The sequence below is a fragment of the Eucalyptus grandis genome, chromosome 11 (genome assembly GCF_016545825.1).
Source record: "Eucalyptus grandis isolate ANBG69807.140 chromosome 11, ASM1654582v1, whole genome shotgun sequence".
In the NCBI taxonomy this organism is placed as follows: domain Eukaryota; kingdom Viridiplantae; phylum Streptophyta; class Magnoliopsida; order Myrtales; family Myrtaceae; genus Eucalyptus; species Eucalyptus grandis.
The window spans coordinates 36,904,632-37,048,810 of NC_052622.1; the positions used below are offsets into that span (position 1 = coordinate 36,904,632).

General features: G+C 38.5%; 8 protein-coding genes and 2 long non-coding RNA genes across 11 annotated transcripts in view; 4 read left to right on the forward strand and 6 right to left on the reverse strand.

Annotated features, from left to right (window-relative positions):
- Positions 1-349, reverse strand: part of LOC104428464 — a 640-nt gene extending 291 nt beyond the window's left edge. Inside the window, exon 1 of the mRNA XM_039305318.1 lies at positions 26-349. Coding sequence (XP_039161252.1) covers positions 26-349 — 324 coding nt within the window. The remainder of the gene's footprint in view (positions 1-25) is intronic.
- Positions 350-46,393: 46,044 nt separating this feature from the next.
- Positions 46,394-48,116, forward strand: LOC120289454. The gene is made up of 2 exons (XR_005547468.1): positions 46,394-47,469; positions 47,678-48,116. It is a non-coding gene; the product is annotated as an uncharacterized LOC120289454 (long non-coding RNA).
- Positions 48,117-59,159: 11,043 nt separating this feature from the next.
- LOC120289922 lies at positions 59,160-65,723 on the forward strand. Its single transcript, XM_039305319.1, has 3 exons — positions 59,160-59,298; positions 60,806-61,249; positions 65,329-65,723. Exons 1-3 carry the CDS (start codon positions 59,160-59,162, stop codon positions 65,721-65,723), a joined length of 978 nt encoding a protein of 325 aa, XP_039161253.1.
- A 5,885-nt stretch (positions 65,724-71,608) lies between these two features.
- Positions 71,609-72,739, reverse strand: LOC120289923. The gene is made up of 3 exons (XM_039305320.1): positions 72,404-72,739; positions 72,280-72,327; positions 71,609-72,211 (listed from the first exon to the last, which is right to left on the reverse strand). The coding sequence occupies exons 1-3, from the start codon at positions 72,737-72,739 to the stop codon at positions 71,609-71,611; spliced, it is 987 nt and encodes a 328-aa protein (XP_039161254.1).
- A 350-nt stretch (positions 72,740-73,089) lies between these two features.
- On the reverse strand, positions 73,090-79,377 carry LOC104440380. Its single transcript, XM_039304102.1, has 7 exons — positions 79,302-79,377; positions 77,772-77,852; positions 76,425-76,505; positions 74,202-74,672; positions 73,950-74,099; positions 73,797-73,856; positions 73,090-73,420 (listed from the first exon to the last, which is right to left on the reverse strand). Exons 1-7 carry the CDS (start codon positions 79,345-79,347, stop codon positions 73,290-73,292), a joined length of 1,020 nt encoding a protein of 339 aa, XP_039160036.1. The 5' UTR covers positions 79,348-79,377; the 3' UTR covers positions 73,090-73,289.
- Positions 79,378-87,342: 7,965 nt separating this feature from the next.
- On the forward strand, positions 87,343-93,905 carry LOC104440272 (tRNA-specific adenosine deaminase TAD3-like). Its single transcript, XM_039305321.1, has 9 exons — positions 87,343-87,424; positions 87,553-87,607; positions 87,739-87,812; positions 89,141-89,220; positions 90,357-90,439; positions 91,270-91,369; positions 92,148-92,585; positions 93,080-93,189; positions 93,492-93,905. Exons 1-9 carry the CDS (start codon positions 87,343-87,345, stop codon positions 93,688-93,690), a joined length of 1,221 nt encoding a protein of 406 aa, XP_039161255.1. The 3' UTR covers positions 93,691-93,905.
- A 491-nt stretch (positions 93,906-94,396) lies between these two features.
- Positions 94,397-97,428, reverse strand: LOC104438328 (hypothetical protein). Of its 2 annotated transcripts, none has more exons than XM_018871600.2 (2): positions 97,069-97,428; positions 94,397-95,114 (listed from the first exon to the last, which is right to left on the reverse strand). In XM_018871600.2, exons 1-2 carry the CDS (start codon positions 97,296-97,298, stop codon positions 94,685-94,687), a joined length of 660 nt encoding a protein of 219 aa, XP_018727145.2. In that variant the 5' UTR covers positions 97,299-97,428; the 3' UTR covers positions 94,397-94,684. The 2 variants fall into 2 exon arrangements, 1 of the variants encoding a protein (XP_018727145.2); XR_005547787.1 differs by lacking the exon at positions 97,069-97,428 and adding an exon at positions 95,252-95,436 and having other exon boundaries at positions 95,008-95,114.
- A 10,141-nt stretch (positions 97,429-107,569) lies between these two features.
- LOC104440274 lies at positions 107,570-111,297 on the reverse strand. Its single transcript, XM_018871498.2, has 5 exons — positions 110,674-111,297; positions 110,443-110,592; positions 110,294-110,353; positions 107,791-108,245; positions 107,570-107,714 (listed from the first exon to the last, which is right to left on the reverse strand). Exons 1-5 carry the CDS (start codon positions 110,870-110,872, stop codon positions 107,607-107,609), a joined length of 972 nt encoding a protein of 323 aa, XP_018727043.2. The 5' UTR covers positions 110,873-111,297; the 3' UTR covers positions 107,570-107,606.
- Positions 111,298-112,038: 741 nt separating this feature from the next.
- LOC120289986 lies at positions 112,039-116,029 on the reverse strand. Its single transcript, XM_039305409.1, has 4 exons — positions 115,950-116,029; positions 115,306-115,380; positions 114,632-114,706; positions 112,039-112,215 (listed from the first exon to the last, which is right to left on the reverse strand). The coding sequence occupies exons 1-4, from the start codon at positions 115,999-116,001 to the stop codon at positions 112,055-112,057; spliced, it is 363 nt and encodes a 120-aa protein (XP_039161343.1). The 5' UTR covers positions 116,002-116,029; the 3' UTR covers positions 112,039-112,054.
- An 11,075-nt stretch (positions 116,030-127,104) lies between these two features.
- Positions 127,105-129,089, forward strand: LOC120289987. The gene is made up of 3 exons (XR_005547788.1): positions 127,105-127,189; positions 128,024-128,128; positions 128,900-129,089. It is a non-coding gene; the product is annotated as an uncharacterized LOC120289987 (long non-coding RNA).
- Positions 129,090-144,179: the final 15,090 nt, after the last annotated feature.

The following is a 144,179-nucleotide window of genomic DNA, read 5'->3' on the forward strand; positions in this document are numbered from 1 at the left end:
CAAAATGACATTGGTAAATTGATACCTTGATGTGAGACTCCCACACACTTTGATCATCCACAACAACCTTATTGTTTATATTATCCCATCCAAATCCAGATTGTGACAAAAGTTTCTTGAAACTACTATAATGTTTCTTCAGTTTGTTGACCCTGTTCTTCAACTGAATTACACTAAAGTTGAGTCCCATCCGGCTATTGAATTCGGCATGTATGTTATTCCATCCTGTTTTGTTGAAGGTAGAAGTGGTGCGATTTCCCTTTGTTACCCTCGTTACCAACAAGCTTACAAGCTCATTGGTCAAAGGCTCAGTCCACTTTGCCATACAAACCTCTTTGTGGGAAGCCATTTAACCTTAACTACTTGAGCATCAAATGAGCCATATCAATTGGTGTACCAGTTCAAGCACGTAGACTTTGATATCGATATCACATCAAGCAAAAAGAGAATAATCCTCATATAAAATTTTACAAGCAACCATATATTATAAGCAAAAAAACCATTCCCACTCTCTTGACTTGACATCAAAATCACAGATGAAAATCTGATCTATTGTATGAGCAATTCTTTTAATAATATGGTAACTAGCTAATTACATAGATGTGACATATATTTTCTATGCATGAATCTCCACAAAGATGTCCACATGTATCTTTTTCAAGTGAATTTGCTACCAATTCTTTTAATAATAATGGTTGTGACCATTGCTACCACGTTTTTGCACCTCATAGTAGAAACAAAGGGCGAAAGGAATTAAAAGAAAAAAATCCAAAAGAAAGTTGTTATTTCTTGAACTGCACACAAATTGCTACCAATTTCAGGCCATGAACATTTCGCAGCGATCATGCACTGACTTTTACAAGTTGGTAAATTGTTTTACAAGTCCAAGCTGGCATTACCTCTTAAGGAAAATCCACCGTCCTTTCCTGGAAGTTAAATTATAGCAACTTCAGTGTTGCAATCAACAGCCTCTTACAAATACTCCTGACCTGAAGCAGGAGCATAGAAAAATCAGGATAGCTTTGTAGATCGAATGTTGAGAACATCTCAACAGTGTCCAATTCTCATCTAGCTCTACCACAAGCAAAAAATAAACTGCTCCTCATCCGATGAAAATAGCCGATAGGCTGCATCCGCATAAACTACGAGCACACGTCCAATTGCTCGATCCAAGTAATGCTAAGAAAATAGTTGCAGAGGAGGACACGAACAACATGCGCTATGAAATCAACACTCACCGCAGAACTGTCAGAGCCATCAAAACGATCAATTACAATGCACAAACAATAGGGATCGACAAATCGATTATGAACTGCAATGCAGCATCGCTCCCGCCTCAAACTCGACGCGACCAAAGCGCAATGCTGCAGAGAACTCAACAGAGAGAGAAAAAGGAAGAGGAATCGGCACGAACCAGAGAAGGGAGGAGAAGGGCGCGCGGCTGAGGTCGTGGGGCGAGGGCGGCTTTTGGTGAGACGGAGCAGGAGCGGCTTGGGGCGTCGGTGCTCGAATCTGTTGCAGAGGGCTTCGGCTTCGCAGGGGAACGAGCGGCGTGGGTGCAGAGAAGAGGCGGAGGGCGTCGGTGCTCTGTTGCAGAGGGCTTCGGCTTCGCAGGGGAACGAGCGGCGTGGGTGCAGAGAAGAGGCGGAGGGCGTCGGTGCTCGTTGCGTGAGGGCTTCGGCCGCGGGGGAACGAGCGGCGTGGGTGCAGAGAAGAGGCGGAGGGAGTCGGTGCTCATTGCGCAGAGGGCTTCGGCTTCTCGGGGAACGAGCGGCGTGGGTGCGAGAGAAGAGGTGGAGGGCGTCGGTGCTCGTTGCAAAGGGCTTCGGCCGCAGGGAACGAGCGGCGGGGTGCGAAGAGAAGAGGCGGAGGGCGTCGGTGCTCGATCATTGCGAGAGGGCTTTGGCTTCGGGGGGGAATGAGCGCCGGGGTGTAGAGAAGAGGCGGAGGGCGTCGGTGCGAGGCGGAGGAGAGGCGGAGGGCGTCGGTGTAGAGGCGGAGGAGAGCGGAGAGGCGGAGGGCGTCGGTGTAGAGGTGGAGGAGAGCGGAGAGGCGGAGGGCGTCGGTGCAGAGGCGGAGGAGAGGCGGAGGGCGTCGATGCAGAGGCGAAGGAGAGCGGAGAGGCGGAGGAGGAGGAGGAGGTAGAGAAGAGGCGGAGGAGGAGGCAAAGAGAAGAGGCGTACGAGGGAGAAGAGTGAAATTAGGTCAGAGAAATCAGAAATTGATTTCTGAAGAAATCAGAAATAGAAAATATCTATTTCGATTTCTCCTCAATTTCTATTTCTGGAATAGAAATCTATTCCAGAAATAGAAAATTTCATAAGGGTTATCAAACAAGTTTCTGTTCCAGAAATTGGCCTGGAACAGAAAAATCATTTCTGGAACAGAAATTATTTTTATCATGCACCCCCTATGGCACCCTAGTAATTTTGATGAACTCCGAGGGTGGTTTTCTGGTGAGAGAGAGAGTTAGATCATTTTCGGGCCACCAAATTCGGACAAGGCAGTCCTTTTCCATTCACGTCTAGAGTGTCCATAGTTAAATCTGTCAAGAAAGAGAATCGGATCAGATTGAGATTGAATCGAAAATGATTTGATCCAAATTTATCCGTTTAACCAATACAAATCTAATAATTATATCCAACTCAACTCATGTTATTAAAATGCTTTTGTATTTAACTCGATCGAGAAAAATTCAAAGACAAACTGAAGTGAAAACACAAAGTGAGTAAGTATTAAATCGAGTGACAGGGATAGAGAGTAAAAGAGAGTTATGGGTTGGATTTAAGTAAATTGTGTACATATTTAATATCCATATTATTTTGGACTTTATCATTTAAAATTTATTTATGATTTATTTACTAAATATAACTAATCAATACAATTATGAGTTAATGTGACTCATTTTGATCAATCTATTCGTGGTTAATAGTTTATGTGAATGTGATCCATTCAAATTTGAGATAATGCGTATGTGTGGCATTGGCATCATCTTAAGAAGATTTGTTTTAGTTTATACCTTAAGACGTGCCTTCCCTTTGATAAGAAAAAGTCTCCGCTTTGCATGCCTCGTTTTAGGCCTAAATCAATTCTAGGTCTAATTTCAGTTTTAACTTGAACATATATATATATATATATATATGTGTGTGTGTGTGTGTGTGTGTGTGTTTAGAAACAAATCAATTTTCATTTTAATCCCAAACCTATCTCCGTTAACTCTCGGTGCAAAAATCGTCATTGGTTTCTTCAAAATTATCACCATCAAGAGGCTACCGTTATTACATACAAATATGAGGATGTTGATGCATGCGCATGTTTTAATAATAAACTTCTAAGTAGCTCGATGTTGACAATTTTGAAGAAATTAGTCGTGATTTTTGAACGCATGGAAAGATTTGAGACTAAAAAGAAAGTGGATGATTTTTTAGATTTTTTAGAGAAAAAGAAATTATGGCAGAATTGAGATTAGATGTAATGTCGAGAGTTTTTTTAGGGCCTAAAATAAGAAATGCAAAATTAGGAACCTTTTTAATGTCTGAAAAAAATGCAATTAAAAATGAAATTATTGAGGGCTTTTATTGAACTGTGCATGTGTCACATCAAGACTTTTTGTGGAGAAAAGAACACTATAATGCCATAATTTGGCACAAAGGGACACTTAAATGCCATAACTTACAAAAGGTACACTTAAGTGCCACATTTGAAGAAAAGTGGGACACTTGAGTGCCACCTCCAGCGAAGTCAGCCCGAAATCATACATGGCATTTAAATATTAATACTTCTCGCCAAGGCGGCTCGCCGGATAGCTGAGTCAGCTCTAATTCACCCCAAACGACGTCGTTTCGGGTGTTGGCAAAAATAGAACCCTTAAATCGGCCAAAACAACTTCATTTTGTCATAATTTGAATTTTAATATAATATAAAATTAATTAAATTAAATTTAAAATAATAATAATAATAATATAATTTATATTTATTTTTTAAAAAATGGAAACAGAGGAGGAAAGCAACCGGCGCCGAGGGCGAGCACTCGTCGCCGCCGCCTCCTCGCCGTCACCGAAAGGTGGGGAGGGTCGGCCGGGGCCGCCGAGCCCGGTCGAGGGTCGGCGGCCCCGGCCGACCGTCGGCGAGGGCCTGCGTGCCCTCGCCCAGATCCGCCGACCCTTGGTCGGGCTCGGCGACCCGAACCCTTGCCGCCACCGCCTCCCTCCTCCTCCTTCCCCCCTTTTTTTTCTTCCTCCTCCTCGCCCGCCGACCGATTCCCCTCCTCCTCCTCCTCCTCCTCCCCCCGGCCGAATGGGGCCAAGGGCCGCCTCCCACAGGGGGTCGCCTTAGCGGCGGTGGCCCTTGGCCCGGCCGGGCGAGGGCCGCCAAACCTCGCCAGATTGGGGCGAGGCTCGCAAGCCCTCGCCGCCGGCCGGCCGGGGTCGTGGGGAGGCGGCGGCAGTGGCGAGGGCCGAGCCCTCACCCGCCTCCCCCATTTTTTTTAATTTTTTTAATTTTTTTTAATTTTAAAATTATTATTTTAAAATATTTTAACTAAATTTAATTTAATTATTTTTTACCACGTCAGCCCAAAATGACACCGTTTTGTATTATTTGGCCACATCAACGTGCAAAACGGCGTCGTTTTGCACTCGCTTCGTCGAAAAAATGCCACGTATGCAATTTAGCCGGATTGGCATTCAAGTGAGCCATTTTGCTCCGATGTTGACACTTAAGTGTACCTTTTATAAGTTATGATACTTAAGTGTCTCTTTCTACCAAGTTATGGCACTCTAGAGATCCGCATCTCATTTTTTGTGCAACACTATTTTTGCCCAAAATGGGGCGACTTGATGCCAAAGTTCGTCCCCATAAGTAGAGGTGAACGTAGTTCCCAGGTAAAACCGGGAACTAGAGAACTGGACCAGTGGGTCGGGTTCGGTTCCCAATTTCAAGGAGACAGGTTTCAATTCCCAATTTCATTTTTTTCGGAACTAGCGGTTCCCGATTTTTATAGGAATCGGAACCGGAACCGGAATTGGGTTTCTAATTTCTAAAAACCCTAATTTTTTCCAATTTGTTTCTTCTCTCTCTCTCTAACTCTATCCCCGACCTCGACCCTTGACTCCCGACTCTCTCCTTCGGCTCTCTCCGCTCGGCAACGCCCTTCATGACTACTCGACACCACTCGCCCCCCCGCTCGGTGATGCTGCTTGACCCCACTCAGCCCCTCGACACCGCTCACCCTCCGCCGGGCGATGCCCCCCTCCGCTTGGCGACGCCCTCGATGCCGCTTGCCCCCTCGCTTCCCTTGGCCTTCGTCACCCTTCTTCCTACATCTTCTCGAGCTCTCGGTACTCTCTCTCTCTCTCTCTCTCTCTCTTTCTCTCTCTCGTTCTTGGTGTGTGGGTCTTCTCCATCCAATACGCCAGTCGGGGTCTAGGGAGTCTGTTTCGGTTTTGGACAGAGAGCTGTGTCCCCGTGAGTTTGATCTGTCTGACACCTCTCTTCATGATCTTGTGTTCTTCTCGTGTTTTCTGGACCAACGTGTTTTGTCCTTCTTTTGTTGTTGCCAAGGATTATTGAATGTTGGTGTGACAAGTAGTTTGTTCATTTGGTGATTCGTGGGGAGGGTTGAAATGGGTCTGGTCTGTTTGCGGCTTGGTTGTTGAATTGGGGCTTTGGATATCATGATTTGTCCAAATAACTGGAAAAGCAAAATCAGTGCCATATGGAATCGTGTCTTGTGTCCTCCACTCTTAAAGCGACGTCCTTTGCTTGCCGATTCCGATGAAAATTCTGAAAGTTCTGGAATTTAGAGGATTCGATTCATGTAATTTTTGTGGACGTGCGGACCCCTCAAGTGCCTTAACTTTGCCCAAAGGGACACTTAAGTGCCATAACTTACGAAAGGTACACTTAAGTGCCAAAATCGGAGCTAAAGGGATCACTTGAGTGCCAATCTGGCCAAAATCCGGCCAAATTGCATACGTGGCATTTTCCGGCGATTTTCGGCGACTTCTTTTACTGATGTGGCAAATGTTTTTTTTTTTTAAAGGCGACGTGGACGACAAAAACGACGTCGTCCATCCACATTGAGTGCGTTGAACTAAACGACATCGTTTAGGTCATTGTGCAATGACCTAAACGTCGTTCCTCCCCGTTCGCATTGACAGTCGATTGAAGGCCTTTCTCTCCGTCGCCGTTCACGTCCAGAGCTGGTCATCGGTCGCCGTCTTCAGTCGCCGCTGTTTGTTGCCGTCGCCACTCACCGCTCACCATCGTTGGTCGTCGTCACCACTGACCATCGTCGCTCATCTAGGTTCGATCCCTTCTCCCCCTCCCCTGTGATGAAATTAGGGCTTGATTATTTAATTAGGGCTCGATTATTTAATTAGGGCTCGATCGATTATTTAATTAGGGTTGGCTGACCTAACGCCGTTCCTCGCCGTCCGCGTTCACAGTAGATCACAGGCCCTTCTCTCCGTCGCCGTTCACGCCTAGAGCTAGTCATCGGTCACCGTCGTCAGTCGCCATTGTTGGTCGCCGTCGCCGCTCACCGCTCACCATCATCGGTTGCCGTCGTCAGTCGCCATTGTCAGTCGTCCAGGTTTGGCTCATTCTCCCCCTCCCCTATGATGAAATTAGGGCTCGATTATTTAATTAGGGTTCGCTCGATTATTTAATTAGGGCTCAATTATTTTATTACAGCTCCGATGGAATTTGTGTTAATACACTTCAACTAAAACTTGCTGACATTACACAAAGAAACCAGATTTCTCATTATTTTGGTGAATTTGTCTTTCAAGCTAATGTCGAGTATGTGATTGTTAGACAGTGATCTATGCATCTCCTTAAGAGCATCTTAGTAAAGCAGGTGACTAATGCCATTTTGAGAAAAAAACTAAGTTCTTGAACCACCCTGCTTGTGAGAGTATATAGGGTTCGCCTTGAACCACCCTGTTTGTGACGCTGTATAAGGTATGTCTTTAAACCACCCTGCTGTGATTGCTGTATAGGGTATGTTTATCAATTGAAAACCCTGCTGTGATTGTTGTATAGGGTATGTTTATCAATCCAAAATCTTGAATAAGAACATAATCCTGCTGTGATTTGATTAAGTTGATGTTATAGTATGATATGCTTTGATTTGCTTAAGTTAATGTACATTGTCTCACATCGCACGTTTAGTGCAGTAGACATGCTTGGGCTGTGATTGCTGTGGGGACCTCTGTTTTGTTTAATATTTTAAGGAAAAGGAAGGCAAATAATTAAAGTGCCAACCTCTTTTTTGGCTTTTTTGGCTGTCATGTAGGGGCATATTTTCAGTGTGGGGACCTCTATTTACTAAAGTCCATGAGAGTGGAGGGACTCGCATGTGCAATTGTCTAGTGGTCCCAAAAACTAATGATTCTTTTTCTTGTTCTTAGTGCAGTAATGGCGCATGACAAGGATTATGTCGCTGTTATAGTTTGCTACAATGGGGAATTTGTGATTGGGGAGGATGAGTGGGAGTATGAGGGTGGAAATGAGGGCACCATCTTTGTGGATATAAAGAAAGCATCTTATATAGGATTTCTTAGGGATATAAACACTTATTTGCCTTGTAAAGTTCGGAATTTCTGCTGTATTGTATTCACGGGAAAGACTTGGCCGAAGGTTTGAGATGCTTAGAAGATGATAATGGTCTTAGGGATGTTCTATACCATTATCTTCATGGTGAAGAGGTAAAAATATTTGTTGAGTACAATAGTGAAAGTGAGGATGAAGATGATGATGGAGAGAGTGCCGAAGTAGGACAAGAAGGAGATGGTATTCAAGGTAATCGACGTTAGGGACGAAGGAGGGCGGGAAAGATATGATGAACATGAGAGAAGTGCAGATGCAGTTCACCAAAGTGATGATGACATAGGTGATGTCACAATCTCTCGGATTAGATTGGGAAGTAGCTGAATCAACGATGATGATGATGGAAGGTTGCCTGCTGAAAATTTTATAAGTGATGACGACGACGAGGAGCTTGTACAGTCAAGAATACAGCGAAGGGATTTTTTTTGACAGCTAAGTTTGCAGCTTTGCAAGTAGCCGAGGACGTTCCAAACGGACCCGAAGGCCATACGAGATGCTGGTGTCTTTGGCGAGAGGAGACCGACTATGAAGAAAGCGTCGAGAATGCTACTTCCCAGGGATGAGCTTGAAGAAGATGAAGGACCTATGCATAGAAGGAAAAGGAAAAGTAAGTTTCCTTCTTATGATCCATCTGTTGCCTCTCCCACTTTGTCGGTAGGCATGAAATTTCATGATGCTAAACAATTTAGGGAGCTATACTGAAGATCTCCATTGCTGCACAAAGGAACATTGACTTCATTAGAAACACTAAGACCTTTGTAAGAGCTAGGTGTTCGCAGCAAAATTGTCCATGGAAGATCTATGGCGCATTTGTTAGGAAAACTGGATCTTTCCAGATTAGAGCCTACGAAGAGGAACATACTTGTTCCATTAATTTTGAGAATAAAAGAGTAACAAGTGCATGGTTATCGAAGCACTTCTTTGAATTGATTAAGCTGATGCCTCAGATGAATAGTACTCGATTCGGGATCTTTGGTGAAGGAGCAGGTAGGCATCAATATATCTAGGAATCAATGTAAAAGATCGAAGCAAAAGGTGATGAAGATACTCATTGGTCAGTACAGCAGTGAATATGGACAGTTGTGGGACTATGCTTGGGAGTGTAGGCTGCAAAATCCTGGAAGTAGAGTGTATCTCGAGGTCGTGGAGAGACCACTTCCTGATGTTGGGACGAAGTTTGATAAACTCTATGTTTGTTTCGATGCATGCAAACGAGGTTTTTATCTGGTTGTAGACGGATTATAGGATTGGATGGGTGTTTTTGAAGGGCTTATGCAAGGGAGAATTACCGGCTGCAATTGGAAGAGATGCAAACAACCAAATGTTTCCCGGCTTGGCTGTTGTGAAGGTAGAGAACAAGGACAATTGGTCCTGGTTCCTAAAAATTTGATGACTGATTTGGAGATAACAAATGGGGCGGGGTGGGCGTTCATGAGCGACCAACAAAAGGTAATGTTTGCTTTTATAAACTTTTAAGGTAATGTTTGCTTTTTGATATCAACATGTCATTTGTTTACTTTTTTTATTATATTTTCAATTATTGCAGGGACTTGTTCCCGCAATAGCTGAGCTGTTGCCTTATGCTGAACATCGAATGTGTGCGCGACACATATACGCAAATTGGGCAAAGATCTATAAAGGGGACAAGTTGCAGTCGCAATTTTGGCAGCTAGCAAAGAGCACGAATATGGCTGACTTTAGGGTGGCCAAAGAAAAGATGCTTCAATTAACAAAGGATGGTTATGATGCACTGTTCCAAACAGACCCGAAGCATTGGTGTAGGGCGTTCTTCAGCGAGGAATTCAAGTGTGATAACATTGATAACAACATCTGCGAAGCATTCAATGGGAGGATAATACATGCTAGATGTAAACCAATTATCTCGATGCTTGAAGACATACGCGTTTTGGTCATGACTCGGCTGCACAGACAAAGAGATGACACTGCAAAGTGGACTAAGCAATATGGTCCTAGGATTGCTAAGAAATTGGATGACAACTTAGCTGCAAGTAGGTATTGTCATCCCATTTGGAATGGGGATGAAGGATATGAGATAATGAAGGGTTCCGATAAGTATGTTGTCCATTTAGGTACGATGAAGTGTTCATGTAGAGCATGGCAACTCAGTGGAATTCCTTGTGCACATGCCATATGTGCAATTCAATTGAAGGGCCACAACACAGAAGACTACCTTGATGATTGGTACAAGAAACAGAAATATCTTGCTTCGTATCAATTTATGTTGCAGCCAATTAGAAGTAGCAAGTTCCGGGAGCCAACGTAACGCGAAGCACCTCAACCTTGCCACTAAAGAAGAGAATGGGAAGACCAAAGAAAAAAAGGAAAATGACGGAGGGAGAGGACTCATGTCACCATAGGATGAATAGGACGGGTGTACCGGTAAAGTGCTCTTTCTGCCACATAGCAGGGCATAATATTAAGGGTTGTCAATTAAAGAAGCAGCAGGAACAATTGAGGCCAACCGAAGGGCCTAGTGAAGGGACAGTTGGAGAAGGAGAAACAGAAAGGCGAAGTGACTCGACTGTTCTTCAATCGACGACAATAAACCCAGTTAGTCATGACAATTGTGTTTATGTTGGTTTATGGTTTGTTATGAATATGTACATAGATATAAGTGACATATATGTAATGTTTTTGTCTTTGTCAGGTCACGGTGACACGTGAAGAATTGGCCAAAGCCCCTATTATACCTGAAAATGAATGGCATGTTCAAAGAACCGAAGGTGAAAGACAGCATTAGCCGCAGGATTGGCTAAAACAACTAGAGGGCCAGTTAAGTCGACTGTTCTTCAGCAGCAACAGAGAAAAAAATACCCGGTCAGTTAAATGATTTGAGTTTACTTTTCATTTACGTTCTAATATTTATGATGTCCTTTGCCTTTTTCTCAGGTTCGAAGAAAACAAGCTAGAGCTCAGCCGCTAATAGAGGGCCCAACTGAAGGGCCACCACAAGATCCATCACCAAGATCATCACAAAGGCCGCTAGAAGGGTCATCACAAGGGCCACCACCAAAGCCTACCAAAGGTGTAACTAGAAAAACAACCAGAAGAAAGCCAAAGCCAAATCAAGAGCCACCTGTAAGAAGGCCATCTACAAGACGCCTAGCTGAAGAATTGGCCGAAGAAGCCCCTTCTGTAGCTGAACAGCCACAAGAGCCGAAAAAATCACATGCGAGAAGAAGAGGCAACCAATCACAAGTACCTCAAAGTGATGCTCCCCTTCGAACAAGAGGGCTCTTGGGAAGAGGCTTAAACAATATGGTTATGGCCTTTATACAGATGACCGTTCTGGAACTGTTATTCTTAATGTAAGTTTTATAGGCTGCATTTAATTTAATTTATAGTGCAAACTTTTGTTGATAATTGAGTTTTCTTTTTGAAGCCTGGGAGAAGTTCAGAGATTCTTATCTCTCAAGGCCGAACTCAAGAATCAACGGCTGCACCAACAAAGAAGAAGACATTGCCTGCGCCAACAAGAAAGAAGAGTAAGAAGAACCCAGTTGCAGGTCCATCCGAATCAGTTCAGCCTACAACAGTTGCAGCTCCTTCTGAATCAGTTCAGCCTAGGACAATTGCAGCTCCATCAGACTCAACGCATCCCAAGACAGCTGAAGAAGAAGTCTCACGTCCAGTTAGAAAAAGTGCAAGGATTATGAATCAAGTGCGAAGTCCATCAAAACGAGCACGAACAGGAGGCATTGTGCATATTGATGATTGATGAAATGGGATGTGATATGGTTTGTGGGGCTGATGAGTCAGTTGTAAACATCTTAGGGATGTTTTTTTTTTTTTTTTTATAATACTTTGTCATTGAGTTAGTTGAGTTTGTGAGTACTCATTTGTCATTGACTTTGTGAGACAGATGTTCAAAATCAATGGAACAACCGTTGTTGCTTATCATTTTTGGCATGCCTGTTTCTTTTTTTCTTTTTCTTTTTTGTTTTTTCTTTTACTTATTGCTACTTCTGGTGGTGGATATATGACGGTGACTGGGGTGCTCGTGTGGCTGGTGGTGGTTGCTGGTGAAAAGCCTGGTGGTAGTGGGTTGGGTTGGAGGTTTTTGCTGCACCTGGTGCAAGATGTATGTGCAATATGCACAGCTTGCACCAGGTAGTGCTGATGCAAGCTGGTGTAAGAACAACTTATGCAGCAACATACCACCAGCATAGTGGTGGCTGGTGGTGACTCAAGTGGATGCTTGGGATGCCTGGTGGTGATGATGGCTGGAGATGGTGGCCAGTGGTGGGCGGTGGTGGTGGCTGGTAGTAGACGATGTGTACAAAAAAAAATGCCACTTAACTGATCACATTCTAAAAAACCTAGCACTTAAGTGTTCACTTTTAATAACAAGTGGCACTTAAGTGATCCTTTTAATAATAACTTGACACTTAAATGACTCTTTGTCTATCACGACTGGCACTTAAGTGATCACTAGATACAACTTATAGTACTCGAATAATCACTCGTGTTTATTCTATGTATATGGTGGTTTGCAGCAAAATAGAGAAGCTGCTGGTTTACACATTTGCTGCTGGTTTACATTCAATTCAAGTAAAATAGTCACCACAACACATCGACATAATATACATTCCATCATCATTGATTTATATTTGAGAATAAGCAAAAACTCTCGAAATCATTCATTCATTCATTCAAAACAAGTACATTTCCCCACACATTTACAACTATGGCGGTTGGAGAAACTTGTTCATCTTCCAGTCCATTACATTTCATCATAAAGTAGGATAGCCAAAGAAACAATAACACAATAAACGCTTGGTAACACTTCCGTTCAATTTTCATTTTTGCAACTTCGTTCTTCAAATGGTTAACAGAAGATGCTTGAGCTTGAGCTTGCATTGAGTCAACATCGTCCAAGTCGTCCACAAGCGTAGATGGAGGTTGATGACATCCATCAAGTAGGTCCAATATCACCTATGTGGCTCGGTGAGAGAATTTCGCATCGACCCATTTGAAGTATTTGCACTTCGAGCCTTCTCTGTATCGAGCACATCCATAGAATCTTCTCCCGGGATTCGTTCGAGTCCACGATGTTCTTCTTGGACTTGGAAACCCACAGAAACAGAAATGCTCGCCTTCTCCTTCGCTTCGACGAGAGAAATTTGAGCCGCTGCTGAAAGTCTTGCTCTCCATTTCCAATATTCGGTGGTAGAATTTGGGGCAAATCGAATTAGGATGCGCGATTAGGGCTCCAGCGCTTCAATAGCATTTTACCCGATTTAGGGTTTTAGATTTAGGGCAAATGGGGAAGACGACGGCGTTTTCGCTGATTTAAGGGGTCTATTTTGGGCGAACACCCAGAACGACGTCGTTTGGGGTTAATTTGAGCTGACTCAGCTCTCCGGCGAGACACATTGGCGAGAGATATTAATATTTTAATGCCACGTATGATTTCCGGCCAGCTTCACGGAGATGGCACTCAGTGTCCCACTTTTCTTAAAATGTGGCACTTAAGTGTACCTTTCGTAAGTTATGGCACTTAAGTGTCCCTTTGGGCAAAGTTATGGCACTTGAAGCGTTCTTTTGCCAATTTTTGTGGGCGGTGGGAGATGAAAAATTGGGGGAGGTGTTGAGATTTGGGATCAGCTGGGTTCTCCTAGTTCTTAACCTAATAGTGAGATCACTACAGGAAAATGGGTTGCAAAGATTATAGTTAACGAATGTTTCCAACCATTACATTTGTACCTAATTAGAACTTATAGAATTTCAGGGATTAACTGTATATCTACATAGGCTTTTACCCATAATTGCTGATAAGAACTCAGCCACGACTATGCACGTAATATTTTGTAGAGAACACATGCTAGCACTCATAGGCAATAACTTTTTAATATGCGAAAGGAAAATCTATATAATAATTACAAGAAAGATTCAGCAAAATAACAATAAAAAGAAAATGAGAGAAATTGCACGTCGTCTCCTCTATATGCTCGTTTATCCAAATAGCAGCTTTCATCATGAAGAAGGGCCATTAGAGGCTGGTCCCACAATTGGTGGCACAAGCAAGGGATTTCAATTTATGACGTACTCCCAGTTTTTTAAATGACCAGCAAAGAGAAAAGGGCTAACTGACATCCTTGATCGCTTGTCTAGATATTGTAATTGAGCCAATACTGACATCTTATTTGAAGTTGGAGTTCTTAGAATGAACTCTTGGTCTTTCACCCGAAATAACTGCATGAGGATATTATTGTTATGTATATGTGAAGTTAATTTATCAAGGGATTCCCGACAATAGGAGTTTGTTTTGCAAACTTTTGTTCCATTTCCTCTCTTTTATCTAGTTGAATTCTTTGCCAAGAATTCTTTTTCCTCTGTTGATACCACTGTCATTTTGTATTCCCTTTAATGAATGACAAGCTTATTTATTATTGTTGCGTTCATTTTTCTTTTTTAACCGAAAATGAAACAAAAAAATATAAAAAAAATAAAAAGGAACCTGTTGGACTCTGGAACTAACCCTGGAATCCGTGACAGAGTAGATTCTAGATTCTTGATTCCGACGGGTAGATTATAGGTTTCAAAAAATGAAGAACTTATACCTGAGGGTAGATTCCAAGTTCCAGGCGAAACCTATAAAGAATTTGGAACCGCTCACCCCTACCCATAACAATGTCGCGTTCTTGCCTCTTCACAAAAGTTCGTATGACATCATTGCTTATGTACTCAACAAAAAGTATGGTCCCGTCCCATCACGATTATGACACTTGCTAGGTGTCTCAACGTAAAAAATAAAAAAATAAAAAGGCGTAATATTTAGTTCTTAATTTTTTTTTAAAAAAAGGTCCCACTGAATTGTTAATATCGTTATCAAAACCAATTCACTTGATTCATAAGACGAAATAGATAAAACACCTTATGACAATGCAATTGACCCGCAAAGGCCCATCGATGGAATATAGGATGAGGCCATTGATCTTGAATTTTCAATGTGTAGAGTTTAAGTGAAGTGCATAACACATGGCGATGATTTACTGACTCAAAGTATGGGAAGATCCATCAATTGAAATAGATATTATATTGGGAATTAATTTTGTGAGACCAACTAGCTTTCATATCTTAGATATTATTTTCTAGTGAGTTTTTAATTTCTCGTAGTCATTGATCTTATTTGCATTATCATTCATAAATTAAGTTTATACAAAATTTTATGTATCTTCACAATTTCTCGTGATAATTAAAACAAAACTATACATAAAAAAATGAATTAACTTAATCAAATCAATTTGATCAGTTAATACAATTAATTTATACGTTACAATTGATACAAGATACAAGTTTATAACATTAGTAGTTTTATCATGCGGACGCATTGCATGGTTTTCCATTTAAATAAAGTATATCGATTAAACTTTACTGGATAGACTTAACGGCTGGAAAAAATAATTGATCTAATTTTTCAAACCCATATTATTATTTCTGTACTTTTGGCAAGAACATTCCACCCTGCATGTATCTTGGACAAATGTGTTTATTAGTGAATTTTCTTCTACAATGTTATATTTACACTTCGTCATAATAGTGACAATCATTTCTATTGCTAAGTTATTTTTTCTTCATAACATGATTTCTTTTTTGAAGATGACTATAGTGAATTGAACAGTTCGAGAATCATATCTTCGAAGGATGAGTTTTACATAGTCTCTTGATGATGAGTAATTAACTATTTGGAACCCAATTGTGTTTCCCTTTGCTCTTGATAAGATTCCTTCGCGGGACAATCAATTGCAAATTCAATTGGACAAACAGTCTGATACGAATTTTAAAAAATTTCTCATTGAGTGCTCGTAAGTAATGAAACTAAGAATCAGGGGCATTGGGTTTAGGTCGAGTTTCCAATCTACCCAGATCGAGTCAAATCGTAAAGAATGTATACTTTCTTCGACCCAAATCGTGACCTGATCCTAAATATGACCGAAATTGGAAACACGGTTCAGGTTGGGTCGATCTGGATCCAAATCGAATTGCAAGGGAACTTTCTTTGACAAATTTTATAAATAATAAGGTATTCTCCAGCATATATATTTCCAAGTAAATTCTTTGGAGTGGTATCCGTCATGTGCCACGTAAATCTATAAGATATGACAATATGTACACGTAAAAGTCTTGGGGAGAAGACAACACACTGATAGCTAATTTGCTTTTTCATTTTATTTCCAGGCATCATGTATAAGTGGCAAACAAGGGGGAAATTTAAAATAACAAGCATCTCGGTGGATAAAAAATATACATAAAGAGACATATAGTTTTTTTTTTTCTTTTTTGGTCAGATAAGAGACATATAGTTTAAAGAATACCAAACGGCAGCTTCTCAAAATTGTTTATGCAGGCAAGGGGGTGAGATTGAGTCGAATCAAGGTAGGGGGTAAATTATCCAAAGAATTCTAAACCTATTACACTTTGGTCATTTCAATCCTAAACATTCAATTTTGCTAATTAAGTCTCAAACATTTTCACATTTTACTAATTGAGTCCATCCATCCAATTTTAGTCGGAAGTCACTAATGTGAACGTCAACTATCCTAAGTAGAATAGCCAGCGCTGACATGGATAATTTTTAATAATATTTTTAATGAATTTTTTTATTATTTTTTTCTTCTTTTTATTCTTTTTTTTTTTTTTTTTTTTTTTTGCCTTCTAGGCCCAGCGAGGGCCAACCGACCCTCGTTGGTCATTGGGTGAGGACTAGCCGACCCTCCTTGGCCAATGGGTGAGGGTTGCGAGGCCGTACCATTGTCTACATCAACAATTTTCAATCAAAATTGACAAAATAGACTTAATTAGTAAAAGTGAAAAAAATTTAAGATCAAAAGATTTAAGACTTTTTTGGTAATGATCCCTAAAGAAGCTGCCCCCATAGATTGATGCCGCTTGCAGTTCAGCCGCCTTGCATGAGGACTCAAGCCCTCGTGTTATGCATAGAGACTTCAAGGCCAACAACATATAATTGGAACGTGATTTTACGCCCGAAGTGTCTTATTTCGGTTTGGCTCATACCGCTATGCATGAGCAAAATAGACGTAGCTTGACACGTGTCACGGGAACCTTCGGGTTAGGAAACTCCTCTCTTGTTCAAATGGTTCCTTTGTTTTCCAATCTCGTATCCTTCAATTAGTTCTAAATGTGTTGGTTGTAAATGTTGGTCTGAAGCAGCATAAGACTAGCAAATTCTGAATCGGTATCCTATTCCCCGAAACCGGGAAAAGTACCTAAAAAGTCCTAAATCTATTGCATTGGTATCAATTCAGTCCTAAACTTTTTAATTGGATCAATTCAGTCCTAAACCTTTTTATATCGATACCAATTCAGTCCATCCGGCCAATTTTGGCCTGCCGACGCTAACATGGATATCGGCTGGTGACCGGACGCTGACATGGCAATTTTTTAATATTTTTTTGAATTTTTTTCCTTTTCCTTTTTCTTTTTTCTTTTTCTTTTTTCTTTTTCCTTTTCTTTTCTTCCTTCTTCCTCCTTGGACTATTCCGGCGATGGCCGGGCGAGGGCCTCGAAGTCCTCGCTTGCCACCGGCGAGGGTCGCGGTCCTCGCCCGGCCTCTCCCAGGGTCGCCAGCGAGGCTGGCCTCGCCCAAATTCGAGCAACCGGCGAGGGCTTCGCGGCCCTCACTCGGCCTCACCCGGGGCCGCGGGCGAGGCGGCTTCGCCCGGATCCGGGAGGCCAAGGAGAGGCTGGCCTCGCCCGGATCTAGGCAAAGCCGCCTTGCCGGCGGCCCGGGAGAGGCCGGGCGAGGGCCACGACCCTCGCTAGCGGTAGGCAAGGGCTTTGAGGCCCTCGCCCAGTGGCTGACGAGCATCACCAGAGGCTCGCCAGCCACCGCCGGAATGGAGGAAGAAGGAAGAAAAGAAAAATGAAAAAATTCAAAAAAATATTTAAAAAATATTTAAAATTTGCCACATTAGCATCCGGTCACTGGCCGATGTCCACGTCAGCGCCGGCAGGCCAAAATTGGCCGGATGGACTGAATTGGTACCGATGTAAAAAAGGTTTAGGACCGAATTGGTCCAATTAAAAAGTGTATGACTGAATTGGTACCAATGCAATAGGTTTAGGACTTTTTTGGTACTTTTCCCCTCCGGAACCTCAATCTTAACATCACAGGATGAATTCAAAACAAGCTTTGCTCTTGCAGAAGTATCTGTTAGCTCATAGGCAATTTGTTCTCTGATGTTTGGCCATTGAGACGTGACCTTTGAGATTCTAAGTCGTTTGCTCTAAGATTATATCTAATTTTGTCATCTTGTCACAACATTGAAATGTCTCCACACATCGACTGCATCCAGGTACTTGACCCTTCTCGCTTCACTGTTTGGCCAGGTGCTCGGAGTCCTAAGAAACGTCAAGCCTCTCGATTACAGAGAGACCTGAAAGAGGCTAAAGTCCTGGTGAGGCTGGAGTGCAGGATTTTGATGGCTATGTTTCTGATGGAGTTCATGGTGTTGGTCAGTAGCTGGGTGATCAGTTAGGAAGGGGTGATGCGATGGAGAAGAAGAGGAGCATGAGGATCACGAAACTGCAGGAGGAATCGATGGCCAACGCGGCTAAGATGGCGGAGGTCAAAGCCATAGAGTTGGACGAGAGGATCCGGTGGAAGTGTGGGCAGTGGGTGAAGACTGATTTTGAAGGCTGAGCTTCCATTGAACTGAAATAGTCGTTGCTCGGCTTGCTACGTGAGAATTTCGATGTGTTGGGCCACTACTTGGGTGGCCATCTTTTGTAGTATAGGGAATTTCCGTGAATCATTGCTTTATTTGAATGGATGAACCCTCTTGAATATCGATGACCATGTTGCCAGTTCTTTGAAGAATTGGGTTCACCTTAATAGTAAATACAACGAGCGATGAAGAAATTGCTCACTGTTTGGGGGGAAATACCACATAACCCATAGAGATAAAAGTGTGCACCTAACAGCATACATTTAATCTTTGGTATAAGTAGCGCTCATGTCACACTTCCGTACTCTTAAAACATGAGTAAACACCATGATATTCACATTTCACACGCAATAACAAATGCAAACAAAGATCACATCACAAATGTCCTTGTTCAATCTCGGGTAGGGTTTGGATCGGGCCAAAAATGGATCGATCCATATTTTACCCATTTAACCCATTTTGACCCATATTCATGCAGTGTAAATCAAGTGATTCATACCCGACCGGACCCATACCCAACCCATACTCTACCCGACCCAACTCGTATTGCTAAAGCCTATTAATATTATAGGAAAACCCACATTTACTGTATACTAATCGGATTAAAACTTCAAATTAAATTAAAAATAGTAAATAAAAAAGTTTAAAAAAACCTATAAATCAAACTATTTATAAAGAATTAGACCATGCACATGCTTCTCTTATTTGAAGTGAACATACCATTGAGTAACTAAAAACTATAACATGAAAAATCTTTAATTAAACCAAAAAAAGCTCATTTTTATGATTTTTTTATATAAAAAAAAGTATTGCTAAAACACTTTTATGCAATACAAATTTAATGGAAACTTTTTTTAATTCTTTTTAAAATATTTTTAAAAAATCAATTTTGTAATTATTATTTTTAAAATATAAATTTTAATTATTTTTCTTTTTCTTTTTAATAATTATTTTTTCTTTTTCTTTTTCTTTTTCTCTTTTCTTTTTCTTCTTCTTCGGCTGCCGTCGACCACGACGATGGCAGCGATCGGCCACAGCAAGATTGAGCTCGCCGGCGTCGGGTGGGGCTCGATCTCGCCGATCGTTAGCGAGGCCGAGCCTCGTCGGATCTAGCGAGACTCGAGCTCGCCAGCATCGGGCGGGGCTCGATCCCACCGTCTGGCGAGGCCGAGGCCCGCTCGACGTGGCGACCTCGAGTCTCGCCAGATCCGGCAAGGCTCAAGCCTCGCTTGTCGTCGGCGACAATGAGCTCGAGCCTCACCGGCCTATTGCTGGCCGCCGGCTAAGGAATGAAGAAAAAGAAAGAAAAAACAAAAACAAAAAACAAAAGAAAAGAAAATTGAAATAAGAAAAATAATTATAATTTCGATTTTTTATTAAAAAACATTTTTATAAAGTTAAAGAGGAAAAGATTGTGTGGGGCTTGAGTTGAAAATTTAGAAATGGGTTCTAACTTCCAACCCTCTTGGTATTTTAAATGGGTCGAAAATTGATCATAAGTTCAGACCCATTTTTTACCCATTTAAATCAGACTCACTTTTTTGACCCATTTTTAGTTGGGTTTTTAAAAGCCTCCAACCCATAAACAATCCATATAATTAAAATATGAGTCCAAAAATGGATCAATGACCCATTTTGACACCTTGAACAAAAATTATGAGTTCTTTTTGACATAAATATTGTATCGTAAATTAATCTTGATGGACGTTCTAACTTTCATATCTTAAAAAGTGTGTTTTTTAGTGAGTTATTATTTCTTATAGCCATTAACCTTATTGGTATTATCATTCATAAATTAACTTTATACAAAATTTTATGTATCTTCACAATTACACGTAATAATTTAAACAAAAATATACATGAATAGAAAAAATTAAATTAAACAAATCATCTTTATCAGTTAATACAATAATTTATACGCTACAATTGATACGAGATACAAGTCTATAACATTGTTACTTTTAACATGCTGATGCATTACATGGTTTTTTCTTTAAATAAAGTATATCAATTAAACTTTATTGGATAGACTTAACTGTTGAAAAAAATAATCGATCTCATTTTTCAAACTCATATTATTTTTTTCTTGTATTTGTAGCAAGAACATTCCACCATGCATGTATCTTGGACAATGTGTTTGTCGGTGAAGTTTCTTCTATAATATTATCTTTGCACTTCGTCAAAATAGTGATGACCATTTCTATTGATAAGTTATTTTTTCTTCATAAAATGCTTTCTTGTTTGGATATGACTACAGTGAATTGACCGGTTTGAGGATCATATCTTCGAAGGATGAGTCTGGTAGTCTCTCGATGATGAGTAATTAACTATTCGGAACCCATTTGTTTTTCCCTTTGCCCTTCTTGAAATTCCTTTGTAGGATGATCAATTGCAAATCCAGTCGGACAAACTCTCTTATAATTATTTTAAAGAATTGGTCGTCAACAATTTTGTTCAGGTCAAGTTTCCATTACACCCAAACCGAATTGAACCGCAAGGAATGTGTATTGACCCAAGTCGTGACCTGACCTAAATATGATCGGAACCAGAAACATAGTTTAGGTTGGGTCGATTCGAATCCCAATCGAACTGTTAAGGGGTGTTTACTTTCTTCGATAAATTTTATAGATAATAAGGTATTCTTGGGCTTATATATTTCCAGGATGAATTCTTTGGAGTGGTATCCATCATGTCCACGTAAATTAATAAGATATGAAACTAGTGTTAACACCTAAATTTTGCTTATTTATTTAGAGTTTAATAGTTTAGAAAATTAGGAATTAATTTATAATCCCTAAGTAAAAAATTAATTTTCATTAAAGTGCACCACATATAAATATTAGGAACATTTGCATAATTAGTACCAAAACTTTAAAAAAAATAAAAATTAATTTTATTTTTTAAGAAAATTCAAAAACGGAATAGGGTAGGGCTAGGGCTGGGCCTGCCTGGCCCCCTCCCCATTTTTTTTTTCTCCCTCTTCCCTTCTCTCTCCCCCAGCTGGCCGGCCCACCTTTCCCTTTTGCCAGCCCGCCCCCCTTCTCTTCTTCTCCTTCTCTCCCCTCTTCTCTCGCGTTTTGGACGAAAGCTTGGCGAGCGAAAAAGGGCGCGTTTGGTAACATTTCGTTAAAAATTGTTTCAGGAAATGAAACGAAAAAACTATTACTACTCCTAACAATTTTTGAACGAAGAAACGATTTGGTAAATTTGTTTAGGAAATAAAAAAAATGAAAACACGTTTGGTAAATTTGTGTTCTTTTTTGTTTCTTTTAATTTTTTAATATTTTTTCTTTTTTTCTTTCTTTTTCTTTTTTTTTTTTTCTTCTTTTGGCCGGTAGCCTCGCCTTGGCTGGGTGAGCTCGGGCTCGCCCAGCCTTGCCCTGCGCCAGCGAGACTCGGCCTAGCCTTGGCTGGGTGAGCTTGGGCTCGCCAGGCCACCGCCAGGCCGGCGAGCCTCGCCAGGGGTCAGTGACGCTTGCGACGCGAGGACGGCGTACGAGAGGAAGGATGGGCTGAGGAGAACGTCACTCGCGACGCTGGGCTAGGACCATCGGTTGGGACAAGTGGCGTCGCTGGACGAGGTAGAGAGGACTGAGAGAGGGATAAAGCAGAGAAAGACAGAGAGCTTGAGAGGGAGGGGCTGAAAAACAGAGGAGAGACCGAGAGAGAGGCGTCGGTTCAGAGAGCAAAATCCGAGAGGGAGCTCGAGGTACGGAGGTATCAAGCAAAAGGAGTGTTGGCTTGATTCTGGGAGGCGTCCTTTTTGGCGAGAAACCAGGGAAAGAGGGAGCTCGAGAGAGAGTGTGTGTATCGTGAGTGAGAGTTCGAGCGAGGGAAAGGAGCTGGAGGGAGAGACCGCCGGCAACCACGCCAGAATCGTAGCTGACGACCCGCCGCCGTGCCTCATCTTCCGCGCCTGAAGCTCCGGTAAGCCCCGGCCTTGCGTTTGCCCTGTTTTTGTGCACGCCGGGCCCGAGCTTGCGGCCTTCCGGCTCACACGAACTTCGGCCCAAGCCGTCCGTGCGTCTCCTCCCTATGTTTTGTATGGTGGTTGTCACCAGCCCTAGCGCGAGTTGGTCGGTTTTTCCCCTTTTAGCCTGTGCGCCTCAAATGTTTGATGAAATGTTTCTGTGATGTCCTTGAAAGCCATGTCTGTTTTGCTGAAAATGTGCGCCCCCTCGCGATTGTACGCCCGTTCCGTGAATTTTTTCCTGTCTTGCCCTGCTTCTCGATTCTTCTTTGTTGTGGTCCATAGGCTGATGTGCTCGGGGTAGGCTGATGTGCTCATTTTGGGTCGTCTAGTGATGATGTCCTTCGAATGTGGGTGCGAGTCCCATTATGAAATGGTCAGCATCTTCTCCCTAATCCACGCATATAACCTGTTCGACGAAATGCCTATAAGAGCCCGGTGCAAAGTAGCGCTTTTTTGTCTAACCTGGAAGCACGTTGGTTGGGTGTAAGCCACTTTAGTTGTTTTCTTTAACGTCCTTTTCATGGTTGAGTTTTTCTCTTCTTTACATCTTCGCCATTCTCTTTGTCATACGTCTTACGTCCCCGGAGTCAATCGGTGATGGTATTCCGGCCATAAAAATAAAAAAATGGTTTGGTGTGGATCCTCAGTGAAGTTCGTATTGCGCCCTATATATCTTTATTGTCCCATCCGTATGTGGCGTATTCAGTATGATGTCTGCAAGTTATTATTTGTTTAAGTTTGTCTATTTTCCCGGTTAGTTCTTAGGTGCTTCAAGTTTATGTAACGTGAATGAAATTGAAAGCCAATCGATGGGGGTGAAAGAAAAAGAAATAGAAATAGGTAGTAAAAAGTAGAGAAATGACAAAATGGGGAGGAGTGAATTAGCATGGGTTTAATTGATTAATTAGTTTGGGGCTAGAACGTGTTTGGGCTCTGGTGGACGTGGGCTCAAAATTAGTTTGTTGAGTTTGGGCTCAGCTCCAGCTATAATAGCACAGGGAAGATTTTGTTGTTAAAGTGGGCTAGATTCAGATAAGGACTGGGCTGATTTTTTTGTGGGCCGGATATGGCCGGGGCGAGAATAGAAAATAGAAATGGGCTGGAGGCTCCGAGTGGGCTAAGAATTTTATGGGCGAACTTGGTTAATTCGAAATGGGCTCTAGGGCTGGTCACCTGGCCCGAATTTCTTTCTTCCTTTAATAGTTTTAGAATTCATGAAAAAACATTAGAAAAAGAAATCATAAAGTTTAAAAATTATAAAAAATATTTAAAATTCAGAAAATCTATAAAAATATTTATAAAATATTAAAATATTAAAATATTAGATAAATTGGAAAATCCCTAAATTTCCAAAAAAGAAAATCCAAAAAAAAAAAAAAATTTCAAAAAAATTAGAATTCCTCGAAATGGGTTAAAAAATATATTTTGGATAGTTTTCTCCTAGGGAAAATCTTGGATAAAAATTATGCTCAAAATTGAACAAACCTAGGGCTTTACAATAAGGTTTGAATTTTTTTTTTTAAGACAAATGCCTTTGATTGCGCACTTTCGATATGTTGATTGTTTTTTTTTCCCCTTAACCTGGTTAGAAATTGTTGCTAATTGTCATTTTAATAATTGTGCACCTGCATAATTACCTCATATGTTAGTGGATGAGCTTAAAATTAATCTCAAATGCATGACAAAAATTTTCTTTAATTGAATAAGATTAGATACTGAAATGACACTAGTTGATTAATTAGTATAATTAAGATACTAACCTTAGATTCTTTCGTTGCATAGGAAGTAAGGTATACTACAATGTCTCACTTGGTTTCTAACTGATTCCAATAGGCCAATGGTGACTTCTCATTTGAAAATCCTCATGGTATCATCTACAGCTAAAACTGAATACCCTAACGTTGTGCGCAAGGTATGAACTTGGGAGAGCCTGTACCTAAACGAAAGTAGTGGGCCCGCCTTTTAAGCAATATCTCTAAACCTACATCATTTTCCCTCCGGGACGAAAAAGGTAGGTCGCAACAACTATGTACTAAGCATCAGCCATTCGGCGAGGGCCATGAAACCATACCACATGAGACAACTGACGTCCATCTCAGTGATTTCCGATCAAAATTGATTGGATAGACTCAATCGGCAAAACGTGAAAATGTTTAGGATTAAATTAATATAATTAAAAGGTTTATGATTGAATTTATATAAATGTAATAAGTTTGTGATTTTTTTGGTAATAATCCTAAGGAAGCTAGCCCTAAATTAGTGCTATTCATGGTTTAGCCGATTTGCTTCAGGACTCAAGCCCATCATGTTATACATAGAGACTTCAAGGCAACCAACATATTATTGGATTGTGATTTTATGCCCAAAGTGTCGAATTCCGGTTTGACTCGCACCATTATGGACGAGGAAAATAGACGCATTTGTAAATGTGTTGTGGGAACCTTTGAGTCAGAAAACTCCTCTCTTATTCAAATGGTTCCTTTGGTTTCCTATCTTGTATCCTTTGATTAATTCTAAATGTGTTGGTCCTAAATGTTTGTCTAAAGCAGCATAAGATTAACAAATTCTGAGGTTGCTTAAAAAGAATGGGTATCCTATTCCCGAAACCTCAATCTTAGCATCACAAGGTTAATTTGAAATAAACTTTGTCGTTGCATACTTTTGCTGGAGTTATAGTCTTGAGAGGCACATGCAGAAGTATCCGTTAGGTCATAGGCAATTTGTTTTTTGATGTTTGGCCGTAACATCTCCACATGTTGATTGTATCCAGGTACATTGACCCTCCTCGCTTTACTGTCTGGGTAGGTGGTCGGTGTCCTAGTGTTATTCGCTAAAAGGAACGTCAAGCCTTTCGCTACTGCAATCACAGAGAGACCCGAAAGGGGCTAAAGTCCAAGCGAGGCTGGAGTATGGGATTTTGATGGCTATGTTTTTTATGCAGTTGGTGGTGTTGGTGCTAACAGATGCCACGCATGATTGCTGGGTGAGCAATTAGGAAGGGGTGATGTGGTGGGTAAGAAGCGGAGCATGAGGATCATGAATGTGCAAGAGGAACCAATAGCCAACGTTGCTACGATGGCGAAGGTCAAAGCCAAAATGTTGGACGAGAGGATGAGATGCCATTGTGGGCAGTAGGTGATTCTAGAGGTTGGTTGGATTGCTACATGAGAATCTTAATGTGTTGGGCCACTATTTTTTTTTTTTTGTGGGTCGATGGGCCACTACTCGGGTGGCCATCTTAAGTAGTTAAAGAATTTTTTAGGATCATTGCTTTATTTGAATGAATGGAGTGATGGCGATGTCGCCAATTCTTTGAAGAATTGGGTTCACCTTAATAGTTAATTCAACAGGGAGCAATGAAGTAATTGCACATTGTTTGGGGGAAAATACCAAATAAAATAACTCACAGAGGTAGATGTGCACTTGATTGCATACATTAAGCTTTCGCATAAGTGTAGCTAATTTCATACTACAACAGTCTCAAAACATGAGTAAACACCATGATATTCACATTTCACACACAAAAACAAGTGCAAACAAAGATCACGTCACAAATGTCCTTGTTCAATAATAATAGCACAAATCATTTCCAAATCTTCACAAGATGATAGAGGCGAGGTCAATAGGTGGATTCAACCATTTCAACATACAAGGGAAGCTGTAGGATTATGAACAATATGACATGGACGGTAGCCAACAAAGTAATGGGGGTGTAAATTCAATTCCATCATTTGCTTAGGACAATTGTAAGAGCAAAGCCAAAAGCCACAGGCATAAAGGCCAAAGAGAGAAAGAGAAACGTGAGGCCTAACATCATTTTTTTTGGGTAGAGATTGGAGGTAGTCTCTTGCTGTATAGTGTGAAGTTACAATAGCGAAGAACATCAAGGTGGTAGTGACAGAGGAGAAGAGAGCTAAAGCGGTCGCAACCGCGAATAACATGAATGAACCCTTCCTTAGAAAGATTGGGATCCCTGTACCGTTGTTGCCTACAGGTACTGTAAAAGCGGTAGCAAAAACTATTGTAGCGATGAGTGTTGCTACAACGCTACAAAATGTTGATGTATCCTTCCTCAATTCTCTTGCGTCTTTAAACAAATCTTTGTGTAGTTCTACAAAAACTTCCCAATATGTTTTCCCTCTCCTTTCTTTTTTTAGTGCACATTTTAGACATTTGGAAGAAGGGCCGCTCTTATCTTTCTTCGCCATCATCTATCAACACAAAAGAAAATTAAAGAGCACAAAAGAGTGGCAAAACAAATAAAAGTGAACCAACCTTAAATTTCAGACATTTAATTCAAGGAGAGAACCTATCTTCAAGTACCTATAGAAATGAGAGGACGTCTATTAATGTGAATGTAAGTAAATTAAAGAGTAGCAAGCAAATATGGTGAACCAACCTCAAGCCATTAAAGTTCCTTTTGCATAAGAAAAGCTGATCCATAATCATTTTCCGGTTACATATCCCTTTAGCCAAATAAAGCTATCGACAAAAATGGGTACCTCACTTTTGTGGCCCAAAAACACACGCAAGGAACTTCCATTCGATTCTAGGCAAAATCTTTCTAAAGAAGTATACAAAATGTAGATGTAAAATGGAAAATTTTTAATTTCTAGTTTTAGACAACAATTGAGTCTACACCAAGTAAAGCCCCTTTTTTTCTTTGGCTAAAGAAAGCTACTCTAATTTGCAAGTCTTTATCTAAATAAAGCTATTGGCAAAAATGGGCGCCTCACTTTTCTGCTCGGAAACACAAGCAAGAAGCTTTCATTCAATTCAAGGCATAATCTTTCTAAAGAAAAAGTTTTCATGCAAAGTATAGATGTAAAATGGAACATTTTCCAATTTTCAATTTTAGACACCAATGGAGTCTTTTCCATGTTAAGCCTCTTCTTTCTCGCACTCAGGAAAGCTTTTCAGGCGAATTAATTTGCAAAATTATAGTTGAATAAAGCTATCGCGAAAAACAAGCACCTCACTTTTGTTTGGCCTAAAATCATAATCAAGAACTTCAATTCGATTCAAAGTAGAATCTCTCTAAAGAAAAATCTTTCACGCAAAATGTAGATGTAAGATGGAAAACTTTCAATTTCCAATTTTAGACATCAATGGAGTCTTTACCAAGTTAAGAACTTCTTTCTCGTGCCTAGGAAAGCCTATTAAGGCAAGTTAATTCGCAAGCCTTTAGCCTAATAAAACTATCAATAAAAAGGGGCACCTCATTTTTGTTTTGCCCAAAAACACATGCAAAGAACTTCCATTCGATTCAAGAAAAAGTCTTTCTAAAGAAAAAGCTTTCATGCTATGTAAGATTTTCACATTTTCTTAAAATGTTATGGCACTCCAGGTGAATATTTTTTAGAAGTTAAGGCATTCAAGTGATTGAAAAAAAGAGAGTTATAACATTGAAGCAAACACCGTACGAAAGTTCTAACAATTATATCATTATTTTTCCCAAATTTTTAGATAAGAAGATATACTCCAACAAATATATTTCCAAGATAAATTCTTTGGAGTGGCATCAATCATGTGCCACATAAATCTAAAAGATATGACAAAATATGTACATGTGAGTCCTGGGTGGGGAGGGGCGAACCCAGACATAGCTAATTTGATTATTCATTTAATACCAAGCATAAAAAATATGCAGCAAAAAAGAGAGAAAATTTTGAAGGTAGATTTGTTTCACAAAAAATGAATGATTTCAAATGAAATTGGTCACTCGTATCGTCTTAAAAAAATGAATGAACGAAAAATAATTTCATTATTTACGAAATTCTTTAAACATTAATTGTTGTTAATAATGAAGATATTTTTCATTGACTAATTATTTCAAGTAATACAAGTGATTATTTTCAGTACAATGTTTTTCAAATCATTCATTTTCCACAAAATAAACGATGCCTAAATAACAAGATAAATTTAAAGAGACAAATACTTTGAAAAATCCTCAACCGCAGCTTCACAATTTGTTTAAATAGACAAGGGCTACAAGAGGATGAATTAAGTCACAGCCGATATGATATAAAGCTTGAGATTGACTTGACAAACATACTCGGTACTCGAAACACGACTCAAATTTGATAAGGATGATATCATGATTGAGTTCAATCTGAATAGAAAGTCGAAAAATTCGAACTCTACTTGACTCCAATATATAAGTATTAATATCATGTTTTCTTAAGATTCTAACGGTTTTGGCTTCTAAGAATTTGATCCTTGGGGATTCGTAAGTTCTAATCACCCCATACAAGAAAAGGAAAAGGAGGAGGAACTGGATTCCAAATGGGGGTTGAAGAAAAGGAGTACTAGAGAAAAATATGAAATATTTATCGGAATTGAGGCACATTTTGTTAGAATAAATGTAACCCCGCAGAATTAAGAAAAATTACTAAAAAAATTCTAAACCTATTGTACAGTGACCAATTCGGTTTCAAACCTTTTAATTTGACTAATTTTGCCCTAAAAATTTTGACAATTTACCAATATATTCTATCCGATCAATTTTGGCCAGAAAACATTAATGTGGATGTCAACCATCTATGTGGCATAGTTGGTGCGTGGATAATTTTTGCAATTTTTTCATGATTTTTCATAATTTTTTATCGTTACTATTTTTCCGTTCTTTCTTTTCTTCCAACCATGGGAAAAATAATATAAGATTCATAAAAAAAAATTAAAAATTGTACAAATTGTCTACATTAGCATATATCATGCAATGTAGAATGGCTAACGTTCACGTCTGCAATTTCCAACTAAAATAGGCCAAAAAGACTATATTAGCAAATCATCATATAGTTTAGAACTAAATAGGCTAAATTGAAAGATTTAGCATTTTTATGGCAATTATCCCTATGGAATTACAGGGATTAATTCATCAATTTAATTGCTAAAGTTGTGTTTTCTTTGTCATGTCTTGAGTTTGTTACTGATTGCTCAATTCACTTAGACATACTTCGCTTTAGAACATAAATCATGTTGTACAAAAAAAAAAAAGCAAAAAAAAAAAAAAACAGATAGAGAGATCTACACTTATTTTATTACGAATGATGAGGTATAAAATACATGTTGTTAAACGATTTGTTCAACTCCGTGTACAAATAAGATAAATCGAGATGTTGGTCTTCTTGGGTACTTATTGAGAATTATCAATTATGTTTAAATGTATGTTTATATGGTGACTGTTGACACCTAAATTTTGATTAATCATTTAGTAATTAATTGCATAAAAAATTAGGGATTAATCTTTAACCCCTAAAAAAAAATAGTAAAATTGCATTTCATGTAATTGCATTTGCATCGACACCAAAAGGCAACAAGAAGCAAGGGCTCGCGGTCGATTACATGCGCGAAAAGGATGGTCTTTCTCCGCTAGTCTGAACACACAAAAGAGTGAAGAGAAAAAATGAGGAAGGAAGTTCTTGCATGTCCATTGTCTCTCCCTCATTAAGGCATGCGCATGCATGCACAAATTCGGCGAAGCAAAATGAGCCCATGATATATTATATAATATACTCTATCAAGTGTGGGTTATCAGTCTTGGTGAAGCAACGAGAAATTTGCTGAAGAAAGAAGCAGTAACAAGCAAGAAAAGTCAAAAGTTGCGGCAATCCTATAGAAGGGAGGGACAAGTAGCCCAAGCATGAAGCAAAGAAAAAAGAATCCACGAGCGTCCACTTTTTCTCTCCCTCATTAATGCATGCACATGCATGCACAAAATGGGGAAGACGTGAGAAGAAACGCAAGAGAAAGGGGTCACAATTTTATAATATTTTATAGTGTGTTGTTGCAAGGAATTCTCTCCTTCCTGGAGAGCAAATCGGCTGGAGAAGAAAGTCAAAAGAAGGGGCACACATTATAATATATTATAGCAGCTAGTGGAGTCTTCAAGAAACAGGGAAGCAAGGTTCAACTTGCTAACTTGTACGTGGACGTGAAGAAAAGTTGCGGCTGTTCTCAATTCACACTGAAGTCGGCGGCAACGTGAGGCGGTAAAGTCTGAGCCTATAAATAAGGCTTGAGAGTGCAAACGAAAGGAGGCCAGAGGAGTTAAAAGAAAAAATCTATGAAAAAGGCCCGCAGGGAAGCTAGAAGAGTTGGGAAAAGAAGAGATTAAGAGTGATAGAGTCTCGTTAGAGAAAAGCAAGAGGGTGAAGTCAGGGGAAGGAGAACGAAAAATTCACTTGAGAGGTTTGTGAGAGAAAAAAGCTATTAAAAAAAGAGCCCGTAGAGAGACACACGAGTTGAGAGAAAGGAAGGAGAAAATATTCAGTGGTTAGCAATCACCGCGTCATCGTTCTACGTGGCACGCGCAAGCCTGAGTGGATCCACTAACGAGTCGACACATGTCGTTGGACTTTGACTAGCTGAAAAATAGAGAAATAAAAAGTTGGGGAATTTCTTTTTCTCTCTCCTCCTGACAGCCGGCTGAAAAGAGGGTCTGCAGAAGCAATAATTAATGCTTTTGCCGCTCAAAATCTCTCTCCCCATTTCAATTTTCAAGCAAGTCTTCTCCTTCGTTGGTTCGAGAGGAAAGAAACGAAGATATCTTCTCTCTCTTTCTCCGGCACGCCCGACCGCTCCATCTCCCCGTCCACCTCCCCCTGCCCCTTCCCCTTCCTCTTCCCCAAAGCCTCCATCGGTCACAAATGCTATTCAGTCTGCCCTCTGGCACGTCGCTTCCCCCAAGACCCCCACTGAGTCGCAACTGCTGGGTCCGAGCTCGTTTGCCTCCGCCGTCACCTTCAAAGCCTCATCGGCGGCTATGATTCATCAACGGACTCCTCTCTCTCCCCCCAACCCACGCTCGTGCGCGGTCTCTTGGGAACCCTGGTGGCGTCCACTGTGGCAGAAAGAGAGAAAATACTACCGAGCCTGCCGCTCCTCTATCCCCCTCCCCCCTCTCTTTGCGCAGCATCTCGCCATTTCCAGCAGTCGGAACATCAACAGTGTCTTCTTCTTCGATGCACATGTAAATCGACCTACACGTCCATGGCCTTCAGTTCCTCAATCTCTCGCGCCTATCGTATTCATTGTTCAATGGCATCTGCAGTTGACGCTGCGGGCGAGTGGTTGGAGCCATGGACCTGAGCTCGGGTTCAACTTCAGCGTCGTTGCTGTCGTTGCCTTTCCGACGCCAGCTCTAGAAACCATGACTGACTCGGTCGTGATTTTGGGTTGAAGCGTAAGCGGAAGAAGCTTGCGATTGCTGCGTCCCGAGCCCCCTGCCTTCACATGCTGCTCGCTTCATTTGTCGCCTTCCTCGCTTTTCCAGCGCCGACGACAGAAACTGTGTGAGGCTCGGTTTTGATTTCTGGCTTGGGCGCGTTGCCACCGAAGCGGAAGAAGTTTGCAACTGCTGGGTGCCAAGCCCTCTCGGCCTTCACACGCGGCTCGCTTCGTTCGTCGCAGTCATCGCCTTTCTAGCGTTGATTTTGCACATTTTCTAAATGCTTGGTTAACTAATTATTAGTTCTTGTCTTTGTAAGTAGTTGGCTTTGGAAAGAAGAGAGGCAACCACTCACATGAGAAATGAGCTTCGTGTGAGCCAAAAGAGAGGAGCTGTGTGGGAGTGCAAAGATGGGGTTTTTTTTTTTTTGTTTGATATTGTGCTTTTAATTTTGGGGTTTGATTGCATACTCTGGTTTTGGTGGTTTTGGTGACTTTAAACATACTGGATCATGTTGAGATTTTGCCTACCCACTCAGCTACAGATGATGGAGTTTTGTTCCCTTCTGATAATCAAGTTGTTGATTTTGGATGGCTGAGCTTTCTCCATATGCTTTTTTGCTGCGGTACTTTTACTTAAATTGCACGCGTTATGTGGTTTATGTGTTTTTATTGGTTGTTCTCATTCCATTCCACAAGAACTATGAATGTGAAGAAAGATGGGATGTCTGCGGGGATGGCGAATGATGATTCGCCTTGGTAATGACTGATGTCTGGCAAAACTCATGAGTTTCATTATGAATTGGAGAAGTTGAAGTCTATTCGGTCATATGGCCTTTCAAATTTGAATGTACCCAGATGATGATGATGATGGCAGCATGTGGAATCTAGGTATGCCGAGGGGTTGAATTTGTGGTCTTTAAAGTTGAGTTGGAATGAGGGTTGAGGTTGTTTTACAATGCACAATTTGGCAAAAACTAATCACAATTACATCTTTCCAGCTATTGGGACACCATATGAGTACCCCCTCTTTGGGAAATATTTGCAGTTGCTCGAACCTCGTAGTTGTTCGAACCTCATGGCCGCGAGGTGGGCGGCAAGAATAGTTACAATCTCAGATGGATGAACCAGCTTCTGGTGTCCAAGAGCCTTTTAAATTGAGAAGTAACTACGTCGGACTTGTCCCCCTCAAGGAATGAAACAAACTTCTGCTTAGGAGCATTTTCAGCAATTGTTTCCATAATCTTGTTGGATAAATTCTCGGCTGTTGTTTTCTCAGGCATTGTTCCTGGGATTCAGTGAAGCAAACCTTTTGATCTTTCAGGTCATGCAAGAGAATGCATAAGTCTTAATCCTTATGAGATATTCAAAAGCAAAATCAGGCAAATATGACGCACAACTTTGTCAACTCATTCCTGAAGTTGATTTTATATGCAGAGGCAACCCTGTTCACAGTCCAACAGCAAAAAAAATTCGACAATTGAAAGTCTTGATCAGCAGCTGCATCATATCAATTCTGAAGCACCGTGGTGCTGCATCATTTTTAAATTTCAGGAATTCCACAGAACTGAACCTTTAAACCTAAACATCGGATTCACTGATTGTATAATTTGAAAAAAAATAATAATCATGGCCATGAGCCGACACTAGAGCAGCTTAGATGGTCCTAGGACTCATATCTGTTAATTAAATTCCAATGTCATGCATGGCACATATCGGCATCAACGAGCTACATAAGCCGACCATCAATAACAAGAATCAACGTGTTCTTGCCAAAATGCTCGTGGAAGATGCCATTGTCGTGCCCTAGTTTTGGACAGCAGACTCCTACACAAGCCGTCAACATACACCACACTCAGTCTTGGCCGATCAATTCTATATGCCAAAAAAACACTGACACCACATAAACCACATAACGCGTGTAATTTAAGTAAAAGTACCGCAGCAAAAAAACATATGGAGAAAGCTCAGCCATCCAAAATCAACAACTTGATTATCAGAAGGGAACAAAACTCCATCATCTGTAGCTGAGTGGGTAGGCAAAATCTCAACATGATCCAGTATGTTTAAAGTCACCAAAACCACCAAAACCAGAGTATGCAATCAAACCCCAAAATTAAAAGCACAATATCAAACAAAAAAAACAAAAAACCCCATCTTTGCAGACCCCTACACAGCTCCTCTCTTTTGGCTCACACGAAGCTCATTTCTCATGTGAGTGGGGGCCTCTCTTCTTTCCAAAGCCAACTACTTACAAAGACAAGAACTAATAATTAGTTAACCAAGCATTTAGAAAATGTGCAAAATCAACGCCGAAAGGCGATGACTGCGACGAACGAACGAAGCGAGCCGCGTGTGTGAAGGCCGAGAGGGCTCGGCACCCAGCAGTTGCAAACTTCTTCCGCTTCGGTGGCAACGCGCCCAACCAGAAATCAAAACCGAGCCTCGCACAGTTTCTGTCGCCAGCGCTGGAAAAGCGAGGAAGGCGACAAATGAAGCGAGCAGCATGTGAAGGCAGGGGGGCTCGGGACGCAGCAATCGCAAGCTTCTTCCGCTTACGCTTCAACCCAAAATCACGACCGAGTCAATCATGGTTTCTAGAGCTGGCGCCGGAAAGGCAACGACAGCAACGACACTGAAGTTGAACCCGAGCTCAGGTCCATGGCTCCAATCACTCGCCCGCAGCGTCAACTGCAGATGCCACTGAACAATGAATACGATAGGCGCGAGAGATTGAGGAACTGAAGGCCATGGACGTGTAGGTCGATTTACATGTGCATCGAAGAAGAAGACAATGTTGATGTTCCGACTGCTGGAAATGGCGAGATGCTGCGCAAAGAGAGGGGGGAGGGGGATAGAGGAGCGGCAGGCTCGGTAGTATTTTCTCTCTTTTTGCCACAGTGGATGCCACCAGGGTTCCCAAGAGACCGCGCACAAGCGTGGGTTGGGGGGAGAGAGAGAGGAGTCCGCTGATGAACCATAGCCGCCGATGAGGCTTTGAAGGTGACGGCGGAGGCAAACGAGCTCAGACCCAGCAGTTGCGACTGAGTGGGGGTCTTGGGGGAAGCGACGTGCCAGAGGGCAGACTGAATAGCATTTGCGACCGACGGAGGCTTTGGGGAAGAGGAAGGGGAAGGGGCAGGGGGAGGCGAATGGGGAGATGGAGCGGTCGGGCGTGCCGAGAAAGAGAGAGAAGATATCTTCGTTTCTTTCCTCTCGAACCAACGAAGGAGAAGACTTGCTTGAAAATTGAAATGGGGAGAGAGATTTTGAGCGGCAAAAGCATTAATTATTGCTTCTGCAGACCCTCTTTTCAGCTGGCTGTCAGGAGGAGAGAGAAAAAGAAATTTCCCAACTTTTTATTTCTCTATTTTTCAGCTAGTCAAAGTCCAACGACACGTGTCGACTCGTTAGTGGATCCACTCAGGCTTGCGCGTGCCACGTAGGACGATGACGTGGTGATTGCTAACCACTGAATATTTTCTCGAAAGGAAGAGATTAAAAAAGGGAGAGACGCTCGTCAGAGAGAAACAAGAAAAAAATGAAGTCAGGGGGAGGAGATTAAAAAAAGAGATGAATAAAGAATCTGTCAGAGAAAAACAAAAAAGAATGTGAAGTTAGAGAGGGCAACAGAGAGAGAGAACGAACTTGAGAAAAAATAAAAAAAAAGATGGGTTGTCTTCTTCCCATGGGGTCTTCTTCCTAGGGGGCTTCGAGCATCCGTTTGACGCCCGTACGCAGCAACCCGCCGCCGACTCCATCCTTCCGGCGAGCTGAGGACGTGGACGCCGTAGCAACCCTCGCTGCCTTCCTGCTCCCGGCAAGTTCCGAACGCCGCTGCCGCTGTAGTCCCGTGCCTCCACTCGCTCGCCTTCTGTAGCTCGAAGCTTCGAGCGACGCCTTCAACTCCCCCACCACAGCTGCTTTCTCGCGGTCACCGGAGCTCCGAACGCCGTCGCCGTCTCCGCTCCTCTTCCCGCCCGTGACCGCGCCTCAGCCTGATCATCGTCACTGCTGCCTCCGAGCACCCGACGCCACGAGCGCTCGCCTCTACGCCTGCAGACCGCTCTCCGACGCCGCACCACCATCCCTGCCGTCGCCGCTCGTCACCCCTGCTCGCTCGTCACCGCGCCTGCACCTCCTGCCGTCGCCGCACTACCGTCTCGACGCTTGCACCCGCAGCCGCGCCTTTGCTCACCCGTCACAGTTCCTGCTGCCGCCGCTGCCCGTGTCCCGCACCGACAACGCCGCCCACCTGCACTACCTTGGCGCCAAGTTTCAGCCCCACGAGCCATCTTTAGAGCCCTGGCGATCCTGTTGCAGCTGTAACATGCCTCCGAGTCCGAGCTGTCATTCCCCGACGTAAGCCACATCCATACGGTCTGTTAAGCCATCCGCGGAAACCCCGGCAATAACGGCGAGCTGCCGTCCAAACTCGAGCGTGACCATTCTAAACTGAGAAGTTGCCGTACCAGCGAATCACCGTTCTTCTGAAGTCACCAACGTAGAGAAAGGGGGGCACATAAAGAGCAAATAAAAAAAGGGAATAAAAGACCATTTTCCTTTTCTTTGCAGGACATTCACGTTGGCTGGTGAAGTCCTGTAGCTAGGCTTTCAACGAGGATTTTCCTTCCTCGTAAATTTTGTGTTGCAGGTCATCCCTTGTCTTTTGGAGAAAGATGTGAGAAGCCTTTCCTAAGTATTGACACCCTCGCCGCATGACCAGCCGAGTTGCACTTAACCCGCATCTGTTGCCACGCTGCCCCTCCAGTCCGAGCTTGCCTTTTGTCGCGAGCTGCAGCGTGATTCTTCAACAGTTTCTTTTAAATGTTTTTTCACGCAGGTTGAGCTTCCCCAAACGAAGTCACACTTGACCATTGACTTCAGCTTGCGTCCTCTGCCAACGTCCGCGAGCTCCATCTCCGCAAGTTCGCCCACACCGTGAGCCGTGTAATCGCTACCGTTCGTGAGTCCTTTGCAGCCGGGAATAATCTAAACTAGGTAGTTTTCTTGAACCAAATTAGATAGATTTATTTTATTTTGTGTTGTTTTCTTTATTTGAAATATTTCTCGATGCATCATTGAAATTCCCGATGTGCCCATTCAATTCGCAACCGCACACGAATTTTTATTCCATCTATAAGGCTTTAGATGGAATAATTAATCACGCGGGAATAAAATTGATATCTTGATCGTTAAGGCTTAAGATTAATTTATCGATTTTATTAGCGAAATAATCAAGTTTGATTAAATATCGTTTCCAAATTTGAATGGTGAATAATATCTTTGATGATCGTGAATGATTTGGTGCTTATCTTTTAATTGCTTTATTTATCCCAAAAAATACAAAAAAAAAAAAAAAAAAATTGCATTTGCATTTCATGTAAATTAGAATTGATTTTCCTAGATAAAATTACATGATAAAATGGATAGTTTTTTTAAAATGCATGTTTAGATGATAGCTAGGTTAGATAATATCTTTTAAAATAAATTGCATGATGAGATAATTTTCTAAGTTGAGATAGGAGTTAGATTAGTCTAATCCTAACTTAAAATAGACAATGTCTCGCTTTAGTTAGATTTTTTACCAATTTTAATTACGAATTTTCATTAAAAAAAAATCATGCGCATGTCGTGTAGAATTAGGTTCATGAAATGCACGTCATTTAGTGATTATCGCTATGTTCATTTAATTAGAAATTGCTCATCATTAGAAATAGGTCATTTGGTTAATTTAGATTGCACATTTAATTATTGGACAATTTTCATTTCGAATTTCATGAAAAATACCAAAAAGAATTGTCTTAGGATTAATTTTATTCTCTAGGATAGATTGCATGCTTATTAAGAAAACACAAAAACATCGCATTTGCATCATATAGTTTAGGCCATATTATTATGTCAATATCATTTCATGTTAGAATAGTAGCATGCATCGCATAAAGCATGATTCTCGTCAAATAAGTGAAAAAAAAAATTGCGTGTTAATTAGAAATCATATTTAGACTGTCGATGTGAATTCTGATCTAACATTGCAGATGCTTTCGTTGCTATGAGGTAAGTCCTGCAATTTATTCATCGCTTTCTTGAGTGTTAAATTGGTGGATTGCGCACCCGCATGCTTACATCACATGTTAGGGAAATAGATTTAAAATCAATCCAAAACTGCCTGCAAAAAAACATTTTTGAAAATAAAAGAATGGTACCAAAAGGGCATTAGAGAAATCTAGTGTAACCAAGTCCCCGAACTCACAATCTCTGGTTCGTAGGAGTGAAGTAATTCTCTCGTTACTTTACTTGGGTTTCTAATCGATCCACCAAAAATAGATTAGTGGCGACTCCATGATAAAAATCATATGCATATTAAGAACTTCAAACCATAAGTCGCGAATTGGTATGAGCTTGGGAGAGCTCGAGCTAAGTCTAGGCTTAGTAATCCATTAGCCGAACCCTTAGGTGGTCCAACCCGCTTCGGGGAGGTCGCGACAGTGACCATCATTGTGTTTCAACTTGTGATGAAAGATGTGATTGAGGTTGGGTTCGATAGACTCCAAGATCAAACTCCATTGCATCTAGCTTGCGTTCATAGGCATGATTTTCATGGTCAATGGATAGGTTTAGTCTAAGCCCTTGCACACGAACGAAGTTCTGCTTTTCTCGAATGAGTGGGGCTATCAAGATTAAATAACAGCTTGAGTTTCCCAATTATTATAAGCCGACGGTCGGATCAACAACTTATTATAGACTGGTTCCGACCACCAAAAAAAAAACACTTATCATAGACTGGTCCAGGTTAGTGAGATGGGCCTTTCAGCTTAATTCCAACTTCTTTCTTGGGCTAGGGCAAATCAGATAGATTTTGTGAAGAGGGCAAACCATCTGGCCCATGATTTGAAATTCAGTTATGAATTGCAATGTACTTCCTAGAAAACTTGATCAAGTTTAAGTTATATGAGGAATATGGTATAGTGAGTCTCTCTTATGTTGTTGTGCCAATGTCCGATCAAAGAAGGCCAACAGATGACAACCTTAGGGATACATGATGAATTATTGCATCTTAACTTGATCCTAAGGGTTCGACCAAAAAAAAAAAAATCTAATCCCAAGGGATAGCTCCATTGATTCAAAACGAAATTTGAGATCAACCCATTTCTAGCACGTCCAAAATTTCAGTGAGCATGACTCAATTGGACCCAAGATTGTGTGCACAACCCACGCTGGCTTTGGGCCATAACTTATTAGAGCCACAATAATGCAATTTGATGCTTGGAGTGTGTGGTAGGGTTTTGGTGGGGGAGGAGAGAAAATTAAGCCTTTGTACTTCATGGGGTCATGCGTTTAAAGGACGTTCCTTTTCAGCCTTAACAAAGGTAAGCCAATAGCAACACAAAGCGTGCACGTGTATTATCTGTGTACGCATACATTGAAACCAAGATAGTGAAATAAGGCCTACTTTGCCTCGAGTTCACGTTGGATTTGGCAAGAACTCCATGAATCGACCCTTCTTGACGGTCCCCCCAAAAGTTCTTGCCTTTCACTAATTCGATCTTTTTCTCACTAAAGTTCTTCGATTAATCGAGACTTACCCTTTGCTATAACAATCGAAACATCATCATTTTCCCATATTTTTTTCTTTTTGTTCTTGGCGAAAGTGATATGGTAAAAGAGACAAAGCAAATAATTGTTTTTTTGTTTTTTTGCGGAGCATGTGTTGGATATTGCAGACAAACTAATGGAGCAATGGTCCACCACATATTACAGGGAATCAGGGTATTAGAGTACGGTGCTTTGACGTGGCTTGTCTACATCCACGAGTGATAAATTCATAATATAATGCTAAACTAGGGATAGGTGAACATGCGTAGTTTGGCCATTTTTTGTTCTATTGCCAAGATATCAAAAGTTATGAGCGCGAATGATAATCATGCTAATAAGAAATTAATTTTTGAAAGAGAAATATATATTTTAAGTTTAATTCTTGGATGAGTTTCTAAGCAAAAAAATACATTTGATAACGACACGAAATTTCTATTTCCAGAATAGAAATTCATTTTATAACAATACAAAATTTCTCCTTTCTAACGGCGGCTGGCGATCGACGACGATGGCAAGGAGTAGCAGCAACAGACGGCGAATGGCGGCCGGCGATGACAAATAAGTAACCGACTAATAGTGAGAACGAACGATAAGAAAATATTTTATTTCTCATTTTTATTCCAAAAATAGAAAAGTAAAAAAATTTTATGATTTTTGTTCCAAACCTATTTTTTGAGTAGAAATTTATTCCAAAAAAAAGGAAAATGAAATAATTTTATCAAATGGATTTCTGTTCCAAAAACAAGTTTAGAATAGAAATAGAATAATTATCATACGCGTCTTATATGTACAATACCCGAGATGATATTCAAAGGGATTTATTCGTCTAAAAATTAAATATGATATTTTCAACTTAGTTAATAAGAAAATATTAATTAGTAAAAAGTTTAAAAATTTGGCATTCCTCAAAAGTTAATATGTAGAGATTTTTTTTTCCCAATGGTACATGAAAAAATTTCCCGTAATTGACTATGACAATACCACCTATAAGAATTTCGGAGAGATTTTGAAATGTTTTAGGATCACAATACATGTCCGTTCATCCAAATTAACCGTTATAAATCATCTTGTTTTTTCTTTCAAATTAGTGTGCACGGTTTGAGTGGATTGATTTGCAACCATCAAGTTTAATATGTATAATCAATTAGAGCTTGCGCTGATAGGCTGGAACCTAAGAATATCCCCAACCAAAATTCAAAGTAACAATTGGGTAAACCAAACTTTTTTAGCGTGAAGCTTAACATTTTTAGGGTTAATTGAGTTAATTATTTTTTTAACTAGTAACCACGCACTCTAAGCTTTTGAGTGGCTTGGTTAAACAATGTAAATTACCTTCTCAAGCCATCATTATTGGAGAATGAAGATTTGTCTCGCCTTTTGGCACTAATTATAATTGTCCTTTTGAACTTCTCATCAAAGAACAGTAAAATTGCCATTTTTTCTTGGTTCACGTGCTCGTTAGCATCTCGCCTTTTATTTTTGCGGCCAAAAGTGAGGATCTCATGTGATCACCACCACATCATCACTTTGTATGTAGTCATAATAATATAAAGCATCTTTCTTTTTTAAACCCAACACAGCATGAGCTAAGACATTAAATTAATCTTAAGAACTAGGGCTTGTGGGATCCATTGAATCATCCTACCTTTTCACCATCTCACCCCACCTCCTTTTTTATATAAACCCATTTCTCTATTTGATCATATTATTATTATTATTATTATTATTATTATTATTATTATTATTCAAGATAATTATTTAAAAAGTCTTAATTTTGTTGTATAGTGGTTATTTTTTTTGGTAAAATTGTATAATGGTTAGTTCAATTATAAACCTTTTAATTATGCTAATTTAATTCTAAATCTTTACATAATTCGTCAATATAGTCATTTTGACCGATTTTGACTTAAAACCATCAATGTGGACGTTGGTTATCTTACGTGGAAATTTTTTAAATTTTTCCAAAATTTTTCTGATTTCCTTTTTTTTTTTCCTTTTTCTTTTCATTTTGCCTATGACTGATACTTGGCCATGGTCTACAACCTGCCATGAGCAAGGTACCCTAGTCTAGACGATGTATACATGGCAAGAGCCATGACACCTTTGCCTGATAAGGGTGTTGTAGCCCTTGCCAAATCAAGAATGGCCGACCTAGGCAAGTCCAAGCCTTGCTTTTGGTTGATCACCGAACATGACCAAGTACTAGCTATAAGCAAAAGGAAAAGAAAAGGAAAAAAGGAAAAATTCACAAGAAGTTTTAAAAATACAAACATTATGCACGTTAGTGCAGATCGGCCACATAGGATGGACCAACTAGACCGCCATGTTTGCAATTTTTGACCAAAAATTGACAAAAATGACTATATTAAGAAATTATTAAAAGGTTTGGGACTTAATTGACATAATTGAAAGATTTAGCAATTGATTAGTCGCGATACAATATGTTTAAAACTTTTTGGATAATTTTTCCTATATAATCTACTTTTGTGTAGATGTGTAACCTGTTATTTATTTATATATAAAGATAAAATTCATATACCCTAAGGGATACTTTTTGAGAAAATAAAGTCTAAAAGTGGAAGGCTAGCTCCTCGGGCTCTTGATGCTGAAATTTATATCGAAGGTCATATGAATTAACTAAATATATATATTTCAATTATAAGTTATTGATTCCTTGCATCATCAATTGAAATGGTGTGGATATTCGTTTGAAAGACGGTCCTTTTCAGCCTCAATAAAAGTTAAAAGAAAAGAAAAATTTTAAGCTTCGAAAGGTTTCAATTTGCGGAACTGTATATCCACCTCGATCATGCGTTGAAAAGTAGAAACTATAAGATAGCTAAACGAGAACTACTTGCATTAAGTCCGCACTGAATTTTGGGGCAGAACCTGTCATCAAAATTAGCACTCTTGGTGGTCCCAATCTTTACCTTTTACTATTAAATTCCTTGGTACAATTTTACTTAATCAACTATAAATTATCATTTCTTGAAAAGAGTTCTTTTAGTCACGGACTGATTGTTGCTATAACTACAAAAACATCAGATAGGAGCTTCAGGAACACATCCGGCCTGCTTGGGAAAATCATTACTTTCACGTTTAAGAGCATCTTTTATCTCGAGTCATATTCATTTGATAAATACAAGCTCTTAGTTGAATATTAGATGGTGGAATTGGAGCTAGCAGTTTAGTCAGTCCTAAGTTTGATCTCTAAACCAAGCAAAAATATTTATATAGTCTTAGACAATCCTCTGGATTATCATAGGGATGTCATGTAGAGGCACATTCGATTACATTCGATTGAACTTGTATGCATTTGCATGTCGATGGAGGAAATTTGGCCAAAACACTGCATTTTTTTTTTTTATAATATGGATATTTGGTTATCTGAAAGTTTACTTTATATATCTTAAAATGTCTCACGTCTCTTGCTTTACAGGTTTAAATTTTTAAATTGAACATCTTAATATGATGGCACAGTCAGGCCATGCCGCAATTCGCTTTTCGTGCGCTGCTCAAGAGGGGATCTCTTTATATAGTCGTCTACTTAAACTTTTAAGCTACAAATTTGACCATTTCCAGCAAGCTGAAAACTTCAGTCGAGCATAATTTCCCAACAAACTTCTACAAAAAAAAATTCACACACACATATATATAAACGTATGTAACTACGTGGATTTACGTAAGCATTATTCTAATATGTGTTGGAGCATGTAGAGAATACGAAAGACAAAAAGATTTGGAGCCTTTTGTTTTCCCAAGATTTCCACTGGACCACCACAATTGTACGTGGGGTTCCTGTGGGGTTCCTTCAGGTGCGACTTGTCCCCATCCCCGTGAAAACACCACAATAATGCCAAAAGAGACGTAGTTCACATGTATTTAATTATTACGTCATTCGACCCTTTCTTGGCTTAGCACCAAGAGTTGCATTTAGGGCCGGTGGCAAATTTATAAATAAAGAAGAATATTCTCCGACAACGGCCTAATCAGGTGCCGCGTAAAATAAGATGCAACAGAATATGTACATGTGAAAGTCCCGGGGAGAAGAGAATACGCTATCAGCTTATGTGATTTTTCAATTTAATACCAATCGTCCTATGTATATGCGGCAAAAAAAAGGGTAAATATTTTCCAATAACAGGCATCTTGGTATTAAAAATATATATATTTAAAAAGACATATACTTAAGCGAATCCCAAAAAGCCTTCACAATATAGTATGAAGCTCGAGCTCAACTTGATGCAAGTATTTTGTACTCAAAACATAACACGAATTTGATCAAGGCACCTATAGTTTGAGCTCATATTTTACTAGTAGTTTGAGTTTAGACTCATGAATAACTACTAAGTTTATGCAATCTTTTCCTTTTGTAATTGAGGGATATTCTATTGGACGTAAACCTAGTTTAAAGATGAACTAGGTTAAAATCTTATATCTCGAACTTGCTTTCACGTTTTTACTCTCTATTTCCTTGTAATTGTATGCTGAATCCTAACTCAGATGAAGTTGGGCATTGAAAATTTAAGTCATGATAAGTTGATGCAAAAGGATACTTTAATTAAAAGGGAATAAGGTTCCGCATGGTAATATTTCTATTTCTTTTTTTTCTTTTGTTCCCCGGAATTTTAAAAAAAAAAATCAATTTGATAACATCAGTTATCTGAAATAGAAAAATGACCAGGGAATATATTTGAATAGAAAGAAAAAGTAGAAAAAAATAACGTATTATTCACAGGAATAATTTCCAGAAATAAGTCATTTTCTTTCTTTTCTTTTTTTCTTTTATTGTTCTTTCTCACCACCCACTGCCCCCATTGTTCGCCGTTATGTGCTGTCGGCCGATAGTCGACAGGTGGAGGAAGAAGAAGAGAAGAAAAAAAGAAAAAAGAAAAAGAAAAAGATCTCAAGAAATTATTAAAAGTTAAAAGAAATTCTATGTTACAAAACAAAAAAACAAACTTGTACATTGTGCCAAATGTCTTCCTGTTCTTTTTCTATTCTAAAAATAGAAATTTTATATAGTTACCAAATGTATTCTTTTATTTAGAAATTGTTTCAAGGAATAAAATAGAAAATAATTATTTATGAAAAGAAATTATTTTCAAAAATAAAAATGTTACTAAACACATCCTAAACCTAACAATAAAACTCACATGAGAGGCACATGCGAATTATATTAGAAAAATCCCATATCAGAGAAATGTTTTAGTGTAAAACAGTTAATATTTGACCCATAATTCATTGATTTAAAATTTTTAGTAAATGTGAGTCTAACTATATGTATTGACATGTTCGAAATTGAGCTCTCTATTGATTATCTGTTCGGATGAAGATATGGGGCTTCTATTACGTGCTCCAAACACATCCCGGGCTTTATATATTTATTAATATTCTAGCACATAAAATGAAAAATTTCTATCGTGGGATTGTCATACTACCAAGCTAATAATTGGATGATTAGTGAGGCATATAAGCTGGCACTTGTTTGATTTAAACACGAAGTTTCCCAAGCCAACGAGCCAAGACAATAATAGGGGCAAAACCTATTCTGATCATGATGCCCACCTTGAAGCTTGATATGCACACTCGAAACAACAGTATGATTTCCAAATCAACCTTCATGATTGAACATCAAAAAAATTTCGTTTGCTTCTTGGAGCTTCCTTCCTTTTTCTTCCGACATAATCACAAGACACAAATACCCTAAAAAGAAACGAAAGATGTCCAATTTGACATTGACTAACTTTGTCTTATATTCAAGAACTCGGCTCAAGCGATTCGATTGAATGCACGAGAATCCAAACCTCTCTTGATTGTATATTTGGAATTGACCAATATCAATATACAACAAAAAAAAATCTGCAATCTATACAACATATAGCCTTTGATTGTCAATGCCAATTCAATATTCTTCTTCATTTCACGTACTGTCAGAACACATTCAAACTCTGTTTATTTCGCAGAAAATAAATAATCAATAATATTTTTTTATTGACAAAAGTTTATATCCAAACATTTTCATAGAAGACGAAAATATTTTTCGTTCATTCGTTTTCGTAAACAATATAAATGATTGATTTTAGAAAATTATTTTTTAAATCATTCATTTTTTCCTAAATGAACGGAACATTTATTCTAACCCAATCCACCGTTGTCCCTAAAACCCGAAATAGAATTAGATATGGTGATATAAGGACTTAGCTTATTGAGATCGTATATAAAATTGATATATGTACCAACCTATTGGATTAATATATATATATATATATATATATATATATATAAATATATAAATTTAATGACACATTATAATTTAAGGCGCTTTGACGTCGGTGTCTACTAGTAGGTTATGATGTCAACATAATCTATTGCTCATAAATATTATTCTCTTCTTATTAGCTCTTTTCTGGACATAATCACAATATTCTGGAATATTAAAAGCATATTCCTAAGTTCCAATATCTTATCAAAGTCTCGAGAAGCAATTTTAAGGGAAGAAAAAAGGTTATTTTTACTTGGCCGATGCTGATTTGATAGTGCGTATGCCAAATGATTGAATACGAAGGGTAAAGAAGGGTGTAGTCATCGTATCTTCTTTCATGCATTAGTTTGACTAAAACGAGGACGATTGCTCCACCAGATCTACCTTTTGTGTATAAAGATATAGCCGACAACGTGCTTCAACAAGACCTGCTACCTTCAAACGATGACGTCTTTGGAATCTCCATTTTCAACCTTCAATTCAAAGGAAAGTAAACAATTCCAACAGCGATATTGAAACTTTTGGAATGGGTATTGACTTGTAAGGCTGGTTCTCGAGTAAAACCAGAGACTAGATCAGTTAAGGATAGACTCCCTAGTCTTTTATCGAGCAACCTATCCGATCCTCGTATGAATCGACTTAGAACTAATTGGGTAAGACCAGTTCAGTTTATTTTTAAGTTGGTCCGATTTGATTGCTTAGTAAACTAGATCATATAACTGAATTCTAACATTGATTTTGCGAAAAAAAAAAAAAATTCGGGATACAAAACCCTAATTTAGATAGGTAATACGTCAAAATTCAAATAAGTGGCCCAAACTCGAAGCTGTCTTCACCGTGCAAACCGAACACTTAGGTCGCGCCTCCTTTGAACACAGGTGTCGGTTCCTTAACTAATGAAAATAAGGATAAATGCAGTTACATATATATTATATATATTTATATATGTTCAGTTCTACTGTGAATTCTAACTGTTGCTATATATATATAATATTTATATATGTTCAGTTCTACTGTGAATTCTAACTGTTGCTTCTTTTCTCTGCTTTTTAACCGTCGCTTTTCAATCCCCGGCCAAAAGTCTTCAACTGTTGCTTGAAGCAAGAGGTCGGGGACGACAGGTAAACATCGTATCCTCCCATGAAATCCCTCTCACCTTTTTCTCTCCCGACTCCGGATCATCCGCGGCGAGGAGCAGAATAGTGGGTGATGAGTCAGGCGGATGAATTCACCACTACCCTGTCTTCTTCCCCGAAAGCGAAAGGAGTCGCCATCACCATCGAGATCGAGCTTGAAAAAGAAGATGAAAAACCAGGAAAGAACAAGAACACAACAAACCAGTCAGGACTTGAGAAACTGCCCACCCTCCCCCCTCCATTAAATTATGCAGACCAACTTCCTGCGGGAGTCCAACTTCAACTTAAGTAAACATTGATTCTGGTCTCGTGTTATTCCCCATTAACACTCCACTCAAATCTAACCTCCCCCGAATAAAATAATCCCACCCCACCTCCCTCCTCTCTCTCTCTCTCTCTCTCTCTCTCTCTCTCTCTATCTCTCTCTCTCTGCGCGTGTGGCGAAGGGTGTCTCTTGTCTGTAACTGTTCAGTTCTTGGGGTTGCTTGGAGTACACAGGGCATTTCAATTCGTGGGTCGGTTTCAGTTTCGTGGAATTAATTTCGTGCTGGTGGAGAGGAAGGCGTTTATGGTGGTCAGAGCCTCTGCGGGTTCCAGAGCACGCTGCTTATTCGCAGAGAGATTGGTTAAATCTATCTTCTTGCCTTTTTGGTGTTTCCTCCACCAAAGGGAAGGGAAGAAAAAGGAGAATTTATTGCGTTGCTTTGCTCTCACTGTACGCGGGGGTCTCTGGCTTGCTGATCTGATTCCCTTCCTCCTCAATCTTGCTTCAAGTGTTATCCAGTCTGTTGATTTAGCAATCTTCTCTTTTTGTAGAGTTGATTTTTTTTTTCGATACTGTATTTGGGTTTTATTGGTTATCAAGATCCTCGTTGAGGGAGCTGGGGTTGTAAGGATTGGGATTTGGAGTTGAAAGAGATATGGGGGTGGTGATGCAAGTGATCAATGTCCAGCTGGTTCTGCTCTGTGTCATCAGCTTTGCTTCAGCTGTCCAGGGATCTGCAGGTACAAAAGTTTTCTTGCCTTTTTACATGTTCAACTGTGATTTTGAGCACTTGGTGCAGCTGCTGAACTTAACGTTTGATCTGATGATAACTGATGTCTTGGTTTATCAAGTTTCACTTAGCAATTGTAAGGTCTCGTAACTATAAAGAAAGTTGCATAGATCTGTCCCTTCGTTGGCTCACTGCTAATATTGTGCTGTTGCATTCAGTGATTCGTCTGCAATGACTAAGCCAGGGCATGAATTTAGGAGAGGTATCCGGCAGAGGCATGTCAGATCCGTCATTTGAGCTATTGTTCTTCTCTTGATTTCAATGTGCAATTTTTATGCGGAATTGTGTAAAAATCGCACTTGGCGGTCCTTAATTGCAAGTTCTAGTTCAATGTTTTCCCGAATTAAAATCGTAGGTTTCAGCATTGTCTCTTCACAGCTAAAGCTTTCCCATCTGGGAAATGCTTGCTACATGATGGTTTACCCCATGAACGGCCAGGCATGGTTTGCATAGACGTTTATGCTGTATATCTTCATTTATATAGGCTTTTCTGAATTTACTATTTTCTGTCATATAGTTGGCTTTTGCTAAATCTAGATTAGCAGAGATGCAAATATTACTTAGACCAATCGAAAGCAAAATGGATTTAAGCTTTCATATTGTTGCATGGGCAGTTTAATAGTCTGTCGAATGTTTTTTTTTTTTTTTTTTGTACTTACTTTTGAAATCCTTTTCACCAGCGCTAGAAAAGTAGTATTATTGTCGATAACTTGCATGAAGTAAGAGCAAGAGAAAGCAGAGAACTTCTAGATCTTCTTCCTTAACAGCTGCAAACTTTGTTGCATTCGCTTGACTCAGAAAGAGTCTTCGAAACTTTGTAGCTATTCAGAACTGCCCGGATCGCTACTTAGGATCCATCCGTTTCGTGGAAAATATCATATTTCCGGAAAACATTTTTCTAGAAGTCATTTTCCGATGTTCGGCCAAAACCTAAAATTTGAGTGGAAAATATTTTCCACCATTCGTTAGCTCATTTAATTGTTTGGAAAAAATTATCAAAAATTAAATTTTAATATTTTTAATTGACCAAAAAATTAATTTTATTTTTTTATATTTTTAAAAAATGAATTTTAATTATTTATATTTTTAAAAAATCGAAATTTTTATTCTTTTTCTTTATTCTTTATTCTTTCTTTTTTTCTTTTTCTCTTCCTTTCTCCTTCCTCCTCCTTCTTCCTCCTTCCTCCGCCGCCGCCTCCTTCCTCCTCCTTCTTCCTCCTCCTTCCGCCACCATTTCCTCCTTCCTGCCTGACGATGGCCGGCTGCCCGGCGACCGACCAAGACCCGATGGCCAGATCTGGCGAGCTCGAGGGTCGGCCGATCTTGCCCGAGCTCGCCGGATCTAGTGGCGGAGCTCAGGCTCCCGATCTAGGCGAGCACAAGCTCCACCGCCAGATCCGGCGAGCTCACGGCTCGCCAAAGCCCGGCGAAGCTCGCGACAAGCTTGGGCAAGGCCCGAGCCCCACCCAGCTCGCCAGATTTGGCGAGCCGCGAGCTTCGCCTCACCCGATCTGGCGAGGCCCGATCACGGCTTCGCCAAATTGAGCTAGGCGGAGCCTCGCCGGCTTGGGGCGAGGCCGGCGAGGTCACCGGCCACTGGCTTGCGGCTAGTCACCAGATGCTGCCGTGGCCAGACGCCACCGTGGTCGGTCGCCGGCCACAACCAAAGAAGAAGATGAAAAGGAAAGAAAGAAAAGAAAAGAAATTAAAAACTAGATTTAAAAAAAAAAAAAAAAAAAAAAGAAAGCATAAAAATAAAACGAAAATGTATTAATAAAAAGAAGTAAGAGGGAAGAAGTCGTGAAACTTTAAATGTTGTTTTTTTTAATGATGAAAAACATTTTCTTTAACTAGTTCATTTTCCATGAAACGAACACCGGAAAATCTGGAAAATTTTTTTCGTAAGTCATTTTTCGCGAAACGAATGGACCCTTATATTTGACACTACATGCACCACCAAGTACCGACATATACATCATTCAAACCGTTGATTACCGGCAATTGTCAAATTTTTCCTACGCCATTTTTCTGATCAATTTTACTGGAGCTAAGGAGTGAACCAACTCCAAATCAACTAATTACAAACAAATTCATTTTCCCCTCGTGCCTATGCTTAACTTATGAGAGGCTGTGAATAATCTATCTTCACATTCATCTCGTTTATTACTAGCCCTTAATTTTCTAGTTCGTTGCCTCTTGGGCCGTTCCAAACAAGGAAAGAAAGATGTGCGACCAGGGCTTACAATGTCGCACCCGAGCTTATTCTCTCGCAATTCCTACACAAAATGTGGCACCACGCGATGGAATGCTTAGAGATCTCGACTTCCTCAATGAATGGTCATTAATGGGGTCAGCGAACTGAAGCTCTGAAGAGCGCTTTCCATCCTTTCTTTCTAGTTCCCCTCGTTAATGGGTTCTGACCGCGGGTGACCCCGCAAGGGAAAATCCCCAAAAATAGGGGACGGGAGATGACCATTTCAAGCTCGAAGCGCCCGCTCGACGCCAAGATCTTATGACTCGTATTGCCATCCGAACAGGGCAAATCCCATACCCACTTTGTCTAGGCCCCCCTCTCGAAACGACGCCCGTTCAGGCCCGATTCCTAGAAAGATCGGACACACGAGAGAGAGAGAGAGAGAGAGAGAGAGAGAGAGAGAGAGAGAGAGAGAGAGAGCGCCACGCACCACGTCGTTTCTGTCGTGTCCACACGTGCTCGTGGAAATCTTGGTGTGGACGATTGACGAAGAGGGTGAGAGAGGAGAGGGCCAGGTCTGGAGAGCGTAGCGTGAGGACGGGATCGCATGTCTAAGGGGGGTTAGTCGAACCCTGCTTTCGGGGAACGAGAGAGATTGGTGTGGATCGTTAGAGCCCGCCGTATTTTCGCATTCACAATTCGCCTTCATGTCCCTTAGTTGACATGTTTCGAGGATCAGTTCCCTCATAACGTGTTTGTGCCTACGCTCGGTTATTGGGCAAGTGGTCCAACGGGCCACACTGCGTCTTGGTTGTTTCTAAGGACGAAAGGGAAACATGTTAGAAAAATCATAAACTTATTACATTGATGTCAATTTAATCATAAAACTTTTGATATAGTGTTAATTTAATCATTTCGGCTAATTTTGATCAAAAATTACTAATGTAAACAATTTTTTAAAATATTTTAATTTTTACTGGTTTTTGCTTTCTTCTTTCTTTTGCCAACTGCCGGCCATGGCTGATGAGCTGGCCTTGCTTGGCAAGGGCTCCCCTCCCCACATTAGGTGAGGCCAATCCTCACCTAAGCGAGGGTGGCCTTGTCGAGTGTTGCCTTCACTCGTACGAGACCCAACAAGGCCACCTGGCTTGGGCGAGGGCCAGCCTCACCTAATCGGGAAAGGGGAGCATTTGCCCAGGCTAGGGCGACCACATCAAGCATTACCTTTGCCTAGGTGAGGGCTACCCTCGCCATATTTGGCAAAATGGGCAAGCCTAAAGAAGTGATTTCCTTCTTGAGCCCGGCCTGCTCAAGCCAAATCATCTTCATATAGAAATATATATATTTTATCATTGTTGATGTGAATGCTTACACAACACGGCTGGTACTGTCATGGGTCATTTTTAATAATTTTTTAATAATTTTTTAATTTTTTAATTTTCCTTTCTTCTTTCTTTTGCTAGCCATTGGCCATCGGCCATCACCAAGCGGGCCGGCATGGCCTAGGCGAGGGTTGCCATCGCTTGCCAAAGGTAAGGCAAGATCGGGCAAGCCCAATCTGGGCTCCCCTTAACAAATCTGGCAAGGCCAGTCCTCGCTTGGGCCAAGGTGGCCTTGCTGAGCATTACCTTCACCTAAGTGACACCCGATGAGGTTGCCTAACCTAGGTGAGGGCCGACCTCAACATATTTGGCGAGGGGAGCCGGCAAGACCGCCCTGGCCTAGGCAAGGGCCGACCTCACCCAATCTAGCAAGGCTGTCCTAGCCTAGGCGAGGTCTGACCTCACTGGATTTGGTGAGGGGAGCCCTCATTGCGGCTCGCCTTGGCCAAGTCTCTCCTTTGGTGGGTAACAACAATCCTCGCCCAGGCAAGGCCAACTCACCTTGCCATTGCTTGTGACCGGTCACTAGCAAAAGGAATAAGAAAAGAAAAAAAGAACAGACAAATAATTAAAAAAAAATATTACAATGTTATTAAAAATTATTCATGTTAGTGACAACCATACTATGTAAGTTAATCGACCTCCACGTCAGCAAATCCAGTTAAAATTAACCAAAAGGACAAAATTGGTAGTAGGTCAAAAAGTTTAGGACTAAATTGACATAATCAAAAGGTTTATGATTAAATCAGTATCAATGCAATAAGTTTAGTAATTTTTGTAAAACTTTTACCAAGAGCCAAATGGGCAAGCCTAGAGAAGCAATTCCCTTCTTGAACCCGGCCCACTAAATCGTAATCATTTTCATATAGAAACGTAATTTTTTTTTTTAATCATTGTGGGGCTTGAACATGGATCTTCCCGCCCTGCCCATTACTCATCAGCTCAAATCTTGCGCTTTCGAACTTTCATTTCACATTTTCGTGTCCACAATGAATGAAAGGGAAAGAGCCACGTGACGGGTTCACTCCAACTTGGGAGACCCTTGTTTTATATTCGTCTGACGATGACCTAGAGGGCACAAGGGCCACTAGCTCTTTATGGAGCATTAAAAAATCGTTTGCCTTTCCGGTCAACGCATTCAACGGTCTTGATCCTTCGTCGGCGGGAACGGTCGAATTCTCCTCCGGTTTCTTTCCCTCAGGGTCTTTGTCCTTTCATACCATCCATCGTCATGCACATTTTTCAGATTGTCTAAATCTTCAACATCATTTTTATAATTTAATTTATTGCCACCAATTATTTTTATAATTAAGCACCGATGTCTATCTTCTTTCAAAATGCATAGTCAACGAACTGTTGTTTCGGGGAGCAAAAGGTGAAACCTGGTGTATTCGCAGAGAGAGCTGCAGCACATAGAGAAACAATGTGATTTGTTGGTATAAACATGAATGGAGAGGTTCACTGGAAGAGGGATTGACATGATCGTAGGTTAAGATAGAGAATATAAAATTGTGATGCGAATGGCCTTCTCTGATTGGATGATGAAAGTATATTTATATTGATGCCTCAAAACTAATTTAGAATGTAAGGGGGCTTCTATTGTCTCCGAGAGACGATACACCGTTCTAAAAGCGTCGTACCTCCAACACAAAATAAGTTAGCTCATAAATAGTTCAAATGAATCCTCAAGAGTTTGATCCTTGAGTATTTGGAGAAGTGTCCATAGATTTAATCACTTGATATGGCAAAGAAGGATGAATTGGATTTGAGGGTTGAAGGAAACGAATACCAGAGAGCAATCTAGAATAGTCATTCATTTGAAAATTACCCTAATATTTATCAAACCGAATTACATTTTGCTTGAATATTTGTTATCGCGTAGATTACACGGACGAAATTCATCAGTTAAATTACAAAGGTTTTTTTTTTTTTTCATGTCTTGAGTTTATCACTAGCTGTTTAATTTACTTAAATATAATTCATTTTGGAACATGAATCATGTTGCCTAAAAAAGAAAAAAAATATGTACTAACTTAATACAAAGGATGAGATATCGGATATATGTTGTTAATTGATCTGTTCGATTTCATATACGTATCGGGCAAATTTGATCTTATCCGGTTGCTAGCAACAGCTATCAATCATGTCAAAGTTAACATTTATATGGGGACTAATCAATGTGCTACAACTTATGATGAAAGATGCGATTTGGGTTGGGTTTTGGCGGACTCGAAGAGCAATCTCCATTGGATCCAGTAGAGTTAATCATACAATCGCTGATTTTTTGTCAAAGCACCAAGGACAGACAAAGTTCTACTTTTTCTCGTGAGCGTGGAGCTATCAAAGATTAGGTAATAGCTCGATTTTTTCCCCAGGGTGGGCTCTACTTATAATTGAATGGTCGAGGTCATCGAAATGGGCTGGGATATCGGCCTGTGATTTGAAGTTCAGCTACGGATCCGTAATGCACTCGATCTAATTTTAAAGTTATATGAAGAAAAAATGTATTGCGACTCTCTCTTTTGTGTTTCTGCCCATGTCGTACCAGGAAATTTCTCAGGTGAACGCATGCACTAGAAGCACAAAGAAGGCCAGCGCTGGTCGACCTTAGGTGTGACACCCCGATTTTTCTAATTCTATTTTCAGCTAATTGAGTCGGGCATTTCATCTGTGCATATAGTTCATCTCTCTGAGTTGGTCACTCATGAGAGGACTAGCCTATTGGACGAAGTAATTAAGGGATTTTAACGCGTCAAACTTGGGGACTGATCACCCTTAGGTCGGATGCAAGAAAATTTCCCTGAAAGCTACCCGGTAGGTTAGGCGTGCTGAAATCGCACCAGATTGAATTCAACCGTAAAAATTGGGATTGGATTTAGAAGTTGGAAGCGTGGTTATGTCACACATCTTATTAGGATCATGGGATAATTTTTCTGGATTTTAATTGGACTTAGTTAGAAGAGAATTGAAAGGAAAATTGAAGAAATTGGACGTACAAGGATTTGGACCCCGGCGGAAATGATATTGCACCCATTGAAGAATGTTGTGGGAGAGGAGATAGTGGAAGATGACATGGGATGATGTCATGGTGGGCCATTTAGTGGGATTAAAGAAAGAGAAAAAGAAAAGAAAAAGGCCCCTCCTCCTTCTCTCTCCTCCCTTTCTTCTTCCTCTCTCCCGTGCGACTCCTCCATCTCCATCATCTTCTTCTTCTTCTTCTTCGGAGGCCAGCAAACGAGGGAAGCGAAGCAGCAGCCAGCAGCGTTGCTCGTCGCCGTTGCGCGCCGCTGGACCGCTCGCCGCCGCCGCGTGTCTACCCCGCGTCGCTCGCCGGCCAGCTCGCCTCTCCGCTCCGCCTCAGCCCGCGTCTCCAGCAGATCTGAGAGCGCCAGCAGCAGCGAAGATCGACCAGCAAGTCGTCGGAGCTAGGACCGCCACCGCCACTCGCCGTCTCGTGCTCCGCCGCTGCCCGCGCTCGCCCGCGCTTGGCCGACGCCCAGCTGCGTCTCAGTCTCGGTTCGTGGGTTCCGGGAGCTGCCGGAGCTCGTCCCCGCCGCCGTGAGCCGCCGTGCGCCCCCGCCTCAGCTCGCCGGAAGTCCCTCGGCCCATCTCGGCCCTTGTGCGCCTCAACCGGCGCCGGATCCGCCTCCTCCAGCCCCAAATCAGTAGCTGCGAAAATGGGTATGGCAGCCCCTTCGTGGGCCGTTTTGGCCGCCTTCCCGAGCCCGGATGCTCGGCCCGCTTTGAGGAAAGTCGATCCTCGCGTCGCCCTCGTCGTTTTGGTTCGCTCGGCTCGTTAATCCGGTGAGTTTAACTCACTAAATCTTGATTAGACGGCTAATGATGCCCTAAGTGTGCTTAGTCTAAGTTAAGTAATCTTAGATGGTTGGTTTAGTTGATTTAATTGTGATTTAGATTAAGATGTTTATTTAATCTAAAGTATGTTTAATTAAAGGCTAAGAGAGTTTATTTAATGTTAAGCTTTGATGGGACATAATAGGGTTTTATTTTTGAATTATTTAATTGTTTCGGAATTCTGGAATTTATAATATTATATTATATATTCCGAAATTATTAAAATATTATTATTAAAAAAAAACTCGAAAATTTATTTTTGATCCTATTTGCTCAGAATTTCGTGCCGATCGCTACTGTGTGATTAGAATTTGAATTTGATGAGTAAATATTGCAAATTGAATGTTGATTGTGAAAAATAGAAATTTTATTCAGAAATTCCCACGTGTCGGGTTTGACACCGAAATCGAATTTGGAAGGGTTAATACTGAAATTGGAGTATGTGAGTGACATGTAAAGTATCCAAGGATCGGTATTGAATTGTCGTGTGCTAGTTGAAAGGCTCGGGTCGCAGTAGTGGCTAGGCCGACTGGATCCTTATTCTTCTAGAAATGCCGTCAAGAGAATGACGTGGCATGGTCGCAGTAGTGGCGAGACCGACTGGACCATTATTATTCTAGAAATGCTGTCGATAGAACGACGTGGCGTGGTCGCAGTAGTGGCGAGACCGACTGGACCATTATTATTCTAGAAATGCTGTCGATAGAACGACGTGGCGTGGTCGCAGTAGTGGCGAGACCGACTGGACCATTATTATTCTAGAAATGCTGTCGATAGAACGACGTGGCTTGGTCGCGAGAGTGGCGAGACCGACCGGACCATTATTATTCTAGAAATGCTGTCGATAGAACGACGTGGCTTGGTCGCAGTAGTGGCGAGACCGACGGACCATTATTATTCTAGAAATGCTGTCGATAGAACGACGTGGCATGGTCGCAGTAGTGGCGAGACCGATGGACCATTATTATTCTAGAAATGCTGTCGATAGAACGACGTGGCATGGTCGAAGAGTGGCGAGACCGACTGGACCTTTATTCTTCTAGAAATGTTGTAATATTAGTAGATAGCCGACCGTCGAATAAGTTGTACTCTTGTGTGGCAAAGTGGATAATGATGACATGGAATGCTTGCTGTGATTGTGAAATTAAGTGAAATTGATTGTGTTCCGATGGCTTACATTCTTATCATTACTGGTGCTTGAGTGATATGAATTGTACTAACTGCGGGGAAGGTACGAAGGCGAGGTAAGTCTTCGTGCTGTGTGGCTAGACCACTGGGGCGTATTTTCTTTCTAATAAGGGTTTAGGGGTTGAACTTGCTGAGACGTTGTCTCGGTGGTTATTGAATAACCATTTCAGGTCCCCAGTGGACGGAGCGGCGATAGCTTTGGTTGGCCGTGAGGAGATGCAGAGGTGAAGCCATAAGATTGGAGAACGTGTCCGACTTGTAGGTCGTAGGGCAATTCATTTTTAAGAGCCGGTCTTTTGTAGACTCTTGGCTGTAGGCCTTCGTCTGTAACTCTGTTGGTTTGTGTAAGTGATTGGTTGTGAAATTGTTTCCTGCTATTCTATCCCGTATTTTATTGTCAGGGGTTTTATAGTACGTTCCGCTTGCGCAATAATAAATGAATGGGGTCGGCGACACTGCCTGGGAATGTCGCATTTGAATGACCATGGTGGGATGTTGACGCGCTCGAGGTTCGGGGCGTGACATCCCCGTTTAAGTGGTATCAGAGCATGGTCTGTGTATGGAGTGATAAGGTGCGATGAGTCATGGGATAGTTAGTAGGAAAGGCTTTTAATATGCTGATGCATGTGAGTGATAGCTGATTGGTAGCTTGTTGTGGGGTCACTCAAATTTCAACCTGATGTTGGAATCGGAAAGCAGGTGTCTATAAAGAGCCTGTAGGATGAGTGACTAGGAGTGGAGAACTCCTTGGAAGAGGTCGATAGGACCTGTACCTCGGGGTAGGATGCTGACAAGAGTTGGTACCCGAGGTAGAGCGCAGGCTTAGTCCAGCGTGTGTGTGAGTACCGCCGTAGGCTGGTACTGAGAGTGTTATAGCACCAAATGATCCTAGGTTTAATAGGATTGTTAAGGCGCTAGTGTTCCTTGGAAGCTCGTTGGGTCAGTAAGTTCAGGATCGAGCCGCCGCTGTTGCCGTTGTTTCTATTGCTGTCAGTGTTTTGACCGCTGTTGTTGTTGCGCGCGTTGAGGCCTAATTTGGAGTTGTGATCGAGGATCAAGTCTTCATATCTGAGTCAAGGTTCAGTTTAGACAGAGATGAAAAATCGGTTGGGGAGAAAGGCCGATGTCAGAAGAAAGATGCCCTGTTTCACCCAACCGGAAGAGTAGAGTTGGAAGGTCAGTGCTCAACTCGATCGATGCGTGTCGTGTCTGTAAGAAAAGACATGGATCTGTTCCGTGCTGTAAGAGGGAAATGACTTGTTACAGGTGTCGCCAGTAAAGCCATTTGATCAAAGATGACTCGTATAGATGGATGGAACTATAGCTGTTTCTGCATTGTCGTTGATAAGACAGAACAGGGGAAACATGCTTCGGGACATTTAGTGGGGTACTTGGAATAGGTACTTGGAATAGACCCCAGTGCAAGGAATGGTGCATGATGTTCCTTGATGGGAAGTAGATGACTCACCGATGGTGTGCTGAGTTTGTGGAAAAGAGGCTTGAATCAGCCCAGTGTCAGAGTAAAAAGGGGAGCGTGCTTTGAATGTGGCCAGCACGGCCATCGAGTTAGGAACTGTCTGTGTAAGTTCAGGAGAGTATAAGCACTGCTACTGCAGATAGAACGCCACTAGGATGGCGAAAAGAATAATAATGGATTGACTATGCGTTAATCAAGGGAAGAATTGCTAAGTCTGCTGTCAGAAAGAGACATAGAGTTCGCGATTGAATCAGCAACTGGAACAGAGCCAGTCCCTAAGGCTCTTTACCGGATGGTGTTATCCGAGTTAAAAGAACTGAAGGTGCAGATGCAGGAAGTGTTGAATAGGGGATTCATACTTTCCAGTGCATAACCTTGGGGAGCACCAGTTCTGTACATGAAGGAGAAATGTGGTTCGTTGTGGTTGTGTATCGATATTCCTCAAGATCGACTGGAGGTCAGGGTATCATCAATTGAGGATCAGGAAGAAGGACACACCGAAGTTAGCATCTCGTACTCGATATGGCAGTTATGAGTTATTTGTAATACCGTATGGTTTGATGGACACCATAGCTATTTGTTTGGGTCTAATGAGCAGATTGTTTAAGGGTACTTGAAATCAGTTATGATCGTGTTCATTGAAATTATCCTGGTGTGTTCAAGGAGTGCCGAGGAGCACGAGAGACATTAGAAGATGATACTTCAGACCTTGGGGACTCTTCAATTTCATGCTAAGTTTAGCAAGTGTGAGTTTTGGATGACTCGTGTTGTGCTCCTAGGTCACGTGATTTCAGGCGAAGAAATCTCCGTAGACCCCGTCCAAGATTGAAGCAGTTAGTAGTTGGCCGAGATTGACTACAGTGAAAGAGATTAGCAGTTTCTGGGGATTAGCAGGATATTACAGAAGTTTTATGGAAAGGTTTTCAGCGTCAGCGTTGCAGTTGATTCGATTACTGAGGAAGTAAGAAAAGTTTGTGTGGACATATGAGTGCGAGCGTAGTTTTCAAGAGCTTAAGCAGAAGCTAACTACCGCACCCGTGCTGACCATTCCATCTGGTCCTGAGGGTTATGAGATCTGCAACGATGCATCGTTTAAAGGATTTGGTTGCTTGTTGGTGCACCAGGATAAGGTTGTTGCATATGCGTCCTGTCGTGGAGACCTTAGGAGTTGAGTATGAGACAGCATCGCTGGATGGAACTCATTAAGGATTATGACCATGATATTTTGTATCACTCTAGAAAGGTGAGCAAAGTCGCAGATGCACTGGGTCGAGAGTCCTTAGTTGCACAGTTGGTACTCAAGGATTGGATCTTATTTAAGAAAGTTTGAGATTCGGTTATCAAATCTAAGGTAGGCCACCTTTCGAACCTTATAACTACCCTCATAATTGAGCTAAGAGTACAGATCAGAATCAAATCGCATCAGTGGACAGATTCAGAAATTCAGAAAATTCTATAAAAGAATGCAGATGAGAGAGAGATTGATTTTCAGATTTCTGAAGATAAGATGCTAAGGTTCTAAGGACGATTGTGTGTAATTGTCGATGCAGAGATTAAAGAAGAGATCTTATGGGAAGTTCATCATAGCAATTTCAGAGTCGTCTAGACAGTGCGAAGATGAGTCAGAATCTACATCATTGGGATTGGTAGATCGGCATGAAGATAGATATCGCCAATCAAGTTGTGAGTGTTGGAGATATCAGTAAGTGAGAATTTGGCGATGTAAGCCAAGAAAGCTTTTTCAAGTACTGGAGAGAGTTCTGTGTGGGAATGGAAGTATAGCATGATGGAATGTTATGACAGGCTTATTAAGGAGTCGGGAAGAGTATTGATTCCTTGTGGGGTTGTGGTCGATAGATGATCAGAGTCAACTCGCCTTAGTGCAGCACGAAAAGATCTCGATTAGAATAGGTATACCGGAGTGTGTGTATATCATATAATTTATCTGCATGGAGTGCCGGGGATGAATTGTATTTCAAATCTAGATCAGATGTTCCAAGTTGGCAGAGCTTTCAGATAGTTCTTTCTTAAGTAGTGCATAGCAGAGGGTGCTGAATTTTGATTGATGAGATGAAGTCAGGGAAAGAAAGATCACAGGCCAAGGTCGGTACAGTAGTCAGTGATTGCAGTTGCCGTGATCAGTGTCAGAGTTATATCAGACCTTGATCATAGGTTCCCAGTTTCAGCAGATCAGTCAGATAGTTTCTTTTAATCAGTTCAGAGCAGAGTGTACAGGATTTCAGTCGGTTGAGATGAGATTAGAGATCAGAAAATCGCAGGTCCAGTGTTGGGTAAGAAATCAGTGATTCAATTGCAATTATCAGAGGCAGCTTAGAGACTGCTTAGAATCGCCAGTTTAGCTTCGCAGATTTTGTGTTGAGGGCCTTTGGAATTTTAAGTGGGCACATTGTGCATCTGAAGTGGTTTTAGCAAGATAGTAGTGATCTAGCAGCACTGGTACAGAAGGAGAAACCTGAGAAAGAGAAGATTATATGAGACGATTGTACTCCCACCTTTTTGTTTAAGAATTGGTAAAGGTTTAAATTTCGAGGACGAAATTTTTATAAGAGGGGAAGAGTTGTGACATCCCGATTTTTCTAATTCTATTTTCAGCTAATTGAGTCGGGCATTTCATCTGTGCATATAGTTCATCTCTCTGAGTTGGTCACTCATGAGAGGACTAGCCTATTGGACGAAGTAATTAAGGGATTTTAACGCGTCAAACTTGGGGACTGATCACCCTTAGGTCGGATGCAAGAAAATTTCCGAAAGCTACCCGTAGGTTAGGCGTGCTGAAATCGCACCAGATTGAATTCAACCGTAAAATTGGGATTGGATTTAGAAGTTGGAAGCGTGGTTATGTCACACATCTTATTAGGATCATGGGATAATTTTTCTGGATTTTAATTGGACTTAGTTAGAAGAGAATTGAAAGGAAAATTGAAGAAATTGGACGTACAAGGATTTGGACCCGGCGGAAATGATATTGCACCCATTGAAGAATGTTGTGGGAGAGGAGATAGTGGAAGATGACATGGGATGATGTCATGGTGGGCCATTTAGTGGGATTAAAGAAAGAGAAAAAGAAAAGAAAAAAGGGCCCCTCCTCCTTCTCTCTCCTCCCTTTCTTCTTCCTCTCTCCCGTGCGACTCCTCCATCTCCATCATCTTCTTCTTCTTCTTCTTCGGAGGCCAGCAAACGAGGGAAGCGAAGCAGCAGCCAGCAGCGTTGCTCGTCGCCGTTGCGCGCCGCTGGACCGCTCGCCGCCGCCGCGTGTCTACCCCGCGTCGCTCGCCGGCCAGCTCGCCTCTCCGCTCCGCCTCGGCCCGCGTCTCAGCAGATCTGAGAGCGCCAGCAGCAGCGAAGATCGACCAGCAAGTCGTCGGAGCTAGGACCGCCACCGCCACTCGCCGTCTCGCGCTCCGCCGCTGCCCGCGCTCGCCCGCGCTTGGCCGACGCCCAGCTGCGTCTCAGTCTCGGTTCGTGGGTTCCGGGAGCTGCCGGAGCTCGTCCCCGCCGCCGTGCGCCCCCGCCTCAGCTCGCCGGAAGTCCCTCGGCCCATCTCGGCCCTTGTGCGCCTCAACCGGCGCCGGATCCGCCTCCTCCAGCCCCAAATCAGTAGCTGCGAAAATGGGTATGGCAGCCCCTTCGTGGGCCGTTTTGGCCGCCTTCCCGAGCCCGGATGCTCGGCCCGCTTTGAGGAAAGTCGATCCTCGCGTCGCCCTCGTCGTTTTGGTTCGCTCGGCTCGTTAATCCGGTGAGTTTAACTCACTAAATCTTGATTAGACGGCTAATGATGCCCTAAGTGTGCTTAGTCTAAGTTAAGTAATCTTAGATGGTTGGTTTAGTTGATTTAATTGTGATTTAGATTAAGATGTTTATTTAATCTAAAGTATGTTTAATTAAAGGCTAAGAGAGTTTATTTAATGTTAAGCTTTGATGGGACATAATAGGGTTTTATTTTTGAATTATTTAATTGTTTCGGAATTCTGGAATTTATAATATTATATTATATATTCGAAATTATTAAAATATTATTATTAAAAAAAAACTCGAAAATTTATTTTTGATCCTATTTGCTCAGAATTTCGTGCCGATCGCTACTTGTGTGTTTAGAATTTGAATTTGATGAGTAAATATTGCAAATTGAATGTTGATTGTGAAAAATAGAAATTTTATTCAGAAATTCCCACGTGTCGGGTTTGACACCGAAATCGAATTTGGAAGGGTTAATACTGAAATTGGAGTATGTGAGTGACATGTAAAGTATCCAAGGATCGGTATTGAATTGTCGTGTGCTAGTTGAAAGGCTCGGGTCGCAGTAGTGGCTAGGCCGACTGGATCCTTATTCTTCTAGAAATGCCGTCAAGAGAATGACGTGGCATGGTCGCAGTAGTGGCGAGACCGACTGGACCATTATTATTCTAGAAATGCTGTCGATAGAACGACGTGGCGTGGTCGCAGTAGTGGCGAGACCGACTGGACCATTATTATTCTAGAAATGCTGTCGATAGAACGACGTGGCTTGGTCGCAGTAGTGGCGAGACCGACTGGACCATTATTATTCTAGAAATGCTGTCGATAGAACGACGTGGCTTGGTCGCAGTAGTGGCGAGACCGACTGGACCATTATTATTCTAGAAATGCTGTCGATAGAACGACGTGGCATGGTCGCAGTAGTGGCGAGACCGACTGGACCATTATTATTCTAGAAATGCTGTCGATAGAACGACGTGGCATGGTCGCAGTAGTGGCGAGACCGACTGGACCTTTATTCTTCTAGAAATGTTGTAATATTAGTAGATAGCCGACCGTCGAATAAGTTGTACTCTTGTGTGGCAGTGGATAATGATGACATGGAATGCTTGCTGTGATTGTGAAATTAAGTGAAATTGATTGTGTTCCGATGGCTTACATTCTTATCATTACTGGTGCTTGAGTGATATGAATTGTACTAACCTGCAGGAAGGTACGAAGGCGAGGTAAGTCTTCTGTGCTGTGTGGCTAGACCACTCTGGGGCGTATTTTCTTTCTAATAAGGGTTTAGGGGGTTGAACTTGCTGAGACGTTGTCTCGGTGGTTATTGAATAACCATTTCAGGTCCCTGGTGGACGGAGCGGCAGATAGCTTTGGTTGGCCGTGAGGAGATGCAGAGGTGAAGCCATAAGATTGGAGAACGTGTCCGACTTGTAGGTCGTAGGGCAATTCATTTTTAAGAGCCGGTCTTTTGTAGACTCTTGGCTGTAGGCCTTCGTCTGTAACTCTATTGGTTTGTGTAAGTGATTGGTTGTGAAATTGTTTCCTGCTATTCTATCCCGTATTTTATTGTCAGGGGTTTTATAGTACGTTCCGCTTGCGCAATAATAAATGAATGGGGTCGGCAACACTGCCTGGGAATGTCGCATTTGAATGACCATGGTGGGATGTTGACGCGCTCGAGGTTCGGGGCGTGACATTAGGGATTCATGATGATGGTCAGGACCTGTTCTGATGTCAAAAAAAAATTCCGTGGGACTACTATGGAGTGTTCTAAAAATTCGAATTGTAATATAACGAAAGTGATTTTGATTTTTATATAAAGTCGACTTGTTTTTGGCACGTGCTGTAACACCAGCAAACCATGTATCAATGTCCATGACTCAATTGGACATAAAATTATATGCACAAACACACACACACATTAGATTTCCTTCTTCCTTTTTTTTTTTTTTTTTTTTTTTTTTGTGAACTGGGATTAATTAAATCTATTAGAGTGATTTCAAGATGTCAAATTAAAAACAAAGAACACGTGAAAGTCCTGGCAAAGAGAGAATGAACAACACCGCTCTAGCTATAATTTATGTTTAATATAAGCTTGTGCAAGAACTCTTTTACTATATTATTTAACATCACATTGGATCTCAAAGCAAATGGAGCCAGATATGCAAGTGATTATTTATTTCAGGGGATTCGAACCAAGGAAATCCAAGGCCCAATATGATATTGTCAATTTTACTAGTTAATAAACAAATAAAATTTAGATATCTAGCATTTTTCAAAAGAAAGAGGATTTTTCTTTCCAACGTTACATGAAAAGAATCCCATAATCTACAATATCACCTGAAAGAGTCACGAAGACATTTTGGAATGCCCCTGGATCACAATATATTTCCACCCATTGAAATCAACTATTTTTAATCATCTTATCTTCTTTTGACCATAGTTTGTGTTAGAATACACATGTGAGTTGTGTTAGAAATGTCATACATTAAATAATTGGTATGTATAGTAGTTAATATATTTCAATTGACTTATAACTTATTCACTTAGACTTTTAAGCGAATGGCAATCTCCTCAGATGAGGTATCAGACTTCTGTTGGTGAGCCCCCAACCTGTTCTAATGTTTGGTGAGTATCTCAAGGAAGAATTATGGTAACCAGCCCAGTTTCCGAATAGGTGGGCCCTCCTTATTAAGAGTTATCTCAATTGGCTCATAATTCATAAGCTTAATTTTTTGAGTAATTTAGCTCTCTCTTGGCAATCTTTCAAGTGAATGTATTAGGTTTCTACTATGCGTTCCTAATAGTTTAAGTGGACGAAGCAATTTTTTCCAAACCATAATTTTTGGTATGTGCATGGAGATTTTTTATGTGAATTTCACCGTGTAATTCCGAGACTCCTTTCATAAATTAGCGGATTGATTTGCAACCATCCAGTTTAATATGCATGATCAATTGAAGCTTGCACTGATATGGTGAGCACGTGAGCATCTCTCCTCATCACCACCACATCATCACTTTACATATTGACGTCATAATATAATAATGATGTAAACAAGTTTCTTTCCTTTAATGCCACGGACCATATAGCCCCATAATGAGCTAAGACGCTAGATGAATCTCCTTTTAGATATAACCCGTCTTTTTTTAAGAAAAAAATTGGGCCAAATTATATGATCCACCTTCAAGTAGATGAGTAATCTGCTGCTTATATAAATGAAGATAAATTTTATATACAAATTGTCCCATAAAATGCACAAACATTGGCTTGAGTCTCAATTCTGCACTATATTTACTTTTGTCTAATAAAAATACATCAACTTTAGTTTGTCTTTTGATTCTACGCCAACTTTTTTTCCCTCAAAGAAAGTACAAATTTCAGTTGGTACCCAAATCGACCCCATTAAACGTGATTGCTAAATTCAGAATCAAATGGGTTGTGTCAAATTATCTTGCAGCATAATCACATAGGCTAAGCGGTGGTGTGGCTGCTATTAATCTAGCATTGTCCTATCTGCCTTTGTTGCTGTCGTTTCATGCTCAGTTGATGGTTGAATTTGGGTAATGAAACACAGACCCGGTTTTTCAATTTCGTGCCTTTATCAAAAAAATTGAGTCCTAGTAGATGTCCCAGACTTTAGTATCATAATTTTTTTTTTTTTATTGTTTGGCCGGAAAGAGCCACCGATCTTTTCCACGAGTTGAGAATACTCGGCGAAGGTGGGTTTGGGCGTGTACATGTTGGCGTTCTTGAAGATGGGACCAAAGTAGCTGTGAAAGTTCTGAAGAATTAGGATTAACAGGGCGGCCGGGAATTTTTAGCTGAAGTCGATATGCCATCGCAGGAATCTTGTCAAGCTGATCGGTATATGTCCAGAGGAACGTGTCCACTGCCTTGTTTGCAAACTCTTTTCCGAATGGCTTTGTGGAATCTGATTTGCATGGTGAGTGTAGATGAATACGCAACTTCTCTAGGGTTACATACTATTGTCTCGCTCTTCATTCTGCTCACGAGGTGTAAAGCCAATGTCCATTTTCCCATGCTTTCAGGAGTTGGCAAGGAAGCTGCCCGACCAGAATGGAGCGCTAGGATCAAGGTAGCACTTCGTGTTGCTTGTGGTTTAGCCTATTTGCATGGGGATTCGAGCACCTGTGTGATGCATGGGGACTTCAAGGCCAGCAACACGTTATTGGAACATGATTTTACGCCCAAAGTGTCATATTTCGGTTTGGCTCGCACCAATATACATAAGAAAAACAGGCGCATCTCTATGGGAACCTTCGGGTTAGGAAACTCCTCTCTTGTTGAAATAGTTCCTTTGATTTCTGATCTCGTATTCTTTGATTAATTCTAAATGTGTCGGTCGTAAATGCTGGTTTAAAGCAGCATAAGATCACTAATTATGAGGTTTCTTGGGAAGATTCTGTATCCTATTCTCTGGAACGTCAATCTTAAAGTTGTAGAAAATTATTCACTTGAATAATTAATTAATCAAGAAGAATCGGATCCATATATGATTGTAAAACACCGAGATCAAAAAATACAACGGAATTAAAGCGTACATGTTTGAGCCATTGCTTCACTTGAAGAAAATAGTTTAATCTAATAACCAGTGATCTATCGGAATGCTAGATCTTCCTCTCTATGACCTATTTCGATATAGCAGCTTTCAATGGGATTAAAATAACTGATAGGTATAACCTACCCTTTTATAGGCTAGAGAGAGGACCTAGCAAACCCTAATCAACAACGTGTCAACTGGGCTCTTCCCATTACGGGCTTCAGTCAAACACAATTGCCTACACTTTGTTGCTCAACTAGGCCCGTTAACAATAGATGCCAATACCCAATTCAATCAGATCATTTTAGGATTTAACAAATATTTGAATATCCATTAACCCGATTATTTAAAATAGAAAATCAATTAGTTAATGTAAGCCCATATTATAGGAAATTTCCAACATTCTCCCACTAGGGCTACATTAATTAACTTATTTTATTTTGAAAAGGATTTTGTATTTGAAAACGACACTATCGGGTTAATAACTGAAAATTTTGTTTTAGGTGGCCACAACTTTTAAAAAATAATATTCCAATAATGGTATCTCAATACCAATCCAATCCTATATAACCTCAGTATAGAACTATGAAGATCAATGTGTTAAGAAAATACCACAACACAAGACCTTCCATAATCACATATAATAAGTATTATATTTTCATGGATCATGGGCCTAGTAGTGTAGTAAGAAATAGCGCCAACATGTGATCAAAATATATATTATTTCTTATCGGTCCTTAATGCAATTTCTCAACAACATGAAACTGCATTAACGCAATTTCTAAACAACATGAAATTGCCATGGTGCGATTTCTAAACAACATGAAATTGCACAATTATGTCACAATCCAACATGCGATCTCATAATCAGTGACATCCAGTCATCTTTAAACTAAAATTTGTTTAAAGATACTATTTTATACTTTCATTTCTCAGTCAATAGGAGAAAGGATAACAATAGAATCAACAATAATAATCATTGAAAATAAATACTTTAATAAACATCATAAAAGCATTATCTGTTTGCATATAAATACAATATCCAAAAATACAAATTATATAACTCCCACTAACAAAAGAAATCAAAAGAATCAAAGACATTCATATTCTTTACATGTTCTTTAAACAAAATGGACCGTAAGCCTTTTTGTTAGAGGATTAACCAACATGGACTCATTTCTAATATTCACAATCACAATATCTCCCTTTTTGACCAAGTCCTTAACAATCTAATATTTTATCCAATTAACATTTTAACCGTGGCATTGTTGTTATTTATAGCAAAAGTAACTGTTTGTCACACATAATGCAATAAGATCAATTTTGGACAATAATTATTTCAACAAAAATAATTAGTATATTATAAACTCCCCTTTGGGCAAAGTGTATAATGCACCATTATTTTTCAATGCATGAAGTTTATAAAGCAACAACAAGGAGAATTACATATAATTGTTAATGATCCATCCCCTTTGGGCAAACAAATCATTTAAATTATACATCTCCATGATATCAATATATAGAGACGACAAAGGAGAATTACATATAATCTTCAAGGATCAATCCCCTTTGGGCAGATAAATCCTTTAAATTATATATCTCCATTATCTCAACATAGAGGGGAATTACACATAACTCTAAAAAATTTATCCCCTTTAGGCGGATAAACCTTTTGAGTCACACATCCCCATCATTCATCTCTAATATATCAATATAGAGGGGATTTACATATAACTTTCAAAAAATTTATCCCCTTTGGGCAGATAAATCTTTTTGAGTCATATATCCCCATCTTTTAATTTTGAAATTTATCTTCCTGCAATTTTCAAATTAATGTACACAATAACCCTCTTTGGGCAGGTAATTGTATATACTAATTTGTATCAATAAAGAACTTGAACAATTTACAAACTTTAACAATTTGTAAATAATGTTCCATTTAATTAATGCCCAAAAAAAAACATCAAATAATATGAAGCATTTTACGACATGTGCTTCCCAAGATCGTATTGCATTTATCAAACAACTTTTGCCACAGTTTTTTTTTTCTCTCTAACATGACCTAATCATAGATCTGCCAAGGAGTTGCATTGCAGAAAATCCAAGCGACCAACTCCACAAATCCACAAAAAAAAAAAAGGAAACTGATTAAAAGAAGCAATTTCTCATCGCAACAACGCGAGAGCTTTGATTCGACCACGGACCCCGATCCAATTCCACAGATTAAAAGGGGTTTGTGGGCCCTTACACCATTCCCGATGACAAGAGGACAGATCATATACCATCGACTGCAACTTACAGCTTGGTAGAATGTGTGCACCTGGAGGACGCAAGTCTGGTGGCCGCAAATTACCAAAGGGGAATCGATTGGAAGCGAGTTAGAGAAAGCGCCACCTGCTGTTCGAACAAGGGCTTGCACTGCAGGAGCTAAGAGACGTGGCCGTCAATGCCGTTGTGCGAGTGGGAGGAGGAGAGCGAACCCGAGCTCATCTCTCCCTCGCTTGCTCCCTAATCCTCGCGCCTCCTCGGGATCTATCTTCCCCAGAATTACTCCTATCTCAACACGAACTTCACGAGTCTGCGATTCATACTACGGACCCTCCTCCATGTACGCATCGAAACAAGACGGACAACCGCCTCACAACGGGGAGAATCACGCAACAACCATGAAAAAAAAAACTACATGCAATGCATATGGACTAATCTACAAACATGAATCACATTGAAAAACCCAGAGATCAAGTTAGCAAAATCGGCCAAAACCTTGATCGCTCGTCCAAAAAGGGAACAAACAATTAGCAAAATCGTATGGTTTTGACCCGGAACATGAAAAAACACCAATTAACTTGATTTTTGATGAAATCTCTCCATGAGTCTATCATATAACATCAATTTGATTTACTAGAATGAATTAAACGAAGAAAAACTGAGTAAATCTTCCACATGTAAGCTTCAAAATTTCTGATCTAAGCCTCTCATGGCCAAAATTTGGTTTTCTTAAATTTAAACCCTAAAAAACTTACCTTTAATGCAACAAAAGATGCTAAAACATATATATATATAACAATACTCATGCAACAATTTACAACGAACATCAATCAATTGCAAGTAATTTGAAGATTCCAGAACTTTTTCTCTATCAAATAAATCCCAGCAAAAATCTGCATAGATGAAGCACATGCGACTCGAGAGGATTCCTTAATGTTGCTTAATCAATGCGAGTCACATATATTTGGTCAGTGCACACAGGTCACATGATTTGGGTAAAACGCTATACAAGTAATTAATGCAACCAAATCTTTTTACTGGAAATATTTCCCAGAACAGAGTTATGTCGGCAGTGCAGAATGATCAACTAGCTACTAAACAATACAACTGTCAATCATCTTTCTCTATCAAATAAATTCCACCGAGTTGCCAAATTTCCCTACTCCATTATAACTCAAAAATTCAACAGAAGGGTCGAGCCATCACATGACAAAAATAAAAGAACCCACGATGTCAGCAATGTGACAGAATCAGAACACCACAAGGAACCATCAAACAAGGTCAAGCGTAAAGGAACGCAAGAACAAGAAAATCCCCCATGCACGGAGCAATTTCTACAATATTTACTTTGGCTACCCAACATGCAGCGAATCTTTCGGATACGATGACAATATTTCGCAATCAAAGTAACCCAAAAAACTGATTCTGACGGACAAGCCCCTAAACAACAAACGTGAACACGAGCAAATAACAAAACAAAAAGCACCAATACAACTCGGGAGCAAACAAGCACTATACGAGAATTTTCCCATAAAAAAAAAAAAAAAAAAAAAAAACAAGCACAGTAATCTCCAAACCAACCGTTGCTACCATTGAATTGAAGAGAAAAACAAAGGTAACACTAGAATGTAACTTAAAATTCTAGGACCTTTTCTATGTATAAACCCTAGAATTTCAAATTTAAAATTCTCACTCAATTCTCAACGAAACCATACAAATTATATATGGTTGGAAAGATCTCGACATGTAGAACAAAAGCCCTATGATTTTAGGATTAATCCAGTAAAAAACCACACGAATAAATAATGCCCATATTCGGCTCAAAGAGGAAGATTTAGAATTTGTTTATATAAAAAAAAAATTGGTTCTACAATCATATATCACCGGCTTTGATACCACATGTAGAAAATTATTCACTTGAATAATTAATTAATCAAGAAGAATCGGATCCATATATGATTGTAAAACACCGAGATCAATAAATACAGTGGAATTAAAGCGTATCTATTTGAGCCATTGCTTCACTTGAAGAAAATAGATCAATCTGATAACCAGTGATCAATCGGAATGTCAGATCTTCCTCTCTATGACATATTTCGATATAGCAGCTTTCAATGGGATTAAAGCAACTGATAGGTATAACCTACTCATTTTATAGACTAGAGAGGGGATTTAGCAAACCCTAATCAACAACGTGTCAACTGGACCCTTCCCATTATGGGCTTCAATCAAACACAATTGCCTACACTTTGCTCCTCAACTAGGCCCATTAACAATAGATGACAATACCCAATTCAATCAGATCACTTTAGGGTTTAACAAATATTGAAATATCCATTAACCCAATTATTTAAAATAGAAAATCAATTAATTAATGTAAACCCATATTATAGGAAATTTCCAACAAAAGTCACAAGGTGAATCTAAAACAAACTATGTTCTTGCTAACTTTCACTTGACTTATGGTCTCCAGAGACGTGTAGAAGTATCTATTTGCCTTATAGGCAATTTATTATTTTTTAATGTTTGGCCGTTGAGACGTGACTTTTGAGATTCTAAGTCGTTTGCCGTGAGGCATCTAACTTGGTCATCTTGTCACAATATTGAAAAGTCTCCGCATGTCCGTTTCATTCAAGTATCTCGATCCTCCTCACATCACTGTCCCGCCAGGTGCCTGGCATCCTGGCGCTATTCACCAAAGAAACATCAACCTCGCTGCTGTGATCACAAAGAGACCTGAAAGAGGCTAAAGTTTGATGGCTATGTTTTTTTATGGAATTGGTGTTGGTGCTGAAGTGCACCGTGCGCAGTTGCCGGGTGAGCAGTTAGGAAGGGATGATGCGATGCAGAAGAAGCGGAGCATGAGGATCATGAAAGTGCAGGAGTAATCGATGGCAATGCGGCAAGATGGCGGATGTCAAAGCCATACAGTTGGATGAGAGGATGAGATGCAAGTGTCGGCAGTGGGTGAAGACTGATTTCGAAGTTTGTGCTTCCATTAAACTGAAATAGTTCTTTGCTCGGTGTTGCTGCATATGAAGTTCCTTGTATTAGGCCATTACTTGGGTGGCTATCTTGTGTAGTATAGAGAATTTGTGTGGATCATTGCTTTATTTGAATGGATGAACCCTATTGACTGTTGATGGCCATCTTGCCAATTCTTTGAAGAATTGGGTTCACCTTGATACAACAATTAGCAATGAATTAATCGCTCACTGCTTGGGAGAAAATACCAATTGACCCATAGAGTTAAGGTGTGCACTTGACAATATAGATTAAACTTTGGTACAAGTATGGCTAATGCCGTACCTCAATAGTCTTAAAACATGAGTAAACACCATGATTAACAAGTGCAAAAAAATATCACATCACCATATGTCCTTGTTCAATAGTGATAGCACAAGTCATTTCCAAATCTTCACAGGACGGAAGAGGCGAGGCCAATAGGTGGATTCAACCATTTCAACATACAAGGGAAGCTTTAGTATTGCAGACAATATGACAGGGATGACCACCAACAAAGTAATGGGGATGTAAATCCACTTCCATTGTTCACTTAGGACAATCACAAGAGCAGAGCCAAAAGCCACGAGTATGAAGACGAAAGAGAGGAAGAGAAAAGTGAGGCCCAGTATCATTTTGCTTGGTAGTGAATGAAGAAAATCTTCTGCGGCATAGCGTGAGGTTAGGATAGCTAAGAACATCGAGGTGGCGGTGACAGAGGAGAAGAGAGATAAAGCATTTGCAACGGTAAATACCAAGAATGAGTCCCTTTTTAGAAAGACTGGGTTACCCCTATCGTTGCTTCCAGGTATTGTAAAAGCTACTGTAAAGATGAGGGTTGATATGACGCTACAAGATGATGACGTCTCCTTCATCCATTGCCCCGCCTCTTTGACCAAATCTTTTCGCTGTTCTACAAAAACTCCCCAGTATGTCTTCCCGTTCCTTTCTTTTGTTTCTTTCAATTCCAGACTTTTAGAAGGACTGCTCTTATCTTCTTTTACCTTCATCGATCAACGCAAATGTAAATTAAAGAGCGAAAAGGGTAGCAAAACAAATAAGGTGAACTGACCTCAAATTTTAGACTTTTTATCAAAGGAGGACTCTTATCTTCCAGCACCTTCAGAAAATAAAGGACACCTATCAATGTGATTGTAAGTAAATTAAAGAGTGGCAAGCAAATATGGTGAACCAACCTCAAACCATTGAAGTTCCCTTTGCATAAGAAAAGCTGCTCCAGAAACATCTGTTGGTACATATCCTGGGGACCATTCTACTAGTGCCGCCATCAGGTCGCAATTCCTCTGAATATCGTACCTCAAATTTGGGATTGTGTTGTATCCATTCATTAGTCTAAATAACTCAACATGCCTTCCCTTCACAATTTCTTTCATCAGTTCTTTTGTGAATTGTTTATTCCACATCAACTCCGGAGAATGCTCAAGACATAACTTGACTATTTCAAAGATTCCGCTAGATGCAGCATCAAGGACAATGGTCGAAGTCAATTTGAGTATTTCAGGTGCTTTCATACGAGCCTTCCTCTCATTTAAAGTTAGTTTTGCTAACTCAAGCAAGCATTCGTGGCTTACTTTCAATTCTCCAATCCTTTTGATAAAACGTGCTGCACAAACATCAGATAAGCAATTTTGCCAGCAATAAAGAATCAAAGGATATGGAGGCTTTCACATTTGTGCCGTGTTCTTACGTATATAGTAGTTGAGAAGAGAATGATGAATTCAAGATATTAATCGAGGAAGCAAACTTCATATGGCTTGAAAATTAAAATGCATGTATCAGAAAATAGATGGATCCATTGATGAACATAGAAAATATCATGAGATTAAAAAAAAGAAAGAGAGAGTTTTGAAAAATGGGTAGATTCAACGACAGATCAATAGATATGTTTTCAAACTGATTAGTTTTACATATTCTCTTGATGGGATACATGTCAATTGGACTTTGAATTGAATGGAATCTAATCATATCGTAGTATACAAATCAAGAGCCAATTCATATTGATAACTATGATCTCAACTGGATATGTCAATAATATCAATTTACAATTTAAGATAGATATCTCTACCCATGGATGAAATAAGGTCCTTTTTCTATGGATACCATGGCATGTTTTTTGTCTAAAGATACCATGGCAGTTAGTGTACCTGGTTTTGTGGCAACATTCCAGAGTAATGTCTTGAACCGGTGAGTCGCTGGTGTCACCACCATTAAGAGGAAGAAAAATCATGTTAGCAAATTATAAATTGATGATGAACAAAAAGATACATATCAGCGCATGTAATTAAATTTATTAATGCTCGAATATGTGAGAAAAACAAATTGGATCAATCAACCTCAATAATCTGAGATCCAAATCTATTCTCGATAATTCTACTTGACAATTTGACTTGCCTAAGTAACTCAAACTAACTTTATAAATGTTAAATTAGATATTAAGTTGTACCACACATCATGATTTAGATATTAATTGTATACCCTATCTCCTAACTTTTTTTTGTGAAGAAGATCTGTGAATGATATGCTTTTTGTCATGTTAGTCCATCCATCAATCAGATTTAACAGAGATACCTCGAGCCATCTTCATGTCTTTGGTGTTGTCAAATGGTGTATCAACCAAGCAAGGGACACCTAAAAGGGAACAGATAGAGTGAACCCTGTGTGGATGAGTTGTTTGAATTGTACAAATCTAACAAAAGCAAAAGAAGCGCAAGAAGTACCTACATTGGTAAATACATTTTTCCCAAAAATTGAGTTTAGCTCCACTACGGTAGTAGGACTTCACATGCACAAAGACTTCCAACAGGCCATTGTTTTGGGTATCAACCGACGTCGCTAAGTCACGGTATTGGTGAGCTAAATACAAGAGTATGTCTAATGGGACACGAACAAAAAAGTAAATTAAAGTGAACAGTGAATTAAATTAAAGTGAACAGTGAATTAATTGAGATAAGAAAAGTGAGTGTGAAATCCTACCCAAATGGCCGGCCTTAATAAGGTTCATCATGATATCATTACAAGGGGGGTATGTTATACGCTTGGCCAGGTACCAGATAACCTCCTTTTGCTTAGGAATACTTCTCGTAGCAGACAACAGGGCATCGTGTACCGTAGATTCACCACGGACTTTTTCAAGTTGTTCTATTGATTCCTTTGCCCTCCTTATTCTTCCTTTCTGGGCGGCAACGCAGAAGGCTTGATCTAAGCCGCGAGCTTTAAGTTCCCGAGGGATGCGCTTTAGCAGTTTCTCCACCAATTCATCTTGTCCAGTCACAGCCGCAATATTGAGCACAGTAAAGTCACCATCACCATCTTCTATGGTCATAAGTTGGGCCGTCATTGCTTCGGGATCTTTAGTGAGGATTCTCTCTATAGCTTTCCAATCACCTTTTAATGTGGCTTCAAACAATTGTCGATAATTTTCATCAACCACCGGTGTCGGCTCGACTGCAAATATTGCACATTAAAAGTCCTCAGTCTTTAAAACTTCCTGCTTTTACGATGATGCAAAACAAGGGGCAGTCCTTTACTCAACATTGCTGTTCCTGTGAGTGTCTTTCTTTACTGTTTGGAAGTCAAAGTTTTTTTTTTTGGTTGGGCTTTGTCAATTACAATTCAAGATATTCTTATGATTTTAAAAACTATGAAAATATTATCATTTGAATTTTTATGTCAGCATTTGGACCCCGTGAAGTTTAAAATGTTTTGTATTACACAAAGTCAAAATCCAAGAAACACAATATTTATGAAAAAGGAAAAATTAAAGGAAAAAGTGAAAAACCCCTAGGTGTTTTGTAACTGTCTTGGGATGCTTTATCAGTCACTGTGTCTTTTGAACTCCAGTCTAGGTGAATCTCTTTGTAACCAAAAAGAGAAATGAACACAAATAACCCTAAAAAAAATAATTAATTACACCTTGTATACTATAGATCATCTATTCCAGACTGATCAAGCTCATTCATTGCATGAAATTTTCTGTATTAAACTTAGATAGCGAACTTTTAAACAAGAAAAATTACACGTTAAACTGAAGGAAGGTCCTGATTTTTTTTTTTTCGAGATAAGTATTATTTCATCAATTAGTTTTCTTGGACCTTCGAACTGTCATATCTTGGACAATGTATTTTTAGTGAGTTCTTATTTTTCATTGCCATTGATCGTATCCGCTATATCATTAATAACTAATGAGCTCGATCTTTTACTCTTTCGAGGTAATTTTTTTTTTTTTGGGATTTCTTTGTATTAATTCAAGATATTATTCAAATTTTAAAAATTATGAGAAGATTAAATTTGAATTCATATTTCAGCATTTGTATGCTGTAAAATTTAAAAAGTTTCGGAGTAAAATAAACCAAAATGCATCCTCCAACACAAGATTAATGAAAAATAACAATTAGAAGTTCAAAGCGAAACAACTTTAGTTGGCTTGCGACTGCCTTGGAAAAGCTTTGTTAGTTGCCATGCCTTCTGGATTTACATTTAAGAGAATGTCTTTAATAACAACAGGAGAGGATAAGGATATGACAAGTGTTAAAAAATTTATACGAGCATTATAACTTCTTTTTTTCCATCACTCAAGTGTCATATCAGTGAAAATTTGTTTATTGGAGTGCCAAGATTCATTAATTTATTGATTTTGGCAAAGTGAGACTTGTTCAACATGTATCAACTTATTATGAACGACTTAGATAAATCCTATTTAATCAACAGAGAAAGGAATGGCTCCCTTGGCAACGGCATACCCTGCACTGCTTCATCAAGAGAATTTTGTATTTCTGAAGGATTGGTTTCTTTGTTGGAGTCCACGTCCACACAAACATCTTCCATAATAGAAGGAAGAAAACCAGAGTTGACGCAAATCGTCTTTCTGAAACTTATATGTTCCTTCAATTTAGCGGGGCGAAAAAGCTGAATGGTCACCCTAGAATCTAGAATTTTTAAATGGGGACATTTTGCGTATTTACTGTTTGCTTCAAACGAATAGTCATGCCATGGGCTCGAGAAAATGAATCAACTAGCAGTATTCCGTGGCCACACATTGCTTTTGCATTTTTAGTTCGTGGGAATTAAAATTTTTGGCCTTTGTAATTAGTTCCAATTGAATATGCCGCCAAACTAGATAAAGGAAACAAAGAAATTATAAGACCACATCGCTCATACCATAAATTTTTCTGGGTTGGGACATGAACATGTCTGTACCTGGTGGTGGTTCTGCAAGATCCGAATTTCCTTGTGTTTCACTTTCTTCCGGCGCCATTGGGTTTCTCTCCTCATTGCAATCTTTCAACAACAAAGTAAATGGAGGATGCAAAAATGGGTAAGATATTCAATTATCAAAGAGTTTTAGTCTTCCTAGGCCGAGTTCATTCCTTCCTTTTATACAAGTACCTCCCCTAATATAAACCTACACCTAGAGCAAGTAAAGCATATAATTCTTTATTCACTTTATAGCGAGTGGAATACTTTTCTTTTCTTTTCTTTTTTATCGAAGCAGTTGGATTACTCGAGTGTAAAAAGGATTTTTGTTTTTTTCTAATGTAAAAAAGATTATCACTAGAAATAAAGACTAGACCTTTACAAGTTGGCAAGTAAGCTCAGGCTCTAGGGCCACACATAATTAGGTTCAATACCTAGTGATCGAACTATTACTTGAAGGTAACTCCGTCTCTCTTTTTTATGATACAATTCATTCTATTCCTTGAGACCAAAGGAGTCTTTTCCAAGTTAAGCAACTTCTTTCTCGAGCTCGGGAAAGTTATTCAGGCAAGTTATTTTACAAGCTTTTAGCTTAATAAATCTATCGGCAAGAACGGGCATCTCACTTTGTGTGGTCCAAAAATAGGTATAAGGACATTAGAAGTATCAAAAATTTCATCACTCATAATAGTGACAACCATTTTTATTGAAGAGTTATTTTTGGCTTAGAACAACAACATGATTTCCTTTTTGGAGATGACTATAGTGAATTGATTAGCTCGAGAATCATGTCTTTAAAGGACAAGTCATGTAGTCTCTTAATGATAAGTAATTAAATATTCAAAACCCGTTTGTTTTGCCGTACGCTCTTGACGAAATTGCTTTGTTGGACAACCAACTGCCAATCCGATTCGCATTTCAAGTAGAAATGGAAAATAATTAGTCCTCGCAAGGTGATTGCTCGGACAAAACTTTCCGATAAGAGGAAGCTTTCTGGTAGTTAATTTTAATGAACTGGTCATTGAGTTCTTATGAGTGAAACTAGGATTGACAAAAAGCAGTCGCAAACTAGGAGGAAACTTGTGCAGCCAAGTCATACCAAATTTAGGATATTTGACTTTGAGTAATACGTTTTGCTTTTGCTTACTGGTTTCTTGAATCAATCAACTGTATTTGATGGCCACACATTGCTTTTGCATTTTTACTTCATTGTTGGAAATTTATTTATCTTTGGTCCCTGTATTTAGTTCCAATTACATATGACGCCAAACTAGATAAAGGAAACGAAGAAATTATAAGACCACATCTCTTACACCATAAATTTTTCTGGGTTGGAACATAAATATGTACCTGGTGGTGGTTCAGCAGGATTCGAATCTCCTTGCATTTCACTTGGTTGCAGCGCCATTGGGTTGCTCTCCTCGTTGCAGTCTTTCAACAACAAAGTTATGGAGGATGCGAAAATGGGTAAGATATCCAATTATCAAAGAATTTTGGTCCTCTAAGCAGAGTTCATTCCTTCTTTTTATAGAAGTACCTCGCCTAATGTAAAGGTATGCAAGTAAAGCATAACTTGTTTTATTTTGATTTTACGTTATAGTGGTTGGATTACTTGGGTGAAAATGATTATCACTAGGAATATAAACAAGACCTATACAAGTTGACAAGCAGGCTCAAATCATTAGGTTCATTTCCCAGTGATCAAATTGTTGCTTTAAGGTGACTTTGTCCCTCTTTCTTAGGAGAAAGTTCATTCTGTCCCTTGACACCGATGGAGTCTTTACCAAATTAAGCCATTTCTTTCTCGGCTTAGGCAAGCTATTTAGGCAAGTTAATTTGCAAGGCTTTAGCCGAATAACGCCATTCACAAAAACGAGCGCCTCAATTTTGTTGAGCCCAAAAGCACAAGTAAGAAACTTCAATTCCATAAATTTGCTTAATGTAGAAAAGAACTAGGTTTCTTCGAAATTTCTCTTTTTGACAAAATTAATTTCTAAGGAAGTAAAATCTAAAAATAAAGAGAAAACATATTGCATTTAATATATAAGGGATATCCACAATAAAGAAAAACAAAACATGTGATGTTCTTAGTTATGGCAACTAGATCCTACACAGAAATAGAAAAGTTCACAAAAGAAGGAAAGTAAATAAATTGAGGGCTACCACTTAAAATTGCAATTGAATAATTAAGGGCAACTTTGTCTTTTTAAAGAAAATGGGGTGCATTTAGTCGGATAAGGTATGGAAATAGCGGCACCCGAAATTTTTCATCTAATATATAATGGAAATTTTCCAATATTTTCATTTCTAAATTTGTCAATAAAAGTACATTTGGTAAAAGTTTTGATTGTTGTGTTTGAAAATGAATACAGTTAAACTTGGAAAATTTAATCACACTTTGTATGCTTTAGATCTTGCATAGATGACTGGTATCAGGCTCATTCATTGCAGTGGAATTTTCTGCACAAAACTTATATGGTAAATTTCTAAACAAGAAAAATTAACAGAGATCATGAGTTTTTATAAATATGTATTGAATCGTGAATTAGTTTGGTGAGACCATCTAAGTTTCATACATCAAACAATGCGTTTTTACTGAGTTTTAATTCGTAGTTGCCATTGATCTAATCCATGATATCATTCATACATTGTAAGTGTGTTTTGTTCCTCTTTGGAAGTAAAAGAGTGTTTCTTTTGGGGGTTTCTCAATTATAGATATTGTTCAAATTTTAAAAAAAAAAATGAAAAGATTATCTGTAAGTTTATATGTTAGCATTTGGATGCTGTGAAATTCAAAGTGATTTGGACTAACAAAAGTCAAAATGCATTAAACAAAAGGTTTATGAAAAACTAAAATTAAAAGCTCAAAAAGAGACAAACCTCTAGGTTTTTTGCAACCAACTTGGGAAGCTTTATAAGTTGCCATGCCTTCTGTAGTCCCTTTTTCGTGAAACTCTTTGTTACCTAAAATTCAATGAATATAAATAACCTAATTAATTTTACTCTATATGCTTTAGATCATGTATACATTATTGGTATCAAGCTCGTTCATCACATGGAATTGTTTGCATGAAACTTAGATGGTAAAATTTTAAGCAAAAAAAAAAAAAAAATCAACGTTAAACTTAGATCGTGAGTTTTCTCTTCTTCTTTTTTTTTTTTTTTTTTCAGATAGGTATCAAATTAGGAATTAGTTTTGTGGGACCTTCTAGGTTCCATATATTGGATGAAATTCAAAGTGACTTGTACTAACAAAAGTCAAAATCCATGAAACACATGACTTATGAAAAACGAAAATTAAAAGTTCAAAGTGATAAATCTTTGGTTGTTTTGCAGCCATCTTGAGAAGCTTTATCAATCGCCATGCCTTATGAGCTCTCTTCTACGTGAACTTCTTTGTTACCATAAAGAGAAACGAATATAATCAACCTTAGAAAATTTAATTCCACTTCGTATGCTTTATATCATGCATACTAGCTCAATCATTGCATGATTTTTTTTTCATTGAACTTAGATGGTAAACTTTAAAACAAAAAAAAAAATTAACGTTAAACTTAACAAAGATCACGACTTTCTTTTCGAGATAGAAATTGTATCATCAATTAGTGGGAGGGACGTTCTAGCTTTCATATAGTGGACAATGCGATTTTGTAAGTTTTTGTCTCATTGCGATTGATCTTTTCCATGATATTGTTAAGTAAATTATGAGCACATTCTTTTACATTTTGGAAGTAAAAAAAAAAAAAAAAATTGGCCTTTCTCAATTATAATTCAAGATATTATCCATATTTTAAAAATTGTAAAAAGGTTATATTTCAATTTATATGTCAGCACATATATGCTCTGAGACTAGAAGTATTTGGAATTGAAAAAGTTAATCAAGATTTATGAAAAACAAAAATTAAAAGTTCAAAGTGACAAACCTCTGGTTGATTTGCAATTGTCTTGGCAAGCTTGATCAGTTGCCATGTCCTTTGAACTCAAGTCTATGCAAACTTCTGTGTTACCAAAAGAGAAATTTACATAAATAACTTTAGAAAAATTAATTACATTTTGTACGCTTCGGTCTCAGTAGGTTGGGAAATCTCACTTTTAGCCCCAATACTTTGGTTATAAGTCCAGTCCTCATACTGTTCTGTGGTGACAATTTAAATCACTTGGTTAAAATTACCGGGACAAAGAATTTTGCGTCCCCCAATAATATGGATGTAATATCTTTTTCAAAAAGAAAATTTTTTCCGATGATTTAGTTGGACTTTCCAAATTATTTAGGAGTCATTTTCCATTGGTCACTCCAGAAAATTCTAAGCAATGTCTTTTTAGGGTACGTACTTGAGTCCATCGCATGATTTTAGGTACCCTGGACTCGGGTTAAGAGCACAACTTTAATTGGATGAGTTCCAGCTTAGTCGAATCGATATTTTTGCCTCTTGAGTCAGCTCATGTATTTAAGGTACATCCGGTTTACGGAAATGTTTTAGTGAAAATTGCTCCTCATTTCAACTTCCATTTTCTTGAAAAGACGATTGGAGGGTGAAAAGTAAGAGCTTTCAATAGGAATGAAAGTTATAGAAACATGTCGGGTGTAGTTGTTTAAAGCAAATCTTGTAAATATACTGTCAATTTTGGTCGTTTTGAGTTTTAAAGTTCAGATGTTGAAAACACGGCAACCAAAGTTTCTACCAAACGTATTTTCATTGAAAACTTGTGGAAAGAAAAACAGGAAATTGGAAAATTTTCACAGACCAAACACGCCATCAAGTTCGGCACAAATTATTCTCCTTTCACACTCTTTCCTTTTTTACGAGGGTTTCCTTTATAAAGTGTCAGGATACTTGTTAAGTAATAAATAAATAAAAATGTTGCCATTTTATATATCGTAGAAATTAAACCCCAAAAAGCGACACTTCTCCAATTTTTCCGTCACCTTTTGGGATGAAATCAGAACAAAGAAAGGAAAGAACAGAACATACCTGGCGATGGTTTCGGAATCGAACTGTCTTGGATATCCATGGAGGTTTCCTTGCCGTGCCGCGAGCAGGTAAAACTCTCTAGCGGAGAAGTAATTTCAAGGGGTTGAAGTCGAAGTTGTTTTCTGCTCCCATGGGTCTTCTCTTCTTATAATCGACCTGGGGATGGAGCCAAAGTTCCAGCTGTGACGATGTACCCTTCTCTTTTCCCGAATGACGTCCACATCTCCAAAATCTTATGACGTCTGAAATTTTATAGAAATTCCTATTTATTTATTTTTTCTTTTCTTCCACCATTCCCTTCCATATATTTTTGTTCTGTGCCGACGGTGCAAAAATAATGACAAATATTACGATTTTTATGTTTAGCATGTAGATTTAAGGTTTGTGTTCCTATTCTGAGACTGCTGTATAAAAAAAGACTTTTACGTCAACAATGTACATAATATAGATCATATTTCAATGGACTTTTATCCTGTACAATTGTAATGTGAATTTTTCTTGACACAAATAGATTTTACATAATCAGAACAATCAACTTTTATTTTTAACATGTAACTTATACGGCAAATAAATTTGTATTTCCTTTCTCAGATTGTATATATATACACACATTTTTACAATGACGATATATGTGATAAAAATATCCATAATTTTTGTATTTGTAGTCATTATCCATACTTTATGAACAACATGAGGAAAATCATTCTCTTAACTACTTTTTTTTCTTAACTTTTATTTATATTGCCAACTCAAAAAATCATTTTAACATAATTTGAGCCTGAATTGCGCTAATGTGTTATTCTCACAAAAGAAATACATTGACATTTTTAATTTTACCTCATAAGGTGAGAATATTTTCATCCTCAATTAATAAAATCATCATATACTTTTAGTTAATGTAAGTATTCTCAAAATCTTAATTTCAGAATTTTTTTTCTAAGAATAAAATAATTGGAATGGCTAAATAACTCTATTCACATTAGACCTAATTAACTAAATATGGAATTTATGATTATTTTGAAAAAAATATGCAGAAAATGGGGAGGACAAAAATTTTGGTTGGAAAGTTAATCAATGAAATTAGCTCATATTTACGTTTGTTTCCTTGTACCGTGGGAGGGGACACGGACCCTTCTCGAATTGTACACATGTCACGGGAGAGGAAAGAGAGAAAAGACATTTAGAAAATTATTAGAGAGTGCGTACAAGAATCAACTCTTTTAGGTCATGTTTGATAATCATCCAAACATGGCCAAATTCTGATTTTTTGTTCTTAAAATCAATTTGGGCCAAGAATCATGTTTGGTAAAATTTTCATTCCCGGGAATAGATTGAGAGTGGAATCAAGAATAAAAAAAAAAAAAAAAGTTGATTCTTGTTTCGGAAATAAATTTGAGAATCAAAAACCAAATTTTCTTCTTCTTCCCTTTGGCCATCTCACGACCGCCGTCCACCACCGCTCGTCGCCGCCGGTTGTCGTTCGCCGGTCCGGCAAGGCTCGCCTGGCCACCAGGGTTGGGCAAGCCTCGCGACGCCCATCCCTGCCGGTGGCCAAGCGAGCCTTGCCCAACCCTGGTGAGGTCGGCCTAGCCACCGGCGAGACTCGGTCGACGAGGGCTGACGACACTCCGGTAAGGTCGCCGACCGATGATCGACCACAGGAAGAAGAAGAAGAATATGAGAAAAAGGAAAAAAAAAATGAAAAAATTTTAAAAATTATTTAAAAATTAAAAGAAATTGATTTGTAACAATCAATGAACATGGTATCAAACACAATTCTATTACAGAATTATAAATTTTGGACAGTAATCAAACGTGTTCTTTTACTCCTCAGTTTCCGATAATAGAATAAAAAATAAAATTTTTTATCATAATATATTTCCCGGAACAGAATCGTTACCAAACGCGTCCTTATCCAACTCTTTATATGATTTCTGATTGAAGTTTGTTTTATACAACGCATGCTGGGGGCATTATAGACTTTGTCATGACCTAATAATGTAGAGCACTTTAGGATGCTTTACAGACTGGTTCGATGTGATAACTTAAGGCATTATAGACTTTGCAGGATGCTTTGCAGATTGGTTTGATGTAATGCCTGGCGGCATTATAGACTTTGATGTGATGCCAAACAGAATATAAACAGTATCAAACAGTGCTTTTGCTACAGTACTTTGAGCATATTTGCTCCCCCTTTCCGTGGCTTGTCAGACATTTTCTTAGGTTGCTTTTGACTCCTATGCTCTTCTTCACTTTCTTCTTCACATGAAGATACTTCATATTTCTTCACACATCATGTTTGCTGCCGTGGCTCGACCTCGGCCCTTGGCCGAAAAAGATTCAATTTATGGATACTTGACTATAAAAGTTTGGTATGTATTTCAAGAGATATCATCATTTCATCCTTCAAGGTTCCTTTGGTCATGTGAATTTATTCGATCACGATCATGAACTCTTCCAAACTCATACTTCGTGTGATAGCGAGAATTGTTGCGATTCGCATTTATACGTGTGATAAATCTTGAAAATGAGGTCAGATGTGAATAACAAAGCCATTACTATTAACTATAAAATCACTATACACATATATACAATGCATTTAAATGATAGGTTGCATCACTAAAATTTTATGTGAAATGAAAATATGAAAAATTGTACCGAAAATCGTTATAATCAATGCTATGAGGATATTTAAAAATGAAATTGATAAGGGGACTAAAATTATAGCAAGAACAAAATATAGGTATCAAACTCGAAAATTCCCAAAAGTATGAGGATTGTAAGTGTAATTGTGTTTAGAAGCTTGTAGGCATGAGTACCACATGTCGATATGTGGTGTTGATCGAGCATATTTTGTCCACTTTTGAATAAAAAAAACTATTGCCATGAGGAGACTGACTCGCGGAATAAATTAATGAAATATTTTTACATAACCAAAACCAAATGTCGGGTAATAATAAGGATGATTTTTGCGACTTCCGCTATGTGATTTACAGCAACGCGTCACAAATAGAAATCCAATGTCATTTATCCAAAAGAAGTTCTTTAGAATCGTTAAATGGACAAGTGATTCAATCTCGTTGAATTTATTGGAGGAGAATTGACAACTTCCACTATTACATAGACCCAATCTCCTACATTAAATTTAAGAGACGAGGGCCAATAGCTATCACCATTAGATCAAGTGGATCTATACGGTTGGATTGATTAGATTAGGATGACATTCTCTACCGTTAGATCATAATAAATCAACAGCTGCGATTAGAACGATTTTTCTTTTATAAATGAGCAAAACCCTGTTTTAGTCTCGTACGACTTCCTCCGTACATCCCCTCCTCTCTCTCTCCAGTTTCCACCCTTGCCGCTGCCCTGCTCTCCCGGCGACCGTTCGCGTCCCCTCTCGCCGCTAGTGCTCGCCTATGTTCACTGTTCAGTACATCTTCACCCAGCCAAGGGCCGTTCGCTCCCATCTCGCGGTTCCCTCGCTTGTTGACTGACCAGCCGGTTGTGCTGAAAGGGCAAAGCTCCCTTTCTTTTTTTTTTCTATTTACTGTAGTGCCCGGTGTACGTCTCCTCGGCAAGCAGCGCCCCATGTCCACTGCCACCAGATTCTCCTCTCTTGTCAGCTGAACGCGTCCCTCACCTTGCGCGGTGACCGCTCCGTGTCGCCGTTTCCCGCTGCCCGCTGCTGGTCGGTGAGTCGGTAAGTAGTACTGCGGGCGGTCTCATCCTTATGCTCCGTCTCTTTGACGGATCTCTCTCGGCCGCTCATTGATTATCCTTTGCCGAAGCTGGTTACGCCGGCCTGGTCACGGATCCTTGTTACTGATCCTTCTACTAAAGCCGGAATCTAGGCAAGGATTTTGCAGATTAAGAAGGATTTAGCTGAAACCGGCAGTGCATACCAATCTCCTACATTAAATTTAAGAGACGAGGGCCAATAGTTATCACCATTAGATCAAGTGGATCTATACGGTTGGATTGATTAGACTAGGATCGACATTCTCTACCGTTAGATCATGATAAATCAACAGCTGCGATTAGAACAATTTTTCTTTTATAAATAAGCAAAACCCTGTTTTAGTCTCGACTGTCTTCGTACATCCCCTTCTCTCTCTCTCCAGTTTCCACCCTTGCTGCTATCCTGCTCTCGCTGCGACCGTTCGTGTCCCCTCTTACGGCCAAAAAGGACTTGGCCTTTTTGGAGTTAGCTTGCCAGTTGTGGATGTAATAATTGGCTTGACGTAAATCGAGCCCTCCAATTGGGTTTAATTTGTTGCTCGGGCTTACCTGTTAAAAAACCAATGCGCCGAATTTTTCGAAAAGGGCAAACGTAGTTCGAGCCTCTCGAGCGAGGCTAACCTTGAAAATGAAATGCTCTTTCCTAAATCTACCCGAATGTGCCTTTATGCCAAATTGGACCATTCAAGCATAAAGAAGCTTGCAAACTACTAGTTGAAACAAATGAACATTACCATTCAAAAGTTTGTCAATGAAAAATGCATTGCATGAATAAATATATTCAAATCCCTTGATAGCCTATCTAAATACAAATTCCTCAATTCCTATAATCATTGCAGGTCGCAACAATGTACATTCCAATCATTATTACAACACTAATCATCGAAAACCCAAACTTAAATTTTTTTTGTAATACATTTTGTCAAATCCAACTTTGAATTTCAAATTTAGAATCATCAACTCTATTATGGCCATTCACTCTATTCCCCAGTTTCTACGTGTGAAAACCCATGAGATGAGTTTGTTGATATATTCCACATGGTTCAATGAACTCAGGTCCACAGGGAAGAATTCCCCCTTCCCCCATTTTCACCCAAAGCCGAGATGGTCTTTCGGAAACCATCATATTTTCTTAGTTCTGCCCCAATTAGAGACGATCGAATTTTAACATGCTTTTCGCCCTTTTTCTTGCCCCCACCGAACCGTCCCCACGTCGGTCGATCGCCACCGTCGGTTTCGCCAAGGCTCGAGACAAAGAGATCATCGGACGGCGGGGGGGGGGGGGAGGGAGGGAGGGGGGTTGGTGAGCGAGGAATGCGGTGAGGTGGGAGGCGTACGGAGGAGGAATCCGATGCGGACAAGACGAGTCCGGAATCAGAGGGGACGGCCCAATTATTTCTCCCCGCACTGCCCCGACATTAATGATTCTCCTTTCTCTCTCTTCTCTCTCTCTCTCTCTCTTCTGCAGTCTGTCTTTCTCTCCACTGTTCTTCTTCATATCGATCTCGTCCTCTCTCTCCTTTGACCGGACATGAGGGCAGAACCCTCGGCTCTCTCTCTCTCTCTCTTCCCCGCCTTTAACCATTCAAAGCTGATCCGTATAGGAAGAAAAGAAACAAAAAAATCAACTTATCATGCATATTAAATCTGCATCGTAAAAAAATAAATAAATAAATAAATAAATCTGCATCGTAGCAATTCATTGTCGCTGCACGATCATTTTTGTTTGAAAAGTCGTATCCACCAGACAAATTTGCAGGAACCCCATTTTATCGGATGATAAATAAGGATTCGCCTCCGTTTGCTTATATATTCGAAATTTTTGATCTTTTGAGTAATTTATTTACCTTTTCCAGGGTCTTTTATCTATTCAGCATGTGATTAAATCCTGATGGCGAATGTTAAGAATATGATAAATGCTGTACTATCCAATAACTATAAAAGAAAATTACAAGAAATATCTTTCAAAGAAAATCAATTAAGAAAAGAAAAAAAAAAGAGCCACTGTAACAGCGAATGGGCGGGCTTGAAAGTGAATGGGCCGGTTCAGGCCCACAATCAGGCACGAGTTCTCTCTCTTTCTCTCTCCGTCGAAGGTCGCCGCTTCTTCCACTTTCAGCCGCCGGCGAGCTTCGCTACCGCCGACGGCATCGCGGTTTCCCGCCGCTTTTCGTGCTTCCGGCGACCGGAGATAGTTGCGAAGAGCGATGAACAGCAAGAACGACGATGCGTGGCAAATCGTCCACGTCCCCGGCAGGCCGCCGATTCCGCCTGATCAGCAACTCACAGGTATATCCTTCATGGACGACCGACCGAATCCTGAGCGAAAGATCCGAACTTGACGTGTTGCTGATGTGTTCTGCGCTTCGGAATTGGCGTTTCGTTGCGTTTTTTTTTTTTCCTTTTCCTGCATGCAGTGAACGTGGTCGCAGCTCAGATTGAGCAGCCGAAGCTCACGAACACTATCATGAGGTCAGTCTCAGTGTCTTACTTTGGATTTATGTGTTAAAGCTCGTTCTGCGCTTCTCAGAAATTGCCGTTTCGTATATGGTTTGATTTGCCGCTCAAATGTTTTGGGAATCCATTGTTTGGTTGTTGGTTAGGCGTTTGAGTCAAATTGCGCCATTGGAGGACCTCCACCACGTGAAGCGGGTGAAGAAGAAGTGTCTCGAAGGAGGTGCATTCTTTGTTCATAAGCATATTGGTGTTATGTTTGTCACTGGTGTGATTGGTCACTTAGTGATATTGATATTTGAACATCATTGTTTCTTGCATTTTTTAAATTTGACGATCAATTTTTGCTGTGCATGTCGGATATGGAATTAGAAGATTGTGAAATCATAAGGTGAAGCTTTACTCATTAAGTGAACATAAGAGTAGTTGCTTAACTAGGTCTTTCTATCGCCTTTTGTTTATGGGTTACCCTTTAAAAGCATTAAAAAAACCATTGCAATGTTGTTGTCATCATGCAAGGGTCATTCAACGGGAACAATTTCATGCAAAGAATTAAATGTTTGTTGTTTATCCTCACGTGTGTAATTCTTGATTAGACATCAGTCCTGTGTATTTATTGCTCTTTTAGTAACAGAAAAGAGGGAATAGAATCCTCTGACCTCATGCATGGCAATTGTCATCGGATCAAAGAAATTATATCTGAACTTTTAATCCCCAAAGTTATGAGAAAGCTTTGTCTGCATTGGAAGCACCGTAAGTCATTAACTTGAGTATAACAAATCAATCAGCATTAGATATTTAAAGTCATATTCACATCATCGGTGTAATTGCTCAGCAAGACACTTAGTCCTAAGCCACACTCAAGTGATGAAGCTGTGGTTTCTGTGGATGGTTTGCTTATGTCGTGGGGTGAATGAGGGGTGCTCCTTGCCTCCTCCATTCTGCATGCATATCCTGAATTTTCTTCTTCTACTGCTGGAAATTCTTTTGAGGGACTATTATGAATACAAAATGCCTGATTCAGGAAGAATGTTTTTTGATGAAACTCAAATGCTACCATTGGTTTCTGGTCTTTAGCTTGTTTTCTAGTATGTCTTAGCTATGCAAGTCATTGAAAAACCTGATGAAGAATTATGAAAACAACCTGTATTGCTTGTTAATTGAAGTGCTCAGTTGTTGGTTTTTCCTTATCAATCGTGAAAATTGATTGAATAGGATTACAATACCTCTTATGTGCACATCCTGTGTAGAAAAGGAACATTAGCAGGAAGTAAATAGGATTGAAAGATCAGAAAATTGAGAAAACAAGAAACCAAACAAAAACAGTGGCCTACTCAATATACAATAATTTGCATTTGAGGATGAACTGGTAATTGTCTCGGAGAATCTTCTAATTATTTACTATGCAAGGTCGATTTGATGGAAACCTGGGATAGGTGTTTGTATTTTTCATCAACAAATCATCTTTTAACTACCCAGCTTTTCAGCACTTCTTTAACTGATTTTTTATGTATTTCTTGAACTGTCTAGTTGTTGTAATGGTTTTGACAGTAAAAATTCAGCTATCAGTGATCTTATGTCTGGCTCCCGAAAATGGTGATTTTGATGGAATTCCATGTGACGTGAAGGATGTAATGAGTTCTTATCAGTTGAGTCCTTTTGTGGCAAAAGTGGGTTGTTTTCTTGTCAGCATTTCATGTTGATTTTCCCATGTTTTACATTATCTTCAATAACTTGTAGAGAGAATCATATGCAGCTTTGACAAGTTATGGTATCTGTGAGTAACGATGTTTACTCACAGAGTATCTTACCCTACCTTGGACCGCTAGCAAATTTGACATCTGTTGATGCCTTTTCTCTTCTCCCATTTTCCAAGTTCTAGAAGATTTTATTTCACAAATTCTCCCTCCTTTTTATTTATTTATTTATGGGACATCTCATTTAAGTAACTAATGCATATCGGCTGATATATCTATATCAAAATGTCGCTTAGCTGAAAGGAGTTCTTTTGTGATGATCTCCTTTCTGCTGCTTTAGGAGGTAAAGTTGTGTTTATGACCCGAGCGGACCACTCTGGGCTTCGCTAGGGAATTTCTTTTGGTCTTTGTAGTTTTTTTCAATGCTTTATAGGCTATTTATGCCAAAGAGGGCTTCTTGGTATTGGTTGTTGTACACTAATATTGTTTGCTCTATTATGTCCGCACAGCCAGTGAACTGCACTTCAAGTGAATAAGGAGTTGAAACATCTTCATTGGTTGATAATAATGAAGCAACAGCAAACATCCGTATTGTCAATGGCATTAGATTCTCTAACATAGCACTTCAGTTGCTGGGTAGGATGTCACTGTATATATAAATCAATTTGGCTTTCAAACCCTAAATTTGAACAAAGTTTCCATCTCTTGAATTTGTTTTCATTTTTCTTTTTCATCATGTAACCTGTCTTTTTAAGTTCATTATGGCATGAAAAGAAGCTGTATCCTATTGTTAGGTGTAAGTGTGTATCCTTCTCAAATCTTTCAAAGTGCACAGATGATTTGATATTAGGAAAGTCTATTAGTTGTTAATAAAATTCTAATGCTTTATTTTCTGTATATCATGCTTATCTTAATCAGTGTATATTTGTAATCCAAATATAAGCATAAGAAGTTATGCTACATAAGAACTCCCTGTAACATGTAACCTGAAAATGGCGTTGTTTCACTTCATTATGTGGTGGCAAAGTGGGATTTTGTTCTTTGTGCTTATTCATGGTAATTTGTGATAGGTCTGCAAATATGCTGCGTCGTCAAAGGAAGAGTGGGTAGAACAGTGCAAGCTATGGCCCACCTCATACCATCCACCAACCTAGTACGTCTCTTTTAAATATTCCCAACAGTAATGGTAATGCATGTTCATGTCTTAGGATCAACATATTGTCATCATGTTTTAGGACATTTTTGCTGGTTTAGGGTATTTGCATCAGCTGTGCAGATGTCTCTAATTCTGATTTTGTCTCAATCAATGAAGCAGGTTAAGGTGGTTTTTCCAGGATAACTTTCTTAAGGAAATTGATATTCTCTTGGGCAGCATTGGGTGTTCATTTTATACTTTTTACCTCCAGAATTTATTTCCAAGCAGATAAGTTGGAAGTTGGAGTCTGAAAACCAAAGACTTACAAAGAGTTGCATTTTGAGTGGCCATCTCAAATTTGATAAGCTTTGTTTTTAGAAATTTAGGATGTGATTGATTTTACTTTGTTCTGCTGAGTTATTTTAGTTTTGGTTGCATCTGACTGAGAGGAGTTTTGGGTTATATATAAACCTGAGAAGTTACTTTCAAGGAATAACTAATCAAGTCATCTCCATCATGCATAAAGGTTGCTACTGAATCTTGGCTATAGAGACCAAGAGTTGTCTAGTTGGTTGGAAAACACTCTTTTTAAGTCACTAGGCCAGGTTTAAGTCTTATCATTCTCCTCTCCCACCTTTTGCAATCAAACGCAAGCTCCACCTCTGTGTGACTCAATTCAATGGAGTTTGTGCAAATATTTGACCATTATTTTAGCATTTCCTAATTTTACTTCTTGTCAATGATCACAAGGAATTATCTGTTACTCTATTCATGTGTATAATGTGCACTGATACATACCCTATGTCATTACTATTTGTTCTCTTAACTTCTGATTTTCCGCATAGCAGCAATATCAGTGGCATAACTGGGTTTAGTGATGAAGACTCACAATCGGTTGTAAGTTTTATGAAGTATGCTCTGGAATTGGTGAAATCTCATGGTAATGTGGTAAGTGTTCAGGTATGCCCTTGACTTGCAATTAATGAATGTAACTTTGATTGATTTCATCAAGTTCACAGCTACTTATATCTCTGACTAGTCAAGATCTCAAAGTTCTTGAATATGAGTATTAACCTGGCCTCCCCATCTTACCAACTAAAGAAAGAAAAGAAATTCTCTTATACATGGCAATCATTTCTTTCCGAGCGTTATACTGCTTTGACATTTTGTGAGACAATTTGGCATGCTCAAAGGCCTTCCCTTTGTGCTACTTTTTATTTTCCTTTGAATCAGTATTGTGTGAAGTAAAGCACATCCAAGTACATGTTCGACGAGTATCATTTCTAACTGCTCCAGTGTTTGCACTTTCAACAATTTTCCCATCAAGCCATAGAGGACTTACCATAGCTCGCATTAGCTTATAAAAGAATCATTTTGGGTTTGGTAACAGGAAGTGAGATTTACTCGTTGCAATTAACTTGACAGGAATGTGAAGTTTTTACGTGAAAGTCACGTTTATTGACTTTGGAACCAAAAAACTAGAAGAAAACTGTTTTATAATAGTGGAGAACAATTTGATCATTTTGAAGGCTGGGTCCTTTAGACATTTATCCCTTGAAATGTTCATGCATAGAAGTAGTAAAATAGAGGTTTTGGGAAGGAAATGTAGTACTTCATGTTGCTCCCTAGTCATGCGTCCAATTTTGTTTTATGCTGGTGTGGGAACCTCGTATGTTGTGGAAATTGCACAAAGTTTGCTTTTGTTACACCCTTCTCTTGTCCACAGGTGGTCAATGCTGCAGCAATTGTAGATCCTCTATCTAATCAAGTGATTGCAGGGGCATGTGATGAAGTCTGCTCTTGGCAAACTCCAAAAACAGAAGTTGGTGCTGAATATAGTAGTTCCACCAAATCTTCTGCTGAAATGACTCGATGGACAAAGCATGAATCATGTCTTCAACGCTGTTCCTCAGGTGGGGCAGAGCAAGTTGAGACATCCATTTCTTGTCTACATCCACGATGGTGGGTAGATGAACAGACTGGCAGGAGCTCTTCATTTTGGCACCTGTTGCGACACGCTGCGATGGTGGCCATTGAATCATCTGCTGCCAGGGACAGACGCTTATTCCCTGATGTGAGATACAAAGATGAAGCTACCAAAGAGAAGTTTATTCTATCTCCTGCAAAGTCTCAAGCAAAAAGACGGAAAACTGATGGCAACGACGTATGCTTTTCCTCTACATGTGAAGGAAATCCTGGCAAGCGTTTCTAGCATGACAATGGCATCTAAGTATCATCTGCTTATTTGTCATAAAGTGCATCATCTTTTCTCAACATTTGTGAATATCATCATACTATTTCATTTGTTATTGCTCAACTCAAACTCCGATTAGCTCTTGGATGGTTGGGTGCATGTTATGATCATCCCTCAGTCAATTTCATTGTCTTGATAGACTTGCTAACAGTCAACTCTGTATATGCAATAATTATTAAGTGAACACCTTTTCATGACAATGCTTACTCAACCAATAATACATGCATTGTCCACCAATTAACTAGTTGGCACTGAACATGAAATGCTTGAGGATCATTTGGTACTGAACTTATGGAACCAACTATTGCATTCGATTCTATAGATCGATTCTCTGCTTCTCCTTTGCATTTAATCTGACGATATTTTATCTTGGCACTGACACCTATATAATTGTGGGAATCCAGGTCGACAATGATGAAAAAGATGATACTGCTCATGGAAATGGTGATCTCTCGAGTAGACCGTATTTATGCACTGGCAATGACATCTACCTTGTTTGGGAACCATGCACAATGTAAGTTAAAACAAATCATCTGCAACTATCTGGTTTGGTGCATGTGCAGCCTATTTGGCTTATTACCCTTTGCCCAAAATATCTGAGATTCTGCCTTGGACAGTACTGGTTCTTTGCAAATGCACTTTGCATTCCTGTCCTCTTTGTAGATTAGATATTTTTCACATTTGAGATCTGGAGAAAATAAAATGGAGAGTTGCAATTCATTTGGCATAACAAGCGTTAAGAGTTGTAGATTTTTTGAAATAGAGTGATGAAATTCCTGATATTAAACTTTTCTGCTACATCTTGTCTTGTTTAAGGTGTGCAATGGCACTTGTGCATCAGAGAATCAGGCATGTGTTTTACGCTTTTCCAAATCTGAGTGCGGAAGCGTTGGGCAGCGTTCACCGGCTACAGGGGGAAAAAAGCTTGAATCATCAATATGTGGTGTTCAGGGTTGTGGTGCCACAGGATATCCTCAACAAAGCCAAAACATCGATATCTGGGAGCCGAGAATGAGAATGTGGAGTTGAGGGTGCCTCACATTTTGCGGGAAGAAGATAGTAGGAAGATTGTATTGCATCATTTATCTTCTTGGTCATCAGATTTTGGACTTCTTTTTCCCCTTTCTAATCTTGTTCGAGTTATTTTGTATTGCATTTAGATGCCCATATTTAAGTAGTAGATATTCCATAGTTATTATAAAGTTGGCCCTCGTGCTTTATTCTTATGAATGAGAGAATAAAATATGCAGAGCAAGGAACGAGAGAGATGGTATAGTAATTGGGAAAGAAGCATCTGAAAGACTCACTAAATGGCTTCGAAGACTAGGAGCGGTGACTTGCGAGTATAGCATGTTGCTCAGCTCCATTATCATGTATGTTATGGCCTCTTGACCCTTTATTGAGATGTCTTGTTGAGTTGAATTGCCCACTAGCTTGAAATCGGCTTTAGGATTGGGCAACTTCTTTGAAAGACCCAGTCTGTAACTTATTCGAAGAGTTCGTGATCCCTGTCCTTCCATTGCCTTGCAATGATGCATCTCTGCTCTTCTAAGATCTTTTGAACAATTTGTGAACTCAAATTTTTTATAGCAAGGTAAATTTTGCAGATTATAGCTCCGGTAGGTCAGTCCTCTTATTTAGTTTTGCAACTAGTGAGTTTGGCACCAAAACTTTCCCCAAAGGAGCGCTAATGTGCATGAGTTATCACAATACAACAATTGATGGATTTTACTTGTATTTTGAAGCTGCGACGATGGACTCAACAACCCTAGGCTGCAAAAGCCTTTACAGCTAAGCCAAGAAGGGGATATAAGACAGACGCTACTTAATTGAAACAAAGATTGAATTTGCTTGTACTTTTTCCAGACGGTGAAACATCTCCTTATTGTTCAAATCTTTACACTCATTTTGCAACCTGCACAGAGAGAGACTTGGCAAATTCTATACATGAAAGGGGTCCTTTGAATTGCTCGGCAAAATTTGCTTCGACGTCAAATCCTAGATTCAGCTCATATCGAGATGTCGAACATGTTCTTCACCAAGGTGTCCATCATCTGATTCGCAACTTCCATGGCGCATTGTATGTCCAAACACCAATTCTCGAACTTATCATACAATGTGGACGGGGACGGGTCCTTGTTAGTTTTGGGGAGTTTGAGTGGGCAAGAGGACAGGGGAAGAACCGGCAAGTTGTTACAGTTGCAGATCTCGATCATGCGACCGTCCAGGTCGTGGAAGAACAGCTGATCGACCTTGATGCCGCCCTCTTCGACTACTGTGGTCACGTACTCAATGTTCATCTCTTCCAGCTTCTTCATCACGAGCTTCATGTCGGAGCACTGGAGGGAGATGTGGTTGTCCTTGGGATTTATCGCCCCTTTCTTTGCAGGAACATCCTCCACTTCAAGCAAATGGATGCCAGTTCCATAGTTGAACAGCCTGAAAACGAGAAGGGCTGATTCTGTTATCAAATCCGGTCCGCGCCATCGACTCGTGTATCAAACATCTTTCTTGAATTCCATAATTTTCGCAAAAGAGGAAAAAATCAACAAGATTCAAAAAGACTACTATTATACATGTAGGTTCCAGAAGAACTAAACATCCACCTAAACAGAACTGCTCAAAGAAGCTATCAGGTGATGGTGGATTGGAGAATTGTTCTTATTTAACTAATCAAGGTAAGAGTGTCAAGTCAAAAGAGTAGATGGGAAGAGACGCAATCTGGTTATCCCAAATTATGGATAATCAACCTATCGCTTTAAAATGAGGATTTTCTTATTGGATTTCTTCTTCTCCTCTTTTTCCTACACACTTGTTAAGCATTTAATTATCTCAAAAAAATTACTTTAGAAAATTTTAAATATCTGTAATGACTGTCTCGCCAGCACACTTGGGGCCCATTGCTAAATTAGAAAAGAGGAAATGAACCCCAAAAAAAAAAAAAAAAAAAAAAATGATAAACGCACCCCAAAAGGGGAACCCACATCACCTCATGTTTACTCCTTTGCTTCTTTTCCACACTAAACGAAGTCACTTCAGAAAGGCTGCTAACAATATAAAAGGGCAAAACAAGCTGTTCTAAGCACGAATCAAGCAAAGTTAAGGCTAAAATGCTTTAATATCTCAAAAGACTTATGTAGGTCCAAAGGGTTTGATGATGGAGACCATGTTGGTATTTAAAGGTTAATATCCTCAAAAATCCTAAACTGATGCACATATAACAAATTTACCATAAACTATTCTTTTAACCACCAAAAACCTTAAACTGGTATATATTTGACAAATTTACCCCAAACTGATATATTTGTGACAAATTTACCCTCTGTTACCACCGCTTGCGGTGGCCTGATTGGATAAGGCTCCCATGATCCTTTGCGAGGAGGAGAGGAGTTTAAATCCCGCTGGTCGCACGAGATTTTAAGTGTGACGTCGGGGTGGTGGATCCTCCGCTAGCGTCACCTCGGGTTTACCTCACCGACTGCCGGCTGTACGGGGTTCCCGGGTCATCAAAAAAAAATTATCATCTGTTAATTATCATTAAATTTTACTGTCAAATTATTAAGTTAAATGACATGTGATAGTTGAATGATATACCGATTTGGGATTTTATGCTTCGTTTGTCACAATTTACAATTTTTGTGATTTTTTTTTTGTGGTATTAATCTAATCTAACGGAAGGTATATTCACAAATTTACTAGCTTGGGTTTTTTTGCAGTCGAATAAATTAGTTTGGGATAAATTTGTCATAAATGTATCAGGTTAGGGTTTTTTTATGGTCAATCAGGGTAAATTTTTCACAAATGTACTAATTTAGAGTTTTTCATGGTAAAAAAAAATAGTTTTTGATAAATTTGTCACATGTATACAGTTTAGGGTTTTTCAGGATATTAACCCTTTATTTAAAAGCCCTCAAAACCATAACCCAAAAAAAAAAAAAAAAAACACAATTTGGTTTCAAAGATGACATGCTAAAAGGTTTTCGTCGTTAATAAAGATTGGAATCTAGAGAAAACATGTTTCTCACTATAAGCTGGGCCTCATTTCAAAAGCTTCTTGTTGATTTTAGTGAAATGGCATGAAAAGATTCATGTAGGATGGGTAGTTCGCAATGCGAGAATCGCTCTTTCGACCCCCACCAAACATCTCCAAATAAGTTAGGGATGAGCTGAGAGATCTACATGCTCTAACCACACTTACATTTTTCGTCGGACCGGACTGACCGGACCACGTACAAAGAAATGCCCACATCTAAGACCGGGGCCAGTACCACAATGCGTACACCCCGGTCCGACCGACGTCATACAAGTTTCAAAGCATTGATTCCCAGCGATTCCAACAAGGGAAGCGAAGGGGGCAAAGCGAAAAACCAAAAACGGGCATGCTAGGATTTACCAGGCGCCTTCGAAGTTGAAGGAGGAAGGGCGCCTGATGAGGAAGAAGCCCAGGACACGCTCGTAGAACCTCACGGACTCGGCCACCGACTTGCACACGAACGACACGTGGTTCAGCGAGAGCAGGGGCAGCTTCGGCTGCTGATGCATCGACGAGGAGGAGGAGGAGGAGGACTCCCTCAGCCATCTCTGCATATCCTCCTCCTCTGCGCTCACTATCTCTTTCCCCATCTGTGTGTGTGTGAATGATGCTGAGTGTCTGCGAGCTTGATAAGTGAGCAGAATTATATGAAATGAGTGAAGGAGGAGGGGAGGGTTTATATGGAGGCGGAGCCAGCACCAAAGTCAGATATCACGCTTGTCTTTTGTTACACTAAAAATCTCTGTCATCGCCCTCAAAAGAAAAAGAAAGAAGAGAGAGAAATTGCAAAAATATATATGATAATGTGAGAGCCCTTTCTCTCAGCACTTCTAAAGCATATATATGTCATTTTCTAATAAGTGATGAATTGAGAAGGCTTTGTTTTTTTTTTTTTCAAATAATAAATGGAGAATAAGTCCTAGAGAATCGGTGAGATTAATTTGTTTTATAAGAAGTGATCGTGAAGGAAGTTTTTGAGAAAAATTACTCAATTTGTAATAAACATATTATATAAAAATTAATTCAATCCTAAATTTTTGTGCGAAATTTTAATCTAGTCCTATCACTAACATGCAGTCCAATTGTTGGTGTTAATCCTATGTAGCAAATCACCATGTTCACGATTTTTGGCAAAAATTGCCATCAAGAATTGGTTAGAATTTCACATAAAATTTTATAACCGAATTGATAAAATTAAAAATTTCAAGATCAAACTAACATTCATATAAAATATGGGAATATTTCCCCCATTTTAACGTTAAACTTATACCAACGTGACAAAAATTGAAGATTTTTTGTCGTGCTATGCAAATTTGAGATTTTTTGTTACATATAAATTTGGGTATTTTTAGGATTGCTTTACGGTACATTTTGAAAAATAAGGGAAGCATAAAAGCCATTTGAATTGGAGCTAAAGCAGGCGAAAGTGAAGACAACGTATGAGCAGGCGAGAGGAGTGTAGGGACGGACCGACAACTGTTAGAATTAGATCGCGTCGGGGTACCACTGATGAGGCTCTCTCCTTTTCAATTTTTCTTTTATTTTTCCAAAAATAAATAATTGATTTTTGTATATATATATATATATATATATAGCGATCCTATCCTATCCACACCGAACTCCTGAACTCCGTGGTCCTTTTCAAAGGCACGTGCGGCTTGTTGCCTTCGGTTACTTCAGCCGGTATTATTTAATTTAATTTGATATATTATTTTTCTGGGCCCTCACATTGTAATTTAGTTTAATATATTAGTTCGTCAATTAAAAGTTTCCATTTCAAAGTGCACCGAAATTGACAACGGCTGTGGGTAGATGCTGAAACGGGTAGGAAAATGTTTCCATTAGTTGGCATTAGTTTAGTTTTAGTTTTTGGATTACCACGAGGAATTTTAAATTGGTGCGCAATAAAAATTTATTCAAAATTAATTTTTTTATTATAAAAAATTCTAAATCGATATATTCGTGATAAATTTAATTTTCGTTTGTTTATGTTTTGTCGAAAAGTTATCGACAAAAAGCCTTTTGAAATATAAATCGATATGAAAATCGATAAAGAATGCGATGAGAAAATTAAAGGTATGAAGACTTGAGGCAATCGCGGCCGACCACGTAAAAAATGTATTGAAATGTAAAGATAACACGAAGATAAAATTAAATAATTTATATTCATTGCTTAATTAACGGTGCCTTTACTCTAACTAGAATCCTAGGCTGCGTTTGGTCGTCGGGATAATAATCAGGATATGATAGGATAAAGTAGGATATTAAATCCTCTGGATAATAAAGACGGACATATCTAATCCTATCAAGTGTTTGGCGCACTTCAAGATAAGATTAAAAATAAACATGATATTCAATTAAATTATATAATTAAAAAATAGAAAATTCAATTAATTAAAGGCCATGGAAAAGCTCTAGATCTAGGAATTGTGGCCATCTCTCTAGTGGCCACCATTGAAAACGGCGAGCACTAACATTGTCGTGCAACGGCAATGCAAATCGGTAAATCTTAAACTACGAGAGAGAGGGGGGTGGGGAAATTTTAGGCGACCACCGAAGTAGTCTTTGCATTGCCTCAAATCGATCGAGATCCCAAATTGTCAATGATACCAAAGATTTACAACTGCTTCATCACCATCTTCCGCTCTTCCTTTGAGACATCCAACGTACTTGGTCATCAGATTCAACAAGTCCATGATCCAAAGGAAGGGGAACCCAATTGCTGGCGTATGAGAAGTGAAGATGGGAGAAGAAGTGGAAGAAGAAGGCTGACAAATGAATCAAAGAGGTGGAGGCATCCATTTGACGTATATGCTTATGATATCTTCTCTTTTTGTTAAGTTCTTTATTTCCTTAAAAAAAAAATTTTTATCCAATCTGGGCTTATCCCACTCCCCCCCCCCCCCGGATTTTTTATCCGGCGTTTTATCCGGATGTATCCGGGTTTGTCCGATCCAGTGGACATTCCCAAACATTGAATAGGATAACAAATTATCCTATCCAGACTCAAATCCGGATTACCAAACGCAGCCCTAATACTTATAGTTATTTCCGGCAGTTATAAAAGAAAGCAATATGGCTCCTAAAATTCAGCAGCATGTATTTATATACGGTTACTAGACAAGCCCACTACTCGATAATCAATAGCACTTCTCCACTTTTCACGTCTCACGATGGCCAATACTTTTGTAACATGGGGCTCGACTTCCTAATGTTTAAAACGGCCCATTTTTCCCGGCTTTTATGGTCGTAAGCTTCCGAGATCTTCGGCTCCACTACATCATGATCGTGTCGGTTCCATTTCTCGATAGCCATACAGCCTGCCCAAGCGAACTGTGTCTGAAACTATTGGTCCTTTTACTTGGACAATTACCTGGTTTTACCTGGTTCCTAGCTCGTAGTAGGGGTGAGCATGGTCCAGGTTGGTTCGGGCCACCCCTAACCCTAGGACCAACCCGTACAATGTCGGTCCTCAATTTTTAGGACCGAGGACCGACCCTATTGAGCTTGGGACCAAGGACCGGACCGACCCAATGGGTTTGGTCCGGTTCCAGGGTTAACCCAGGACCGATCGATAATTTTTTTCGTCTTAATTTTTATACTCCCTAAAAAAGCAAACCCACAAATTCAAATTACACATCCATCGACAATGCGGCATTATGCAACTAAATTATAAATACCAATACATATTTAGCAAATTTAAGATGACACAATAATAGAAATTTCATACTTGCTAACCGCTCATTGAGATATGGGACAAGATGGAAAGTTCTTGTAATAATATATCTTTAATATTCATAACACTATATGCAAAAGTGTTTTCCTGCATTTGATCATGTAGAGTCCACTCAACCAAAAAATGAGTTTCACATCACTTGACTAACAAATCACTGTAGCAACTGCAGTATTACTCTACTTTTAAAAAACTTCTACCATTTGAGACAAATTGAAAAGTAAAGTGCATGTGAAATTCATTAGTAAAATACAATTAAACCATAAAAAGTTCAAAATACTTAATATAAACCATGAATATATAACTTCACATCTTGTTAATTCACTTGAACTTCTAAACACCTGAAAACAAAACAAACGACACATAATTAATACTCAACAAAAGTTTTAAATTGAAATTACTATTAGTGCTATTAATAGAACATGTCAATATAATATAATATAACAGACATTTTACTTAGGTTTGAATATATAAAAGAATTATAAATAATATAATATAATATAATATATTATATTATATAGGGTTGGTCCAGGGTTGGACCAACCCAAAACTCTTAGGACCAAGGACCAACCCGCACAGTGTTGGTCCTGGAATTTCAGGACCAAGGACTGACCCAGTCCCCTTAGGAACCGGACTAGGACCGGCAGGGTTGGGTCGGTCCAGGGTCGGTCCAGGGTCGACCCTAGACCAATGCTCACCCCTAGCTCGTAGTGATTTGTTTCGGTCGTGGCATTCTTGTTGATAAAACCAAGCTTTATTCATCGACACTCGTATTTAAGGAATTAATAATTTCCTTTCGTTTTTACCGTTTGCAAAACTTTTTTAGTCGTTGATTGTCTGTATTTGCCGACTCAAAGCTCCCTACAAAATTTTACTTTTATCACGTCTTGCTCGCCCTCGCCAAGTCTCAGCCATCAGTCGGGAATTCAGGCACTTTTTTTTGTCAACAGCTTCCCTTTAATATCCCTGTCAAAATGCAAGCGTGGAAACACGTGGCAAACGACTCGATGATCGGCTTGCAATGTGGATCTAATGTGTGAACTTAGAATGATTGGGTCTCTTGAACAACGTCATCCTTGGGAGCTAGATCTAAAGAAAATGAACTTAGATCGGCAAACCTACTAATTTTACCTAAAAACTTCCTCACATTTTAAAAATATGCTGAATTCCCTAATTTTATCCTAAAAATTCAGTAAATTTGTCACATTAGCGTACCAACTCAAGATTTTTCGTAATACGAAAATTAGGTCGTATTAAATATGACATTGCTATATCGATTTAGAATTTTTGACAATAACCATCCTTAATTTTTTCCCCATAACTTTTTTTGCTGGCCTCTAAATTGGAATTGTCTAGTGGACACAATGATGCAGAGAATTAAATACAGGAGGGATATGGTAGGGCTAGAGCACACATGATCTCTCCACAGTCACATGTGGATTATTGTATACTTAAAGTTGTAGAGCTAGATTTCTAGTTACAAGTATTTACCATGGGGGACCGACTATTTATTAGACTCGGTCCAATCCGTACATATATAGGAATATATTCACACTAATTAATAATAATCATAATGTGACATGATATCTTGAATCGAATTCCACTTATCAAACTCGATCCAATCCGCCTCTTCAATCTATCTTATACAAAAGACCATTCTACATTATTGTAGGAGTCACTTCATGTAACCTAATTCGAATTCAAAGTGGCTATCTCAATTAGGGGTAATAAATCATTCAAGCAATGCCTCATTTTAGTTTAGTAATAGATTCTGAACATAATTTAGAGTGCGTTTAGTAATGTTCTTGTTTCTTTATTCCCAAAAATAAAAATATAACAAAAATCCGTTTGTGTAGGTTTTTGTTTATGAGAATAGATTTGGAGCAAAAAAAAAAATGTCCTTTTGTTCCCAAGAACAACTCAAAAAATAAGCATTTTCTCTTTTCTTTTCTTTTTCCTCTTTCTCCTCTTCTACCCCTAACTGATCACCGACCTTGGTGATGGCTGGCGATAGGCTAGACAAGGCTCAACGACCTCACCGGAGCCTCGTTGCCCACCAGAGAGGTCCCCCTGAGCCTCACCTAGCCACCGCGAGGTTGGGTGATGCCGACCTCGCGATGGCTAGGTGAAGGTCGGGGGCACCTTGCTGGCAACCAATTAGAGGAAGAAGAAGAAGAATGAAAAAAAGTGAAAAGACAAAAAGAGAAAAATGTTTAAATCATTAATAAATTGAAAGAAATTCTAAGTCACAAAATTTTTGGGGTTGTACTAAATGTATTTCTGTTCTAAAAATAAAAAATTTTGTGCAGTTACCAAACATTTTCAAATGTTTAGAAACTTATTTAGGGAACATAATTAGAAAACATTGTTTCTAAATAAAAATTATTCTAGGAACAAAAATGTTATCATAAACACCCTTATTGTTCATTGAAGGTTGTTTATTCTCTCGTTAGTTCTTAGATGCTTCGGGTTTATATTACATGAGTGAAACCGAAAGCCAAGCGGTGGGGGTGAAAGAAAAAGAAATAGAAAAAGGTAATAAAAAGAAGAGAAAAGACAAAATGGGGAGGAGTGAATTAGCATGGGTTAAATTGATTAATCAGGTTTGGGCTAGAATGTGTTTGGGCTCTGGTGAACATGGGCTCAAAATTAGCTTGATGAGTTTGGGCTCTGCTTCTGTTATAATAGCACTGGAAGATTTGGTGTAAAAGTGGGCTAGGTTCTTATAAGAACTGGGCTGAAATTTTTGCGGGCTGGAGGTAGCTGGGCTGAGAATAGAAAATAGAAATGGGCTGGAGTCTCTGAGTGGGCTAAGAATTTTATGGGCTGACTTGGTTAATTAAGAATGGGCTCCAGGGCTGGTCCGGATTTAAACCCAACCCGGACTGATAGGGTCTGGGTCAACTTAGTCAGGCCGGGCACCTGGCCCGAATTTTTTTTTGTTAACAATAATATTAAAATTCATGAAATATTAAAAAAAGAAAGTAAAAAAATTATAAAAAGATCTAAAATTTTCAAAAAATGTATAAAAATATTTACAAAAATCATTTAGAAAATATAGGAAAATCCATAAAATTCCAAAAACAAAAATCAAAATATTAGAATTCCTTGAAAAGGGTTAAAAAATAGTTTTTGGGTAGTTTTCTCCTAAAAACGTGGGAAAATCTTGAATAAAAACTATGCTTAAAATTGAACAAACCTAAGGCTTTACAATAAGGTTTGAATGTTCCGTTTTTAGACAAATGCCTTTGGTTGAGCACTTTCAATATATTGATCGTTTTTTCCCCTTAGCCTAGTGAGAAATGGTTGTTGATTTTATTTTAATAATTGCGCACCTGCATGATCAGTTTATATGTTAATTGATAAGCTTAATTTCGATCTCGAATGTGTGACAAAAATTTTCTTAAATTGAACAAGATTAAGTATCGAAAGAGTACCAGTTGATTCATTACTTTAAGGGAAAATGTCACAAACGGTCCCTAAACTTTCATCTAATGTTCAATTTTATCCCTGAGCTTTTGATTTATTCAATTTGGCCCTTGAACTTTCATTTAATGTTCAATTTCATCATTGAACTTTTGATTTGCTCAATTTGATCTCTAAACTATTAACAAATGTTCCATCTAGTCCCTGACTATTTGAAAATTAACCAATTTCATCCCTGAGTGTTTTCCAAATATACATAAAAAAAAAAAAAGGTTTATGTAAATCTACATATGGACTTCACAAAAAAGGGAAAAATCGATTGATGGGCTTTTATACATTATTCAAGTAATTTGCATATACAAAAAAAGAAATCAAAATGCAAGATTCCCTTTTGTTTATTATTACTTTGTCCCTTTTTCCATTTGTTTTTAATATGGAGAAAGGAAAGAAATATTGACCTTTATTACTTTGCATAAATTTGGTATTTTTTCGACAAAAAAAAAAAAAACCCATTTGGTATTTTTTTATTTAGAAAAAAACAGTTTGGTATTATAAAAAAAAAAATTGGTCAATTTTCAAATAGTTAGGGATTAGATAGAACATTAGATGAAAGTTCAGGGATCAAATTGAGCAAATCGAAAACTAAGGGATGAAATTAAACATTAGATGAAAGTTCAGGAATTAAATTGAGCAAATTAAAAGCTCAAAAATGAAATTGGACATTAGATGAAAGTTTAGGGACCATTTATGACATTTTCTCTGACTTTAATCAAAATACCGACCCTAGATTCTCTAGATGCATAGGAAGTGAGATATATTCTAATGGCTTACTTGATTTTTCGTTGACCCCAATAGGCCAATGACGACTCTTCATTTGGAAGTCCTCATCGTGTCATTTAAAGTTAAAGTTGAATACCCCATCATAGCGCGATGTTTGGGCTTGAGAGAGCCCATGTCTACATGAGAGCTTTGGGCCCACCTTTTAAGTAATATCCCTAAATCTATGTCCTTTCTCCGAAAAGGGTAGGTCGCAACAACGATGTACTAAGCATCATACACGAGGGGCAAATAAGTGGGAAATTTAAAAAAAAACAAGCATGTTGATGGATTAAAAAATATATATAAAGAGATATATAGTTTAAATAGTCCTAAACGGTAGCTTCATTAGGCAAGGGGTGAGATCAAGTTGAGTGGAGATATGAGGGAAAATTATTCAAAAAATTTTAAACTTATTAACATTTCAATTTTACTAATTGAGTCTTAAATCTTTTCACATTTTGCTAATTGAATGCATTCGACCCACTTTAGTCAGAAATCGTTGACGTACACGTTAACCATCCTACATAGCATAACTAACGCTGACATGAACAATTTTAATAGTACTTTAAAAAAAATGATTTATTTTCCCTTTTTTTTTTTGCATTCTTTCTTTTTCCTTTTTTTCTTTTAAGCCCAACGAGGGCCGAGCGACTCTCCCCAACCACTAGGCAAGGGCTTGCCGATCCTCAGTGCCCCTTGGGCGAGGGCTATACGATCATGCCATGTAAGATGGCTGGCGTTCATATCAGTGATTTCCAATCAAAATTAGTTGAATGGACTCAATTGACAAAACGTAAAAATGTTTAGGATTAAATTGATAAAATTGAAAGGTTTAGAATTGAATTGGCATAAGTGTAATAAGTTTATGACTTTTTTGATAATTATCCTAAGAAAGCTTGCCCTAGATTGGTGCTACTCGTGGTTTAGTCGATTTGCTTTAGGACTCGAGCCCATTGTGTTATACATAGAGACTTCAAGGCCAACAACATATTATTGGAACGTGATTTACGCCCAAAGTGTCGAATTTCAGTTTGGCTCGCACTGCTATGGATGAAGAAAATAGACGCATTTGTAAACGTGTCATGGGAACCTTATGGTTAGGAAACTCCTCTCTTGCTCAAACGGTCCCTTTGGTTTCTCATTTCGTATTCTTTGGTTAATTCTGAATGCATCGGTCATAAATGTTGGTACAAAGCAGCATAAGATCAGTAAATTCTAAGGTTGATTAGAAAGAATCGGTATCCTATTCCCCGAAACCTCAATCGTAACATCACAAGGTGAATTCAGAACAAACTTTGCTATTGCTTACTTTCGTTGGACTTATGGTCACGAGGGACGTGCAGAGATATCCGCTATCTCATAGACAATTTGTTCTCTGATGTTTGGTCGTTGAGACGTGACCTTTGAGATTCTATGTCATTTCTTTGAGTGTCCCATTTGGTCATCTTGTCCCGACATTGAAACGTCTCCACATATCGATTGCATCCGGGTACGTTGATCCTCCCCGCTTCACTATCCGGCCAGGTGCTTGGTGTACTAGCGCTATTCACCAAAGAAATGTCTAAGCCTTTTTCTACTGTGATCACAAAGAGACCTGAAAGAGGCTAAAGTCGTGGTGAGGCGGGAGTGTGGGATTTTGATGGCTATGTCTCTGATGGAGTTGGTGCTGCTGCTATGTGCACTGTTGCTGGGTGAGAAGTTAGGAAGGGGTGATGCGGCGGAGAAGAAGCGGAGCATGATGATAATGGAAGTGCAGGAGGCATCGATGACCAACGCAACTAAGATGGCGGAGGTCAAAGCCAAAGATTTGGATGAGAGGATGTGGCAGAAGTGTGGGCGGTGGGTGAAGACTGATTTTGAAGGCTCAGCTTCCATTGAACTAAAATAGTTGCTTGCTCGGCTTGCCATATGAGAATTTCCTTGTGGTGGGCCACTACTTGGGCGGCCATCTTCTGCAGGATAGAGAATTTCTATGGATGAACCCTATCAATTTAACTATTGATGGCCATGTTGCTAGTTCTTTAAAGAATTGGGTTCACCTTAGTAGTTAATACCACAAGCAATGAAGTAATTGCTCACTGTTTGGGGTAAAAAAAAACCAAATAACCCATAGAGATAAGGTGTGCACTTGATAACATAAATTAAACTTAAGCATAAGTATGGCTAATGTCATACCTCAATAGTCTTAAAACATGAGTAAACACCATAATATCTGCATTTCACACACAATAACAAGTGCAAACAAAGATCACATCATGGATGTCCTTGTTCCATAATAATAGCATAAATCATTTCCAAATCTTCATTGGACAATAGAGGCGAGGGCAATAGGTGGATTCAACCATTTCAACATACAAGGGAAGCTGTAGGATTGCGAACAATACAACAGGGACGGCAGCCAACAAAGTAATGGGGATGTAAATCCACTTCCATTGTTCGCTTAGGACGATCATAAGAGCAGAGCCAAACGCCACGAGCATGAAGGCCAAAGAGAGAAAGAGAAAGGTGAGGCCTAATATCATTTTTCTTGGTAGTGAGCGGAGGAAATCTTTTGGGTTATAGCGTGTAGTTAGGATAGCCAAGAACATCAAGGTGGCAAAGTGATAGAGGAGAAGAGAGCTAGAGCGTCCGCAATCACGAATACCATGAATGAGGTCTTCTTCAAAAAGATCGGGAGCCCTGTATTGTCGTCATTGCCTCCAGGAACAGTAAAAGCTGCAGCAAAAGCTACTGTAGTGATGAGAGTCGCTACAAAGCTACAAGATGATGATGTATCCTTCATCCATTGTCCTGCCTCTTTTAGCAAACCTTTGCGCTGTTCTACAAAGACTTCCCAATATGTTTTCCCTCTCCTTCCTTTTGTTGGTTTCAATTCCAGACTTGTAGAAGAAGGATCGCTCTCATCTTTCATCACCTTCAATTAACACAAATGTAAATTAAAGAGCACAAAAGGGTGGCAAAACAAATAAGGTGAACCGACCTTGAATTTTAGACTTTCAATTTTAGGAGAGCTCCTATTTTCCAGTACCTTCAAAAAATTAAGGACGTCTATTAACATGAATGTAAATAAATTAAAGAGTGACAAACAAATACAGTGAACCGACCTCAAACCATTGAAGTTCCCTTTGCATAAGAAAAGCTGCCCCAGAAACATCTGCCGGTGCATATCCTGTTGACCATCCTACTACTGCCTCCATCAGGTCGCGGTTCCTCTGAATGTCGTACCTCAAGTTTGGAATTGTGTCGCATGCATTCATTAGTCTAAACAACTCAACATGCCGTCCCTTCACAACTTCTTCAATCAGTTCTTTTGTGAATTTTATATCCCACATCAGTTCCGGATATTGCTCAAGACATAACTTGACAATTTCAGATATTCCATTAGATGCAGCTTCATGGACAATGGCTGAAGTCAATTGGAGCATTTTAGGAGTTTTCATAAGATCCTTCAACCCTTTAAAAACTAGATTTGCTAACGCAAGCCAGCATTCGTGCCGTAACTTCAATTCTCCAATCCTGTTGATAAAAGGTGCTACACGTAATAGATGAGCAATTTTGCCTGCGATGAAATATCAAAAGGTTATAGAGGCGAAATGTGGACACACGCATGTGTGTAGTAGTCGAGAAGAGAATGATGAATTTAACGTATTAATTGGGGAAGCAAACTTCATATGGCTTGAAAATCAAAATGCATGTATCAAAGAACAAATGGATTTATGGATGAACTCACACGATGTCATGGAAAGAAAAGAGTTTTGAAAAATGGATAGATTCAGCAATTGATCGATAGATCAATTTTCGACCTAACTATCTTTACAGATCCTCCTATTGAATACATGTCGATTGGACTTTAAATTGAATGAAATCCAATCATATGTAATATATGAATCGAGAATCAATCCATATTAAAAACTACGATCCTAAAGGGATACATCGAGCACATCAATTTACAATATAAAATAGAGATCTCTAACCATGGATAAATAAGGTCATTTTTTTTGTAGATACCACCGCATTTGTTTTTTTTGTTTTTTGTTTTTTTGGTCTGAAGATACTATGCCAATTCGTATACATGGTTTTGTGTTGAGATTCCAGATTAATATCTTGAATCAAGGAATTGCTGGTTCTACCACCATTAAGAGGAGAGAAGCATCACGTCAGCAAATTAGGAATTGATGATGAACAAAAAGATACATATCACATTTGTGAAATGAAAATTGCACATGTAATTAAATTTAATAATGCTCAATGTTGGAAAACAACTTGGATCAATCAGCCTCCCCGACTTGACATTCAAATTTACAATTCTCAATATTTCTACTTGGCAATCCAACATTAAGTAAGACTTCTCAAACTAATTATACAAATGTTAAGCGCGACCCTATTTCCAACTCCATTTTGGCTAAGAGACTCATTTTTTCCAGTTAACTTACCGAAATACCCTCATGTCTCTCTTCAAAGTATTGTTTCTTTTTTTTTCTTTTTTTATGACTTTCATCAATTTCACAATAGAAATGCTCCATTATTACCTAACAAAATATCATTTTATCACGCATCTTATTCTAACTCTGCCTAGAAAATGTTGTCAATTTTAATTTATGGTATTATATTTTCAAAAGGGTTAAATTGTTAGAAGCATGATCACATGTCAAACATTTTTTTTTTTGATGACCCAGGTTTGTCAAACATATTTATATTTAGATCATATCAAAATATTAACCAAGAATAAGAACATAAAAGGAAAAAAAAAAAAAAAAAAAACTTCTTTTTGTTCTAGTCCAATTATGAAGAAAGTAACTATAACGATCATAGATTCAATCTCATATCAAGTGTATCCAAATTTTAAAACATGCTTAAAACTTTCCTTTGAAAAATTCTGGTGTGAGTTTTAAAGTGAAGAAAGCGTAAATAAAATTTTGACCCCCATCTTGCAATTCATATTATAGTCTAAAAAGGCCAAAGAAAAAAGTAAAAATCAAAGATGTTTAACTTTATAAACCTACAAACTTATTCCAGAGAACCACTCACAATGTCAAAATCAGCTAGATAATTAGATTAAATTTTAATTTTCAACTTTGCAATAAAGTTTCCCTCAAACTATTTGATAAGAATATGCAATTAATTGTGTATTCATAAGCCATCATAACTATAATTTTCCAACCTTCTATATAACTTTTGTGATTAAAATATGATATCATAAATTAAAATTAACAATCTTGTTTAGACAAGATAACAATAGGATAAATGATATTAAAATATCTTTTTGGGTGTAATCTGACATTTATATTGTGAAATTGTTAAGATTAGAGAGATGATAAAAATTTAGGCAGTTTTGTAGGTTAGTATAATATATAAAGAAACAATAATTTGGAGGGGATTATTTCGATTAGTTTGTTGGAAAAAAAAAAGAGTGTTTTAGCTAAAATGGGGGGGTAAATATCTTTACTTGTTGTTCAATTAGAAATTAACTTGTTACACACATCATGATTTATATATTAATTGTATAAACTTATGTAGTCCCTATCCCTTAACTTTACATGAGTAAGATCTTTCAATGATATGCTTTTTGCCGTATAAGTCCATCCATCAGTAGATTAACAAAAATACCTCGAGCCATCTTGGCGTCTTTGACCTTGTTAGATGATTGATCAACCGAGGGAGGGATACCTAAAAAGGGAATGGATAGAATGAACACTATGAGGATAGAGTTGCTCTAATTGTGCATAACTAACAAAAGAAGTGCAAAAAGTACATACATTGGTAAATACACTTTTCCCAAAAATTGAGTTGAGCTCCACTGCGGTAGTAAGACTTCACGTGCGCTAAGTCTTTTAACATGCCAAGGTTTTTGCTCGTGTCAAAGTTCGTTAACTTGGGGTATGCGTTAGCTAAATACAAGAGTATGTCTTTTGGGACACAAGAACAAAAAATTAATTCATGTAGACAGTGAAGGAAATCAAATAAGATGAGTGAGTGTGAAATCCTACCCAAATGGCCAGCCTTAATAAGGGCAAGCACGAGATCATACTTTGGGGTGGATTTTAGATGTCTGGTGGCTAGGAACCAGATAACCTCCTTTTGCTTAGGAGCACTTTTAGTAGCAATTGACAAGGCAACTCCTACACCTGATTTACCAGCTTTGTCAAGATCATCTACTAATTCCTCTACCCTTCTTTTTCTTCCCATCCGAGCAGCATGGCAGAGGGCAGCCTTTAAAATGGGAGCTTTCTTTTCCGCAGGGACACGTTTAACCAGGTTTTCCACCAATTGATCTTGTCCGACAATAACCGCAATATCGAGCACAGTAGCTGGACGACGTCCTGTGGTCAAAAGTGTGGCCGTGATTGCTTCGGGATCATGATCGAGGATTTTCTCGGCACCTTTCCAATCACCTTTTACTGCGGCTTCAAACAATGATCGATACTCCTCCTTGACCTCCACTCTTGGCTTGCCTGCAAATATTGAAATTTAAAAGTCCTCAGTCTTTCGCACTTCTTGTTTTTAAGGTCACGTGCAAGTGCAAAAAGTTCCGATGAAATGCCAATCCAAATCCAGGGGCGGTCGTTACTCAACAGGCCTGTTTCCATGGGCGCCTTCATTTACTCTTTGGAAGTCAGTTCTTTCTTCTTCTTTTTTTCTCCCTCTTGGGTTGTTTTTTTCTTTTCTTTTTTTTTCTTGGGGGTGGGGAGGGGGGTTCTCAATTAAAATTGAAGATATTATTATTTTTAAAGTTATGGAAAGATCATGTTTTCACTTTTATGTCAGCATTTGCACGCCGTGAATTTAAAATATTTCGAATTAAAAACAAAAATGCAAGAAACATAAGATTTATGAAAAAGGAAAAAAATTAAAAGTTAAAAGTGACAAACCTGTAATTTTTTTGCAATCGTCTTAAGAGGCTTTATTAGTTGATGTGTCTTTTGAACTCGAGTCCACGAGAATCTCTTTGTGACCAAAAAGATAAATGAATATAGGTCATCTATTCAAGATTCATGTCAAGGTCATTCATTGCATGGGATTTTTTTGTATCAAACTTAGATAGTAAACTTTTAAACAAAAAATTAAACATTACACTGAAGAGATTTACCAAGATTTTTTTCTTTTTTTTTCAAGATAGGTATTTTATAGTGAATGAGTTTTCTCATTGCCATTGATCTTATCCACAATATCATTCATAATAGATGAGCATGATCTTTTACTCTTTCAAAGTAAAATAAAAAATAAAAATTGGGCTTTCTTAGCTATAATTCAAGAAATTACTCAAAATTTTTAAATTATGATGAATTATATTTGAATTCATATTTTAACATTTATATGCTATAAATTTTTAGCGTTTCGAAGCAAAATAAAATGCAGTCAACACAAGATTTATGAAAAATGAGAACTAAAACTTCGAAGTGGCAAACCTTTAAGTGGTCCAAGACCGCCCCTTTTTTGTATTATTTTTAGTTTTTTTCGTCGGTGTCCAGGACCGCCATGAGAAGCTTTATCAGATGCTGTGCCTTTTGGATCAACGTCTGAGTGAACCTCTTCATATAAAAAAGAAAGAATAAGAACATCACCAATGTTAAGGAAGTACCTCGCCTAATGTAAAGCTAACCCCCTACACCTAGTGCAAGCAAAACATAACTTGTTCTTTTTCTTTTTCTTTTTTTCTCTTCTTACGTTATAGTGGTTGATTTGAGTAAAAATGATTATCACTGGGAATATAAACTAGACCTATACAGGTTGGCAAGGAAAAGTGTTAAAAAAGTCATAAACCTTTTGCATTTGTGTCAATATAGCTATAACATTTTTTGTGTATCAATTTAATCATAAACCTTTTTATGTTGTGTCAATTCAGTCATTTCGAGCTAATTTTGGCCTAATTTTACTGACTGGGGATCAGCTGGCCAACATAGTACAATTGGCGTTGATGTTGACAATTTTTATTAATATTTTAATATTTTTTGAATTTTTTTCTTTTTTCTTTTTCTCTTTTTCTTTTTTTCCTTATCCTCCTCCTCCTTAGGTAATGGCCAGCAAGGGATCAAGCCTGGCCGGTGGCCGTGAGAGCAGCCTCGTGCTAGGTAGCAAGGCTCAACCCTCACTGACACGACACGAGACCACCTAGGGCGTGAGAGTGGTCATGGCCTTGCGCTTGGGCGAGGCTCGACCTTACCAGATCTCGCAAGGGTGGCGAAGGCTTGAGCCTTGCTAGTAGCTGGCAAGGTTGACCTCAACCTTGGTCAACCTTGCCTCTAGCCGATCGCTGAGGTCAAGCAACCGGTTAGAGGAAGGAGGAGAAGAAGGAAAAATCAAAAAGAAAGAGAAAAAAATCAAAAAAATTAAAATATTATTAAAAGTTGTTTACATTAGCGTCTATCGTGCCATGTCAGCAGCCTATGCCCAATTAGCAAAATCCAGCCAAAATTAGTTGGAAATGATTGAATTAGCACAAAGTAAAAAAAATTTAGGACTAAATTGGCACAAAAAAAAAGGTTTAAAACTAAATTAGCACATGTAAAAGGTTTAGGACTTTTTTAACACTTTTCCCCAAGTTGACAAGTAGGCTCGGACACAGGCCACATGAAGATCATTAGGTTCATTCTCTAGAGATTGAACTATTGCTTTAAGGTGACTTTGTCCTTCTTTTTTATGATAAACTTCATTCCGTCCCTTGACACCAATAGAGTCTTTAGTTAAGCCACTTCTTTCTCAGGCTTAGGCAAGCTATTTAGGCAAGTTAATTTGCAAGGCTTTAGCCAAATAATGCCATATGCAAAAACGAGCACCTCAATTTTGTTTGGCCTAGAAGCACGAGTAAGAAACTTCAATTCCATCAATTTGCTTAATGTACAAAATAACTAGATTTCTTTGAAATTTCTCTTTTTGACAAAAATAATTTTTATGGAAGTAAAGTCTAAAAATAAAGAGAAAACGTAATGCATTTAATATATGGGATATCCACAATAAACAAGAACAAAACATATGATATTCTTAATTATGGCAACTAGATCTTACACAGAAGTAGAAAAACTAACAAAAGAAAGAAAGTAAATAAATTGGGCCTACCACTTAAAATTGCAATTGAATAATTAGGACACCTTTGTCTTTTTAATGAAAATGGGGTACTCTACTCCTACTCTAACTCCCACTCTTAGATTTTTGCCCTGCCTCATTGCAAGGCATGGAAGTCAAAGCCCATACCTGAAACTAAATTATCCCCACCCGAACCTCCTTGAGAATGTTGGAATTTGAACCTCCCACCTCTCCCTTCCCATATGGGAATGATGGCCATTGTGGTACATTTAGCCACATAAGGGATGGAAATAGTGCCACGCAAAAGTTTTCATGTAATTTATAGCTAAAAAATGGAAATTTTCCAATTTTTTCATTTCCAAATTTGTTAATAAAAATACATTTGGTAAAGTTTTGATTACTGTGTTTGAAAATGAACACACTTAACCTTGGAAAATTTAATTACACTTTGTATGCTTTAGATCTTGTATACATGACTAGTATCAGGCTCATTCATTGCAATGGAATTTTCCGCATTAAACTTATACGGTAGATTTCTAAACAAAATAAAAAATAAAAAAATTAACAAAGATCATGATTTTTTTATAAATAGGTATTGAATCATGAATTAGTTTTGTGGGACTTTCTAAGTTTCATAAATCGACAATGCGTTTTCAGTGAATTTCAATTTGTAGTTGGCATTGATCTAATCCGCGAAGTCATTTATACATAATAAGCACGTTTTGTTACTCTCTGGAAGTAAAAGAGTATTTCTTTTGGGCTTTCTCAATTGAAGACATTGTTCAAATTTTAAAAACATGAAAATATTGTCCGTAAGTAAAAGAGTATGCTGTGAAATTCAAAGTGATTTGGACTAAAAAAAGTCAAAATGCATTAAACACAAGGTTTATAAAAAACTAAAACTAAAAGCTCAAAGAGACAAACCTCTAGTTGTTTTGCGATCAACTTGGGGAGCTTTATAAGTTGCCATGCCTCCTGTAGTCCCTTTTTCGTGGAACTCTTTGTTACCAAAAATTCAACGAATATTCAAACCAAAAAATAAAAATAAAATCAATGAATATAAATAACCTAATTAATTTTACTCTATATGCTCTAGATCATGTATACATTATTGGGCTCATTCATCACATGGAATTTTTTGCATGAAACTTAGATGGTAAAATTTTAAGCAAAAAGAAAAAAAAATCAACGTTGAACTTAGCAAAGATCATGATTTTTTTTTTTTTGGTATCAAATTAGGAATTAGTTTTGTGGGACCTTCTAGGTTCCATATGTTGGATGATCTGTTTTTATTGAGCTTTTATTTGTTGTTGTCATTGATCTTATCCAAGATATCATTCATAAATTATGAGCGTGTTCTTTTACTCTTTGAAAGTATAAAAGTATGTCTTTTTGGACTTTTTAAATTATAATTCAAGATTTATATCAAAAAATATATATAATTCAAGATATTATTCAGATTTTAAAATTTATGAAAATATTTTATTTAAAATTATATGCAGTATTTGTATGCTTTGAAGCTTAAAATGTTCTAGATTGAAAAGTCAAAATCCATGAAACACAAGATTTATGAAAACTAAAAGTTCAAAGTGACAAACCTCTGGTTGTTTTGCAACCGTCTTGGGAAGCTTTACCAATTGCCATGCCTTGTGAATTCCCTTCTTCGTGAACTTCTTTGTTACCATAAAGAAAAACGAATATAATCAACCTCAGAAAAGTTAATTAAACTTTGTATGCTTTATACCATGCATACTAGCTCAATCATTGCATGGAATTTCTTTTTTCATTAAACTTAGATGGTAAAATTTTAAAGAAAAACAATTAACCTTAAACTTAACAAAGATCATGACTATCTTTTCGAGATAGAAATTGTGTTATGAATTAGTGGGACGTTCTAGCTTTCATATAGTGGACAATGCGATTTTACTAAGCTTTTGTCTCATTGCCATTGATCTTATCCATGATATCGTTAAGTAAATTGTGAGCACATTTTGTGCAAAAATAAATAAATTATGAGCACATTCTTTTACTTTTTGGAAATAAAAAGTTTTTTTTTTTTGGGCTTTCTCAATTATAATTCAAGATACTATTCATATATAAAAATTTATAAAAATTTTATTTCTCAATTTATATGTCAGCATATGTATGCTCTAAAACTTGAAGTATTTGGGATTGAAAAAGTTAAAATGCCTGAAACCCAAGATTTATGAAAAACAAAAACTAAAAGTTCAAACTGACAAACCTTTGCTTGTTTTGCAACTGTCTTGGCAAGCTTGATCAGTTGCCATGGCCATTGAACTCAAGTCTATGCAAAACTCTTTGTTACCTAAAGGAGAAATGGACATAAATAACTTTAGAAAAATTAATTGCACTTTGTATGCTTTGGATCATGCATACATGAGTAGTATCATGCACATTCGGTGCCTGGAATTTTCTGTATTAAACTTAGATGGTAAATTTTTTTTTTTAAAAATTCATGTTAAACTTAATAGAGATATGAGTTATTTTTGAGATCTCGGTGCCATTACTCTTATTTGCGATATCGTTCGTAAATTAATTTTATACAAAAATTTATGTATCTTCATAATTCCACATGATAACTATAACAGAACTATACATAAATAAAAAATTATGAATTTATTTAATCATATCGATTTTATCAATTAATAAAATTAATAAATAAGTAGCCATCTATACAATATATAAGTTTACCACATTCATAGAAATGCATTGCATGGATTTTTTTTTCTTAAATAAGTGTATCGTTTAACTTTATTGGATAGACATAATGGTTGGGAAAAAGAATTGATCTAATTTTTCTTAGAAAACCCATGTCATCTTTCTTGTATTTGTGGCAAGAACGTACAGCCATGCATGTATATTGCACTATGTGTTAGTGAATTTTCTTTTCTAATGTTATCTTAAACTTTGTCATGATAGTGACAACCACTTTTATTGAGAAGTTATTTTTCACTCAAAACGATGGTAATATTTATTTTTGGGAGATGACTGTTGTAAATTGACTGGTTTGGGGATCATGTGTTAAATGATTAGTATCGTGCGGTCTCTTAAAGATAAGTAACTAACTCTGTAGAACCGGTTTGTTTTGCCCTGATGAAATTGCTTTGTATGACATTGTGTGTGCTTACAGTTCACATGAAAGGAATAGTTACACCCATGGGCTCAACAAAAATGAATCACTTAGTGGGAAAAGTGTCAAAAAAGTCCTAAATTTATTGTGTTTGTGTCAATTTAGTGCTAAATATTTTGGCTTAGAGCTAATTTAGTCTTTTTTGGTAACTTTGATCGGATTTTACTGATGTGGGCGCCGGTTAGCTAACATGGTACTGCCGATATTGATGTTACTGACGTTGACAACTTTTAACAATTTTTTTTTAATTTTTAATTTTCTTTTTGCTTTTCTTTTTATTTTCTTCTCCTCCTCCTCGCTCCAACCGATTTTGAACCTTGGCAACTAGCCAAAGGTGAGGGCCGGCAAGGTTGAGATTGACCTTACTGGCCACTAGCGAGGGTTAAGCCCTCACCAGAGGCAGTAAGGATGGCCTCACCGGCCATCGATGAGGCCTGACCTCACTAGATCAAGTAAGGTCAAGCCTCATTCAGCCACTAGTAAGGGCTTGAGCCCTCGTAGGCATGACCTCACGGCCTCTAGCGACTACTCTAGCTTTGCCAAATCTAGCAAGGCCGAGCCTCGCCCATGACCGACGAGGGCAAGCCTCACCAATGGTCAGTGAGGCTTGCCAAAGGCCAACAACATCAACCTTGCCGACCCTCACCTTTGGCCAATCACAGCAGTGGAAGAAGGAGGAGAAGGAAAAAAAGAAAAAGAAAAAACTCTATAAAAAATTATTAAAAGTTATCCTAAGTCAGCGAACCAACGTCCATATCAGCAATATTTGGCCAAAATTAGCCATAATGATTGAATTAGCACTAGGTTAAAAGATTTAAGATTAAATTGGTACCAATAAAAAATTTAGGACTAAATGGATACTATACAGTAGATTTGGGACTTTTCTAACACTTTTCCCTCAATTAGCTATATTAGCTTTTGCATTTTTAGTATGAGGAAATTATATTTATACGACCTCGGTAGGTTGAGAAATCTCACTTGTAGTCCTTATCTTTCGCTTGGTTATGAGTCCAGTCCTCATACAGTTCTATGGCGACAATTTAAATCACTTTGTTAAAATTACCGGGACAAAGAATTTTGCATCCCCTAATAATTTGGAAGTAAGCCTTTTTTCAAAAAGAAAAATTTTTCTGATGATTTAGTTGGACTTTCCAAATTATTTAACATCAAGCAATGTCTTTTTAGGATACGTACTTGAGTCCAATGCATGATTTTAGGTACCCTAGACTCAAATTAAGAGCACAACTATAATTGTATGAGTTTCAGTGTAATCAAATCGACATTTTTGCCTCGAATCAGCTCATCGGTTTACGAAAATGTTTTAGGGAAATTTGCTCCTTATTTCAACTTCCATTTTCTTGAAAAGATGGTTGGAGTGTGAAGAGTAAGAGCTGTCAACACTCTACAGGAATGAAAGTTATAGAAGCATGTTTGGTATAGTTGTTTAAAGCAAATCTCGTAAAAATACTGTCAATTTTGGTCGTTTTGAGTTTTAAAGTTCAAATGTTGAAAACACGACAACCAAAATTTCTACCAAACGTATTCTCATTAAAAACTTGTGGAAAGGAAAACAGGAAATTGGAAAATTTTCTCAGGCCAAAGACACCCTCAAGTTCGGCACAAATTATTCTCCTTTCACACTTTTTCCTTTTTTACGAAGGTTTTCTTTATAAAGTGTCGGGATACTTGTTAAGTAATAAATAAATAAAAATGTTGCCATTTTATATTAACCCCCAAAAAGCGACTCTTTTCCAATTTTTCCATCACCCTTTGGGATGAAATCAGAACAAAGAAAGGAAAGAACAGAACATACCTGGCGATGGTTTCGGAATCGAACTGTCTTGGATATCCATGAAGGTTTCCTTGCCGTGCGGCGAGCAGGAAAAACTCTAAAGCGGAGAAGTAATTTCAAGGGGATGAAAGTCGAAGTTGTTTTCTGCTCGCATGGGTCTTCTCTTTTTATAATCGACCTGGGGATGGAGCCAAAGTTCCAGCTGTAAAGACGATGTACCCTCCTCTTTTCCCGAATGACGGCCACATGTCCAAATTTTATGACATCAGAAATTTTATGAAAATTCCTATTTATTTTTTCTTTTCTTCCACCATTCCCTTTTTGCAAAAACATATTTCCATATATTTTTGTTCAGTGTGCCGGCGGTGCAAAAGTAATGACAAATATTACAATTTTTATGTTTAGCATGTAGATTTAAGATTTGTGTTCCTATTCTGAGACTGCTTGTATAAAAAAAGACTTTTACATCAACAGTGTACATAATATAAATCATATTTTAATGGACTTTTATCATGTTGGCAATGTGAAATTTTCTTGACACAAATAGATTTTACATAATCAAAATAATTAATTTTTATTTTTAACATATAACTTATACGGCAAATAGATTTGTATTTCCTTTCTCGATTGTATATATATATACTTTTACAATGATGATACATGTGATATAAATATCCTTAATTTTTGTATTCGTAGTCGTTATTCATACTTTATGAACAACATGAGGAAAATCATTATCTTCACTACTTTTTTTTCTTAACTTTTATTTTTATTGCCAACTCAAAAAAATCATTTCAACATAATTTGAGCCTCGAATTGTGCTAATGTGTTATTCTCACAAAAGAAATACATTGACATCTTTTATTTTACCTCATAAGGTGAGAATATTTTCATCCTCATTTAATAAAATCATCATATACTTTTAGTTAATGTAAGTATTCCCATAATCTTAATTTCAGAATTTTTTTTTTCTAAAAATAGAATAATTGGAATGGCTAAATAAATCTATTCACATTAGACCTAAGTTAACTGAATATGGAATTTATGCTTATTTTTAAAAAGTACTGAAAATGGGGAGACAAAAATTTTTTACGGAAAGTTAATCGATTAAATTAGCTCATATATACGTTTTTCCATGTACCGTGGGAGGGCACACGGGCAAGTCTGAAAATTTGCAATTCCTTATAAAATTATTGAGGACCCTTCTCGAATTGTACACATGTCACTGGAGAAGAAAGAAGAGGAGATTTAGAAAATTATTGGAGAGTGCGTACAGGAGTCGACTCTTTTAGCCAACTCTTATTGGATTTCTGACGGAGGTTTATTTTATACAACGCATGCTAGGGGCATTATAGACTTTGTCATGACCTAATAATGTAGAGCACCTTTAGGATGCTTTAAAGACTGGCTCGATGTAATGCCTGGCAGCATTATAGACTTTGCAGGATGCTTTGCAAACTGGTTTGATGTAATGTCTGGCAGCATTATAGACTTTGGTCGTGTGAATTTATTCTATTAGTCGTATGAATTTATTCGATTGGTCATGTGAATTTATTCAGTTGATCAGAATTTATTCGGTTGATCATGTGAATTTATTCAGTTGGTCGTGTGAATTTATTCGATCACGATTGTGAACTCGCCTAAACTCGTACTTCGTGTGACAGCGAGAATTGTCGTGATTCACATTTATACGTGTAATATATCTTGAAAAGGAGGTCAGATGTGAATAACAAAGCCATCACTATTAACTATAAAACCCTTATACACATATATACAATGTATTTAAATGATAGCCTACATCACTAAAATTTCATGTGAAATGAAAATATGAAAAATTGTACCGAAAATCGTTATAATCAATGCTATGAGGACATTTAAAAATGAAATTGATAAGGGGACTAAAATTATTGTCGGAACAAAATATAGGTATCAAACTCAAAAATTCCTAAAAGTATGAGGATTGTAAGTGTAATTGTGTTTAGAAGCTCGTAGGCATACGTACCACGTGTCGATACTTGGTGTTGATCAAGCATATTTCGTCCATTTTTGAATAAAAGATTGTTGCCATAGGAAGACTAACTTGCAGAATAAATTGTAATGAAATATTTTTATGTGACCAAAACCAAATGTTGGGTAATGATGCGGATGATTTTTGCAATTTCCACTATTTGATTTAGGGCAATGCATCATAAATAGAAATCCATCATCATATATCCAAAAGAAGTTCTTCAGAACTGTTGAATTCACGACATCAACCATTACATAGACCTGATCTCCTACAATAAATTTAAGAGACGAGGGCCTATAGCTATCACGGTTTGATCAAGTGGATCTATACAGTTGGATTGATTAGGCTAGGATCGACATTCTCTACCTTTAGATCATGAGAAATCAACGGCTGCGATTTGAGCCATTTTTCTTTTATAAGTGAGCAAAACCCTGTTTCAGTCTCGTAGGACTTTCTCCGTACATCGCCCTCCTCTCTCTCTCCCTTGCCGCTGCCCTGTTCTCCCGGCGACCGTTCGTGTCCCCTGTCGCCAGTGCTCGCCTATGTTCACTGTTCAGTACACCTTCACCCAGCTAAGGCCCGTTCGCTCCCATCTCGCGGTTCCCTCGCTTGTTGACTGACCAGCCGGTTGTGCTGAAAGGGCAAAGTTCCCTGTTTCTTTTTTTCTTTTCCCTATCTACTGTAGTGCCCGGCGTACGTCTCCTTGGCGGGCAGCGCCACATGTCCACTGCCACCAGATTCTCCTCTCTTGTCAGCTGAACGCGCTCCTCACCTTGGGCGGTGACCGCTCCGTGTCGCCGTTTGCCGCTGCCCGCTCGCTGCTGGTCGGTCAGTCGGTCAGTAGCACTAGGGGCCGTCTCATCCTCATGCACCGTCTCTTTGACGGATCTCTCTCGGCCGCTCATCGATTATCCTTTGCCGAACCTGGTTACGCCGGCCTGGTCACTCTTTGGCTAAGCGGAAAAAAAAAAAAAAAAAAAACGCTTCTTCTTTTTGCCAAAGAATGGGTAAGCCGGCCACCTCCTCTGCGAAGGAGATGACCGCAGAGACATTTCTCAAAAACAGGGATGGGGACGGGTGGGGACGCTCTATTTTTGACGAAACAGGGGTGGACATTCCAAGATCAATTAAAGATTGATTAGATTATGGTGAGTTAAATTGAAATGGTTCAAACTAATTTGAGTTGGAGATTGATTCAAAAATTCGGTCAAGATAAGGAGATCTAGTCATGTTAGAATTGTTCTGTCTTGATCATTATCTCGTACCAAGATCAAGAGTCCAACCTAATTTTAATCTAATCCCTCCCCACGAGTGGGTTGAAAAGACATATATCTCCCATGTTTTTATCTCTTTGGAAATCCTAATCTTTTTAGGAAAGGTGATTCGTGAAATTATAGAAAGAGATTATTTCTATTTAGTATAGTGCATACTTAGGATATTTTGATTTTTGTTGATAAAATAAAATCAAAGCAAAAACAAGGATGTCATTAGGGTATGATATAGATTGCACTTAGTCCTCTATTGTTCAGGTAGCATATTACTCATCATTTAGAGGTCCCATATTTTAGGACTACTTTTCAATATGCATTCAATATTAGGACATGCAACGGGAACTGCCCGAACCAGGTTCAAATTGGACCAGACAAGAACGGTAAGTTCTAGGTCATCTTAGGAGGTGCCGGTTCGGTCCTCGATTTTTACTTTTGGAACATCGGTTTCCGATTCTATGGTGAGAACTGGAGTGACTGGACGGATAGGATTGGACCGACCATTCATGTATAGTTTTTAATTTTTTTTTTAATTTTTGAACAACCATTTTACCATTACGCCAATTAATCTCCCATCTCTTTTTCATTGTGCCGTTACATTCCCCATTTCTTTCCCTTCCACTTCTCTTTCGCTAACCCTAACCATGCGAAATCAACCCTTTCTCAGTTTCCCTCTTGCAGGCACAACCTCACCTCACGCCTTGCTTCGAGCTAATCGCTTGATTCTCGCGGCCTTGCCTCCCACCTCGCTCGATGTCCTCTCGTGGCCTCGCCTTAGGCCTCCTTTCCCTCTCATGGCCTCGCCTTCCCCCTCGCTCAGCGTCCTCTCATGGCCTCACCTCATGCCTCACTTGACATTGACGACTTTCCCTCTCATGGTGTCACCTATCCACCAGATCGGACCGAACCATAGTCGGGTCCGGTCTTGATTTCTAGTTCTAGGACTAGTTAGTCCAATCTACGATCCCAAAAAATGGAAATTGGTCCTTTAGGTCTGGTTCCCAATTTTTGGATCAGATTGGATCGAATTGGATACCGATCATCCCTATTCAATATAGATAGCATTAATCAATTATCACATCCCATGCACTATTCATGTTCATATATTTCATATAACATGAAAGATGATTACAAAAGAAAGGGTTAGTGTAACATCATTAAATTATAATCATATAAATAATTTAATGGGAAGACTAATTAGATCATACTTATGATCTTAGAATTCAATGGTTTGCTTTCATAAATAAGAAATAGCATTTCATATAGTTTGCATCATAGGGTTAGTCCATTTTTTTTTCTACCTCAGGTGATAATGTTCATATCATGTCATTTGTTTTAGAATTCTAACATTGCACAAGAATTGCATTCAATCTAGTATACACAATATTTAGGACTTAATGTTAGTTCACATTAGATTAGGATACACGTAAATGCAACATGTAATTAAGTTATATCTAAGTTGAGTTTTTTTTGTAAACAAGAAAACCCAAAAAAGTTAATTGGTGTTGCATTTTATGCATCGACCTAAGTTATTTGTTATAGTTTAAATCATACATTGATTGTCTTCACATAAACTCCTATTTTATCATCGTCGTCATCATCATCATCATGAAGTATAGAAAGAAAAGAAACAAAAATATCAACTCATCACGCATATTAGATCTGCATTGTAGCAATTCATTGTCACTGCACAATCAGATTTGTTTCAGAAGTCATATCCAGGAGACAAATTTGCAGGACCCCGTTTCATTAGATGATAAATAGGGATTCGCGTCCGCTTGCTCATGCATTTGAGGTTTTTGATCTTTTGAGTAATTTATTTACCTTTTCCAACGTCTATTATCTTTTCAACATGTGATTAACCCTGATGACGAATGTTAAGAATATGATAAATGCTGTACTATTCGATAACTATAAAAGAAAATTACAAGAAATATCTTTCAAAGAAAATCAATTAAGAAAGGAGAGAAAAAAAAAAAGCCACTGTAACAGCGAACGGGCGGGCTTGAAAGTGAATGGGCCGGTTCAGGCCCACAATCAGGCACGGGTTCTCTCTTTCTCTCTCTGTCGAGAAGGTCAACGCTTCTTCCACTTTCAGCCGCCGCGCCGGCGAGCTTCGCGACCGCCGACGGCGTCGCGGTTTCCCGCCGTTTTGCGTGCTCCCGGCGACCGGAGATAGCTGCGAAGAGCGATGAGCAGCGAGGACGACGATGCGTGGCGAATCGTCCACGTCCCCGGCAGGCCGCCGATTCCGCCTGATCAGCAACTCACTGGTATATTCTTCGTGGACAACTGACCGAATCCTGAGCGAAAGATCCGAACTTGACGTATTGCTGATGTGTTATGCTCTTCGGAATTGGCGTTTCGTTGCGTTTTTTTTTTTTTTCCCTTTTCCTGCAAGCAGTAAACATGGTCGCAGCTCAGATTGAGCAGTCGAAGCTCACGAACACTATCATGAGGTCAGTTTCAGTGTCTTGCTTTGGATTATGTGTTAAAGCTCGTTCTGCGCTTCTCAGAGATTGCTCGTATATGGTTTGATTTTCCGCTCAAAATTTTTTGGGAATCCATTGTTTGATTGTTGGTTAGGCGTTTGAGTCAAATTGCGCCATTGGAGGACCTCCGCCACATGAAGCAGGTGAAGAAGAAGTGTCCCGAAGGAGGTACATTCTTTGTTCATAAGCATATCAGTGTTATGTTTGTTGCTGGTGTGATTGGTCACTTAATGATATTGATATTTGAACATCATTGTTTCTTGCATCTTTGAAATTGAGGAACAATTTTTGTTGCTCATGTCATTATGGAATATAAAGATTTGTGAAATCATAAGGTGAAGCTTTACTCATTAAATGAACATAAGAGTAGTTGCTTAATTAGGTCTTTCTATCACCTTTTGTTTATGGGTTACCCTTTAAAAGTATTAAAAAAACCATTGCAATGTTGTTGTCATCATGTGAGGGTCGTTTAACAGGAACAATTTCATGCAAAGAATTAAATGTCTGTTGTTTATTCTCACATTTGTAGTTTTTGATCAGACATCAGTCCTGTGTATTTACTGCTCTTTAAGTAACAGAAAAGAGGGAACAGAATCCTCTGACCTCATGCAAAGCAATTGTCATCGGATCGAAGAAGTTATATCTGAACTTTTAAGCCCCAAAGTTATGAGAAAGCTTTGTCTGCATTGGAAGCACCGTAAGTCATTAACTTGAGTATAACAAATTAATCAGCATTAGATATTTAAAGTCATATTCACATCATCAGTGTAATTGCTCAGCAAGACACTTAGTCCTAACCCACACTCAAGTGATGAAGCTGTGGTTTTTGTGGATGGTTTGCTTACGTTGTGGGGTGAATGAGAGGTGCTTCTTGCCTCCTCCCTTCCGCATGCATATCCTGATTTTTCTTCTTCTACTGCTGGAAATTCTTTTGAGGGACTATTATGAATACAAAATGCCTGATTCAGGAAGAATGTTATCTGATGAAACTCAAATGCTACCATTGGTTTCTGGTCTTTAGCTTTTTTTATAGTATGTATTAGCTATGCAAGGCATTGAAAAACCTGATGATCAATTATAAAAACAACCTGTATTGCTCGTTCATTTAAGTGCTCAGTTTGTTGTTCTTTCCCTCATCAATCATGAAAATTGATTGAATAAGATTACGATACCTCTTATGTGCAGAAAAGGAACATTAGCAGGAAGTAAATAGGATTGAAAGAACAGAAAATTGAGAAAACAAGAAAGCATATGAAAACAGTGGCCCGCTCAATGTACGATAATTTGCATTTGAGGATAAACTGGTAATTTTCTCGAAGAATCTTCTAATTATTTCCTATGCAAGGTCGATTTGATGGAAACCCGGGATAGGTGTTTGTATTTTTTTCATCAACAAATCATCTTTGACCTACCCAGCTTTTCAGCACTTCTTTAACTCATTTTTTATGTATTTCTTGAGCTGTCTGGTTGTTGTAATGGTTTTGACAGGAAAAATTCAGCTATCAATGATCTTAAGTCTGGCTCTCGAAAATGGTGATTTTGATGGAATTCCATGTGACATGAAGGATGTAATTAGTTCTTATTAGTTGAGTCCTTTTGTGGCAAAAGTGGGTTGTTTTCTTGTCAGCATTTCATGTTGATTTTCCCATGTTTTACATTATCTTCAATAACTTGTAGAGAGAACCACATACAGTTTTAACCATATACAGTTTTGACAAGTTATGGTATCCATGAGTAATGATGTTTACTCACGAGCATCATACCCTATCATGGACCACTAGCATATTTGACAATGAACCACTAGTATATTTGACATCTGTTGATGCCTTTTCTCTTTTCCCTTTTTCCAAGTTCTAGAAAATTTTATTCACAAATTCTCCCTCTTTTTTTTTTTGCCTAGCTGAAAGGAGTTCTTTTGCGATGATCTCCTTTCTGCTTCTGCTGCTTTAGGAGGTAAAGTTGTGTTTATGACCTAAGTGGACCACTATGGGCTTCGCTTGGGAATCTCTTTTGGTCTTTGTATTTTTTTTTTTCAGTGCTTCGTAGGGTATTTATGCCAAAGAGGGCTTCTTGGTATTGGTTGTTGTACACTAATATTGTTTGCTCTATTATGTCTGCGCATCCATTGAACTGCATTTTCAAGTGAATAAGTAGTTGGAACATCTTTATTGGTCGATAATAATGAAGCAACAGCAAACATCTGTATTGTCAATGTCATTAGGTTCTGTAACATAGCACTTTAGAGCTGGATAGGATGTCACTGTATATATAAATCAATTTTTCTTTCAAACCCTGAATTTGAACAAAGTTTCCATCTCTTGAATTTTTTATCATTTTTCTTTTTCATCATGTAACTTGTCTTTTTAAGTTCATTATGGCATTAAAAGAAGCCATATCCTATCTAATGTTAGGTGGAAGTGTGTATCCTTCTCAAATCTTTCAAAGTGCACAGATGATTTGATATTAGGAAAGTCTATTAGTTGTTAATAAAATTCTAAAGCTTTATTTTCTGTATATCATGCTTATCTTAATCAGTTTATATTTGTAATTCAAATATAAGCATAAGAAGATATGCTACATAAGAACTCTCTGTAACACGTAACCTGAAAATGGTGTCGTTTCACTTCATCATGTGATGGCAAAGTGGGATTTTGTTCTTTGTGCTTATTCATGCTAATTTGCAATAGGTTCGCAACTATGTTGCATCGTCAAAGGAAGAGTGGGTAGAACAGTGCAAGCTATGGCCCACCTCATACCATCCAGCAAACCTAGTACGTCTCTTTTAAATATTCTCATCAGTAATGGTAATGCATGTTCATGTCTTAAGATCAACATATTGCCATCATGTTTTATGACATTTTTGCTGGTTTAGGGTATTTGCATCGACTGTGCAGATGTCTCTGATTCTAATGTTGTCTCAATTAAAGGAGCAGGTTAAGGTGTTTTTTCCAGGATAACTTTCTTATGGATTTTGATATACTCTTGGGCAGCATTGGGAGTTCATTTTATACTTTTTTCCTCCTTCAGAATTAATTTCCAAGCAGATAACTTGGAAGTTGGAGTCTAAAAACCAAAGACTTACAAAGAGTTGCAGTTTGAGTGGCCATCTCAAATTTGATAAGCTTTGTTTTTAGAAATTTAGAATGTGATTGATTTTACTTCGTTCTGCTGAGTTATGTTAGTTTTGATTGCATCTGGACTGATAGGAGTTTGGGGTTATATATAAACCAGAGAATTTACTTTCAGGGAATAACTAATGAAGCCATCTCCATTATGCATAATCGCTGCTAATGAATTATGGCTATAGAGACCAAGGGTTGCCTAGTTAATTGGAAAACACTCTTTCTAAGTCACTAGGCTGGGTTTAAGTCTTATCATTCTCCTCTCCCACCTTTTGCAATTAAATGTAAGCTCCACCTCTTTGCATGACTCAATTCAATGGAGTTTGTGCAAATCTTTGGCCTTTATTTTAGCATTTCCTAATTTTACTTCTTGTCAATGATCACAAGGAATTATCTGTTACTCTATATGCATGTGTATAATGTGCATTTATACATACCCTATGTCTTTACTGATTTGTTCTCTCAACTTCTGATATTCCACAGAGCAGCAATATCACTGGCATAACTGGGTTTAGTGATGAAGACTCACAATCAGTTGTAAGTTTTATGATGTATGCTCCGGAATTGGCGAAATCTCATGGTAATATGGTAAGTGTTGGGGTATGCACTTGACTTGCGATTAATGAATGTAACTTTGAGTGATTTCATCAGGTTCGCAGCTAATTATATCTCTGACTAGTCAAGATCTCAGAGTTCTTGAATATGAGTACTAACCTGGCCTCCCCATCTTACCAAATAAAAAAAGAAAATAAATTCTCTTATTCATGCAATCATTTCTTTCTGAGCGTTATACTGCTTTGACATTTTGTGAGACAATTTGGCATGCTCTAAGGCCTTCCTTTGGTGCTACCTTTTATTTTCCTTTATATCAGTATTATGTGAAGTAAAGCACATCCAAGTACGCGTTCGACGAGTATCATTTCTAACTGCTCCAGTGTTTGCACTTTCAACAATTTTCCCGTCAAGCCATAGAAGACTCACCATAGCTTGCATTAGCTTTCAAGAATCATTTTGGTTTTGGTAACAAGAAGTGAGATTTACTTGTTGCAATTAACTCGACAGGAATGTGAAGTTTTTATGTGTCACATTTATTGACTTTGGAACCAAAAAACGAGAAGAAAACTGTTTTATAATAGTGGAGAACAATCCGATCATTTTGAAGGCTGGGTCCTTTAGACATTTATCCCTTGAAATGTTCATGCATAGATGTAGTAAAATAGAGGTTTTGGGAAGGAAATGTAGTGCTTCATCTTGCTCCCTAATTGTGCGTCCAATTTTGTTTTATGCTGGTGTGGGAACCTCTTATGTTGTGGAAATTGCACAAATTTTGCTTTTGTTACACCCTTCTCTCGTCTACAGGTGGTCCATGCTGCAGCAATTGTAGATCCTCTATCTAATCAAGTGATTGCAAGGGCGTGTGAACAAGTCTGCTCTTGGCAAACTCCAAAAACAGAAGTTGGTGCTGAATGTAGTAATTCCACCAAATCTTGTGCTGAAATGACTGGATGGATAAAACATGAATCATGTCTTAAACACTGTTCCTCAGGTGGGGCAGGGGTGAGACATCCATTTGGGGCAGAGCACGACAGTTAGAGACATCCATTTCATTTCAGCACCACGACGATGGGTAGATTTCATTGAATCATCATCCACGACGATGGGTAGATGAACAGACTGGCAGGAGTATATTCTATCTCCTGCAAAATCTCAAACAAAAAGACGGAGAACTGATGGCAATGACGTAAGCTTTTCCTCTACATGTGAAGGAAATCCTGGCAAGACTTTCTAGCTTGACAAATCTTGTGCAGTATGGAGAATTTCTGTGGATGATTGCCTTATTTGAATGGATGAACCCCATTGAAATATCAATGGTTCTGCTGCCAATTATTGGAAAATTTGGGTTCACCTTAATACAACAATGAGCAATGAAGTGCACAAATAAAACATTGAGACAAGGAGTGCACTTGGCAGCATAACTTATACTTTTGAGTATGGGTAAGGTCAAACTTCCAGTGTTTTAAAACATTTCACACACAGTAACAAGTACAACAAAGATCACACCACAGATATCCTTGTCTCATAATAATAAAGATCGTTTCCAAAGCTTCAGGGGATGGTAGAGACAAGGCAAATTGGTGGATTCGACCATTTAATATCCAAGGGAAGTTATAGGATTGTGAACAATACAATAGGGAAGATAGCCAACAAAGTAATTGGGATATGAATCCACTTCAATTGTTCACTCAAGATGATCATCTTCGATTGCATAGCTTGAAGTTAGGATAACCAAGATGACAAGGGAGAAGAGAGTGAGAGCGTCTGCAACCACAAATACCATGAACAAGCCCTTCTCAAGGAATACTAGATCCCCATACTACCATTGTTGCCTCCAGGTACTGTAAAAGCCATAGCAAAAGCTACCGTAATGAAGAGAGTTGCAATGAGGCTACAAGATGATGATGTATCCTTTAACCATTGCCTTGCCTTGTTGAGCAACTCTTTGCGTTGTTTTACAAAAACTTCTTTAGTATGTTATTTTGTTATCTAGAAATTTCAGCCATTTAAAAGAAGGAAAGCTGCCAGCTTCCACTACCTTCAGAAACATAAAGGTGCCTATCAATGTAAATGTCAATTAAAAAGCACAAAAGGGAGGCAAACATATGGAGAGAACAAATTTGAAACCACTCAAGTTCCCTCTGCATAAGAAAAGCTGCTCCAGAAACATTAGAAAATACACATGTTGATTACAATTTGGTCACAGACTCCATTACGTCTAGGTCGGTCGAGATATTATCAGCGAATGTCCAATGTGGTTATGTGCGTTCACTAGTCTAAACAACTCAACATGCCATCCCTTCACAACTTCTTTTATCAGTTTTTTTTTTTTCTTTGCGGAATTGTTATCCCACATCAACTCCAGAAAATGTTGAAGACATAAATCCACAATTTCAAAGATTCTGTGAGTTGCAGAGTCAAGGACAATGTCAAGGACAATGACTGATGTCAACAGAGGCTCGAGTATTTTGGCAGTTTGATTGCAAGCCTTATCTCCATAAGAGCTAGTTTTACAAAGTCAAACGAGCAATTGTGCCTTAACTTCAATTCCCCACTCCTTCTAATGAAAGGTGCTGCATGTAATATCAGATAGACAATTTTCCCAACGAGAAAGAATCAAAAGGTTAAAGAGGCTTTCACATTCGTGCCGTGTTCTTATGTATATATAGTAGTTGAGAGAAAATAATGGTTTAAGTTATTAATCAAGAAAACAAACTTGATATGGCTTGAAAATCAAAATGCATGCATCGGAGAATAGATGTATCTATCGATGAAAACACACAATGTGATGAAAGAAAAAACAGAGTTCTTTTTTTTTCTTTTTTTTTCTTTTTTGAGAAATGGGTAGACTCAGCGGTGGATCAATTGATATGTCTTTGATTGAATATTTTTACAATTCACCCAATGCATAAATTTGAACTAAATTGATTAGAATCAAATTGTATGGTAGTATACTATCGAGAGTTGGTCCATATTATTAACTATGATTCCAAAGGGATATATTGAAAGTATGTGCACGCACTTTAAATTTAGAGATTTCTAAACATGGATAAAATGAGGTTCTCTTTGTATATATATAACATGGCACTTTCGTGTACCTACTATTGTGGCAAGATTCCAAAGTGATATCTTGAACCGGTTAAGTGCTAGTAGTGCTATCATTATAAAGAGGAGACAAGAATCATGTCAACAAAGACAAATGAAAACATAAATATCAGACTCATGACATGAAAATTACTAATGTTTTATAATGCTTGAATTCGTCTGAAAACAACTTCAATCAATCAACCTCGGTTACCTGAAATCCAAAATTATCAATAATTTTACTTGGCAATTTGACATAGAGTAAGACTTCTTCTCGTACTTTCCAAATGGTATATTAGATATTAATTTGTGACATACATCATTATTAAGATATTAATGAAAATTTTTTCAATAAGAGCCATCATTTTTTTTGTGTCCTTGTGTAAGTAGTCAGCCATCTTTGATGGATCGATGGATCGACCAAGCATAGAGGAATACCTAAAGATTGGAACAGATAGACTGAACACGATATAAATGGAATTGCCCGAAATAATTAATATATTTATTTATTTATTTATTTATATCTAACAATAGAAGTGCAAGAACTACTTACATTTGTAATAAGATTTTTCCCAAAAATTGAGTTTAGCTCCATTGTGGAAAACTAAGTATCAATGTTAAGATTATAAAAACCTTTGTAGTAGCCGCCTTTGGATGTCATTGACCGCGGAATTTGTGAGCTAAATACAAGCATAAGTCTTTTGGACACGAGAACAAAAATATTAATTCAAGTAAATAGTGAAGGAATGAGATGAGTGAGTGTGAAATCCTACCCAAATGGCCGGCCAGAGTAATGCTGAACAAAGTATCATTAGATGGGAAGGATCAAATAGAGTACCAAACTCTAATGCATTGCCTATAATTTTAGGTTCAGCATCAGTTCTGTCTATTAATGCCTTTACCATCCTTATTCTTCCTCCTCGGGCAGCATAGCAGAAGGCCCTGTTGGGATTAAGATTTTTTTATTTTGGAGGGAAGTGCTTGACCAGGTTCTCGACCAATGGATCTTGTGCAGCCATAATCGCAATATCGAGCATAGTAAAGTGATTGCTTTCTATGGTCATAATTTTGGCCGTCATTGCTGCGTGGTCTCTATTGAGCTTTTCCTCAGTAGTTTTCCAGTCACCTTTCAACACGGCTTTGAAAAATTGTCGATATTTGTCATCAACCACCGCTTTTGGTATGACTGCAAAAATTGCACATTAAGATGGCGGAGGTCAAACCAAAGAGTCGGATGAGAGGATGAGGTGCAGGTGTGGACAGTGGATGACGACTGATTTCAAAGTCTGAACTTCCATTGAACTCAAATAGTTATTTGCTCGGGTTGCTACATCAAAAGTTTCTTGTATTGGGGCACTACTTGGGTGGCCATTTTGTGTGGATCGTTGCCTTATTCAAATGGATGAACCCCATTGAAATATTTGATGGCCATGTTGCCAATTTTTTTGAAAATTGTGTTCACCTTAATACGAAAGTGAGCAATAAAGTACACAAATAAAACATTGAGATAATGTTTACACTTGGCAGCATATATTATACTTTGGCTAATGTCACGCTTCCAGTGTCTTTAAACATGAGTACAGTCCATGCTGTTCACATTTCACACAGTAACAAGTACAAATAAAGATTACATCACATGTCCTTGTCCAATAATATTAGAGATCACTTCCAAACCTTCAGGGGACGGTAGAGATGAGGCCAATAAGTGGATTCAACCGTTTCAATATACAATGGAAGCTGTAGGATTGCAAACAATACAACAGGGAAGACAGCCAACGAAGTAATTGGGATATAAATCCACTTTAATCGTTCACTCAAGATGATAGTAAGAGCAGAGCCGAATGCCACCAGCATAGAGACCAAAGAAAGGATGAGAAAAGTGAGGCCCATCACCATTTTTCTCGGTAGTGAGTGGAGGAAATCTTCAATTGTATAGCGTGAAGTTAGGATATTCAAGAACATCAAGGTAGCAGTGACAGAGGACAAGAGAGCAAAACCGTCTGCAACCACAAATATGATAAATGAGGCATTGTTAAGAAATATTGGGATCCCCATACCGTCACTGTTGCCTCCGGGTACTGTAAAAGCTGCAGCAAAAGCTACCGTAATGATGAGAGTCGCCACAAGACTACAAGATGACGATGTATCCTTCATCCATTTCTCTGCCTCCTTTAACAACTCTTTCCGTTGTTCAACAAAACTTTCCCATACTGTTTTTTTATCCATTCGAAATCTCAGCCATTTATAAAGAGCGGCGCCAGGACCAAATAACTTCATAAAAATAAAGCACGCCTATCAATGTAAATGTCAATTGAAGAACACAAAAAGGAGGCAAACAAATAAGGAGAACTGACTTGAAACCACTAAAGTTCCCTCTGCAGAAGAAAAGCTGCTCCAGAAACATCTGGGGATACACATCTTGGTGACCATTTGATCAGAGCGTTCGATCGGGCGATGAGCTTCGAAGAATCTTCGTCAGCGAAACATTGAACGGGGTTGCGTCCGCTCAGTAGTCTAAACAAATTAACGTGCCGTCCTCCAAAATTTCTTTCTGCAGTTCTTCTACAAAATTGTTATTCCAAAACAACTCCGGAAAATATTTGAGACATAAATCCACAATTTCAAAGATTCCACGAGATGCAGCGTCAAGGACAAAATCTGAAGTCAATAGAATCCCGAGTATTTCATTAGCATCAAAATTTTTTATCATCTCGGTAAGAAATAGTTCTGCCATGTGAAGCGAGCAATTGTGCTTAAACTTCAATTCTCCAGTCCTTTCGATGAAAGGTGCTGCACGTAACATCAGATAAACAATTTTCCCAAGGATGAATAATTAAAAGGTTGTATAAGCTTTCACATTTGTGCTATGTTCTTAAGTACATATAGGGGAGTTGAGAGAAAATAATGGCTTTCAGATATAAATCAAGAAAACAAACTTGATATGGCTTGAAAATCAAAATGCATGCATTGGAGAAGAGACAGAAATGTGATGAACACACAAAATGTAATATGAGAAAAAGAGAGTTCTTTATAAAAAATAAAAATGGATAGATTCAGCAATGGATTGATAGGCCCAATTTTGCTTGAATATTATTTCAAATTCGCCTTATGGATATATAAAGTTTAAACTTCAAATTCAATTGATTAGTCGTAATATACGAATTGAGAGCCAGTCCACATAAATAACTATAATCTCAAGGGGATACACTGGAAGTATCAATATACACTTTAAATTTAGAGGTCTCTACCCACGGATGGAATAATGTCGTTTTCTGTATATAACATGGCAGTTTTGTGTACCTGGTATTGTGGCAAAATTCCAGAGTGATGTCTTGATCCTGTTAAATACTAGTAGTGCCACCACCACGAAGAGAGGAGAAGAATCATATCAGCAAATTAGGAATCGGTGACATATCAAAAAATACATATTGCACTCATGGAATGAAAATCGCTTCCGTTTTATAATGCTTGATTATGCTAAAAAATAACTTGGATCAATCAACCTTCATTTCCTCAAATCCAAAATCTACAACTCTCAATAATTCTACTTGGCAATTTGACATTGAGTAAGATATCTCCACTAACTTTCCAAATGTTACAGTAGATCTAAATTTGTAACATACATCATGATTATAATATCAATTTGGATACATAGATGTAGTCCACGTCTTCTAACTTTTTTTGTCAACAAGATCCCTAAATGATATGCTTTTTTTTTCGTGTTATTCCATCCATTAAGCATATCAATAGAAGTACCTTGAGCTATCTTCGTGTTCTTGGAGTTTTGTCGAGTAGAGGGATCAAATGATGTGTCGACCAAGTATAGAGGGATAACATTTGAATATAGGAACTCACTTGAGCTATCTTAATTACCATTCAAGATATTATTTTGATTTTAAAAATGGTGTGAAGATTATATTTGAATTAGTATATTAGCATGTTGAATATCCCATGGCACTTAATTATGAGATTTATATGGCGTTTATATACGTGTAGTTTCTATCCTCTTATCAACTTAATATATATGAAAAATGAAAATTAAAAGTTTAAATTGACAAACCTTTAGATTCAAACTTGGAAGTACTTTGCCTCATCCACAAGCTATAGCCTTCTGCAAAAGCTGACATGCCTTCTGAACTTCCTCCTTCGTGCACCTCTTTATTACCAAAAAGAGAAATAACCTTGGAAAAATTAGTTACGGTTTGTACGGTTTAGAAAAACTCACATATTATTCAGATTTTAAAAAATTATGAAAATATTATTTTTTCAATGTATATGTCAACATTTGTATGCTCTGAAACTTGAAATGTTTGGGATTAAAAAATTTAAAATGCATGAAACACGAGAGTTATGAAAAACAAAAATTAAAAGTTCAAAGGGACAAAAGTCTGGTTTTGCGACTGTCTTGGCAAGCTTGGTCAGTTGCCATGTCTATTGAACTCAAGTCTATGGAAACCTCATTCAGTGCATGAAATTTTTGTGTTAAACTTAGATGCAAACTTGTAAACAAAAAATAAAATAAAATCAACGTTAAACTTAATATAGATGATGGGTTCTTTTCGAAATAGGTATATTATCATGAATTAATTTCATGTTTCTTCTAATTTTGATGTATTGAACAAAGTGTATCTAGTGAGTTTATATTTCTTGTTGCCATTGATCTTTTCCGCAATGTCATTCATAAATTAAGTTTATACAAAATTTTATGGATCTTCATAATTCAACGTGATAATTATAACATAATTATACATCATTAAAAATAAACGATTAACTTAATCATCTCAATTTCTATATATTCAGTTTTTTTTGGGGGGAGGATAGGTATTGTATTGCGAATGAGTTTTCTCATTGCCATTGGTCTTATCCACGATATAATTCAATTGATGAGCATGATGTTTTACTCTTTTTTTTTTTTTTTTTTGGCATGGATCTTTTCCTCTGTCAATGTAAGAAAAATTGGGCTTTCTTAGTTATAATTCAAGATATTATTCTAATTTTAAAAATTATGATGATTATATTTGAATTCATATTTCAACATTTATATGCTATAAATTTTTAATGTTTCGGAGCAAAATAAATTGCAGCCAAGACAGGATTTATGAAAAATGAGAACTAAGACTTCGGAGTTGCACACCTTTAGTTGGTCCATGACCGCCTTGAGAAGCTTCACCGGATGTTGTGCCTTCTGAATCAACGTCTAAGTGAACCTCTTTATATCAAAAAGAGACAATAAGAATGTTATCAATGTTATAATTTTCATACGGTGCTCACTTGAGAGCTATTTTTTTTTTTTTTTTTTTTATCATTTGAGTGCCATGAATTTTTTTTTTTTTCATTTGAGAGTCATATTGGTAAAAAATCATCTACTCGAGTGCCTATTCTCGTGATTAATTAATTTATTTATTTTAGTAGAAAAGAGAATTGCACAACATATATCAACTTATTATGAACGACTAAGATAAATCCAGTCTAATTAATAGAGAAGCAACGGCTAACCTCGCTCTGCTTCATCAAGAGAAATTTGTATTTCTGAAGGATTAGTTTCTTTGTTGGAGTCCACGTCCACACAAACATCTTGGATAATAGAAGGAAGAAAACCGGAGTTAACGCAAAACACCTTTTGAAATTGTTTGTTCAATTTGGGGGGGACATATATCAACTTATTATGAACGACTAAGATAAATCCTGTCTAATCAACAGAGAAGCAACGGCGAACCTCGCTCTGCTTCATCAAGAGAAGTTTGTATTTCTGAAGGATTAGTTTCTTTGTTGGAGTCCACGTCCACACAAACATCTTGGATAATAGAAGGAAGAAAACCGGAGTTAATGCAAAACGCCTTTCTAAAATTGTTCATTCAATTTGGGTGGGGGGTTTGGGGGGCAACATATATCAACTTATTATGAACGACTAAGATAAATCCTGTCTAATCAACAAAGAAGCAACGACGAACCTCGCTCTTCTTCATCAAGAGAAGTTTGTATTTCTGAAGTATTAGTTTCTTTGTTGGAGTCCACGTCCAAACAAATGTCTTGGATAGTAGAAGAAAGAAAACCGAAGTTAATGCAAAACGCCTTTCTGAAATTGTTTGTTCAATTTTTTTGGGGGGGAGGGGGCAACATATGTCAACTTATTATGAACGACCGAGATAAATCCTGTCTAATCAACAGAGAAGCAACGATGAACCTCGCTCTACTTCATCAAGAGAAGTTTGTATTTATGAAGGATTAGTTTCTTTGTTCGGAGTCCGCGTCCACACAAACACCTTGGATAATAGAGGGAAGAAAACCGAAGTTAATGCAAAATGCCTTTCTGAAACTGTTCGTTCAATTTGGGGGAGGGGGCAACATATATCAACTTATTATAAACGACTAAGATAAATCCTGTCTAATCAACATAGAAGCAACGGTGAACCTCGCTCTGCTTCATCAAGAGAAGTTTGTATTTTTGAAGGATTAGTTTCTTTGTTGGAGTCCACGTCCACACAAACATCTCGGATAATAGAAGGAAGAAAACCGAAGTTAATGCAAAACACATTTCTGAAACTGTTTGTTCAATTTTGGGGGGGGAGGGGGACAACATATATCAACTTATTATGAACGACTAAGATAAATCCTGTCTAATCAATAAAGAAGCAATGGCAAACCTCACTCGCTTCATCAAGAGAAGTTTGTATTTCTGAAGGATTAGTTTCTTTGTTGGACTCCACGTCCACACAAACATCTTGGATAATAGAAGGAAGAAAACCTCACTCTGCTTCATCAAGAGAAGTTTGTATTTCTGAAGGATTAGTTTCTTTGTTGGACTCCACGTCCACACAAACATCTTGGATAATAGAAGGAAGAAAACCGGAGTTAACGCAAAACGCCTTTCTGAAACTGTTTGTGGGGGGGCGAAAAGATGAATAATCACTCTAGAATCTAAAAAAAGATTAAAATCTTTCGTGCATTTTTAGTTCGTGGGAATCAAAATTTTTCAGCCTCCGTAATTAGTTCCATTTGAATGAGCCGCATAAAGGAAACAAAGAAATTATAAGACCACATTGCCCATGCCATAATTTTTCTGTGTTGGAACTTGAAGAGGTATGTACCTGGTGGTGGCCCTGCAGAGTTCGAATTTCCTTGTATTTCCCTTGGTTCCGATGACATTGGGCCGCTCTCTTGTCGCAATCTTTCAATAGCAAAGTAAACAGAGGATGCAAAAATGGGTAAGATATTCAATTGCCAAAGAATTTGAGTCTCCATAAGCGGAGTTCATTCTTTCCTTTTTATAGAAGTACCTCCCCTATTGTAAAGGTAAGCCCCTACACCAAGAGCAAGTAAAGCATATTCTTCTTCTTTTTTCACATTAAAGTGGTTGGATTATTTGAGTGTAAAATGAGTCATCAATGGGATTATAAACTAAACCTATACAATATGGCAACAAGCTCAGGCTTTAGGGCTGCAGATCATAAGGTTCACCCTAGTGTACTGGTCAAATCATTACATTAAGGTGATTCAGTTTCTCTTTTTGCAATAGAGTTCATTTCGTCCCTTAACACCAATGGATTATTTAATCAAGTTAAGCCATTTCTTCCTCGAGCTTAAGAAAGTTATTCAAGCAAGTGAATTTACAAGTTTTTAGCCAAAAAAAGCTTTCGGGAAAAACAAGTGCCTCACTTTTGTTTGGCCCAAAAACACAAACAAAAAAATTAAATTTGATTCAAGATAGAATCTTTCTAAAGAAAAAGCTTTCATACAAGATATAGATGTAAAATGGAAATTTTCCAAATTCTAGTTTTAGACACGAGAAATGATTGCGTAATAATCTTTGTTGACACCTAAATTTTTTGGGTTGATTTTTGCCAAAAAATAGAAAATCACATGGCATATAGTTTAGGAAAATTTTATTAAGATTTTTTACATACACTGTTTTGCGCAAAAAAACGAATTTTTTGGATAGAATATGTGAAAAATAAAAAAAGGGGAAGCTTGCGCAAGATGAGTATATTTCAACAATATATTTAAGAGTATCATGCGTGAACATAAAAGGAAAAATTGCATATACATTTTTTAGACCTATATAATACCTCGCGTGCAATTTGTTTGGGGGATTCCTCTTTCCGTTGGGTAAGAAAAGCACACAAAAAACAAAAAGGTGAAAAAGGGAGTGAGGTGAAAAATAAAAAAAGAAAAATAAAATAAAACCCCCACGCGACTGTTCATCTTCCTCGCGGGGAGTCTCTGCCGGCGCCGTCGCCGTCGCCTTCCGCCCGTGCCGTACCCGCTCACCGGCTGCCGAGCCACCGGCCACCCAGAGTCGCAACGCCGCCAAGCCGCCCTTCCCCGCGCCGTCGTCTTCCTCGACGCCGCTCGCCGCCCGCAGATCTGAACAGCAGCCGGCCCAGATCCGACGCCGCCTCCGCCGTCGATCTTGCAGCTCGTGAAGCCCCTCGCCGTTCCTCGACGATCGGCTGTCGTCGCCGTCCAGCAGCCCGTGACCCAGCGCCTGACTCCGCCTGCGCCGGCAGACGCTACCTCTCCCGTTCGTCCACGAACGCCTCAGCAGATTGCCCACCGGAGACCACATCGCCCCTGCTCGCCCCCTACCGCCGCAACGCCTCTGTCACCGCTGCTCCGCCCTCCGCCGCAGCTGCAACCCGAGTGCCTCCTGTAGCAGATCTCCCTCCGTCGTCGCGACCCGGTCCCGCCTCGCCCGAGATCCGCGACCCGCAGATCTCGCGCCTGCATCCAGTAGCCAGGCCCGCAATCCTCCTCTGCTCCGACGTCCAGTAGGCCCGATTCGCTGCTCCTGCTTCGCTCGCGAAGTCGCCGTCGTTGCCGAGCCGAGATCCAGACGCCGGAGCTCCTCGCCGCACAGCCCCCTCTGCCCGCGAAGACCCAACTCCGCGACCCACTTGCTCCGCCAGCAGCCGCGCCCTCGCCGGAGTCCGTCGCCGGCGATCCCCTTCGCTGGAGCCCCAAACCAGCAGCCAATTTTTTTTTTGTTTAAAAAAAAGAAAAAAAATCGAATTAGGTACTTTTGCTTTATTTTATTAGGCAAGTTGATGTTATTTTATTTTTTATTAGTGTCTTTTTATATCTTTTTTTTTGTTTGAAATATTTCTCTATGCATAATTGAAAATCTCAATATATCACCTAATTCGCAATCACGCTAAGTTTTTTTTTTTATTATTTTTTTTGTGACCCAAGAATCTCCGCACATGCGGTCGACAATGGAAGAAACCTGCAGGGAGGAACATAGGAAACCACCACCCACGTACCCTAGGTATGTCGCCAATGACCCGCTTCTTCGATCTTGGGTCTCCTCGATGGATGTCACCAGGATCTACCAGCAGAGCCACCACTGCAGGTGGTAGAGTTTTTTATTTTATCTATAAGGTTTTAGATGAAATAATTAATCAAGTGGGAATAAAATTGATATTTTGATCTTTAAGGCTTAAGATCAATTTATCAATTTTATTAGTGGAATATTATCCCTTAATATGAACGATGTGTGATATTTTTGATGATTTTGAATGAGCTGTCTCGTTTTGCCTCATCTTGATTGCCTTATTGAGCTTGAGATATGTTTGAGTTATAATATTGCATGTTTTAGGGTCTACATATTTAGAATAGGAATTTTATTTCAAATTTAAAACAAAGAATAAAAAATAAAAATTCAAGTCGATCAATTTAGGTTGCTAGATTTTAATTTGGATTGTATGTTTAATTATTTGGCAATTATTAATTTCGAAAATTAACAAAAAACAACAAAAAATCATCATGCATATGTCATGTAAAATTATGGTATATTTTGCATGTCATTGCATATTAGGTTAAATTGCACTTAGTTTAATTTTAGATAATATTTTTCTTTAATTTATTATAAGTTTAGGTATTTTTAAGATATATTGCATTTTAGGATTATTTAGGTTAAGTTAATGTTTTAGTTTAAATTAGGATTTGGCTCAACCTAATTCTTAATATAAATTAAATAGGATCTTAATCTAATTAGGTAATTTTCACATTTCACCAAATTTCGAATTTCATGAAAAAATACAAAATAAAAAATGTCATAGGTCTAATTAGTAGTATTATTTAGGATAAAATGCATTCTTTTAGGAAAAAGAAAAAATATCATATGCATGTCATTAGGGTTAGATTCATTGAGATGTATGTCATTTAGTATTTTTGTTAGGTCCATTTAATTAGAAATTGCCTATCATTAGAATTATGTCATTTAGTTATATTGCATTACATAAAGTATGATTCTCATTAATTAAATGAAACAAAAATTGAGTGGTTGTGTGTTAATTAGAAATTATATCTAGGACTGTTGATGTGAATTCTGATCTAACAACGCAGATACTTTCGTTGCTGTGAAATAAGTCTAGCAATTTATTCATTATTTTTCTTGGATGTTAAATTGATGGTTTTTGCACTTATATGATCATCTCACATGTTAGGGAAATAAATTTAAAATAAAGCCAAACGCTTGCCAAACATTTTCAAAATAAAAAGAAAGGTACCGAAAGGACGTTAGAGAAATCTAGCGTAATCAAGTCCCCAAACTCATAAATCTCTGGTTCGAGAAGTAAAGTAAATCGTAGAAGTAAAGTAAATCTCCCGTTACTTTACTTGGGTTTCTAATTTACCTACCAAAAATAGATTAGTGTCGGCTCCTAATTGAAAATCAATCGCATGTTAAAAACTTGAACCTAAGTCGCGAATTTGTATGGGCTTGGGAGAGCCCGCGTTAAGTCTAGGCTTAACAATCCATTAGCCAAACCCTAGGTAGTTCACACCCGAAAATTTGGTCTCGATAATCTTTAATCTCTATGAAAATAATAGTCTATTATGTACCACAAAAAATCAAATCACAACTAATTATAAATTAATGTGGGACCCACTTCTTCAAGAATTTGTAGTTATTCTCATAGTACCCCAAGGATTATTATGCTAGCAAAACCTTTAGACACCAATCGAGTTAACCAAGTTAAGCCATTTCTTTCCAAAGCTCAAGAAAACTATTCAGGCAAATTAACTTGCAAGTCTTTACCCGAATAAAGCTATGGTAAGAATAGGCGCCTCACTTTTGTTTGGCCCAAAAACACAAGCAAGGAACTCCATTTGATTCATGGCAAAATCTTTCTAGAGAAAAAGCTTTCATGCAAAATGTAGGTGTAAAATGGAAAATTTTCAATTTTCGGTTGTAGACACCAATGGAGTCTTTACCAACTTAAGTCACTGCTTTTTCGGGCCTAGGAAAGCTATCAAGGCAAATAAATTTGCAAGCCTTTAGCCGGATAAAGTTATCGGCAGAAATAGGTACTTTACTCTTGTCTGGCCAAAAACACAAGCAGGAAAATTCAATTTAATTCAAGGCGGAAGAAAAAAAAAGCTTTCTTGCAAAACATAAATGTAAAGTGGAACAATTTTAATTTCTGATTTTAGACACGAATGGAGTCTTCCACTTCTTTTTCGGGCTCAAAGCTATTCAGCAAGGTTAACTCGTAAGCCTTCACCAAATAGAGCTATCGGCAAAAAATGGGCACCTCACTTTTGTCTAGCCTAAAAATACAAGCAAGGAACTTGCATCCGATTCAAGACAAAATATTTCTAAAGAAAATTTTTTCACACAAAATGTAGATGTAAAACGGAAAATTTTCAATTTCTGATTTTACATACCAGTGGAGTCTTTAACAAGTTACGCCACTTCTTTATTGGGCTCGGGAAGGCCATTCAAGCAAAACTAATTTACAAGCCTTTAGCAGTATAAAGCTATCAGCAAAAATGGATACCTCATTTTTGTTTGGCCCAAAAACACAAACAAGAAATTTCCACTCGATTCAAGGAAGAATTAAAATGCTTTCACGCAAATTATAGAAGTAAAATGGAAGTACTCCAGTTTCCTATTTTCATTTCCAAAATTGTCCATGAAAATACATTTTGTAGGAATTTTGGTTGCCATGTTTTCACAATTTGAACCTTAAAATTGAAAACGACCAAAAATTACATTATTTTGTACAAGTTTCATTTGTATCTAAAAATTTAACTCAACAAACATATTTTTAAGAAAATGGAAGGTGAAAACAAAATACAATTGTTATTAAAACATTTTTGTGAACCAAATGCACCCTAAATGCCTTGAAAGATTTGATAGCAATATTTTGCTTTTATGAAAAATGGTGCAATTACATGTGTAGAATCAAGGGAAGAAAGGTTCATTCAATTAGGGGTGAGCATCAATTCAGGATCAAGCTTGGATCGACCCTGGACTGGACCAACTCTGCCGATCCTAATCTGGTTCCCAGGGAGATTGGGTCGATCCTTGGTCCTAGAATTCCTGGACCAGCACTGTACGGGTTGGTCTTTGGTCTTAAGAGTTCTAGGTCGGTCCAACACAGACCAATCCTGACTCTATATATATATATATAATATGTTACTTATAATTTTTTTATATAGTGAAAACCTTAAAATAAATAGCATTAACAATATTAAACAGCTCTTTAGTGAGGAGTTCAAGTAATTTTACAGTGTTCTTTAATAACATATATTTTTAATATCTTTTACGGCGTCAATAGTCATAATTTACGAAATAGGAAAATGTTTTTGTGAGGAGTCCTCACAGCGTCCAAAAAGGCATAAACAATTTCTTATGGCATCATCCTCTAGCATTTGTTCTCTTCTGTCTTATTTGTCCTCTTAGTCTTCAATTTGCCAAAATTGAAAGAAACAACTTCTCCACTCAACACTTGACTCTTGCCTTGCTCCCTTTGGGTCACTGGTGCCACTCGCCGCTCAATGCTTGCTTGTCTTGTTGCTTCCTACTCGACATTTGATGCTTATTCTGTTCGATACTCATCCCACCTGACCCTCACCATTTGTCTTTCTTAGTTGACCTCTGGGTTGGTATGGTCCTCGGTTACTCTTTTAAGGAGTACAAAAAATAAAATAAAAAATTATTGGTTTGTCTTGAGTTGACCCTGAAACCAAATTAAATCCATTGGGTCAATTTGGT

Bases quoted from the DNA above. Each gene is read 5' to 3' on its own strand.
- LOC120289922 (XM_039305319.1), top strand. From the start codon at position 59,160: ATGCAGAGATTAAAGAAGAGATCTTATGGGAAGTTCATCATAGCAATT. The intron at 59,299-60,805 runs GTGAGTGTTGGA...TCTTCTTCGGAG, and splicing joins TAGATATCGCCAATCAAGTT to GCCAGCAAACGAGGGAAGCG. The intron at 61,250-65,328 runs GTATGGCAGCCC...TGGTGAGTGTAG, and splicing joins ATCAGTAGCTGCGAAAATGG to ATGAATACGCAACTTCTCTA.
- LOC120289923 (XM_039305320.1), bottom strand. From the start codon at position 72,739: ATGAAAGCACCTGAAATACTCAAATTGACTTCGACCATTGTCCTTGAT. The intron at 72,328-72,403 runs GTTGGTTCACCA...TATTTTCTGAAG, and splicing joins GGGAACTTCAATGGTTTGAG to GTGCTGGAAGATAAGAGTCC. The intron at 72,212-72,279 runs GTCAGTTCACCT...TGATCGATGAAG, and splicing joins TAAAAAGTCTAAAATTTGAG to GTAAAAGAAGATAAGAGCAG.
- LOC104440380 (XM_039304102.1), bottom strand. From the start codon at position 79,347: ATGGCAACTTATAAAGCTTCCCAAGTTGGTTGCAAAAAACCTAGAG. The intron at 74,673-76,424 runs GTACAGACATGT...CAATATTTGCAG, and splicing joins TCTTGCAGAACCACCACCAG to TCGAGCCGACACCGGTGGTT. The intron at 74,100-74,201 runs GTAGGATTTCAC...GTGTCCCATTAG, and splicing joins TATTAAGGCCGGCCATTTGG to ACATACTCTTGTATTTAGCT.
- LOC104440272 (XM_039305321.1), top strand. From the start codon at position 87,343: ATGAACAGCAAGAACGACGATGCGTGGCAAATCGTCCACGTCCCCGGC. The intron at 87,425-87,552 runs GTATATCCTTCA...TCCTGCATGCAG, and splicing joins GCCTGATCAGCAACTCACAG to TGAACGTGGTCGCAGCTCAG. The intron at 92,586-93,079 runs GTATGCTTTTCC...GTGGGAATCCAG, and splicing joins GGAAAACTGATGGCAACGAC to GTCGACAATGATGAAAAAGA.
- LOC104438328 (XM_018871600.2), bottom strand. From the start codon at position 97,298: ATGGGGAAAGAGATAGTGAGCGCAGAGGAGGAGGATATGCAGAGATGG. The intron at 95,115-97,068 runs GTAAATCCTAGC...TCTCGTTTTCAG, and splicing joins TTCAACTTCGAAGGCGCCTG to GCTGTTCAACTATGGAACTG.
- LOC104440274 (XM_018871498.2), bottom strand. From the start codon at position 110,872: ATGGGAAGAAAAAGAAGGGTAGAGGAATTAGTAGATGATCTTGACAAA. The intron at 108,246-110,293 runs GTATTTTTGTTA...ATTTCATCGCAG, and splicing joins AGACGCCAAGATGGCTCGAG to GCAAAATTGCTCATCTATTA. The intron at 107,715-107,790 runs GTCGGTTCACTG...AATTTTTTGAAG, and splicing joins GGGAACTTCAATGGTTTGAG to GTACTGGAAAATAGGAGCTC.
- LOC120289986 (XM_039305409.1), bottom strand. From the start codon at position 116,001: ATGGCCATGGCAACTGATCAAGCTTGCCAAGACAGTTGCAAAACAAGC. The intron at 115,381-115,949 runs GTTTGTCAGTTT...ATGGTAACAAAG, and splicing joins CAGTTGCAAAACAAGCAAAG to AAGTTCACGAAGAAGGGAAT. The intron at 114,707-115,305 runs GTTTGTCACTTT...TTGGTAACAAAG, and splicing joins CGGTTGCAAAACAACCAGAG to AGTTCCACGAAAAAGGGACT.